General features: G+C 47.5%; 13 protein-coding genes, 1 long non-coding RNA gene and 1 pseudogene across 26 annotated transcripts; 8 read left to right on the forward strand and 7 right to left on the reverse strand.

Annotated features, from left to right (window-relative positions):
- Positions 1-2,701: 2,701 nt before the first annotated feature.
- On the reverse strand, positions 2,702-21,021 carry LOC108035776 (uncharacterized). Of its 7 annotated transcripts, XR_007763254.1 has the most exons (13): positions 20,783-21,018; positions 20,349-20,486; positions 13,261-13,518; positions 11,846-12,812; positions 11,684-11,780; positions 10,616-11,531; positions 10,048-10,554; positions 9,621-9,728; positions 7,930-8,202; positions 7,713-7,865; positions 6,603-7,652; positions 6,336-6,532; positions 2,702-5,092 (listed from the first exon to the last, which is right to left on the reverse strand). XR_007763254.1 is itself a non-coding variant. In XM_017111485.3 (11 exons), the coding sequence occupies exons 3-11, from the start codon at positions 12,476-12,478 to the stop codon at positions 6,472-6,474; spliced, it is 3,798 nt and encodes a 1,265-aa protein (XP_016966974.1). In that variant the 5' UTR covers positions 12,479-12,812; positions 13,261-13,518; positions 20,349-21,018; the 3' UTR covers positions 2,702-6,471. The 7 variants fall into 7 exon arrangements, 1 of the variants encoding a protein (XP_016966974.1); XR_001768790.3 differs by having other exon boundaries at positions 6,410-6,532; positions 20,349-21,018; XR_001768789.3 differs by having other exon boundaries at positions 20,349-21,018.
- A 1,671-nt stretch (positions 21,022-22,692) lies between these two features.
- LOC108035812 (uncharacterized) lies at positions 22,693-27,893 on the reverse strand. Of its 2 annotated transcripts, none has more exons than XM_050884771.1 (13): positions 27,544-27,893; positions 27,431-27,480; positions 27,169-27,364; positions 26,113-27,109; positions 25,917-26,051; positions 25,640-25,851; positions 25,493-25,564; positions 25,153-25,394; positions 24,915-25,095; positions 24,614-24,856; positions 24,118-24,555; positions 23,874-24,050; positions 22,693-23,812 (listed from the first exon to the last, which is right to left on the reverse strand). In XM_050884771.1, the coding sequence occupies exons 1-13, from the start codon at positions 27,577-27,579 to the stop codon at positions 23,660-23,662; spliced, it is 3,132 nt and encodes a 1,043-aa protein (XP_050740728.1). In that variant the 5' UTR covers positions 27,580-27,893; the 3' UTR covers positions 22,693-23,659. The 2 variants fall into 2 exon arrangements, with proteins under 2 accessions (XP_050740728.1, XP_016967048.1); XM_017111559.3 differs by having other exon boundaries at positions 25,153-25,430.
- Positions 27,894-28,857: 964 nt separating this feature from the next.
- Positions 28,858-47,094, reverse strand: LOC108035777 (serine/threonine-protein kinase S6KL). 4 transcript variants are annotated; one of them, XM_050884774.1, is made up of 9 exons: positions 46,554-47,094; positions 44,983-45,086; positions 44,705-44,921; positions 44,521-44,644; positions 44,362-44,460; positions 44,131-44,289; positions 41,077-41,165; positions 29,471-29,761; positions 28,858-29,407 (listed from the first exon to the last, which is right to left on the reverse strand). In XM_050884774.1, the coding sequence occupies exons 1-9, from the start codon at positions 46,785-46,787 to the stop codon at positions 29,300-29,302; spliced, it is 1,425 nt and encodes a 474-aa protein (XP_050740731.1). In that variant the 5' UTR covers positions 46,788-47,094; the 3' UTR covers positions 28,858-29,299. The 4 variants fall into 4 exon arrangements, with proteins under 4 accessions (XP_050740731.1, XP_016966977.1, XP_016966978.1 ...); XM_017111488.3 differs by having other exon boundaries at positions 28,859-29,407; positions 44,983-45,092; positions 46,554-47,093; XM_017111489.3 differs by lacking the exons at positions 28,858-29,407; positions 41,077-41,165 and having other exon boundaries at positions 29,658-29,761; positions 44,983-45,092; positions 46,554-47,090.
- Positions 37,489-40,719, forward strand: LOC108035778 (protein bangles and beads). 3 transcript variants are annotated; one of them, XM_017111490.3, is made up of 3 exons: positions 37,489-37,547; positions 37,677-37,804; positions 38,768-40,719. In XM_017111490.3, the coding sequence occupies exon 3, from the start codon at positions 38,769-38,771 to the stop codon at positions 40,065-40,067; it is 1,299 nt and encodes a 432-aa protein (XP_016966979.1). In that variant the 5' UTR covers positions 37,489-37,547; positions 37,677-37,804; position 38,768; the 3' UTR covers positions 40,068-40,719. The 3 variants fall into 3 exon arrangements, 2 of the variants coding, with proteins under 2 accessions (XP_016966979.1, XP_043949647.1); XR_007763258.1 differs by lacking the exon at positions 37,489-37,547 and having other exon boundaries at positions 37,554-37,804; positions 38,768-40,405; positions 40,456-40,719; XM_044093712.2 differs by lacking the exon at positions 37,489-37,547 and having other exon boundaries at positions 37,554-37,804.
- On the reverse strand, positions 41,376-43,685 carry LOC108035779 (autophagy-related protein 101). The gene has a single exon (XM_017111492.3). The coding sequence runs from the start codon at positions 43,683-43,685 to the stop codon at positions 43,029-43,031; it is 657 nt and encodes a 218-aa protein (XP_016966981.1). The 3' UTR covers positions 41,376-43,028.
- Positions 47,095-47,477: 383 nt separating the features above from the next.
- LOC108035793 (uncharacterized) lies at positions 47,478-49,509 on the forward strand. Its single transcript, XM_017111532.3, has 4 exons — positions 47,478-47,670; positions 47,733-48,259; positions 48,390-49,116; positions 49,173-49,509. Exons 1-4 carry the CDS (start codon positions 47,594-47,596, stop codon positions 49,252-49,254), a joined length of 1,413 nt encoding a protein of 470 aa, XP_016967021.1. The 5' UTR covers positions 47,478-47,593; the 3' UTR covers positions 49,255-49,509.
- Positions 49,510-49,778: 269 nt separating this feature from the next.
- LOC108035794 (coactosin-like protein) lies at positions 49,779-56,117 on the reverse strand. Its single transcript, XM_017111534.3, has 3 exons — positions 55,821-56,117; positions 50,102-50,425; positions 49,779-50,043 (listed from the first exon to the last, which is right to left on the reverse strand). Exons 1-3 carry the CDS (start codon positions 55,869-55,871, stop codon positions 49,927-49,929), a joined length of 492 nt encoding a protein of 163 aa, XP_016967023.1. The 5' UTR covers positions 55,872-56,117; the 3' UTR covers positions 49,779-49,926.
- Positions 56,118-58,623: 2,506 nt separating this feature from the next.
- LOC108035754 (cholecystokinin receptor type A) lies at positions 58,624-68,473 on the forward strand. The gene is made up of 5 exons (XM_017111452.3): positions 58,624-59,436; positions 66,568-66,768; positions 66,830-67,105; positions 67,546-67,726; positions 67,804-68,473. Exons 1-5 carry the CDS (start codon positions 58,839-58,841, stop codon positions 68,303-68,305), a joined length of 1,758 nt encoding a protein of 585 aa, XP_016966941.1. The 5' UTR covers positions 58,624-58,838; the 3' UTR covers positions 68,306-68,473.
- LOC108035741 (glutathione S-transferase 1-like) lies at positions 60,423-65,504 on the forward strand (annotated as a pseudogene).
- A 16,001-nt stretch (positions 68,474-84,474) lies between the features above and the next one.
- LOC108035759 (uncharacterized) lies at positions 84,475-86,100 on the forward strand. The gene has a single exon (XM_017111459.3). It carries the CDS (start codon positions 84,515-84,517, stop codon positions 85,481-85,483), a length of 969 nt encoding a protein of 322 aa, XP_016966948.1. The 5' UTR covers positions 84,475-84,514; the 3' UTR covers positions 85,484-86,100.
- Positions 86,101-93,318: 7,218 nt separating this feature from the next.
- On the forward strand, positions 93,319-93,981 carry LOC108035763 (cofilin/actin-depolymerizing factor homolog). The gene has a single exon (XM_044093285.2). The coding sequence runs from the start codon at positions 93,465-93,467 to the stop codon at positions 93,909-93,911; it is 447 nt and encodes a 148-aa protein (XP_043949220.1). The 5' UTR covers positions 93,319-93,464; the 3' UTR covers positions 93,912-93,981.
- A 5,893-nt stretch (positions 93,982-99,874) lies between these two features.
- Positions 99,875-101,607, reverse strand: LOC127011033 (uncharacterized). Its single transcript, XR_007764050.1, has 4 exons — positions 101,417-101,607; positions 101,276-101,359; positions 100,518-100,567; positions 99,875-100,464 (listed from the first exon to the last, which is right to left on the reverse strand). It is a non-coding gene; the product is annotated as an uncharacterized LOC127011033 (long non-coding RNA).
- Positions 101,608-108,478: 6,871 nt separating this feature from the next.
- Positions 108,479-132,874, forward strand: LOC108035746 (gastrin/cholecystokinin type B receptor). Its single transcript, XM_017111443.3, is given in 7 exon segments — positions 108,479-108,495; positions 108,564-108,635; positions 108,637-109,286; positions 121,774-121,974; positions 122,068-122,397; positions 130,754-131,054; positions 131,123-132,874. Coding segments are annotated over 7 exon segments (1,989 nt in total). The 3' UTR covers positions 131,541-132,874.
- On the forward strand, positions 109,336-110,111 carry LOC108035817 (mitochondrial import inner membrane translocase subunit Tim13). The gene has a single exon (XM_017111565.3). The coding sequence runs from the start codon at positions 109,452-109,454 to the stop codon at positions 109,773-109,775; it is 324 nt and encodes a 107-aa protein (XP_016967054.1). The 5' UTR covers positions 109,336-109,451; the 3' UTR covers positions 109,776-110,111.
- Positions 128,248-130,016, reverse strand: LOC108035742 (probable cytochrome P450 308a1). Its single transcript, XM_017111438.2, has 5 exons — positions 130,012-130,016; positions 129,744-129,929; positions 129,161-129,694; positions 128,637-129,107; positions 128,248-128,586 (listed from the first exon to the last, which is right to left on the reverse strand). The coding sequence occupies exons 1-5, from the start codon at positions 130,014-130,016 to the stop codon at positions 128,301-128,303; spliced, it is 1,482 nt and encodes a 493-aa protein (XP_016966927.1). The 3' UTR covers positions 128,248-128,300.
- Positions 132,875-139,544: the final 6,670 nt, after the last annotated feature.

The following is a 139,544-nucleotide window of genomic DNA, read 5'->3' on the forward strand; positions in this document are numbered from 1 at the left end:
TTTGGCTTCGTTAACCCCCAAATCCAAAAAAGCTTCAGAACAAGCATTATCAAGATAACGACCCCAAGTAAAAATCGTGGATTTACAGGAACGGACTTATGTATAACTGCAGCAAAGTGATTCAGACTCCTTCCCAGAGTCCTGACTTGTACCCCATCGAAAATTTGTGGGCTGTATTAAAGAAGCAGGTGGCTAAACGCGGACCCACCAGTAAAAATGCATTAATAAAAGCGATCCAAGAGGAATGGAAGAAAATACCTGAGTATTATGACTTAAATCATTATTATTCAATCTTATTATAGCGCAATCTTAAGGTGCAGGTTCATAAAAAGGAGGAATAATATAAGACAACGAAGGCTTCCGGCAGCAGCAGTAAAAAGGACAAGACACCGCCGCAAGATGACGCCGTAGAGAACCCGAAGAGGGGTCCAAAAGAAGATGAAGACATAATAAGTATTAATACGCTGACACTCCCCACTTTTTTCTTTGCGAACCGTAAATAAGGCCTCCCATATTAGAAACAGTTATTCGAATCTCGAATAACCCCTGAAACCACATCAAAACACCACAGTACAAATTTTAAATTACCATACGTTCCACATCTCTCCGGCTTGATATTTGTAATGTACAAAATTCTTCAAGTTTTTGGTCTGATGTTTAAGATTTTCACCTTCACCAAAAACATACAAAGTTCACTTTTAGACTATGTACTTTTTAGGTAATGTAAGGGGACTTAATTTGTATTTTCCCAAGCATGTCTTCTGTATTTGTAACTGGTCAACGGAAGAAAAAAAATTCCCTTAACCTTCACTATCTTTAATGAACATATTCGTGCTCTTACATTTATAGTACAAATCAAAAGTGGAAATTCTAAAGATTCAAAGAATAGTCCTGGATTTCGAAGCAATCATTTGCCGAAAAAATTTTTTCGTGTTCCGAAAAATAATGTGGAAAAGCAAATAAAAAGGCAATTACTATTTATGGTATTTAAAGCCAATAGATAGTATTTCTTTATTTTTAACTGAAAGCTGAATTTCGTAAAAAAAAAATCACCACTAGTCGGAGCATCCGGACGTGTTGAAAGAAGGCTGTGACTGATAAACTGTTAACCAGAAACTAACTTGAATGCTATCGATTCTTCGGGTTTGGGGATAATGTCGATTTGGTTATCGATGAGCCAATGTATCATCTGCCTTTCGTAAAGCCTATTCATATAGAGGGGCTTCAGCGACTTTATCTCCCATAGGAGGTGCAGGTCGCTTAAATAAGCTTCACAGCAAAATGGGACCTCACATGCAAAACGGTTCCGTATGTCAGTGTTTTATTCAGTATTTTTTTAGAAGCTTTGGTCATTTTTGTACTACTCGTATTTGTTTCTGGGTTTTTATCAAGAAACAATGTGAAAAGGATAGAGTTGTAGCTACGTGTATCTCTAATAGGAGAAAGTTACTGATGGGAAAGCATTAAGTTGGTGCAAAGCTAAGTAACTCAATAAAACTATGATCTGATGCTTGCATTTAACACATTTAGCAATGAAATCTGTTACGTTTTAAGGAAAGAGTTAATAAGGAAGTACGTTTTTTTTAATATATATATATATATATATAGTTATATGTATATATATATATTTATATAAATTATGTATAGAAAGAATATCTCACTTGAATATAGTAAGGTATATAGTAAGGTTCGACAAGAAGAAGATGACAGTCAACGGACACGCCCTTCAGGGTCCCCTAGGACCACTCGCCCGCTCGTCGGAGCATTCGGACATGTTGAAGCGCAGTGGAGACTAATGGCTGCTACACAGAAACTAACTTGAAGGTTATCGATTGTTTTTGTTTCGGGAGAATGAGGATTTCGTTATCGATGAATCAATGTATTTTCCGTCTTATTCTTGCCTTATTCTTTGCAGTGTGAACAAAGTTTTCAAAGTTTACCCGCAACGCATGTAGCATGGTCCTACTGTCATGCCGCAATGAGCAATTTCAAAATGACGAATCTGTTGGTGCACAACAAAAAATAAAAATAAATGGACCGATCAAAGTAATCTTTTTATTTATGTTAATATGTACGTGTTTTAAGGCTTCCTACTGGAGTAGCGGATGCTTCGCCATCTTCTCCGAGCCATCTGCAGTGCAGTTCCGTTTCCCAATATACCAATGCGGGCCTTTGGTGAGTTGGAGCAGGGATGGATTGAGAGTTGTACAGCTGATACTACATTATAAGCTGGGGGTGGTGGAGTCCAGTGTTTCCTCAATAGAGATTCGTGCAGAAGAGGTGGTGTAACCAAAATATAAAACGGAAGGAAAACAGAAAAACCACGGGAACCACGGCTGAAACAAACTTGCGCTGCGCAGGAAGCCCAGAAGTCTGCATGTGCAATTCCTCGAATTTCTCTGGACTTTATAGTTTTTTTTATAATTTATTTATAAGATAAATGGCGTTATAGGCTAGGTGGCGCAAGTCGAATGCAAGCATATCTCCATCCCTTTCTCCCTTTAGCTGAGTAACGGGTATCAAATAGTCTAGGACATCGACTATAGTGTTTTCCCTTGTTTCGCTTGGGGTTTTCATTTGCTTCCCGCTCTCCCGATGTCAGTACCAGGCTTAGTTGGATGATGAAATAATAAAAGGTGCACCAAAATAAAAATAGGGGGTACCAGAAAGTTTTGTTTTTCGCATTAAACAGACATACGTGTACATTTTCGTCACTTGAATATTTATTGTACTTCATTTAAATCATTTTGTATTTGAATTTTTTACATACTTTTATGGTTTTAATTTCATCAGCATAATTTAATAATATATATTTTTTGTATAGTATAATAATTTTATAACACGTTTTTCTGCACTGTGCAAATAATTTTCCCATCAACTTCTATTCAATTTGCGAATTTCCTTTAAGTTATTTGCGTGATGGAGTGTTGATATTCAATTATCCTTGAATTCTTTAGTACAGTCTACATTAAATTGTTTTACATTTGATTTCTTTTACCGACTAACATGTTTGTTGTATATTCTTTTTTGGTTTTCTCAAAATAATTCATGTTTTTAACACTTTTGTAATAGTATAAGCTGTATACACTTATAGTAAATGACTTGAATACATAATAACAAACGCCTCGCTTACACTCTTCACAACTGTATTCATGACCCAGAATTTACATGGCGTTACTAAAAGCTCTGGAATCTTATGTATTAAGCATATTGTTTTGCGCATTCCTGTTCTCTAATCAGTGATATGAGCACTAATTATCCAGAAATTAAAGTAAATATTTGTAGGGCAATGCTGCCCACCTGTCGCTTGAAGTAGTACATACTTATGTAATTTGTTTAACATACGTTATTTATCGAATTTTTATTATTATCAAAATGGCGCGGCAGCGGCTTAATCAATCCACAGTATCATTCATAGTATTTTCATATTTTCCTTCCCGATACTCAAAAAATCGACTTTCATAAAACTAAAAAACGGACACCGTTCTTGGCTCCAAAATTCAAACCTCTGGCAGCTAACATTTGTTAACTGCCATGTTCTTAAAATGAAAATCGTCCTAAGTTAGAGAACCTAAACATTGCGTCTAAATCACTTTATAAATAAGGAAATTATACTTTACGGACTGATTTTCTAAAATTCGGAATACAATTTTAAAAACATGATCAAAAATTTCAAAATATATAATAAACAGTTATTCGATTTTAAGCTTTGCCAAAGTAATCCCCAACTTTCAAAAAATTTAAAATTTACCTATTAATTAGAAAAATTAGTAATATGGCCAAGAATTTGTACTTCAATTAATAGAAATAACTTTCAGAGTCTGGGGACTATATTTTAAAATTGTGTCTACAATTGGACAGAATGATAAATAAATGTAAAAAACGCTGTGTATACTCAAGTCAAGTGTTGCAGTCTTGGATAATTCAAGAACTGTCCAAGGGGCAACGCATATAAAATAAGATACGATTTGAATTCATTATCTAAAGTACTTGTTATGTAATCAAACCAAAAACTTGTTGTGTTTGCAGTTTTTTAAGTACCGGGATAAGTAAAGTCCACAGCCGCGCTAGCTATATTATTTAAGGTTTCTGTTGCGGCAAGGATCCCATAAATACGTATGGGAACATTTAGTATAAGCAATTAAAAGATATTCACCATTGATTACTAAAAACACTCGGAACTTTTTCTTGCGATTTGCGTTAAAGTAATTCATATCTTGCCTGCATTCAAATTTTTGTTGTAAACTCTTAATAAACTATTCTTTTTGGCATATTTGACTTACAACAACGTTAATACAAAAAAGTAAATGTACATAAAAAACAACAACAATACAATTTTCCTCCGCATTTACTACAACTTCTTTGGTGTTGTTCTAAAAGCTGCTATTATATTTTGACAACAATTTCGGAACTATTGCTGCCGTTGATTTACTTTTTACTTCTTTATTTTATTTTTTAACTCTTTAATTGCTCGGCTCGCATTAAGCAAAGTTAACGGTGGTTTCATGTACATATTTTGTACGCACGCCCTACACTCGGCACATTGTTCCTATTTCTCTATGTGTACCCCTCGGATCGTAATATCTATGCAACATTTTCTTTGATTTTCTTGGGTTTTCGGCATTAATGTAACTCTCTTCATTTGGTACAACATTTGGTACATATCGTTTTACAGTTTAGGTTTTGCTTGTTAATTGAAGTAGTTGAAAAATGTGTTTTTAGCATAGAAAGCACAAAGAGAATTCAGATATCCCATATAAAGATTGTTTACCAGCAAAATGGGCTCGACAGTAAGTAGCTAATTCATATGCACAATGAAAATAGAAATATACTTAGATTGTAATAGTTCTTCGATAAGTTATCTTCTTTCGATTCATATAAAGGTATTAGTCGCGAACAACCAGGGTTTCATCTTAATTTGATTTTCTAATCATTTGTTTTATAAGGTTAACGTGTTCGATCGGAACAGTAATTTGATCTTAAAGATGCGGGCCATCACGCTTCTCTCCCATCGATGTTGGCTTTAAGTTGTTAGTGTTATACGGCATAGCTCGATTTCTGCGATTGTTTGGGCGGGCAGCTCAATACATTTCTAGTCAAATAGAGAAAATTACTAGGTAGTCATAGGACAATATATATTTTAAAACGCACAAGGTATGCGCGCAAGTTAGTCTAGGTTTTGAAAGAACTTAGAAGAAACTGCTACGGAAAATCTAAACTTAAGGTTGCAACATCTGTAAACCTAGGAATTTCCCTCATAGAGGCGATTTTCTAACTGTGTTTCATTTTCACTGCACATAAGGTTGGGGCTCGTGAGTTCTGGCATGTACGCGTGAAATGAAACGGTTTTCCACTTGAAAGCGAAAACTACTCAATGCAACTGAACTCATTTGAAATTAAATGGGAACTACTTGCGCAGCAACTTGTGCATTTAGCTATCAAAGGTTATTTTTTCAACATTTTTTGGGGTGAATCGGAGGCATTGATGAACTTATAGGAGTACAGGCCATGCCACTCCCGGGGTAAATCTTTGTACTACTAACCAAACGAATCGTCATGGGTGTCTCCAGTGGGCGAAGGGCAATACGTGCTCAAACGGATCAACATCACAATTTTAGTAGTATTGGTTGGTATTGTCCCTATTACTGGCCGTTTCTCGCAGGTATTTCTAGCTCAAGGCACCATGAAAATAACGCGGGTGTTTCAAGTGATAACTCACCTTTACCAACTACTCTCAATGCCCTCAGGGTATATTTTCACAAATTTTCTGGTATAACCACGACTTTTCACGTCCCAAAGTCATTGTTATAGCAGGTGTTTCGCGAAAATTTACGCTTAGACTAACTCTATTATGTAACTTTGGGTCTAGTATCATCGAACGTGGCTATAACTTGCATCGTTGCTGCTTAGACTTTGAAGAGGGCTATATGGCTTTGAATAACCTTTGAAAAGTTGTATCTATGCGCAGAAGATCATATACATTGTATACATAACAGTGAGTCTGCCGCCGAATCTAAGCTCCGTTTGTGTTTCGATTTTACAACTGATCGGAAGGCGGCATTTACTAGAGTTAATACAATTCTCCACTTCATTTAAATGACTTCTGCTGTCTCTATTTTTTGTTCGTAATTCTAATGAGCCACATTAGCCACCTCGTTTTGTAAATAAGTATGTACGTCTGTAGATAAAGTATATATTTTTGTAGCATTCATAGACCGTTTTCCGTTACTTGGTATTGAAATTTTCAGCAATAAACCACTTTGCCTCGTTGGTGGTTTCAAGAACATGAGAAGCATTTAACATTTACATATACACTCAATTATTGAAATACTTACATTTACATAATATGTATGCATGTACGTATTATAATAGATACTCCGTATAATAAACTTAGCTACCCAGGCCTTACTTCTTGTATGGCTTCCTTTTCAGCAACTTGTTGACCACCGTCTTGAACAGATTTGGCTTTATTCATAAGTATCCCAGTGTGGCATACGTCTTTACGAAGGTGCCGTCGTTTGCGCTGACGTTCCTGTTGGGGATGGGGAGTGGAAAGCGGTCTTAGCCAGGGTTAGGGGGTGATCTGATAGCTTTATACTAACTCGTCTTCCCAGGGACACACTGCGTTGTGATCGGCGTCGATGCTGCTGCCACCAGCCTTTTCGCGCGACTCCTTGTCCTTGTCGTCCTGCGAGCTAAGTTTCTTGCCCTCCGAGTTCCGTTTCTTGCGCCGTTTGCGCGCCTCTTCGTTGCTGGATGTGGGCGTGGCCGTAGCCGATACCGAGCCGGAGGCGGAGGCGGAAACGGAGGCCAACACCGTTTCCCTGCTGCTTGGAGCAGGGGGCGGAGGTTCGAACGGCTCATCGTCCACCGTGTCCACGTCCAGCTCGGCCAGCGGTGCCATGGAAGGAGCCGGGGTGGGTGCAGGCGGTATATAGCCAACGTCTATGCTGTCAAAGTCGTCGACTGCGTCCTTGGCATCGCTGCCGAACTGCAGTCCTTCCTGGTACTCGTCAGTGGTGGGTGAAAGCTCGTCCAAAACCGGCGCTTCTGTGTCGACGGCCCTTTCCGCTTCGTCCTCTAGCTCTTTGTGATCCTCGGTGGTGGTGGAGTTTATCTGCCCCTGACAGCCGCCTGGATCTGCTGCGGGCTCAGAAGATACGGATGCAGTTGCTTCTAGCTCCAGGACTTTAATGGTGGGCGGACTTCCTGGTTCTGTGTGCACACTACTGCCCTCCTCGATCAGTTCAATCTGAACTTCTTTGACTGTGGTCACCGTCACCTGGGCCTCCTTCGCATGCTTCTCTTGGGCTGAGCAGGAGATTTCCGGTGTCTCGGTCGAACTGGCCGCCACCTGATCATCGCCTTCTTCCGGCGCCGGCGTAATCTTTGTCATGGGCGGCGGGGTCTGCGTGGGGGTGGGTACTATTAGCTGCGGCAACTCCGATGTCGAGGAGTCGCCTAGGGACAACTGATTGAGTTCCTCCTCCAGTTCCGCATCGACATCTGAGCCAGACGGTGGATCCTTTGCGATGGCACAGCCACTACCGTAGGCGGCACTGCGAGCCTGCAGCGGCGTTGAGCTGCCGGTCACCACAGTGGGTGAGGATGTCGTCGTTGGGGCCCGTCCTAGCTGGAAATCCGGAGTGCGGCTGGCGAGGCAACGGAAAAAATTAAATACTCGATGCTATGGCATGACGGCCCGTGGTTACCTGGGAGTAAATGAAACTGAGGCCCGACGCTGCTCCGGAAAGTTGGGAATCAGACGCTTGATGCCTGCCTCACCACTGTCCACGGTGTTCTGATGGCGAATACCCAAATTCCGCTGCATTCGGTCATTCACATCGCTGTTGTCCGAGGAAGTGCTGTGCGCAAAATGTAATTAGTTCCTGGGGACACTTGCGGGAGTGAAGCTTGCAGGGCACCTACCTATTCAACCGCAGGGGCTGCCCGGTGGAACTTGAGATCTTCGACGGTGCTCCTCCTCCCGTGGCCGGAGTGGGAGCCGCTGCCGGCGGCTCTGCCGCGCTATCCTGTTCCCAGGGACACACGGATAGCTTTAACTGCGCTGGCGGCGGCGGGACTGGTTCGGCTGGTTCGTCCCACGGACAGACGGCACTGCTGGCCGCCACAACCAGGGCTGTGGACGACGACGTGGACTCCGTTGTCTCGAGGGCGGTGGTCTTCGTCTTTGGCGTTTCTCTGCGGGGCAATATACATGCAAACAGACGGGCATTATGGTAGTCTCCAAATAACTCGGTTTCTATACATTTAGACGGTGGTTAAAAGGAATGCTGGTGTTTAACACGTAGACTTACATATATGCATATGTACAATTGGAAACGGAAAAGGGTAAGAGGCTCGTGGGAGAAGCATCCGGAAACGAACAGTCATCGGCCATTTAGTTTTTCGAAATAGTTACAGAACACACACAATAGAACAACAGCAAACATTCGAGCATAGCAACGATTGAAACTATAGTCGGAGACAGTTGATAATAAAGTCAAGAAAAAGAGGCGAGGCGAACGGGACCGGTGGTGATTTATAGAGTCCGAGGGCAACTGGAAGTTCTCCTGGCAGACAGGACAGCAAGTGGTGATGCCAAAGTCGAGGACCCCGACTTTCAGACACCCGGTACTCCACTTATCCCAGAATGGCTGTAACATGGCCTTGACAGACCTACCTGCTTGCAAGCCGTATTGTACTTAACAATTAACGCTTTTTAATTTATAAATTTAGTTACTGCTTTCTTAAATGTCTTTGCAAAATAGTGGCTATAAATACAAATACAATAGTGGCTATAAATATAAATACAATACAAATATACTAAAAAGTTAGATGAGTCCGTCGTGACGTCAGGCGAAAAGCCCCGTTGGAGCTCAAGAATTCGCGAGTTCACTTCCTTATTTTTTTGGCGAAGCTGAAGGATTCGTGGTGCAAAGCTTTTACTTCGCAACATAACTGAACACCCTAATTGTATGCTCGTGCTAAAACCTATTTCTCAATGAGTGTAAAATTTGAAAGAAAATACCCCAATGCTAGACTTCTTGGTAGTACTTGGTAATTTATGAAATGAACTGATCGAATTCCTGTAAGATGGTGTGGAGTACCGGTTACAATGAGGGTTTTGCGGTGGTGAGGTTAGACAACAAGTAAATACACAAAAGATTTGCATGTCGCCCATTCCTCCGCACTTGGAAGACAATTAGTCACATTAACATAACCATTTAAGGAAAGAATTAATTTGTTTCACTAAAACAGCTTATGCTAAACATTTTGTTCGACTATAGTGATATTAAATGAACGGGAATTTTTACTAAGGCTGCGCCTTCTGTTAAATGAGAGATATTAGAGAGATATTAAAGATCTTGTTGGCCATAGTTTGGCATCCTTCTCGAAACCCCTACTCAAAACCCGTCTTCGAAAATGGGTAGAAAAGGCGACAAGGCGATAGAAACAGAAGGAAAAACGTAAATTTTGGAAGGTTGGGTCTAGGGCACAGATCGAACGATAAACACAAAAAAATAGAAAGAACACTAGCATTACGTTTTAGGATTGGAAAGTTTTATTTAGTACAAGTGGTAAGCGTTTCGCAAAACCAATGAATAAACATGTCTTACGGAAGTGCCTGCAAACTACTTTCGCGATTCCCGTAGGCCGCATAGATCCCAATATCCATGACCGCCATGTGGCGCTGTGGCATATCGCCTCGGTAAATGGAATCGCTACTGCAGTGCGTGTGTGGCGTATGACATATATATGATATAATCAATTGTTATAGTATCGATTGTTCAACTGGGTTCAAGTTTTTCAAGATGTTTGTTTTCGCTCTAGGTTCTCGTGCGCATTGTGAAAAAGTTTGTATAGTATATGTATATGCTGACCAAACCAAAGGCTCTGTTGCCAAAAATAATAACGATGTTTTTAGCTTGGCTCTTTCAGGCAAATCAAACATTGCGAAAAATCAGAAAAATTAGCTCGTTCAATAGAATCAATCATATTAAACCCACTTACTCAACACATCCCTTGGCAAAGGTCTTTACTTACCTGAAGGGAATTTCGCTGAGATTACTCTGGGAATGAGAGTGCGGTACCTTGGAACCCGAGTCCTTGTTCACCCCGATCACGGCCAGCTCGTGGGCGGAGCCCGTAAGGCTGCGATCGCTGCCACGGCGTCGTGCCAGGCTTCCGGGCGGTGGTGCCTGCATCATGGAGCAGCTGCCGGTGCCAGTGCCACCAGGTCCCTTGGCCGCGTCTCCCAGGTTTGGCTGGCTGCTCAGCGCGGCTGTCATTTTCTTCTTGGCTCCGCTAACGCCGCCAAAGTTAAAAAACCGCTTCTTGTACGACGGCTGGATGCCGGTGTCCAGCAGGCGTTTGTAGTGCTCGGATCGAATAAATCGTGGGTAGCAGTCCTTCTTCAGCAGCAGCATATAAATGTGCTCCGAGGCCGAGTCAAAGGTGAACCGCGATGGGTTTTTCAGGCCTCGGAGCACGCTCTCCATGGTCTTGCCGTCGATGTTTATCTCGCACGGTGCTCCTGGCTTTAAAAACTCTCTAAAAAACAATATATATATAGTTAATAGATCTCAAATGCGCATGTCGATGAATTACTCACTCGTAGATTTCGTTGACCTTTCGTGCCACCTGGGAGTGAGCGGAGCGGCGCAATCGGTTGACCGCTATCCAGAAGCGGATGTTTTCGTGCGAGTACTCCTTCTCCAGGAAGCCGGTGAACTCCTGCAGGCCTGTGGGATCGGAGACAAGCTCCTCGATGGAAATGGCCCAGCGCTTGACCCGCTTCTCTGTGGGGATGTCCACAAAGGTGTTGTTCAGCTGCCAAAAGGCAATGTCCTCGGTCACCCACGGGTTGGAGGGCAGGGCCGGCTGCAGAAAGAAGTCGTATTCGGAGAAGGTCTCCGAGTAGCAGACGAGCGACTCGCAGGCCTGCGACATCTTCATCCGCGTCCGGTTGAGCGACTTGCCCAAGTAGTCAACGTCGCGCTGCATGTCATCGACAGTCTTTTTTTTATTGGGCTTGAGGCCCTGACGATCGCGCGAAGGCACTGGACAGGGCTCCAAGGGAGTGAACTGGCCAGGTGGTGGACGGTGAACTCTCCAGTAAGCTCGTTCCTGCGAGTCTCCCACGATCTTGTCACCTTTCTTGCGCTCCTTGGCCAGGCGCACCTGCTCCTCGGCCTGCATCGAGATGAAGTCCCACTTGCCCTTCAGGTTCTTGTGCAGCGAGGCCAGTGCCTCGGCCTCGTAGTCCTCCAGTGCGTGCCGCTGCTTGTTGCGCAGCGATCGCTTGGCCAGATAGATGGCGTACTCCACGTTATCCGGCGCCTTGTGCTGCCAGGGCCAGTAGTAGGGTGTCTGAAACCGGTACAGCGACGAGTCGTCCTTCACGGTCAGCGTCTTTGAGTCGTTGACCGGGAAGAAGTAGCCGTGCAGACACAGTTGATTAGCAATGTTCAGGGCCTCCGACTCCTCGATTTGCAGGCGGTCCATCAGCCATTCAATCAGATCGTATCCTACAAGTCAGGGAGAGCATTGTTAGGCAAATGTTAATAAATATATATATATAACTTTGGTGACAAATAAAAAAAGCGGATTCTTAAGCTCAGGATTATCTGCTCTTTTAACCCCCAGTTAAAACCCATCACAGGTATAACCGACAACGTACCCATAAACGCGTATGGTATGGATGTGAGGAACATTTTCTGCTGCCGCACGGGCACACCGTGTTCCTGGTCCTGCATCTCGCGCACCAGCATTTCCATCTGAGGATATACGAAAATTCAAAAGTCGAAATGATGGTCAGGACTTTGCAACTCAGTTGACCAACCTTATCGAAGGCCATGGGCCGCGAAAGCTTCTCGATAGCCTGCTGCTGGTTGCCACTGCCGACACTGGAACCAATAAGTCCACCGCTGGACCCAGTGACGGATATGGAGCCGTGGTGGTGGGCTAGTGGCGCTGTACTCGGTGCATTGGTCGGATGCGGTTGCTGGAGCTGGTGCTGCTGCTGCCCTTGCTGCTGCGGATGCGGATGCTGGTGGTGGTGTTGCGGGTGGTGGTGACCCACCGAGCTGCCGCTGAAGGCAGTGGCTGCCTGGGTTGTCGCCGATATGGCCGTGGCGGTGGAGGCCAAGGCGGGACTGCTGCCGCTGTTGGCGTTCCCGCTGCTGCTGCTCGTGGCCGTGCCACCGGCGCCGGTGGCATTGTTGTTGCCTCCGGCGGACGGAGACAACTGTTGCATGGCCTGGAGCACGGCATGTGGCTGAAGACTCAGGCTAGTGGGCTTGCTGGGCAGCGGCGACGACTGCGTCTGTGACTGTGCCGGTGGCTGCGGGCTGGGCGTGGTTGCCCCCGGTCCGGAGGGCGGTGCGGACACGATCACGGGCACGAGGGCCGCCGACTGATTCCGGAGCACCAGCTGCCTATCCCTGTCCGGCGGCACTCCGCCGGGTGGTTCCATGACCGCTGTGCCCGCTGATGTGGCGGCGGTGGCGCTGCCCTCTCTGGCCCGTCGGCCTTTTCCTCGTCGTCGACGTCCTCCTCCTCCTCCTCGTCCTCTTGGTCCTTACTGATCCGTTGAGAACAGTTTGGCTTGGGTGGTTTATATCAGAGTTGCTTTGTTCGGAAGTATGCTTTCATTTACGCGCTCTATAAATATCTCTTCGATTCATGATCCTCAACGAGCCTCATAACCGCTTAATGGAATACTCGGTGAAAGTGTCCTTAGATTTTTTACGTTGCTCTCGGTCGCAGTTATCCGAATTCCATCATGTCCTTGTGTATGGATATATTTGCTGGAATAACAAAAAATATTGCATTAACAAGTTTAAAGTTCAATATTTTTTAATACAATAACTTAAGTAAAGACACCTTCTGTCCGTATTAAGCGTGCTCCTTTAAAAGCCTTTGAAATAAATGATAATCACCAACAAGTCATAAGGGTATAATGCTAGATCTATCCTGAAAATCGCCCTTAAAGGTGTGCAATGTCTTCGTCTACTAAAGTAAACCGGGTTTAAGCGAATCAAACTTAAAACCCAAAAGGTGTCCGTTTCCCTGTTTAGTACCTATTTTAGTTAATTAATCGCGACCCTGAGCCCCAGCCCAAGCCCCACAAATCAAAAGCAACCTATCCCGTAAATGCGCGTCCCTTTAAAGACCGAAGGTTAAGCTACTTGTTTACTGCTAGTATATTGTTTGTATGTACACGTAGTGGCTAACACGCCTCCCCAACAAACTTACAATGTTTCATGGCTCGGTCGGGTTGGCTTCTCTTTGCCTTCCGTTAGATGTGACGCCCCCTGTACCGCCGCCGAAGCCCTTCTGGAGTGCCCTCCTCTCGCCCAGCTTCCTTCGGCGCCCACCGCAAGACGTTGAGTTGATGCTTAAATTGATTGGGACTCCTTCTATTTCCTCTATCCATAAATAGCACGCCTTTGTGGCCTCCAAGTGGCGAGTTTCCAGCGTCGGCCCCTGAAGGTGGTGTGTGCAGGTGAGAACCTACAAAAGGCAGGAGGGAAAGTGCGTCAGTTTAAGTGCAGTTCCTGCGAAACAAAGTTTTCCCTAAAAACTGGTTTTCACACGAAAGTATGTCTATTTTAGTAGGTTCCTGCTTAAAACCAGCCTGTCAATCTGAATAGATGTGTCAGATGTGTTTTCGCCGTTCGAAGAAGCTTCTTTCAGTTGTCAAAGAATCGGTTAACTATATCCTATAGCAAGGGTATTTCAGTTTTGACTGGCCCATCTAGCTCCCCTTCTGGTCTTTTGTTGTGCGTGCCGGCCGCGAACTTGTATAACCATTTTGTCATTAGCACACGCACTTTGCCCTACCGACCTCGTTCCGTTCCAGGCAAGTAGAAAGGGAGTACACCGATAAAAATACGATATGATAAAAAATAAGATAGAAAGTGTATCCCTTGAAAGGAATATCAAGAGTATCTCGATTGTGTGGCAAATAGCGCAGTGAATTCTTACGACTCTCTCTTTAAAAAACAGTGGAATTTAACCTTGTTCATAGTACTACAAAAGAAATGTAGGAAAATATCAATTTATTCCAAACTCAAAATTGATTTTGATATTTCTGTATGTGTTGTTCGCGTGCGACTCCAGTGCGCCGGCTTCACTGGGCGTCTTTTAATGATAGCATTTAAAAATAACAGGGGCTGCCTGTCTCGCGAGTGTTCGGCTTACATTGGCGGAAATAAGGGCTGTGACACCAATATGGCAACTACGAGTTATGGGTAACATCGCCCCAAGAACTTGTCAATGGTAGGGGGCAGCTGCGGCGGGTTACGAAGGCAGATCACCCAGGTCGATGACAGAACTTCTGTCAGGATCGAAACAACAGCTTGGAACAGCTCTGCGCGCTCTCTGCCGGCACACAAACAGTGTACTGACCCGTGCAAATCACTCGCCCAAGTAAAAGACAAATCTCACAGCTTTAAAGCCATTCCCAACACAAAACCCACGTGTCCCACGGTCAATCCAAACACCCGCGGGCAATTCAATCAATAATGCACTCTTTCCGCATCGATTCATTCGTTTGTCAATCAAGCAGAGCTCCGGGTCCATGCAAAGCATTAGAAGCATTAGAAGGCCCCTGCGCAAAGAGCCTCTGCCTCCACCTGGCAAATTAAAAAGGATTTAATTAAATTATGTAAGATGTGCGCTGTGCGTACTTAGCGAAGGCAAACAACTCACAGGGCGGAGGACTGTGTGCACGTACTCTTGCATACGCCGGTTTAATTGGAAACCCGAGGACTTTCCGGAAAACACCGGGCTTTAAAGCTGATTGTCTCGTCGTCCAGTTCCGGAAAATACTTCAAATTCGCGGCTCTTCGACTGATACAGTAATATTTTTGACAACTATACAACTTTGCTGGTTGGTGGTGATGGATATTTCTCTTAGAACCGTCTGAACAGGGTCCAGGCATTACGTAACTTGAATTATATCTAGAATTCCACTCATATTTCCTTGTGGCAGCCCTTATAGCACTCTTTAAGCCACAAAATAGTCAGTTAGTTCTAGTTATTGACCAGAATTTAGGCATTAAAGGGGCTGACGGACTTCCTGTGAGTGGGAAAGTTTGCTTCGCTATATTTAATTTGTTTGGCGAGATTTGCTGTTCTAATTTTGATAAGTAGCGCTGATTTCGCTGGGCTTTGCTCGGGCTGCTGATACATTTTCCGAGCGCCGCCCACCCCACGGGCGTCCTCCACAGCCCGCCGCCCCCGCCGAGGGCCCCTTTAAATGTGACTTTTGTCATGCATTTGTCGCAGGCGGCTGCCCTTGTCGTTGTCGTCGTTACTGGGCCGGAAGTTGGTTTCAAACTGTTGGCAAATGAGTTTCCGTTTGCGAGGGAGGTTTCCTGCCCTCCCCATTGTTGTTGTTGACTCTTTGGCTGCCTCTGCGCTTCCTCCTTTTTTGTTCGTCGGCTGTTACATACGCGCACAGTACGCAGAAGTTTATTAATTTGCCGCACATCGGTTTGGTCCACATTTTATTCCAAACTGCCATATTTTATTTGTTTAGAAAGTTTTTAACCGAGGCTCCATATTGCAATTCCCCCGCTTGGTCCTACTATAAATATGCCATTGGACTTTGCAACAGATGAAAAATTGCAAGCACAATAAACAAATATTCGATGCTCCTGCCCGTCTACACTTGTGGACCTCTTAATAACTGATTGAGAAAATAAATATAGAATTAATGAGCTGCATGGCAAATATATTTATTTTACCCGACTGAGATTAAACAAAACAGAAGAGAACGCCTAGACGGGCTCGACTTTTAGACACTCTTTACCCAGCTAAGGATAGTGCGAGAGGGATGGAGAGATGCATGCAACAAATCGGTTGTTTCCCTGTTGGCGAACTAATTCTCTTACAACTTTATGCAAACTATAAAAAATGACTTTTTTGCGTTATGGTCCTTTGTGAGCGTTAGATTGGGCGTGGCACTCTGCTGGAATACGCTTGAACTGCGCAGATTTCGGCGTCATACAAACGCAAGCTGGTGATCCTGGTCAAAAATATACATACTTTATAAGGTACTATACATTCTGCAAACCTAATCTACGAGTAACCGGTATAAGCACTGACGAGGTGAAAAGTAATGTCGTGCCCAACTTTAACATACAACTGTTTAATTATAAACTTATGTGACAAGAAAGTTTAAATAAATTTACTTTGTAAAATGTTCTCTTGGCACACTGCAATATAAAGCAGGCATATTTCAATTATTTAAGATTCGTATCAAAACAAGAAATTTGCTTGCAGCGTTGCGAATTAGAAAATGTTTAAGTCGTCTCGAATAAGCAAAAATCCAATATGTTATTAAAAACATACAATTTTCCAAGTTTTGAGTTGTGTTTTCTCAGAGTCCTTAAGTTTTTACAATACCTTTCAACAACAGTAAATATATATAGTATATATAAAGTTGCGAGCATATCACGAGTTTTCTTTTAACTTATAAATATATATATTCTTGATCAGCTGCCCTAAATGAGTCCAACCATGTTTCTAATCAATCGTGCCTCTCAATTTTACGGATATCGGATATATATACATAAGTTGCAACGAGCCAGATCGGACCAAAATCTCCTTGGTAATGATCAGGAAAATAATAGAATACAGAATTCTGGCTTCATTTGTTTATACCCATTTCTCGTAGATTAAAAAGGTATAGTGTTTATAATAAAATATATTTTTCATCAGGATCACAAGCCGAGTCGTTCTACCCCCGTCTGTCCATATGTCCGTATGAACGCTGTGATCTCGGAAACTTAAAGAGCTGGAGAGTTCAGATTTTAGATTCGGATTTCTTATCGTCGTACGCAGCGCAAGTTTGCCTCATGAACATGACATTTCCACAATCTGATCCACAAACCGGCCAAAACTGTTGTTTCTAAAGTTTTAGTGCTAAAACAGAATTTTAACTGAAATGTATCAGTTTCGTAAGTTTGCCACGCCCACTCTAACGCACACATTACCATATTTTAAAACCGCAGGTAGGCGCTTTACAATACCGCTATTCTAATTGAGTATCACCATCTTTGTTTTGCTACGCCAAGCTGAGTAACGGGTATCTGATAGTCGAGGTACTCGACTGTAGTGTTCTTCCTTGATTTAAAGCATTTATCTTCATTGTATAAATACTACAACTCCTAAATTTCGAATAAAATGTATTTTTAATAGAACGACCGTAACATATGCATAGCAGCTTTAGAGCCTATTGAAAAATAAAAAGGGAATACCAGAAGAAATTGGTTCCTTCTCTCTTACCAGAATTTCCTCTTCTCTGCGGTATAGCAATATTTTAAGATTTCAGACTTTCGAATTTTGTATGTGTCATAGGTTACTGGTTACTTAAAAGTAAATCTATGGAGTATATCTGCAGTATTCCTATGATTTTGATTGCTAAATAAGGTTTAAGATGCAAACTTCGGCTTGCTTTGTTTTTATTTTTCATAAACTAATATTATTTTGATCACTTCTGTAATAGGTATAATCGTGTAATCTTCATAAAGGGACTTTGTAATAAGAAGACATTAATATAACTACTTTCGATCGGTATACAGCTGTTTCAATTGTTATATACGTACATTATGTACAAAGTGGTCCGCCGTCTGCAGAGATAGGCGGAAAGTAAGCCCTACTACGAGATCTTGGAGCTTTCAAGAAATCCAGATGCTCGCATACCGGGACCTGTGTGCAGTTAAGGCACTGAAACACACAACTGCATGTTCATAGCCAACCTACAAACGCGTAAACAAGGCCGAATTAACCACGAGAAAGTACGTGTACCCTTGTGGTCTAGGGCACACGCAACACAAACACGGGATGCAAATTGACTTTGAAGAAGCATTTAGTCGGCTCTGCCGGGCAGGCTGGCCGACTGAGCACTGGCACTGGCACTGGCGCTGGTACCGGCACTGGGGAACGCTCAAGATGCCTACGGCCCGCAGTGGTAGGAGCTTATCTCTGCATTGATATTGATTACCATGCCGAGCAGTGCAGTGCGCACGGCGTAGTCGATGCGATTACGGCTGGCTGCTGTGCTCTTGAGTTGCCGTAGGCAGGGGCTTTGTTAAAGGATTACTTTAAGATGCCCCATTGTTTACGTTCTTTGAGGATTTAATCTTCCCACACATTACTTTGGTCAAGGCCACCGAAACACTGACGCCACCAGCCGCGCCCACGCCCATGCCCACCTTGCTCTGCCAAGTGCACCAGTGCACTGGCACTATGCCGGGACGACTTCCTAATATCTGATGAAATCAGATCTTAACGTTGGCATCTTATGAATGCAAAGGACGCTAATCACAAGGCACAGCCCAACACTGTAGCACTTGATTTGTTAGGCTTTGAAAGACCGCGATTTTCCAATACTTATTTTATCCACAGCGCCATATCAACATTAATGGGAATAGCCGTGTCCATTTATTCAGAGACTTCCACATCAATTGGCTTAACAAATTAAAAGCACAAATTACAAGAACTTGGAGTTAAGGCTTGGCCAATACCAGCTTCCGGGAAATGCTTTGAAATAATGTTGACCCCTCTTGGACTCCTCAGACTCATTAGTGTCATCCGATATGGGCGGCAGGCACTATTTCAGCGAACGCGGCTGTCTACACACGAATGTGTGTAGCTGTGATCGTCCGCCGCCTTCCATCATGATCTGGCTGAGTAATTACGCCGTAAATGCGAAAATAACAGTGTGCAGTGTACACTGGGCATCATCGCTTCCATTCGCATTTGGTGTGTATGTGCTGGCTGCTCGGAGCAAATTGGTGCGTTCTCTTTCAATTTTCGGACATCACCAAAACACCATTGAGCCTATTTATTTAGGCTTAAATTACTCAATAGTATTTTCCTTAATATGCCCTTACGACTGGGCACTTTCCTGAATTCCTTGCAATTCAAAGAGCAGTTTATGGATCAAGCAAGAGATCACATGCCCTCACACATATCGAAATTGTTGAGATACATTTCACGTGCGTACGAAAAGGAAAAGATAAACAAAACCCGGGATGACTATCGGAGTAGTCAGTATCTAAGAGGGACGATAAGGAACGAAGACTCTATGTCGGAAATAACTACCGATTTGCTCTTACTTAAGAATGTGTTAAAAAGTATGCATCGATAAATTCATTGCACACTTTTAGGCGCCCTATTGTGCGGTTTCTGTCGCTAAAATCCTGAATTGTGGACTTATCTTCGCAGATTTTCAAAAACTATCACTTAATTTAAGAAATCACTACAGTTATAAGTACTGAAAATCCCACTGATGCCAGGGAAGCAAGATCTTACCACGGGTGACACCTTGTTTATCAAATAAAGTGTTTTTTTTTCGCTCAAACTGTTAATATGAGCCGCGACTCCTGACTAAGGACATACTGAACTGCTTGCTGGTGGTTTTTCTGCCTCAGCTGACGTAAGCCAGTGGATCGCCCCGGCGGGGCTCCACTGTCGATCGCGTCAACAAACACTTTTCCAGACTTTCTGGCCAACCAACACCACTGTAGGGGAGCAGCAGCTAATAAACTAAAACGGTACAGTGTCAGGGAAAGTGTGCCTATGGGCGGGCTGTGTGTGTGTGCGTCGGGCGCGGGTGCCGTGCATGTGTGTGCGGGCCAGAGAGCGAGCTTTGATAGGCGCAAAGATAGCACACACTCTCACACACTCACACACTCTCCGCCTGCTCCGAGGAGGGCGTAATTGATGATGATTTTCCGAGGGCGCCCGTGCCCGTGTCCGTGTCTGTGTCGCCTGTGCGAGTGTGTGCAACAACAATATCAACAACCAGAACAACAACACGGCCAGCAACTTTGCGCAAAACAGTTACATATTTCACTTTGGGAGTCGCAGTGCCTGCGACTGCGACGGCGACTGCGATGCTCTTTTCGCCTCCCACACCGCCGCTCCGCAGTGCGTCTGCAGTAATGTACAATAAACAAAGGCGCTGTGTACACAAATTTCCGTATTTCCACACAAGTGTAGTGTGTATACATATACCCAGTGGGCAATTAAATATTTACGTCCGCGAGCAGCTGGTTCGCAACTTCTCCCGGAACTCTCACTCTCTGCTCCGCACACCATATTGTGTGTTGGTGTGCACACACACACACGCACACACACACGCACGCACACACACGCACACCAGCGTCTGGGTCAAGTGAAAATGTATTATTTGGCACTTTTCATATTTTCCACGGCAGACGACCGACTCTTTTGCCTTCACGTTTCCACATTTTCACTGTCAATGCTAGCACAGCTAACGGTGTTCGCACTTTCGCACACAAACAAATACATTTTTCCTTCGCTACCTTATTGCGCTGCCTTTCCTTGGTCTTCGCCTTTCCTTTTCCCCTCTCCGGGTGGCCTTCTCCTTCGGGGACTCTCGCGATTTTCCAAAAAAATCGTTTTTGCGTATTCCCTTTCGTTGCACAGCACTCTCACCGAAACTGACGGGGAAAATAGGAAAAATCTCACTTAAAAAAAAGGCATCACATCTTCTCGACTGCACCTCCGCACAACAACAACACGCTGGATCGATTCGAAAGTGCGATTGCGAAAAGAACAGTTAGCGTTCGGTTTTCCCTGGCTGGGGCTCCTGTTGTGCCGTGCCGTGGCTACATTTCCATGTTGCTCGCTGCGAGGCGATGGGCCTGTGCCTGTGCCTGTGCTCCCTGAACCAAAAAACACCGTCAGCGCGAGCAAACGACGCACGCACGACAAGGACGTCCGCCGCACACGATACTTTGAGCCAGTGTCCGTATGTGGGAAAATGGAAAATGGATTTTCCTGCTGTTCTCGGCGACCCGAGTCGCCAGTCGCCACTTGCCAGTCGCCACTCGCGGCGAGAGAAGCGAGAGAGCGGGTTGCCTCGGCGAGCGGCGGCGAGAGCGCCAGCGCCAAGTTTTTGGCTCGGGTGGCAAAGCTGCGGTCAGCCCTATGGCAACGCGGTCGGGAAAACAAGTGCCCGCGGCCCCCTGGAAAGCGAGGGCCCGCGAACTTTGGCACTGGAAGGGGAAGTGCTGGCACGGAACCACGGCTCCTTGCGACTATCGCTTTCCCGTCCATCTCTATAGCGGTGCCATACTCGCTGCTCGCCCTTAGCTTGGCCGTTACTCGTTTGAACAGTGAGAAAGCGAAAAATGTAGTGTGTGGCTCATTTGAATCCCATTTGGGTCGCATGTTCGTATAAGATTTATTTTTCAGAGCTAGGCATATGACAATAAGAAATGCTGATAATGTGTTCTATAAATGTCCTACTCGTTACTTGATTAATGGCTTTTTTCAAAAGTGCTCAGAAGGACAGGGAGTTCTAGATTTGGCCAAAAATTCCGCAATTTCTTCGGCCGAAAAAGTAGTTCGTAGGTTTCTTAAAAGACTTTACTTTTCAGCAAACTTAACGACGGGAAGAAACGCTATGGTCTAGTGCCTCGACTATTAGATACCCATTACTCTGTTTCAAATTTCAACTGAAATAAAATTCCAGAGCTTTTATATTGAATACTACTACTGAAAATATTAATTTTTACTACTACTCAGCACACCAGTAAAATCAATTTAAATTTAAGCTGAAACGATGTTTTCAGAAATTATTTAACTGGCACCGCTTTAGAACCCCAAGAATCTGTATGATTATTCCCAACCACTATACGATATAAAACTGCCTGCTTTCGGTGGTTGCTGAGTAATCATTTTTGAATAATCGACTCTTCCAAAATGTTGTATATTGCAATCTATGTAACTACTTTACATAAAAATAATTAAATCTCTTTCATTTTATTTCGATGAATCTAATTTTTAAGCTTTGCCCTCGAAGTTATGCTGCAAACTTCGTAGCTCTCGTGCGAGCACGACGTAAAAAATATAAAGGAAAGTGTAGCATACTTTTAAGGCTGTCACCAACTGCTCGCGATTGCCGAAAACTATGGCGAAATCGTTTATAAATTGATAATAAATAATATTAATAATATATAATAATATATATATTATAAAATCCCACAAACCGCTAGTTATCCTCAACTTTCATTCTGGATATGCCTTTGGAAGTCAAAACTAATGTTGTTTTTAAAAAGTATGCAATAAAACCTTTGTTCTGAAACCTCACAAAGGATATCTGCAGCGTTAGTATCTATTTTGAGCTGCTTTCTTGAATTTATTGCATACGCACTAACTGAAATTTTCATAATAAAGACAAACTAGATCTTGTTATTTAAAAGCGGTAAAATTATTGGTGTGTAATTTCACGCATATTTTAGCAGGAATTCATATGCATATGTCATAGAACTGGTGCCTTTCCCACAGAGCCCCTCCACAAAGTCTTCGTTCTAAAGTAAGTAAAAGATTGATGGAATCGTTGCCGGCCTTATAAAGTACATACGTACAAATATTCTGGACCAGGGTCTCTAGCCGAGTCGATCGAGCCACGTTTGTTTGTCCGTTTCAAAAACTTAAAAATCTAGAAAGTGAGACAAGGAATGTAGGAATTCCTTTGCAGCTCAAATTTGTTACCCAACCACGCCGACTGTAACGCCCATAAGGCTAAAATCTGTCCAGCGAAGCAAAGACTTCTCAAGCAACTTAGTTGTTACTTCCGATACTTACATACCTGCGTTTTATAACCGGCATCCAATAAAAAGAGTTCGTTTGTGATTTGTTTTAAAAAGACAACAAGAAATGTATTGAATAAGTACAATTATATAATTTACACATAATATTTGTACATATATTTTGTTAAATTGATACGCTTTCAAATCGAATTAAAAAACACGCTGCGCTCGTAAATTAAACTCCGCTCTCTACCTCTTACCATAATACTATGTGCGGACTCGTCTCGCGGATAATAGTCTAATGTTAAATGTAATATGTGTCTATACGTCAAAATACACTAGTCAGTTTACAATAGTGTAGCACTAGATTTCCGGTGGACCGAAAACGTTTGTGTTATGCCCCTTGTCAATTTTCCGCTTGCCAAATAAAAAACATTTATGCACCTTGGCCTAAAGGACTAAGTTCTAGCTACCCGACAGAAAAGAAGATACATCTAACCTACCTTACGAGTGGACCACAAAACAAATACGTCGAACTAAGGGAGTGGTTTCGAAAATGCTCTCTATATTAGTCGTTTGTGTATTTACAAAACGTATGTGTCCTTGTCCGAAGTCAACTAGATCCTTCGCTGTTTCAATTATTGTTATCGGACAGTGCTCTACCCGGGTGTTCCAGTCATCCTGGCCCAATGGAGCACCCTTGGGGAAACAGCACTTGTACAAAAATAAGTCGTTTAAAGAGAAGTGCGAATGTAAGTTATACGCCGAATTCCTATCTATGTTCCTACAAGTAAACTAGGTAAAACTCATTAAAATCAGGTCATGTTTGCCTTTTGATCTTTGGCTTGATATTAGGGGCTAGTCCCGCTGCTCCGACGAGAGTCAGAGTCCCGATCATTCCTGTAGCCGATTTTAACCACCTTCTCACCCTGTAAAGTCTGAGCCCATGGCAGTCGTCGTCCCCATGCGGCATGCTCTCCCTTCCTTACTGACTATGTTATCCGTCTGGATTGCGAAGTCTTCTAAAATTATCACAAGAAGTTGGCATTCGTGTGTTCGATGGCGCTTTGTCGGCGTCACATGTAGGAGGGCGAGGACTTGCGGGACCGAGAGCGCGGCTTCGAAGGACTCTTCAGGCTGTGCCGCGAGCTGCTGCGCGGCTTGAACCCGCGGTCGTTCCACGGCTCCGACACCCGTCCAAACCAGTGTATCAAATCCATAACCTCTAGCTGAAAGGGTAGGAGATCAGTCAGATGTGCTCGATAAGCAGGGGTGCTCCGAAGCGCTCACCTGAAGTGTCTGCGGCAATTCCTTGAATATCTCGCACTTGGTCAGTTGCGAATGCTGCGAAATAAAGGAAAGGCATTTCGACTTCAAGGCGGTGGCCATGTAGCGATCCGCAATTCCCAGGAGGCAGACCACGGAGTCCTCGTCGATTAAAGAGTACAGGGTGTTTTCGCACAGTTCCTGTGGGGTATACAAAATGAAAGCTTGCCTTAGGAAACCCCCTGAGGCAAACCCTGAGGAAACTCACCTTGAGATCATCTATGGAATACCGGTCCGCCAGGAGCATCAGTTCGCACACCTGCTCGGCGCCAACTGTACGGTCGATGGGCGCTCCGTAGAGGTACAACAGCAGGCGCCGGAATATCACGGGGGAGGTGTCCGTGATGATGACCTTCCGATTGATGGACTCCTGCATGCCCGACATCAGGGCCTTCTTGAACCACTCACAGCGAGCCGCCACGATCACCCGGTGCGCCTTGAAGCTGTGCACCTGGAGGGCCTTCGTCGCAGGCTCGGCAGCTTCGGATCCAGCCTCCGCCCTGCCCGCACTTGGGGTCGTCGCATAGGTGTGCACCTCGAACTCCATGTCGGCCAGCTGGGTGGAGTGCAGCAGGCGCAGGGCGTTCTTCGAGAGGTTGCTGCTGGCGGCAATGGGTGGCTCGCAGAGGTGTCGAATGAGGTTCAACTTTTGGGTGCAAACGAACATTAGTCGGAGGGGTTTTCCAGACGCAAGAGTTTCTCACCTTAATGCTATTGTAATCATAGTATTGTTTGCGATCCAGGTAGATCGGTTCCTTGTCGCTCAGCCCCTGGTTCAGGTTGTTTTCATGATCAGCCATTTTGCTAGCCAAGCGACTGCTGCTGTCCAGTAGCCCCAGCTCGATCACGGACTGCGTGAACTCCTGCTTGCGCACCAGCAGGCAGATCTGACTGATGGCGTCTCGCAGGGCATCCTTGTGATCCAGTAGCTTGGCAATGACGCCGTTCTGAAAACGATGAAAAGCGATGTAGTGGAGGACACGGGGTGGGTCTTCCAGCGCTTACTATCTGGCTGGTGGCCAGCTTGAAGCAGAACTTGAACTCCTTCCAACCCAACTTGTCGTCCAGGCGATCCGACAGGTTCTCCACTATGAAGATATAAGCGGGGATGTCCATGATCAGCTGCTCGAGGTTCTGGTTGATGGTGCTGCTCTTGCTCAGAAAATCCATTTCGCAGAAGGTGCTCCTGCAAGCAAGGAGGTGATCAGAGGCCAAAGAGCTACCCAACACTACATGCACTCACTTCTTGTCCTTGATTATCTCAAGGGCCGCCACAATCCGGCCGTAAATGTCGCGCATCTTCCGCACCTCGTACATGTAGAGCACGAACTTGAGGTCGTTCTCCGCGGAGCTCAGGCGCTGCTTGTCCGTGAGGTTGTCGTAGAGCGTCAGGCCCACGGGAGCACCGCGACGGGGACGTGGCGAGGGCTCGCCCCCGTCCGCAATCTGCAATTGCATGACAATAGCATCGTCTGCCTGCTGCTGCTGTAGTGGGAGATCCAAGTGGGAGCACTTTAGGTCCTGCAAGTGCGAGATACACTGTAGTCCGTGCTACATCCTCAGAGAAGTGCAGTTCCACTCACCTTACACATGATTTCCAATGAGTTTTTGATTTCCTCTATCACAGCGGTCAGTACAAATAAGATTGATTCGATCTGTCGGGTGGAGAGATGGATCGGACGTTAGCAATTTCTCTATAGTGGTAGCCAGTGCTACTGCTCTTCACTTACTTCAGGTACAAGATAGTTCACCAGCTCGGCCTTCTCGTCGACGCTCAGGCCCACGAAGACGCCTAGTACGTTCTGCAGCAGCTGTTGAATCTGCGACATGAAGATTGGGATGCGGGTGCGGATATACTTGACAATCTCGTTCTTCTGGTAGCGCGTCATGTGCGTGGCATCGGTGATGAAAATGTTGCAGAATTGAAGCACTTTGGCGCAACCTGCAGGGGTGTGCTCTGTGCAGTTAGATTCTCTAGACACACGGCATCCGAAACCGATGACTCACCTATGGCACATTCGCGCAGGGCGTCCTGAAACGTCGCATAGAGTTGCGCCGGATCGCGGGTGATGTTCCCGGGGTTGATGCACTGGATGACCCGGTTGAGGATGCCGTGCAGGTCCATAGTAACGTTGACCACGACTGAAAGCAGAGTGCCAGTGGGGTAAGTAGGATACACACGGGGATACCCTGCAAAGCATACATTTCTTGAGCCGTATCAGCCGCAGGTACTTGCGCGTCGGCTCCACCAGCTTGGTGAGCGACGGCTGCGACTCCGCGAAGCTTATCAGCTTCTCGCAGACATCCTCGTCCAGATCCGGGAGCAGCGACTCCGTGTACAGCCAGTGGAGGATGGGGCCGAGCAGGAAGGTGGGCAGGTTGCAGAGAACGCCCACGGGAGTCAGCGGCGACGACGGCGGCGTGTCCATGGAGCTGGGAAACGGCGAGGGACTGCGTGCCCGGTAGGGCGACAGCGGTGGCCTGCGGATGCTGCAGATGGCCAACCCGGCGGTTGGAGGCAGGGGCGTGGGCGTGGGCTGCAGCATCAGGTCCTGGCAGAAGTTGAAGATGTTCTTGCAGTGCGACTGGGACGTTTCCAGGTGCGAGTCCGAGTGCGAGGTGGGCGGCAGACGGTACATGCCACCACCGCCGCCGCCGCACTCGAGGCTCAGCAGACCCGTGGTCCTGACCACGGACGCCGCGTCCCCGGCATTGCCATTGCTGAGGCAGTTAAAGCTGCTGCTGAACTGATGCACCCGCTGGGCGCCCAGGCCGGACGACGGCATGGTCTGGAAGTCACAGGGCGGCTGCAGGTAGATGGGCGACAGGTTCAGGCGTGGCAGGGACTTGTCATGCCCGTCGTCATTGGCCGGCGCCACGGAAATCCTGATGGGGTTCGGCGTGTTGGGGCCGCTGTGGCAGGTCCTGGCCGGACGAGCGGAGGCCGAAGACGGGGCACTGTTCACACACATGCTGCAATCGAAGCCGTTGAGCCGCAGTATGGAGGCGTGCAGGGCGTACTCCTGGCCGCCGGAGCTCTTCACCACCACGTCGCTGAAGTAGGACTCCTGCAGGGCCTCACCGAAGCTCAGCTGCTTCTCCTGGCCAGCGGCCTGGCCGTCCTGCAGCCGCTTGCACTCGACGGCATACCAGTTCTCGCAGCTGAGCACCAGGGTGTCGGTCGGCGTCAAGGTGTTGGTCTGTGGGGCGAGGAGCTTAGAGTCCTGGAGGAGATCTGAACGGAGTTGTTACTACTCACGCTGAACTCAATGCTGTGGCCGGCGAAGGCTCCGAAGACGAGTCGCGGGTTGATCTCGTGGACGTCGAAGGTCTCGCAGCTGAAGAGCACGCTGGCCGACTCGCAGAAGGTGCCGCAGTCCTTGCCCTCGGGCAGCGGACTGACCAGGTCATTGTACCAGGTAATGTCGCTGGTGTCGTCCAAGCGGAACTTGATGCTAAACGCGGGTGGGGGAGGGAAGGGATCAGGTGTTGGTGTTACATGTTCCAGGAGGACGACTTACCCCTCCAGGCCGGAGAGCTCCCGCTTCCCCTCGAAGGTGCAGCACACAATCTAGGATGTTCGAGTGTATATCTGTTAGATGCACATCCGGTGCAGGAGGTGGGCCGTACTCACCTCCCAGGTGCCCAGGAAAGTGTGCACCAGTGCCATGTCGGTTTTTAGTGTCCTGGCTGGCGTTGCCTAATCCCGAGCAGAGCCATGTATCCTGGCCGAGTGCGGCTGAGTGAGTGTGTGGTGGTTCCCCTATGGGCCGACGGTGCAGTGTTCCTGGCTACTGCGCGTCAGTGGGCAGTCAGCAGTGACCAGAGTCCATGCTCCGTTTCTCGATGCTCCGGGCAATCCGCTTTTTCCTTTTCCCGACTCTAGAAAGGACCTCTTCTGGATACGGATTTCGATGTGCGAGTGTGCATCTGTATGTATTTGTTGTTGCCAGTAGCTGTAACTGCGCTGCCGCTGTTGCTGCTTCCTCCGCTCCTCCGCCGCTCTGCGCTCTGCGAGGATTCCAGCGAGTCCGAGTCCTCGCTGCGAATCTCTGCCGCTCTCGCTGCTCCCGGCTGTTCGCTCGCACATCCCTGAGTCCGCTGGCCCCTGAGCTTTGCAGCAGCTGACGAAGCTTCCGCGAAGGAGCTTCGGGAAAGCCCGGGAAAGGATGAGGAACGTGGGTGCCACGCTCGCTGGCGAGCTTTTTATTTACTCTTCCATGGAATTTTGGACAGGCACGACGCACGCACCCTATGACGTTGCACAGGATACGCATTTGACTTTCTATTGACGTAATTGATTTTCACAGGCACTTGATAGAACAATTTGATAGACTCTTTAGAAGTCCTGCACTGAGAAAAAATCCAGTATTTAGTGCTTGAATCAAGCATTTTCGGATTCAAAACTTCGCCAAGCATGAAAAATGCAGAGCATGAGAACAAAATACTGCTTTCAAGAAGGCATTTTCAAGACCGAAAATACTAGGTTTATATACTTTTCGGTCTTCAATCAAGTATAAATAATTCTTAAATCTAGTCATAATTGGACTAAAAACAATAACGATTTAATAATAAAGTAAGAAACTTGTAGGCATGATTTAAGGACGGACAATTCTTAAATCAATATTCAATTATTATGTTTTTAAACTATATGATAGAAAGAGAAATAAATATATTTGAAGTTTACTTACGACTTTATAAGTATTTTATACCAAATACTTTCAGAATAAACTGTTGGGAATTATTAGAGTTGCCAGGCATTAAAATTCCAAAATATGCTCAATTTGAGAAGGTTTTAGACGCGAACGTTCTTAAGCATGATACTGTTCCTGTTTTAACTTGTTTTTAGCACTGTCTTTTTCCCTGAGTGTACAGAGAGCTTGGATATACTTAGTATCATATTTATGATATGGTCCAACAAATTTTCCCAGAAAATTATTTTAAATGGTTTTAATCTTCTTTATTATTCCAAGGCTCATACAATTGAAAATTTTGGCATGCTGGACATCACAACGGTAACCAGTCTGTAAAATTACTTCTCGAGCTCGAAAATATAATGCAAAATCAACAGTGTTGGCACAAAATAAAAAAATAAGTTTATAAATTGTATTTACTTTTTTTTGTTTTAAGTTTTATCACTGTTACCCTTGGATATATTACGATTTCAGGTTGTAAAATTCACACAACAAAATATATAAATTTATGCTACAATTACTTTAACAATTATGGAATTGTTTGTTCTCTCTTAGGAAATAGACAGCATGAACTATACTTTCAAAAAAGGCATTAGCTAATCGAGTCGAGAGTATAATGGAAAGATACAATTTCAATAATACCGAAATAGGGCTGGATATCGCGACCTTGTGTGGATGACTCTCTCGAAGCAGGCGCTAGAAGTCCAGAAAGGCATTGATGGCACACTGGCTGGTTTCCTGGTCGAACTGTCTGTCCTCGTAGATCCGGATGCCATCCCTTGCTATGATGTCTCGCGGAGAGAGCTGCAAGTAATTGAAAAAACTTAGGGGATGCCCGGCAAGGTGGGTCCATAGGCCGAAACATACGCTCAGAAGCTGCTTGGAGCTCAGGTTATAGCCCTTGTACAGGGCAATCCTCTGGAGCGCCATCACGCTGCGGATTCGCTGACGTGGCTCGATGGTGAGCAGCTTGCGGAGCACATCCCTGCCCTCGTGGGAGAGGTCTTGCAGCTCCACCGGCAGGAAGTCCTCGCCGTCCCCGTCACTGTCCTGCAGACAACCATTGATCTGGGCGATGGAGGGGGCGTTGGACAGGCCGTCCTCCGGCCCCACACTTTCCCGGCGGCGTCGCAGCAGGTGACGCTTAATGTTTGGCGACTGTGAATCAGTTTTCCAATCAGAGATATTGAAAATCGGCGTAAGATACTTTTATGCGATTCTGTAAAGTAGCCAGGACCCGAACCCTCTTGCAATCGTACTCAAAGATAGAAGATATGGAAGTATGTAGCAATAAGAACCCGAGAATCGAATACCTGTGGATGTTGAACTTCTCATATCCCCCGTGCCTCCAAGAACTCACTGGAGCAGACCTGTTAGCGAGCGATGAGTAACCTCTGTTTGCTTTTCCGCCCGTCAGCTATGCCAAAAAACAATAATTAGCGTCCGGTGACAGCACGATCGCCGAACAATGCTAATGGTGGCGCCCTGAATCGTATCCAAATAACCAAACAATTCGGAACCAACGCATGAACACGCAAATACGCAAATCACAAACGTCAGCTTATTGACGGAGCCAACCACATGTCTCCAGTTCTGTGCCATGGAACTCACTAAAGTGGGGTAAACAGAAACTGCAAACGACACCCATTATCCCCTTGCAGATCCATTGTTATTGGTGACATAATGGTGAAAAATACCTTGCTTCACCCAACAAAAATAGTCATAGAAGGGCAACTTCTGTTGCTTTAGTTCTACACTTTACCCGCTAAGATGAGCATTAAGTTAACAATTTATATATTGCATTCATATGTATAGTAACAAAATGTGATTGTCCTAACTTAATGCACAGAGAGCAATGAATGTGAATTATCAGAATAGAAAATAAGGCATCTCCAATCTTCTTAAGGTAAAATGTAGACAGACTGCTTTAATGGGTATTGGAAGTTGAAACTTTTATGCACTTTAGTACAGAATAAGCCCACAAACTTAGAATGGTATATACATAGCATTAAAATCCCCAACAGGCCGATACAGATTCGAAATCCCTAAATTATAATAGTACTCTAGGTCAATAGGTCCCCAAAAATCAACAGTACAGTATCATGCATGAGGCTAAATCAAGGAATGTTCTACATTTCGCAACCTAATAAGTACTTTGTTCTGCTGACAACAAAATATGTTCTATCATAAGCAGAAGAACTGGAGAATATTCTGGAAGGACTTGAGAATAGTCTCTTAGAATTGGCGCCCCTCGAGAGCTAGGAAACCACTTCTATAGCTCTGTTTCAAGCCGTAATTATGGTGATCACGAGAAGATACATGGAGGTGGAGGTCTGTGTGCCCAACTCGGATTAGTCGCAGGCCCATGTCTTAGATCGGGTCCGCTCAACTAGCTCAGCTCGGCTCCACGCTAATGCATGCAAATTGGATTCAATTAGCGGGCGACTACTTTTAAAATAGAAATAGACAATTTTCGTTGAGTTGACGTCGCTGAGGCTGGACTTATTGTGCTTGTCGCCATGGAGAGTGCTGTAATACTCGCACTCTCACTTGCCGAGTACGTTCCAGATCTGCGGTCGCAGATGCATGCATGGGGAAACATGGGAAAGTGGGGGCGTTCTTCAGGGAGTCGACGGGCGAGTACCCATCAGGGGAATGCTACAGGGGTGGTACAAAATCGCTGAAGATTTTCTACGCAAAGGAGACCACACAAATGAAATTTGAGTTCAACTTTTTCCGACGAAATAGTTACTCTCCCAAAGAAAAATGCATTCACACAGCCTCCCATTTCGTGGTAGTTTTAATATGAAATAATAAGCAAAGTCACTATAAGATACACCCCACTAGTTTTAATAGTTGCTAACCTTTTTTTAAAGTTACTTAACTAAAGGTATTGTCCGTATTGTCCGTACTGTCCGCATTTTATCAATACAACAATTCGCTTAGTTCATAGCGCATTTGAATAGCTTTGGTTTTATGAGAATGCAGGGTAACACCCACTTCGATCAACCCATCTGGCACCAGCAGAATCTACATTAACTCCGCATTGAATAGAAAAGCAAATTTCATGCAAATCTAATTTGACAAACGCAATTGTCATGTAAGAGCCACTTACTGACACTGACTAGCTGCTAATTACAGCGGCTGCACTTGAATACTCGTACGGACACGTAGTACGTGGATGCATGTGGGATGGGACGGTGGCGGCGATGGAGGATGGAGGATGGGCCGGGTTCGAGTCCAAGCCAGGCACGCACTTGAACTTAACTCGGACTGCGTCCGGGGAAGTGGGTGCCTCCCGGGCATGACCCAAAAATGCCGGCGTCGGAGGAGAGTGGCATTTATGAGGGGGCACTATCACTTTCACGTCGGAAGGCGGCAGCAGGTGGCGTTTGGGAAATGTCAGCGAATCCAGATCCATTGCCAGATCAAGGTGACTGCCTGCCCGGGGCTATGGCAAGTCGAAAAGCCACGGAGAAACCACTGGGTTAGGATGCATTGAGCGCTGGCCTAATGCCGAGAGATTTCGAAAGGTTTGACCTGCATTTGGAGCGGCAAATTAAGCTTAATCAATGCGGCTGCGGCCGCCAACTGACAAACAACGAAAAGTTGACAAAGTGAAACAGTTTGGGTTGTGCTTAGAAAAATTAAATTAAATCACAGACGGGCGAGACGAGCGGCAGCGACCGTCGGAGGCAGGTGGCCGGTGGCCGGTGGCCGGTGGCAGGGTGGCGGGCGGCACAGGGACTGACCATGCCACCTTCCTGGTTCGTTGATTCGAAAACAAGTTGCGAAATGAGATGGGACGAGCGCTCCACTGATTCTGCTCTGGTTCCCGCAGACGCTGACAATCTCTGTCCGCATTATATCTGCTTTATCGCCGGCAATGTGACGCATGGTAATTGTAATTGCCGGCACGTGAGCTGCCCGCTGTCGCTCCATCGGAACTACACTACGATCGAAATATATAACTATTCCGAATCCATTTTGATGTGGAAAATCCTCTCTGATGGGTACCAGTTCGACTTTAGCTGATGGATCTCTCAATTACATTGCTATGAGTGATGTTTGATATTCTCATGATAAAACCGAAAACCTTGACCCTGATTAAAATCTATTTCTTTATGACTTTGCATTGATAATTGTTTCTAATCCCCAGCTAAGCTAAGCAAGTTGCACTTCCCTGGATACTTTTTCAAGACAATATCTACCAGTACGGACAAAAATTGGTTTTGTGGTATTTTTTATATTTTAAGTTGGTGTAGAACTATTCATTTGGCATTGAGGTTGAAGAAAAACCATCTAACAAGATGGAAAAACTGTCACGTGCGACATACAGTCAGAGTCACAAAATGTTGTTTAAAAAATGCCTAATATTTTTTAACCAACCTATAATTATTATAAAAAACACTATAATATTAACTACTAACGAAAGTTGAGCTGGCAATCCAGTAGGGCTTTGATTGTTTCATATACCTTAAAAACGAACAATGGACAAGGTCTGCCCTAGCACCAAATGTGGTCCTGATCAAGGGCTTCAACTTTAGGCCTTTGCCAGCCCCAGCAGAGAATGGCCCATAAACACGGTCCCAGCCAGAGTTCTTTCTCTCCGTGTAGGCAAGCGGTTGCGATACGATTTCTGCGTCTGATTTGGCTAACTAGATCACAATCATCCGCCGGCCCTGGCCCAGTCATGGGCTGCTGGAATCCATCTTTCGTTTGAACTGGCATAGGTCATCAACCGCCTGCCTCCTCCGGCTGCCGCTCGGTTGGCCAATTATCGTCGCGACAATGTTTAGTGCGGGCAAAAACTTGGTAGTGATTATTATTTTTATATTTCCTAGAATTAATGTCCAGAGATAATTGTCTTAATCGACTGTACATCGCTTATTGCACAGTCAGCCGAAAAGAAGAAAAACACCGGCGAGAACGGATTGACAAAACAAAGTGCGCAGCAGCAAAAACCGAAAACAATCTGCAAGATTTCATTTCGGATGACCGTTGCGGTTTTGCGAGTGCCCAGCTGCCGCCGAGGGGAGGCCACCGAAGCCCCCAGCAAACGCGCCAGGAAGTGCTCTGGGACCCGGCCAAGATGCGGCGTGAGGTGGCGTGGCGTAATAAGCTGCCCAAGTCCATCGAAGGCCCATCAATGTGCTCCAAGTTATTTATTTAAATGCATCTCAAACGCATGCACATGGGCAGGCACATGTGCATCTATTCCAGCGGATGACGCGCCGGGCAGAGGCCCTTTGATCGCCCCCAGAACCCGACTGCCGCCTGACCATGCCGGGATGGGCCCTTTTCAATTACAGTCATTAAAATGCGTGTCTACTTTAATTACAAATTTCAAAACGGAAAGGCGAACGTCGCGCAGAGGTGGATAAAAGTGCGCATAGATTTCGCAGTTCCCCGGGGGAACGGCATGGCAATGGCACTGGTTAAGGGCATGGGTGGGGAGCCGCCACTGTCCACTGTCATTGTCCAGCGGTTGGCAAGCGCTGGACGGGCTGGACGGGCTGGACAGGCGGCGTATTATGCGACAATGACCTCTTTTCCGTGCTTAGGACATTCAAGGCCAATAACAAAGAGTTATGTATCCATGAGATACAAAGGCGGCTCGGCCGCTGCTTGCCTGCCTGGCTGCCGATCGCAGGTCTAGTACTCGCAGCCAGGAGGCCGCGTGTGTGTGTGCCTCGCCGAGGCCGTGGCATGCAGCAATCTTTGCTTTGCAGAGTGCAACACTGGGCAACAAGGTGGCAGAAGAGGTGCTCCCCTGCTTTCAGAGCTGAAAGATACGTCTAGGAAGGGTCCTACGGGGCCCTATGGCTCCTCCCCTGAGTTCGGATTGTGCAGATTTCGATATCCGCTCGAAATAAGCCCCGTGTTGTGCTGTGTAATTACCTTTCAGGATGATAATGATAATGATGATGATAATGCCCCGGCCCCGGCCCCGATCTATGCTAGTGCTCCCCCCGCCCGCGTGTTGACGACCAGGACAATGTTGATGTTGATTGCAACGCATGTGCATTTTATACTACTTGATAGCAGACCAGCGCGAGGAGTGCGAGCACAGCGTGGCCATTCGCCATTCTCCACTCCCCATGTCCCACTCCCCGTGCCGCGCCAAGCAAACCCAAAAGGCCACTTTGTCCATGCTGGCCAGCCGCGTCCGAGTCCGAGTCGGTGCAAGTCGTGGCCGCGGCGCACAAATTTATTGCGCTCGCTGCTCCGCAGAGCCTGCAGAAAATCTACGTCCAGAGGTTCCCCTTAGCGGGCTCCGCAAATATTTATGCAAGTCAAGAGCATAAAAATGTCGCAAGAAAATGAGCAGGCCAGTGCAGCCATTAAGTGGCCACTTGGCCCAGCAGGCAAGTGCTCGCGGAGGCCGTCCTCCTCCCCCAGCTCGGTGCGTGCCCACCTCGTCGGTGCGGTTGGATCGCTGGCCGACTCCAGCAATGCCATCTCGATCCCGGCCAATTTTCCCCCATCTCAGCGCCCAAAAGTGCATTTGATTTGGCGCTGGAAGGGGTCTTGGCTTGGGCCAGGGACAGCACTCTTCGCGACTTAGCTGTGTCTGGAAACCCAGCTTTCAAGATACCTGTAGGTCTGCATATCTGTGTAGAGACTTTGCTTCAACATATTAAATCTCTACTATTATTATATATTGTATTAAAGGTTTTTAATACCTAATATTGGCCTCCAAAAACCAGTGTACTTAAAGGTCGGCCTAGTATCTCCACCCCCATTATTCTAGTATCATCGCCTACTTTGGCTGGGTTTTCTTCCAACATCGTTGTACTCCAGCAGAGCTCGGGTTGTTTTTAGATCAGCAATTAAATGGCTAGTGGGGGATCTTCAGTTGAGGTTGTGGACTAGGACTTACGGATACTTGAGGCGAGACTAAGCTGACAGAATCTATACTACATGTACCGACTAAGATCAATCAAAGTTATGCCTAGACTATGAGCACCTTAGCCCCAGCTCTAGAGTACGTCATCTTTTTCCTTGAGCACATAGTTCACTTGGGCAGAGTTGTTGCCCGCAGCCGTTCATCCGTGGAAATCATTGAGCAACTTAGTAATTGCAATTATGCATGATGTTTCTAAACGTAGGTATCTGAAGATTATGAGACTCATTTTCGTGACGAGATGTGCGGCGCTGTGGATCGACCTTCAAAATTGGCAAATGACTGGTAGGCCGAAAGGTTTTCGGGTTCTGGGTATTTGGGCTAGCGGCTCCGCGCAGGTTTTACAAGTTCCGAGGTAGCCTGCTCGGGCTGATCTTCCCGAGCCATGGGCTCGACACAGGTAGAGGGTCCGATAATCCATGGGCCATAAACCCCGAGACCGAACCCAAGCTGGTCGTAAATAAACAGATGGGTCGCGCCGAAACATTTTCGACAGCGCACATTATGCGGCTTTCCCTGTTTATCTTTCCATCTCCGTTACTATCTGGCACCATTAGCACTATCTTCCCGGTCTCAAATCAGAGTCTTTCCAAATCCAATCAGAGCACGTTTAGCCTAAGAGCTCTCCCAGAACTTTTCCGCCAAACGATTGTCTGACCTTAGAGACGGCGACGCAGTCGTATCTCCTACAAGGCGTTCGATGTTATGGGTGCACAGAAAGAAAAATGGTATCATGTGCAGGGAAAACTTGTGGACATTGGTGGTGCAATGTTTAGAACTAAAACAGCTAATGATTAAGATCAAGAGAGAATCTATATTCTGTTACGATTTAAATGAAGTAACAACTAAAAATTATATATCCAATAAAATTTTGGAAAGACGAAAGCAGTGCGACAAAACTCGGTTTGATGACATTTTTTGCAGTGAGTAAGTATCTTTAAGTTGCCCAATTAAGAAAAATCGAGAAAGCTGGGCTGTGATTTTTGTAAGCGACAACTGCGGCTGGGCAATTTAGCGCCCCGCCCCCGCACCATGTGCTATACATAATATACTATTTGGGGCCGGGAGTGGAACTTTCCACGGATACGCCGTGGTCTATAAAAAGAATCTGCAGGCCTGCTTGGAGCTGCCCCAGGGCATTTATCATTCTAAGATAATCAACGATCGGAAACCCCCTGCTTTGATTATGTTAATGATGTTCCTCGGCCGGATCGAATGCAGCCTGGTCTGGCCTGGTCCTCTGCTGGCCACTGGCTTAGTCCGTCTTTGGCTCGCCTGCCGAGGTTCTTGGCGAGCGGCGGTGCTGCGGTGCCGTGGCGTGGCGGTGGAGCTAGCAGATAGCCAGGCAGGCTGGCCCCTCCCCCCGCGGCTCCGAGACCGGTTTCTCGCCAACCCGGCCGGCCCACCCCCTGCGGGCCGCCAATTGCAGCGAACCACAATTAAGCATTTTTCTTTGGCCCTGGCTGATTGCTGATATTATCGTCCTACCAACTGCATTTGAAAATCGTGCTGCGTTTAATGACGCTTATGGCAATCGATCAGCGGCGAGCGATCCTGGCCTGTTCGATTTAAAAATAGATCCCGTGGCTCTGCGGTCTGCAGAAGTCTGCAGAGGACTTACAAATTGCATTCGCTTTAAAAATAGACAGCGCTGGCCAGCAATTTGCCGTCTATTTATGGAGAAAGGGTTCTGGAGCCTGCCGCCAGAGCAGCCGGCTTAGAACGCGGACTAAAAATACCCATGTCCCAGGTCCCATGTCCCATGTCCCGGGATCCTGCGGGCTCACGTACGCACTCCCGCCGCCCATCCCCCACAGACTCTGCCCGCCGCCCGGCCGCGCGGCTGCTGCTGCTGCTGCTGCGACTGCGCTCGCCGGCTGCGACGTTCGTGCCTAGCACGCTGTCTATGGCCATACCGCCGGGGCTCTGCCGCCGTCGGCATCGGCGTCGGCGTCGGGCGTTCGTGATCCGCCGCCGAGTGTATATAAACGCCCCGGCGCACTGGCAGCCACTCAAAGTGTTTCTTGAAACTGACCGGTGAGAACACGCGGCAGGCCAGGCCAGCAGCGCAGTGGATTAAGAACAGACCATATACCTTGCAACCCATAACCGATTTTTTTTTCAAATACATTTTTTTTAACCTTGTGCGTTGTGTGTTTGTTGCAGGGCGCGAAACGAATCCCAGAATATTCCGAAAAGCCAAACCGTATAACGAAACCCCAAGTGTATCTGTGAGATACGCAGTGCCAAAGCAAACCCAGTTTTAATCCGACGAAAGCGGCTTCAGTCAGAAGGTGAGTGCGAGGTGCCGGGGCACCAAGGTGTTCGGGGGACATCCTTAGAGCGAGGCCCAGCCTGCCTTATCTGCATCTTCGGGCCATCCGAGCGCTGGTGCACCACCCGTTTGTGTTTCGCAAATCACCGCCAGCATTTCTCAACGAGTTTCGATTGCCCAGTCTCGGCGGCGTACCTAAGTGCAGTTTTGGCCAGCGAGAGCTGCTCGTAAATTATAAAGATCGTATCTTGGCAGGGGGCCCGGCTTCTCGGCCGGCCAGAGCTGCGGCGTTACGTAACACCCACGAATGGTGGCCGGAGCAGCGCTCGTTGGCAGCAGCACAAGAACGCCATGGGGGCCCGGGCACAGGCCAGTGCGCCCTGTTCGGGGGCCCAAGAACCCCGTGGATCGACCGAAACCCAGACCGTTAGGTCCCAGCTCTTGGTTCCATAAATTAGGGTTTATCGATGGCCATAAACGGCCGCATTAATTAGCATAAGGAAGTGAGCAGAGGGTCGTCCGAGAGGCGAATTTGCAAGTCAGCCGTTATCAGATGGCCGGGTGAGCCACCGAAAACTTAAGTGATCGCCACTTAAGTGCCGCATTTGAATAATTAAACGCCGTGAATCTGAATCTGAATGGGCATGCGAGTGGGGCCGGGGATGTGGGCCACTCGGAGCAGGGAGAAAGGAGGCGCCGTTAGACAGGCAGAGCGAGGACCGGCCGGCCGGGTCTACGAACTGCGGCGACCGCCAATTTAATTCAGAGGTAGAATTTCACTTAATCGAATCACAAAAGAAGCAGGCGAATCGCAATTCCGCGGAAGACGAAACGATGATTGGGGAATTCAAATGGAATAGAAAGTCCGGCTACAAAAATCCCACCGAGGGTCATTGTGCAGCGGGCATCCGACGGGTGTATCCCGGGCTTTTGTGGGTTCTATCACGCTAATTGAGTCCCCTGTCTGCTCCTCCCTTCGCAGTATGAAGTGCCAACTGCTTTTCCTGGCCACCGTGTGCCTGGCCAGCGTGTGGGCGCTCCCAGTGCCCGACGAGGAGGTTGCCATCCAGCCGGAAACCGGCGCCAAGGCCGAGCTGCTGACCAAGACCGCGCAGCCCACTGCCGCTGAGCCCGCTGCCCCCAAGCCGGAGGCCGAGAAGGTGCCGGAGCCCAAGAACGCCCAGGAAGCCAAGGCCGCCGTCCCCGAGCCCGCCGCTGCCGTCGCTCCTGCCGCCGAGCCGGCCAAGGAGATCAACAGCGTGGAGCTCAAGTCGAGTGCGCCGGACGTAGAGACCGCCCCAGCCATTCCGGAGAAGAAGACCCTGCCCGAGGAGGCCAAGCCCGCCCAGGAGTCCGCGCCCGCAGAAGCCGAGAAGAAGCAGGAGAAGACGGCCCGCACGGAGGCCGAGCCCGTCGTCGAGGCACAACCCCAGGCTCCCAAGGCCATCGAACTTGCCCCCGAGGCCCCAGCCGCCAATGCCGAGGTGCAGAAGCAAGTCGTTGACGAGGCCAAGCCCCAGGAGCCCAAGACCGATGCCAAGTCTGCCGAGGAGCCAGCGGCTCCCGCCGACGTAGCCGCCGCCGAGAAGGAGACTCTCGCCCCCGAGCAGCCCGCCCGCCAGGAGAGGATCAACGAAATCGAGCAGAAGGAGGCCAACAAGGATGCTGCAGCCCCCGAGGAGCCAGCAAAGGCCGCTGAAGCCGCACCCACCGCCGCCCCGGAGCCCGCCAAGTCGGAGACCAACATCCAGGTGATTGCTCCGGAGAAGAAGTCCATCGAGTCGACCGCTGCTGCCGCCTCTCCCGCCGCCCAAGCCGCCCAGGCCAAGTCTGGTGAGGCTCCCAAGCCCGTTGACCAGCAGAAGAACACCGAGACCGTGGCCGAGGCCGCTCCAGTGCTGAAGACCAACGCCCCACTGGCCCCCGCCGGCGCCACCAAGGTGACAGAGCCCGCCAAGGAGCAGGAGAAGGAGCAGCCCGCCGCCGAGACCGCCGCCAAGGCCTTGCCAGAGCAGAAGAAGACGGAGGAGACAGCAGCAGCCGGAGCCCCGGAGCCAGCCGCTGCCGTGCCCGAGGCCAAGAAGATCGATGAAGCCCCAGCACCAGTTGCCGAGCCGGTGGCCAAGAGCCCCGAAGCCATTGTCGAGCCCGCTCAAGCCCAGGCTGCACCGGCCGAGCCAAAAAAGTCGTCGGAGGAGAAGTCGGACAAGTCCGAGTCCAAGGTCGATGAGTCCTCCGAGTCGAAGGAGTCGGAGGAGAGCAGCGAATCGAAGGAGAACTAGGGATAGTAAGAGCTTTACATCTACCACCATGCCTTTGCCCAACACCACCACTCCACCACTCCACAACACCACAACGCCACCAGCACCAGCACCAGCACCACCACCCCGACCATCGCACCACTGCTACGCCTTGGCAGCGTCTTAATATTACGATCGTAGTTAGTGGTATCCTTAGTTGTAAATGGAGCAGATCGAATGACACACCATGACACCGTGAACACGCGGGGAGAGCCGAGGAGGCGCCCCAGGACAATAGAACCAAGTGGGTCGCAGCACCCGCGCGTAGGCATAACAACTCAACCCACGACAAACAGGACAAACCGCTAAGATGGCATAAAGTAATACTTATAATTATAATTTAACTAATGTAATTTTAATTAAACCTTAGTCATTGCAAGACGACACCCCTGCACTCTGCACCCTGCAACCCCTCTCCCAGACCAGCCGCCCCGTCCTCCCCCAAGCCACCTCGAACGAAGCCAGCACCCGAGTATCGCCTACGATGCGTTATGAACGAAGCCCTTTTTTTTATTTGAGTCTAACATAATGAAACTACATTTAATAACGATAGTGTTATAACGTATATATGAGAGGAAGTATATATGATTTTATATAGACTGAGAAAATTCTTAAATAAAAATCGAAAAACTAAGACACAACCTGGTCCCAATACCAACCCCGGGGGTAAGCCCTAAAGACTGCAGATGGAAATGGAATGCAGAATCGAGTCTCGGGGTGGAGAACACTTGATTACACAGCTCTGCTGGCTAGTCCAAGTGTATGCATGGCTCCCGGCCAGCGCTTGGACTAGAGAGCTTCACTGGCGACCGGGCAACACCAAGTAGTCTCCACAGCAAACCAGTTCCCCAGGCCCAGATCTGCTGGGGCTGCTGTTGCGTCGGAAAGCCAATTGGATCGCCGAGATGGCGCATGCTCGCGCTCTCAGCGGTTATTACCGATTGAATTACCGACTACCGGAATGGGCGGAATGGGTGCAATGGTGGCTTACCTTCTGTGTCAGCATCTGACAGGCTATGACGCCCAAGGCCCACCAGTCCACCGCATGGCCGTAGGGTTCGCCGCACAGAATCTCGGGGGCTGCAACGAGACGAGAGGGGGAGAACGTTTTACCCACCCGCAAACAAATGGTGAAGCGGCAGCAGTGAGCAGTGCCCGCTGAATGGTGGCTTCGGCGGGCCGAATTCGGATGATGCTCATGGGGCTGGGAGTACGGGGCTCGGAACGACAGGTGGCTGGTCGAGATATGCGTGATTCGATGGTTTATTGGATAACGCTCGAAAAGGCCAATTACATTTCTACTTTGAACTGTGCTTCAAAGGATTTATTCTGCTTAATTCGAATTACAATATTAGTTAAGTCGTAAAGTACATGTATCGATTACTTCTATAGCTTGGACATACAGATAAACATTGATTTACATACGTACACATCTATATATTGGATCTCCGTGGGTACATGGAGTTGGTACTATCGTTTAAACACTACAAGTACAATCACAATCTTTTATACATACATCTCTACCGCTACTTGCCTCGATCTCAACATTAGATGGGTTCTGATTCGTTTTTGTTTTCCTCCTCCCCTCCTCCTGCTCGCGCACACCGAATACAATTTCTCAGCTTGCCTCATTTCATTATTTACACTGGCGATTAGATACATATATAATTAACACAATGCACTTGATCCGCCGACAGGTATGTGCTTGCTGGTGGAGCTCGGAGCTGGCTTTTGGAACGTTTTGCATGGATTACCGAAGGGAGACGGCGTTTGTCGCACCTCAAGCTCAGGCTTGGCGCAAGGGGAGTTGGGCGGGGTGGTGGTCAGCTAAAGGGTAGCCCACATGGTAAGATCGAGAGCCCGTTCCTTGGTATTCTTAACTCGGTTCCTGACCCTGTCTCCTCAGCATCGCTGCCTGCACAACTTTGCTTGAACACTTTTAAATCCTGCAGAGCTGGACTTGCACATACCAAGCTCACGGATCTGCCGGTGGTTAGTGGAACCTACTTAATAACTCAGGCCATGATAACAGCTAAAACAAGAGCGACCATCAGCAGCCAGTTACTCGGCTAACCCACTTTAAAGCAACATTTTAAATAAAATTTAGGGCCTTTCTTTTGGCTCGGCACCAAGGGGCGGCGCCCTCTAGCGAATGGTGGCGGTGCTACTGACAATGCCAGGCCTTTTTCACTTGGTAATCCATAACTTTTCAAAAACTATTGCGATTGATATGATAATTGGAATGTGGAAAGGCATTCATATATTAAATCAAATTCAATCTTTTGATTTGCTTTAGTAGTTTCCAAGGTCTTCGCGCTCATACGGACGGACAAACGGACAGTTACTCCCTATAGGGCCGGAAAAGCTTCCTTCTACCCATTGCACGATTTCCGACGAACACAATATACCCCTTTTCTCTACGAGTAACGGCTATTAATGGTCGCATTACACTTGTTCGCCTAACTGGCTAGATTTGGTTATCTATCTATCCCTTCCACAACAAATCCAGTCAGTTAGTCAGTTTTAAGATAATGCCATCCGGCTTTAAGGGGTTTCGCCCATGTCTCGGCTTCAAAAAATCGAACATTGTTTCTAAGTAAGTTCTAAGTTTTAATGGATCTTAAAAAAATGTTTAGAAAAGCCAATAAAAACCACAGAGACATGGGGCGTAGCCCCTTAGGCAGATCAATCGAAATGAAGGCCTACATTCAACTCTCTAGTTCAGCAGGGACACGCCATAAACATTTAACTACTTGTTATTTATCTTATCACCCTTGCAAATGACTCACCCCTAGTCTGGGTCGAAAAAAAAAGAAAATACAAATAAATAAACTCGCGAACAACTAATTTTGATGTGTGGACAGCCCCGTAGTGATAACCAGCCACTATTGTGGCATTTCTACACAAAAGTGACAGGATCTCGAACCCTTCTCCTGCAACCCGTCACATTGCGAGCGTCTCTTTGATGATCTTCTTCATGGCGTTGCCCATGGAGGGGGCAGTCGAGCCAGAGGTGGAGTAGTCGAACTTAAAGAGGTACGGCTGCACGTCCGGGAAGGATGTGTCGAAGATCAGGTCCAGCTCGCTCTGGCTGGGCGTCTTGGGGACGTAGTCGTGCCGGTTCATCAGCTCGGTGATGTATATGACCTTTTCGGTCAGGAGATCGGAGACATTCTCGCGGCACAGCTGCCGTTCGTCCTCGTTCTCGTGCTTGATCAGGTCCAGGTGGACCGTCCACACCTCCCACGGGATCGACTCCTGCGGGAAGGGCCAGCGGTTCTTCTTTTTCTGAAAGAACTCCAGGCTGATTTGGCCGGAGCCGCAGCTCTCGTTGGAGCGCAGCTTTTCGCTGAACGAGTTGATGGCCCGCTTTACCTTGTGCGTCAGGCTGTCCGAAGTGCAGCACACGTAGGTGAAGTCGATGAAGTTGCAATCGACGTCCGTGTAGCCGACCGTCCCGATGGAGTACTGGGCGTCGCCCGTGTACATGTACTTGCCCAGGCAGCGGTGAAAGAGGACGGTATGAAAGATGGTGGCCACCGCCTCGTCCACCTGACGACCCTCCATGGTCAGGTCGAAGACCTGCGAACGCGCGTTCATCACGATGGCTTTTTCGCCTTGCGATTGAGATTGGATTTGTGTGCTGGCTATGTACAGTGTTTCTTCGCTATTGTGACTCTGAGTCCCCGTTGTTTCCCTTGCTTCCTCACAGTCTGCCTGCTAGTAATGCCTCTTGGGGGATCTGGGCTCTCTCTTGTTGCTGACTGCTCTTCACAGCTTACAGTTGCTTTATAGTGAAATAACCTTGCTCTGCTCAAATGTACATAGTTTAAAAACTTAAGTGGTAGTATCCTAGCGTGACAGCAGGTTGTATATGCTATATTTTCCTATACTGCTCTGTTCCCTTTGCTTTTAAGTTGCTTCTGCTGGGCTTTCTTTGCGAAAATGCCTTTGAACGATTTGGATTGCGATGGATCGGCGCGCCTCCTAACAGCTAAATCTTTTGCTTAAGTGGTTGTTATGTTTAAGTTGAATTAAATCGTACCCATGTATTTGAAAGTGCCACACATGGTGCGCGTGTTGGCCCCCAGTTTGAGCCACTTGCTAAGGCCGAAGTCGGTCAGCTTTACGTGAAACTGTTGCGTTAGCAAGATGTTCTCCGGCTTGGCATCGCGGTATATAATCCCGGCGTTGTGCAGAAAGTCTGTGAACACGTACATCATACGTTAGATGCTGGTGATATGATCAAAGGCTGCACTATCGCATGTCAACTCACCCAGAGCAAGTGCTATTTCGCCAACATACAGTCGAACCAGATCAATGGAGAAGTGTGTTATTTTTGAGAACAACTCGCCGTTAGGTACGTACTCCGATACTGCAAAAGGAGATAGTAAGTTTACACTGGGAATGCTGGCAAAGCGTCCGCGCGACTTACGAATGTGGAGGTTGTGGCGGTTCTGCCACAGGTCAATTTGCTTCACGATAAACGGATGGTGGCCGCAAACCTTCTGAATGTCGGCCTCGTCCTTGATCTGCCGCACGCTGTTGTCCTGGATGAGCTGCAAAAACGTAGGGCGTTACTCAATCTCCGCGAATGTCCATATCGAGCTCTGAACAACCTTTGATTTCTTCAGCACCTTCAGGGCGTAGCACTCGCTGTTGTTGCTCTTGGAGCACACCTTGAAGACCACGCCGAATGCTCCCTTGGCCACCAGGTGCTCGATTTGGTACAGATCGTTCCGGCTGGACTCCTTGAAGTGCGAGTTGAAGATGGAGTTGGTCAGAGGCCTGTGCCACTGGGTCTTGCCTCGGCGAGAGCCGTGAAGCGACGTCAAGCTGCAGGGAAACGGAGGCGTATAAATAAAGGCCACAGAAAGTTAAGTCCAAGCGATTCTACCTCTTCCGCGTCGCCTTGTTGCGATGACGAAATGAGTTGCGGGCTCCGGAGAAGCTCCAGTTGAGTCGTCCTCCGCTAAGGCTGCCGAGACTCCAGGTGGAGAGCTGTTGCTAAAAGAGGCGGATCATTAGGACCTATGTTTTCGGTTTTTTCAGCTCTCTATAGATGTAGTATATAATGTACACTGAACACGCGGCGGCCTGTCCGTCCGAAGACCGTGTTGAAGCCAACCAAACGGCCTGAAACGGGCTCAGCCGATTTATTACGGCTTACCTGCGTCGTTTCCGATGGTTACCCGACCCGTTTTCCCCGGGAAATTTAGCTAATGAGTCGCAGAAGCCCGTCTATCTATCTATGAATTTCTACGGAGGCGTAGGTCGGTTTTGCGATGTTCACTGGGCGACGACACGTGCGTTATGGCCTGCGATATTTGCAAACAAATAACGCCACCGATGATCGAACAGCTGGAATCGGATCGCAGAAGAGAGCGAGAGAGCGAATCGCAAACGGCCGTACAGTGGCGTCCACGAAAAGTGGTCGTCTGGTACTCGGTTTTTGTATATCATAATTTCGGAACCTCAAGCCATTCCTTAAAAACTTGTAGATTGTTTTGTTAAACAAAACATGTGAAAATGCCTGCGGCAACTGTTCTAAGACTCGGATTTTAAAATGTCTATACAGGGAAATTCGAGAATGTTCTCTCTAGAAGCTGTTTTTACTATATGTACATTGTACATACAGAAGTGCCTAAATGACTTGAGCACAGGCAGCTGCTATATACCATTGAAGAGTATTTTGAAATGCTGTTTATTAAAACCAATTTATAAATTATTTTCTTATTACATTGGAACGTGAAATTATGATTTCTATTTGCGAATTTGCAAAAATAACAGCTGTTTTTTAATAATCGCGGTTTCATTAGATAAGCAAATGTTAATGGGAAAGAAATGTGATTGAATGGTTAGTCACATCTGGGACTTTTTTTTAGCATTTCAAGTATTTGTTTTGGGGAGCTTGTACAATACTCTCGCCCGCGACTGTGGCCAGCGCTTCTTGGCTGAGGGTCACCATTCCGTATGGCTACACACACGCACGTGCATGTAGTATACGCAGATCTTTGGATCTGGATCTCCGTGTGGGCTCCGCGGTCCTCATAGATGTATTCGGAGCGAGATGTGCCGAAGGGGCATGCGGGAGGGCGGATTTGATAAGGGGCGCCAGAATTTGCGCAGCGGGAGGCTCAATTGGCATGGCCCTGAAATCCGTATGCGAATGCGGAAATACTCGGGGCATTTGAAGAGTGCGGAAAAGAGCGCCCACACACGTGCCCCACTTGGGGTGGTGTGGCGGGTGGGCGAAGGGGTCAGGGGTCAAACGCCGCGGCGTAATTGAATGGGAAAATGCGAACCCAACGCCCATTAATGACGCAGTATTTATTTGCGCTGACGAGGGAAAACATGGCCAACACCGCCCGAGATATGGACGTACGCATCTACATATGTAGGTATGTGCGCTGCCTTATCAGCCTGCCCTATTTACCACCACCCACTCCAAAGCCTCTTGCTCATTACCTGCTGCGATGGTGCGCGCGGCTCCTCCTCGCCTGGAGGATCTGGCTGGGACTGGTGGGCCTGGGCCTGGAGCTGGGCTCTCCTCAGGTTGGCCTGCTCCTGCTCCTGTTGCTGCTGCGCCTGCTGCTCGTCCTCCTCGCGGTGATCGGTGGTGGCGCCTGGTTCCGCCGCTCCCTGTGGCCACTGCGGTGTCCTTCTGCTTCTGCTCGCGTTCCGCGGTTGCGAGTTGCCCATCAAAAGCTCCACTCGTTCCAAATCAATTCCCGTTGTTTCGTCTCCGTCCCGCTGTTGTTTACACACACACACCGCACACCAGCACACTCGTTCCACTGGAATTGCGCAATCACCGTGTGCGTGTGTGTGCGTGGAGCAGCAGCAAAATAATCGCAGTAAAAGCGCGCACTTCGCGGCCGGAAAGTGAAATTCTAATATAAATATTGGGTGGCTCTGGTTCTATTTTGCTCTTTTTTCCTGTGTTACGCTTTGTTGTTGTTGTTGCGGGGAGGTAGCAGTGTGGCCAGGTGGTGTATTGGGCGAAATCACGGAGTGTTCTGTCACACTTAGCCAGGGCTGGGTTAATATGTAGCCCTAAAAGGTTTCATCATGCAAAATTAAACGTTAGTTTCAATGTTAAAACGGCGCGTAAATTTGGACGAGAATAACACCCCTTGCACACTGGGTAAGGAATACCTATTGAATTGTTGAAAAATTAAGTTCTTAGTTTATTTATCTTCTGATTTCGAACTAAAGAATTCGTAAATGTGGTGCCAAAATGTTACAAAACCCATTGTTTTTATACATTATACATTTAAATGTGATACAAATCGAACATTTTAGCAATTGAGCAGCTTAGGTAAATTAAAAAAAATATTAGCCCAGCGATAGTTACTTTCGATTTTTCTGATCGATAGTACAGACATCACCCCCAAGGTGCCACCACTAAAACGCCTCCTTCTTTTTTTTAGAAAATATTGGAATTACATATTTAAAGGGAATTGTTTATCGTTGGGAAAAAGGCGCGAAAGCAAAGGCCGGCTGCAATGGACATCGAACTGAGCCTGGACGAGATCATAGAGCGCAAACGCGGACACGGCGGGCGGCCCGTCGACAAGAAGTTGTAAGTAAGAATGCGGCGAAGGCGAAAAAATGGCGTTGCACTCCATGCGCTCTCCGTTGCAGCAATGCGAACTACACCAAGCCACGCCGACTGCTCAACAAGCCCGCCTTCAAGGCCACCGCGACAGGGGGCTCCCTGTCGGATCCGCCGCCTCAGCGCTCCTTCGACGCCCGGAACAAGATCATCCAGAAGACACGTGCCAAGATAGCGGATGCCCGGGATCTCCTCAACCAGAGCATGCGCGACTCGGGCATCGACGCCCGCCAGTTGCTGCTGGAGCGCAAAAAGTCGCGTCCACTGGGCCCGACCGCCACTGCCGGCGGAGAGCCACTGCCGCCGTCTCGCCACGCCCGTGCAGCTGGAGTGCACCAGGGCCACTTTGGTCAGCGCACCATCACCATGTCGAACCGCCCGGGAGGCACCATTCAGACGGAATGGGACTCTGACGAGGAGCTCGTGGGTCTGGGCGGTGGTGGGCACAAATTGGCGGGCTTGCGTCGATCCTTCCCTTCCAGATCTAACCAGCCGGGCAAGCCCTTTGCTCCGCGGGGCTACATTGACCACGACAATATGCAGGACCTAGAGGATGGTAAGCGGATGTACCCCAGCTGTTCTGGTCGCTGTACGTAAGGACCCTAGGATACGCTCCATCTAGCAACGACCAGAAACTATGCTGCCCATTGTCAAGTTTTCATTTATAACACCTCCCCCTCTTTCAGAGGAGATCACGCGCACCCTGCACTTTGGCAACTTCACCGGTCAGCAGCCGCCGCCGCGCTACACCTTTGGTGGCTTCGACCTGAATCGCGACGACGACGTGGAGATGTCCACGGCTCCGCTGAAGAACAATATAGCCAGCGACCCGTTTGCCATTTACGAGGTGGCCCGCAATCGTATCGAGCGGCCTTCGCTGCCGACCCCACTGGTGGTTGGAATCACGGATACCAGCGAAAAGCTCTTTGAACGTCGCCATCGGAACATGGTGAACACCACCAATCTGCCGGAATCGCTGCGCGCTCGGCTGTATGGCGGTGAGCCGGATCGCCGAGTATCCCATGGTATTTACGCCAACGAGAACAGGGGCAAGGGCGTTGGTGGCGGGGGCGGTGTTGGCGGGGCATCATCGATGGCCCACCCAATGGCCATGCGCCGTTCCCCGCCAACCCTGCCGCTGGGATCGTCGAACACCAAGGGCGGATATCGCCTGTTGGTGAGCAATCTGCATGCTAACGTGACCACCGCGGATATCCGCGAGCTCTTCAGCGACATTGGCCCGATGTACGATGCCCATGTGGTGCGCCCGGGCACTGCCGAGGTGATTTACAAGTCTTTGGAACACGCCGAGATGGCCGTCGAAGCTTACCATCATCGCGAGTTCGACGACCAGCCCATGCACTGCGTGCTGGTCAATCCGCACTCTTCCCATCGCTCGGCGCACTCCGCCAGGTGAGTTAGAAAGTGCACCGGCACCAAAGGGTTGCTCTTGACATTCTCTTCCGCAGCTCGCGCACTGTGACTACCAACTCGTCCGGCGTGGAGGTGGACATCGATGCCCTCCACTCGGTACTCTTCCGGGACCGCTAGGTATGGCCATCGGACCGACGCATCTAGCCAATTTTCCAGCTTTTCTAGACACGGTGCATCCTACGCATCCCACTCTTTTCATTATCTCCTAGTATTAAGCTCATGTAAACCACTTTATTCTTAGGCGCGCTTGTCTAATGCGAATCGATCCACCCGGCGTTTGTTCACCAAACTAGACAAGTTTAAAGCATGTCTTTTTTTTAACGTAGACTTTGAATATAAATGAATAGAAAAGAACCTACTACAATTCAAAAACGTTATTCTTTTGGAATTGCTGACGACTTCGGGTATGTTTTACTCCAAGCGCAAGGCGTGAAAGCGTATTAATATTAAATTCAGGACTTCAAAGCAGAGATGCCAACTGATTGATTTGGTGAATGTTAAGCTTTAATATTCCATCGTCGTTTAAGTAATGTAGCAGTTCTAAATTAAGGTCTTCTGAGGTGATCTACTTCTAATGTAATGACAATGAAGACATGCTAAGTGAAGCAAGCACGGTTGGAAGGGAAAAAATAGATACTCAGTAATGTTACAATTGCTTGTATAATATTACATAAAATGTACAGTTTTTAAATTTCATAAAATTAATTCATAATAATTAAAGAGAAAGGAGCAGTTTGGTAAGCAGTTGAGAGATGCAAAAAAAAATATGTAAAGTAACTTGGAGGCCGCTTAGTTATCCCGGATACCCGTTCCGTAGTTGGCGCCGCCGGCGCGGTTCAACGCCTCCCGGAAGAGCTCAATGTCCAGCTCGGCCTCCACGCCCGCCTGCAGTTCCACGGCGAAGTTCTGCAAGGGATGTGGATTATAGAATGTTCACCACTGTTGGACTCTATTCTCGACTTACGTTAAGCACATCCTTGATGAGCGCCTTGTCCGTGGACATCTTGGCCCGCTGGATGACGCCCACCTCCTGGCCGATCCACGTCAGGAAGATGAACTTCTTGCGCTTGGACATCTCGTCGCCCATCTGGATGCGTATGTAGCCGAAGGCGCGCTCCGAGTCACCGAACTGCTGTCGGAACTCCTCGAAGCACTGGCCGCGTCCGTGGACGACGATCTGGGCCCCGTCGAACTTGAACACCGCCCACTCGGTGTCGGTGAGATCGGAGCGCACATCCTCGTAGGCCTCGCGAATGGAGTCCTTCTCCAACGATGTGGCCAGTGGCATCTGTGTGGAAGAAGGAAGGAAGTGGGATTACAATCAGGCCGACAGGATCCCGGTTTCCCAGGCGGAAGTGAATGCCTCTTGCTCATGCATTCCACGTCCGCCTCGTTCTCCATTGCCGCCCATCGGGCCTTGGACTGCGGCAATGGGCAGCAACGAAGGTGTTCATGTACTCAGCCGGCGGCCAAGTGCTCTTGACGGCGCCACCTATGAGTCAGATTCGACCGGGGCTTTCGCTTTCGATTTTATATTTATATCTATATTTATATTCAATTCAATTCAACTCGTTTCCGTGCCAGGCCACCGCAAAACGCCTGAAAAAGGCACGCCATTGCAGCGCCCACTGGCATTACGTTCGGGCAGATTCACGGAAAGCCATTTGTTGGGCCTTTAGTGCTCAATAAACTTGGTAAGCAGACCAGTAAACGTATATGCAACATGGTATATGTGCATGATGATAAGATCACTTTAAAAGTATACCCGCATGCCATACTATTATGCCATATTTTGATAATCACATCATAAGGGTTCTACCCAGATACAAATATATATTCATACATGTAAGGGGTTCGCTTCAAATGTGTGCCTTTTGTTTATTGGCATTTTTCAGATATCGGAAAAATGGTTCCTAACTATTTATAGCTTTTTTCTGAGAGGTGGAACTAAAGAAATGAAAAGACGCCGGAAGCTTAAGCTTGAAAATGTGAGCTGCGAAGAGCCTCTAAGATTAGGCATCAAGATAGGCCTAGTTTATGAACTTGGAAAGCGTCAACAGAGACTGAAACTGGACCGATGGGCTTGATAACGTACCCACATCCATGTGTGAGTAGTTAGCGTCGGAAAACGACCCTTTCCACGAAGCGCTCTCTTCTGTCCCCTCATTGTCTTAAGCGGATCGCTGTATAGCAATTTAAGCGTGACAATTTTCAATCAGTGGCCGACAGAAAGCAGGTCACAGATTTGATAAGTGCGTTCGGGTCGTCGCAACGGGATGACGACAAACAAAGAGAAATGCTGGCGCAACTGGCCGCAAGCTCGGGTTGAATCAGACATTGGAGCTGGGCCAGAGATGCGGATACAGATACAGATACAGATACAGATACAGATACAGATAGAAGCCAGAGATAGAGATCGAGGTGGAGCTGGAGGCCCGCTCCATAATGCGTTCAATGACCGGAGAGTGCGGCTTCTGGTGAGAAAAATCAATTAGAAAAGCGACGACTGCCGAAAATATCAAAAGCCAAACAATTAAACCCAAGATGATTCGGGCGACGACTTTCACAACACGACGCATCGCATCGCTCGCCGAGAACCGGGTATGGGTAGGTTGCTCATACAGCACACAGAACCACAGAGCCATAGAACCATAGAACAGCTCCGAAGCTCCCGTTTCGTGGGTCTGAATTAATTAGTCCCGAAACCGAGCAAAAAAGTGATGCGGACGAACTGTGCCAAAAGAGCGGACGACGAAGAAACCGTTGCAGCAAATGACCCGCCGAAAGTACCCAAATGCCCCCAGAGCCCGATAGGGGATCCGCACATATGTAGGTGCTCCTGTGGCCCGGTGCTCCGTGGGTACGTGGGTACGTGAGCCAGTTTGACGGCTAAAATTAGCCGAAATTAAGTTTCCAGCCGATAAGCCCGATAACGGACGCACACAGTCCCGCCGTATCTGCCTCCGCGACACGATGACAACACGGCAAATTGGATCACACCAGTTGGGCTGCGGCTGCGACTGCACCCCGGAGATCGGCTAGGATGGGCCCGGATAGGACAGCCCCTCCTCCGCCGCTGACGCAGGGTCTGCTCGGCCCCGAGCAGTGATAAGAAGTGCCGCAAAACTACAGGCTGCTCTAAATTGATTTATTGCCGAAGGTTCTTGGGATCGCCTGGCAATTAGGGTTAAGAACGCCGGGCCACAGTCATTCCCGCCAGCCTGGTAATCTCCAGGGCTCGGCTGTTCCAATTTGACGCACCATAAAAATCCACTGGAGGTTGGCGCTTAGTCACGCTGTAGATACAGGGCGGGTTCGGAGCGAAAACGGAGCCTAGTTCCAAGGAAATTCAGAGTGTGTCATGGTGCACAGATCTGTGTGGAGAGCGATAGCCAGTAGTGCTGCCCCGATTGATCCAAAGTTTATCGCAACAAGTCGCTAGCAAACTGGAAAATCAGTTGCACATATATTAAGTGAGTTATTACAAATGATCAGTTGATCAATTGATCAGTCCGCTGTAGGAAAGCCATCTGCCAGGCAGGCCGCCCGCTGAAATGGCATGCGACCATGTCCGAAGATACGTAATGAGCCATATATGCCCATATGTGCACTCACACAGCACTTCGCCTTGCCCACCTTGCCCACCCATACAATGTGTGCATATTTCTATATCTATCAATATCAGCCGCCGCAGCACGGGCGATGAGTGGGGCTGCGGAGCATCAACACGGCCAAAATGCAGCTGAACGTAGCCAAGCATAGTGCTGCAATAAAATTGCTAACGAAAACGAAACTGAATCCGATTCAGGTGCTCGGAGCCGAATGGCCGCGTAACTCGGTGTGGATACCCTAGCCAAGGGTAACAATAATGCGGCGAATTTCCAAAGAGATCCAGTCAAAATGGGGAACTGATTGGAACGCACTTACACTATTGAAATAGTCCTATTACAATTCATGGTGCGTAATATCTGAATACATATTCATGGGCATATCATCGAGTATTGTACATACTTGTATATGTATCTTCAAATATTGTGGCATTATTTCTGTATATCCACGAGCTCATAGTGCAAAAAATTAAGCATGAACCACGTAAGAGTATTCGATTAGTTTCCCAACTGCACTCCACCTCGTGTTGTATTCGCTTTCTTATGTATGTACATTGTACATGTGGACTGAAATTGTTTTATGTTGACTAATGAATTTCAGATAAGAGGCAGTAAAATTCCAAATAATACAGTTGAATCGGGGAAACAAAAGAAGAGGCGAAGTAGGGGCGATGCAGATAATACAGTGAGTGCATAATGCGGGATATTCTCGGGGACTCAGAAAATCTGTCAGTCGATGGAGCGACTCGAAAGTAACCGAAAGATGTCCTCGATTCGGTTATTAACCGTTTCTACTTTGTGAAAAACTAATACCATTGCGCTGGGCAGCAATGCAGATAGTACAGCGAGTGCATTAAATGAGATTGCGATTCACAAAATAGGCCAGTAAATGAGGCAATTGGAAAATAACCAATAAATTCCCTCGAATCGGTTATTAACCGATTGATTACAATTGAATCGGGGGAGCAAGCGAATGTGCGATTGACAAAATATATATAGAGAGTGCATAGTGCGGGATGGCGATTATTGGCGATTCACAAAATCGGTCAGTGAATGAAGCAATTTGAAAGTACACAATAAATTTATTCGAATTGGTTGTTAACCGCTAGTAGTATTGAATCTAGGGAAAGAAAGGGGAAATGAAGCAAGGGCGATGCTGATAATATGGTGAGTGCATAATCCGGAATATACTCTTGTTGAATCTCAAACACGGTTATTAATGCAGCAGTTCAAAAATAACCCAAAAATGCCATCGAATCGGTTATTAACCGTTTCGTTTATAGTGACAAAATAATTCAAATGAATCCTGGGAAACAGGTGACATAGTGAGTGCATAATGGGTATATTCTCTGCGATTCAATGTCAACGAAGCAGTTCTATCCAATAAATTCCTTCGAATCGGTTATTAACCGCTTCGCCTTGGCCAAGCCAAGAAAAACGATGTAGTGACAAATTGCCAGTTGTCGCGGCGCAGTCGCAATGACGTACTTGCTCCGGGTCTGGGACCGCCGATATGTCAATGCCTGCTGCCGCGGGTGACCCCCCCCCCCCCCCCCCCACTGCCTCGTTGTCTCATTTCGGGTCTCTGTATCTGTTTCTGATTCTGATTCGCCGCTGAGTTGCCTCTCCAGCAGGAAACAAAGGAGCAGTCACAGGGGGGTGTTGGCTGGGGAGCGGGGCTGCGAGTGCGTGATTCATGCCGCCCGAAGGTGACGGCGCTGGCGACGGCGACGGCGACGACGACTCGGGGAGTGGACGACCAAAATTGGCGCGTCAGGAAGCGCTTGTCGCGCGTTCGAGGGTGCGAACTGCCCACTTGGATGCCTCAAAGGCGATCGATTTATGGTGCCGGCCAAGAAAGAACTCTTTGTTCGACCCACCGAGCGAGCCATTACGACCGCAGAGATTAGGTTTACGAACCCATCTGAAGTGCTGTGCACCGAAGTCACATGAATATGCGCGATCAGCTGAAAAAACAACCCCGAAGATAAGCGCTGCAGCGGTTTCTCCCCCCCAATGGCCAAACACCGTAATCTGGAAAGGTATACGTGTTTGCCAGGGAGACGGGGTGGCCGCACAAACCGCAGGCGTCATCTCCGGCAGCTACTCGCCTCGGATTCGACGCCGTCTCGAGAACAAGTGCAGCGGTGGCCGCACCGAAAACGCACTTGAACTTGATATGCGCCGAGTGCGTCGCGTCGAAGGCGTCGCAGCCGCCCTCGCAATCTGCATCCGCCCCCGCAATCGTTTCGAGTTGGATGACGGCGGAGCCCCCGGAGCCCTGGCTCCGCGCCTCCGCGCCTCCCCACATCCCTGCATCCCCTCGCCACCCCGTCCCGGCCCAGGCCTTCTGGGCCGGTTCTTGCGGAGTCGCCGGCGAGCCAATGTCAGAGTTATTTACAGACACTCACGCATGCCCAGAGAGATACACACACGCCGCATGGGCCTGTGCTGCAACTCCATTCGGTGGATACACGGAAAAAACCGCCTGATATCTACAGCTTCCTCTGCGTGGATATTCAGTAACTAAGGTTTCAGAGAGTATCAGCTTCACCTCTTTACAATTATCAAAAACATTTTATCCTATGGGAAAAGCCCAAGTTCAGTCCGAGATCCGAGGTCATTGCACTTACACCCTTGAAGAGGGTATTCCAGTCCCTGTGGGGATGGATGTTAATTCGGTTTGCACTATTAAAATTGTTAAATATCGAACTCAAAACAGTCACAATTTTTTAGATCTGTCAACCTGGCTACAAACTATATAATTTAATTTGTTCATGCACCAATATTGTTGGATATCCAAACAAATTGCTTGAAAATTAAATATTCAGTGATCTTCATTTCAAGCACATTCTTCTCACGGTGCAGTTGGAGATATCTTTGTGGCCTGCGCTCCGGCTCTCTGGGCCTCTGCCTGCCCCATCCAATCTTTTATAATTCTTAATTTTCGGTCGTCCCCTGCCGGTATACACACACATTTCGTGGACCCTGGAGCAGGACTGCCGACCGGCGACGGCCGACTCCCGACTCCCGACTCCCGACTCCCGACCATCTCCTGCCCACCCCACTACTCACCCTCCTCGGCTTGCTCTCCACCAACTGCTCGACCTCGATGCCGTCCGACATGCTGGTGCTCTGTGTTCTGAGTTCTGGACGCGGATGTGGTGCAGCTGGGATGCTGGTCCTCTGGGGTCTCGGATCTTCTGCGGATCGCGACTGCGTCTCGGGGGAACGGAGTAGTCCGGCGGAGAGAGTGGGGGTGGACCGCTCGCAAGGTGACAAAGTGACAACGAAAACAAAAATGCACAACGCCAAAAAAAAGTATGCACAGAGAGGGAGGAACAGCACAGCACAGTTCCAGGTATCAGAGCAGCCGCTGAACTTCGTCCGACTGCCACGAGTTGTATCTCACGAATGCGGCGCTGCCGGCGTCTGCAACTCCAACGAAGTGCCGACCGCCAAGTCGGCGGCGCAGTCGCCGTGCGTGCGAGCGAGATGCACTGGCGGCGGACGCGGCAGAGGCCCCACAGCAGCTGACAAAAGTCCGGGCGTGCGACAGGGCCAACAGCATGGGGAGCGAGCGAGAGGGCGACCTGCGACGACGTCGCCGCATTTGGCTTCATTTTCGGTTTCGTTTCAGTGCAGGCACTGCGCGAGCACCAAAAAAAGCCAGATGTTGGCTAGTGTTTTATCCATGCACAGAGAGAAATGGGTGGTCTAATGATGATCCAACTTAAGGTCTGGGAGCGGGGTCACCAAGTCCTATACTATCTGTCACACTGTACTATACTATCTGCCCAAAAATGTTATAAAAATTAAATCATGTTGTGGGACTAGAAATATTGGTTTGAATATAGAAAACCTAAGAAAATATACCAATTGAAAACTTTTATAAGCTCAAGCTTAAGGGTAAAAGAGTGTAAGTCTGGGTCACCGAGCCCTACTATACAAGGCTACTATTTTCTATCAAAGATATAAGATATATAATAAGCTAACAGTACTTAACATAAAAAATCCAGAAATATAGATTTGAATACAGAAAACTTATGAAGGTACACCAATTGGAAGTCCATTATCAGTAGTTTTAGGCTTAGAGGAAACTGAGTACTGTGAATCGAAAAATAAGATTTGAATTTAGAAAACTTGAAAAGGTAGTTCAATAAAGGTAAATGAGTATAAGCACATACTATGCAATGCTAATGTTTTCTGGTTAATAACAGAAATTATAGAAACTAGCATTGAACTTTGTCAAATGGGCACAAAAAATAATGATGATGAAAAGCTAAGAATTTAATTGAGAATCCATTATTAGCAGTTAAAGTATGTATAAGCCTGCATCACCAAGCCAGGCTACTAATGTCTTTCAAAACTATTACATAACCAAACATTAGATAAGAGAAAGATCAAAGCAAAACACCTATGAACGAGGTAAAAATCTAGTGACAATCGCACCTACAGCAAACAAAAGTTCTGATAACAACTTTTGTGACGAAATTGTATTATACGATCTACTAAATATATAGATTTTTAAATTTGTTTACACTCGGCACGCTTTATGAAAATTGTACAGCTAAACACAAGAATATTGAAAAACAGCGTTCCGAATGTAAAAAAATTAAGAAAATGTTTTTATTTAGTAGGGCTATGCCCCTACAAAATTGAGCTATTTGTAGCTTATGTCTTGCCAAACTAGCTAGTTTTTCCAAAAATGGTACAACTAATGTTTCTTACATTGAGCTGTTTAGCATCGACTAGAATTTTCAGGACTCTAAATTAACGTTTGAAACAAACTGACAAACACAAAATTTTCATTTTTAGAGTACCGAAAATCTTGTTTTGCGTATTACTTTTAAAAGGAGCATCTGATTTTGACAGTTGAGGTGTCATTCGACGCGTGTTTCAAGTGAGAATACAACTAGGTCACCACCAGATCATATTTCCAGTTTCCAAGTTGTAACTTTTATTTTGTCACCACTTTTTCTGCCAAGCCAGTTGGTTTTCTTAAAGTCTTGGTATGCAATTGTTTTAGTTTTTGATAAACCTTTGATACGATTGATGTATCGCTGAAAACAATCGGACTATTACTGTAGATTTTCTTTCTTCGTGTATATATAGTAGTCGCCTTCGCACACCCTCCTGGTGCGCTCCGTCACTACGTGAACTGCCGTCCACGGTGATAAAGTTTAGAAACATAGATTTGAATGCAGAATACTCAAAATCCATGACCATAGTTCCCCAAGCCAGTACTATGTATATAAGACCACTACTATCTGGTTAAAGACATGGCTAATTTTTCATTATATGAAAATTAGTCCATATTTTCTTTTAGAAAGTACTCTACCACAAAAATGAACATTAGATCAAGAAACGAGGAAGGAATCTGGATCATTAAATTACCAAAGTAAATCAATAATTATATGTTAGTCATCTTTATTCGCAAGGGCCTCTGGATTGGCTATAGTCTTAAGCTACGTACCCGAGAATCCGGCTAGGCCACCACTGTCCAGAGCCGCCGGCTGGGAATGCAACTCGTGGAATTAGCACAGAACACTTGTGCAAATAAAGCACCGAGCTATCTGGGAGGAGTGACTGTTTTCGCGGATTTAGCTGCCGTCGGAATGCGACTGATTCAATGATCTGCCGGATCGTGGGCAGCTGGGACGCGATGCAGTGGCTCCGCCCGCTAATTTGTCCCAATCTGGAGGCAACGTCCTCCGCGCAACATGTGCTGCTGCGGCGCCCGGCAACATGCTGCTGGCCACAAGTTGCCGTGGTGAGTTTGCGCCGTCCCCGACGCCCACGCAACATGTTGGGGCCTCTTGGGCAGCGCAGCGGAGGCGTCCTCGGCCGCCAGTCGTCAGTTGCCCTCGACGCGTCACTCGCAACGGTAGCAGGCGAGCCATCTCCCGGCAGCAGCCGCCGCCTCCTCGTGTCCTCGGATTCCTCGGAGTCCCAGAGCCCAGAGCAATCCCCGCCAGCCTGCGCGCAAGCGTCGCCGTTTCAACTGCAACCGAGTGAATTTACATTTTTTTTTGGTGAGCCATCGGGACATGTCTGGTGGTGGCAAGTGATCTCCCGGCCCGGTTCGCCGGGATGTTTAACTACGAGGAGGGGGATGCCCAGCAGGCCACGGCGGAGGAGTCTGCGTCTGCGTATCGGGCGCTGCTCGACTACTACGCCAACGCGCCCAGTGCGGCGGGTCACATATTGTCCCTCACCGTGGGCTCCTACAATGACACGGGATCCTCCGGCGCCGGCTCCGGACCCTCGCTGGCGGCCAATGGCAGTGGCCCCACCAGCTACGCCGAGAACGCCGACTACTTTGCCACCCAGCGGCTGGACATCGACCTGGTCACCGAGCTGGCCGTCTCCCTGGGCACCAGCTCCGCCGGCCCGGAACCCGGCTCCACTTCGAGTCCCAGTCCGGGCAGCAGCACCACCGGCATGCCCGTCTGGCTGATCCCCAGCTACAGCGTGATCCTGCTCTGCGCGGTGCTGGGCAACCTGCTGGTCATCTCGACGCTGGTGCAGAACCGCCGGATGCGCACCATCACCAACGTTTTCCTGCTCAACCTGGCCATCTCGGACATGCTGCTGGGCGTGCTCTGCATGCCCGTCACCCTGGTGGGCACCCTCCTGCGGAACTTCATCTTCGGCGAGCTCCTCTGCAAGCTCTTCCAGTTCTCCCAAGGTGAGTGCGCGTTAAACGCCTTGTGGCCTCGGGGACTCCCTCCGGCCAGCCAACGACCTGTCCCACTGGAGTCCCGAGCTCCGGCAAACGCCTCCTAATATTAGCTTAGCTGGCCCCATTACCTCGGGCGGGGCATGGGCAGCAGCCTTCAATTAGCTGGAATTACGAATACATAAGTTGGGGCCTATTTGTGCCGCGTGTGGCGAAGGAGTGGGAGGCTCCTGGCTCCCTGGTTCCCCGGCGGGGCATTAAAATAATTTTTTACGATTATCGTCGCATGTGGATCGTTTTATTGGCTCTTTCCCGGGGGCAGCCCATAAACCCGCAACAACAAGTTGGCTGAAAGGTGGGCATACATTGTCCCGATTCCTTTGTCTCTGGTTACCCCTTTAGAGCCGTGCGTGTCGCCTTTTCCAGGAACTTGAATGTTTCCCCAGAAACGCCCATGCACGCAAAACGGAAATCATAATATTGGGACTTGCTGTAGACAGAGTGTCCTTGATGGACAGGATACTTTGCATCCGAAGGAGACTGCGCCATTACATAACTTCAAATCAAACACGTTGCCGGGACGACAGTTGGACGTGATTAAAAGGACATTTGAGGGCGTTATTTAGAGGCTACGGACAATTAAGTGGGATTTGGGTGCTTTATGCTTATGCGATTGGCGCCTTAGTAGGTTTATTCCAGGATTTCGGACTGGCGAACAAGGAATTGTGGCTCATTGTGGGCCGGATGTTGGGGTAAGCCTGGTCTGGGCTCGTCACCGGGCTGGCGATGGGCCGGGAGATGGGAAAATGGATCTCGAATGGCAAAGGGAACTGCGGAGGAGGAAAAAACAAACGCAAATGCGTAGCATGCTTGGCTGCGCAATTGAAAGCGGCGTGTGCAAAAAGCATTGCATACTTTTGCTCCCAATCCCCGCAACAGTCTGCGAATTAAATAACCATTTCAATTGCCGCAGCAGGCAGGAGGCGGGGGTCAGGATGTGGGTGGGCCAGGAGGCGGAGGCGAAGGCGGGGCGGAGCACTGATACCCAGCGACATGTTCAGGCGGCACGCACTGGGGAACCTGCACATGCAGCCTGTGACAAGGGTCGCGGATGTGATGGGGGTCTGCAATTACAATTACAGGCGGAACAGACACACACGGTATCCCACTGGCCCGGTGGCCCAGGCGGTGCCCTTGGGAGATGTGGCACGGGGCACTGTAGAAACAAGACTCATTGGGCCGCAAAGGATGCGGGGGCGGCGTGTCCTTAGCGGTGCGGGGGCGGCGCCGCCCCGGACTCCTCCTTAAACCTGGGTGCTTAAGAGTCAAGGCAGCGATGAGTGGACTGGCTAAACAATGTCACCTCCGCACAAGGTCCTCGTCTTCAAGGCAGTCTGCTTCGCATTCAGTGCTGCCACTTTCCTTTACCTAGAAGCATTTCGGTTTCCGAATGCGCACAAAACTAAACCTTTCTGTCTATTGGTATAGTTTTCAAAGGTATCTGAAAGAGAGACTAGCTTTTACTTGAACAATTTCTAATGCGAAAAAGATTAAATTTGAATCTCTCTGCTCATTCTCTGCCTCCCTGCATACAGTGTACAACACTGCGATGGGCAGCACTGTTCTATAAATTCATTGGAAGCATGCAAAATAGATGTATATATGTTTTTGTGTATAACGCGCTGTGGCCTTTCATCTTTTCAAACCGTTTTCGGCTTTAGGCATTGCTCATAGACAAAATATTAATAGCTTTTAAAGTTCTTGTTTTCTATGGGAATAGTTTTCATCAAATATCCCTAAACAACCTCTACTCATGAAATCATGCAATTACAGCAACTAATTTATTGCGTAAGTGAAATAAATGAATATTATTTTTATAAAATGCCGTGCTTTGCTGTGTGATTTTCCAACATGAAGTAGTCTCGCCCGATTTTCTCAAACTGTTTGCAAGAAAGTTGGCAGCACTGCTGCGAGCCGCTGTCGAGGGCAATAAAATTTCAAAGTGCTTAAACGAGTTGAAGTTCGACTTCAGGGCAGAACCTTTTGCTGATTTCGGATCAGCAGGGAGTATGAAGGTGGCGTATTTATGTTTATAGTGTTTCAGGGTGGGTTAGGTGTCCAAAAGTGCGTTGCCTGTGCCCGCCCTCCCCACTCCGGCGCAGAGTGAGGTTTAATGTTGAACAAAAACCAATTTCGAGGCAGCTCGTTGCTTTCCTTTCCGTTTTTTCGGTTGCCATTTGTGGCCGGTCCACGGGATCCGTTTGAGGCCGCATAAACTGCGAGACATGTGTTCGACATCAGTTTTCGGGCGTTATGTACACATTGGGCGGCATGCAAAAAGTGTCCTTTACGTCGGCTCCTCCTTCGGAGCACATATGTGCGGTGTGGTGGGAAGCAGTCCAGAAGCCACCTGCTCGGGCCGGCAAACGGATGGATGGGGTCGGGGTGGACTCCTGGGGGGCGACAGTGCCGGGCAACGTGCACCATTTGGCTGATGAGTTTTTAGCCAGCGGCCAGCACTCTCCACTGCTCGGCTAATTGTTGTTATCAGGCGTAAGAACGAGTGGCGCCCATAAATAAGGTAGGGAACATTTCCCTGGAAGAGTGGCTGTGGCCTTTGGCTATGGCAGAAACTTGCTGCCCCAACTTTGTCGCTTTCGAGGGCTTTGTTAGGAAAACTTTGCTGCCTTTTGGGATTTGTTAAGCATGAAGTTTTTTAATTAATGCACATTCGGCCGAGGCAGCAACTTTCATTGGCCCCGCATGCCATGTGCACGTGGAGTGGCCCGCAGAGCGGCAAATCTTCAGCCCGAAACTCGGAGTGAAACACTTGAAAACAATATTAATATCACCGGGAGACGCTCGACTGAACCTGCTCCAGACATGTGGAACTGGGCCGGGCCGAGGCCTGGGATTAGGTGGCCTGGGCCTCGAAGGTGGCACTTCTGGGCGATAGCTCAGCCAAGTGGGCGCCCACCACCTAGCCACTTTGGAGTACTTAATTCGATAAAAAGCAAGCGCCGGCGTTTTAGCAACTTTGTTTCTCTTTCAACTTAAATAGAATTTTCGGCAAACTCTGATTTCGTTTTTCGTCAAACTTTGCCATTGGCAGGCTTTCGGGGAAAGCCCCTCCTCGCGTGTGGAAATCTCCGCATTAAAACGAGTGCATTTGTGAGCCCGAGTCATTGAATTTAAATGAGTTTTTTGCCGAGGCCCCGGATTCCTTGGCTATTGGGTTGAATACAAGAGAACACTCTCCGAAATCGCTGACAACGTGCACAATTTGCAAGGGAAATTTCGACTTATTGGGAAATGTATCCTTAAAAGTGGGGCCGGCATGGGCTCCTCCTTCAAGTGTTCACCCGAAATCTCTGCCGACTCCGAGGTCCCAGCTCAGGAGTATTTTTCCGCCCTGTCAACCTTTCATCAGCGGCCGAATCCAGTTGTCAGTCACTCAAACTGACGCCAAACTAATTTTAAGAGTTGGCCAACAAGGAGGGGCGGCGACTTCTAATTCCAGCAGCTCCCTTGCCCGACTGCTGGGCTCTTCGTTGGGTATCACATCCACATCCAGGGAGCCATTCAGCCCAGGCAATATGTTACATCATCTGAGGAGCACTCAATCTGCTAAGTGGGGCGACGGGCGACAGGAACCCGGAACGCCTGCAGCTGTAATCACAGGACCGAGTTCCTTGCGAGCGACAGGCACGCAAACGTCTTCCCCTCCAGAAACATTTACTCCACTGCGAGACTGGTCAAAGCGAATTTTTGCGGTCTTTTTGTACTCATTGTTATTGCACACCGGGAGAAATTCATCTGTACCTTCAGGAACTAGCGACCCCAATTTCTTTTTGCATGTCCAAAGAATGCCTTAAAAGTAGTTAGGGTATTCCTTAGCCAGAGTTGTCACATTATCTAGAAGGGTTTTCCAACTGGTCACACTGGCTCGAAAATTCAACTGCATTTAGCATCGCTCAATTGCTGAAATTTTCTGTTGGATGTTCACCAATTCAGCAGTTCTGGGAATACCCAAAGCTCAAAACCAAGTTGTAGGGATAATGTAAGCAATGTTCTGTAAAAACTTAGTTATTCTTATAGGTTATCTACAGCAGATTGAGAGCCTGGTTGAGTCAGAAAGTATAACCTTAAATCGAAGGAGATTGGATATCTCCTTCGATTTAAGGTTATACTTTCGCACTTCTAGGAATTCAAGTAGACGTAATTGTATTCAACGATAAGAGCGGCTTTGTCAAAAGAGGAGAAACCTCTTGAGTACTTGGGCAATGCGACCCATTCGGCAAATGAATAGCGGAGTGTGGCCTTGCTTTTTGCTGAGTGTGGCCCTTTTATTTGCGGCAATCAAGTTTTATCACCCAACTGACGCTTATAAATTCCGGCCTGTCAGAGTCGCATATTTATGCGGGGCCCGAGGACTGCGTGTCGTATGCGTAATATGCTCAACACGTCTGGAGGTGCCCCGTTCCACGGCCCCGTGCCCGTCCATGTCCTTTCTGGCCTTAAAGGCGTGCTGCTGCCCACTCCCAGCGCAAATCAAATTCAATCAGTTGCCAAAAGAAAAACATCTTGGACGTGGAACCGGGAGGCATCGAATTCAATTTGGGTTCGTCATTTGCCGCCGCCGCCGCCTTATTTGCCGTCAGTTTTGCATTTGCCAATTGAATTACCCACCGAGTGGGAGCCCAGGCAATCGGGAACGGGGCGTGGGGCATGTGGCATGTGGCATGGGGTACATATGTAAAGTGCGCTGGCACACGCACAGATGCGGATCGTATTGGCATCTCGAAATGATTTAGTTGTCAAGACGTTCCGCGGCAGCCGGGCGGCGAATCAATCAACTGCTTAGCCGAAAAGCCTTAAAGTTGAGCGCGCGAAAAACCGAAATGGAAATGGCTGTTTGTTTTAAGTTTAAGCGCCCGCCTGCTAGTATTTCTGGCTCAGAGCGCTGCACGCCGCCCGTCAATCAAAAGTAAACTTCAATTTCAGGGGGTTAACTCAACAAACGCGACTGAGCGCCAGGCAAATGTGACAAGGCAGCCCCGGGCCAGTCGGATTAGGGTGGACCGTGTTTGGCTAGGAGTGCTGACCTTGGGGTAGATGAAAAAAAATGGCCAAAGCTCAAATTTTCAAATTTTACTCGTGTTCTAGACATGTATCATTTACCCGACCCTATAAAATATAGTTGCTCTTGATCAGAAGCACTAGTCGATTAGTGAAAGATTTTTAAAAAACGTATTTCTATTAAAAAAACCTATATTCATGCCAAATATGGTAGAAATCTGACCATCCATTACAAAGTTATAAGCAATTGAGCAAATAAAGAAACCGACGAAAACTTTATGGAAATATTCAGAATTTCCGAAGTGATTTCACTTGGGACGTGCCACTTGCAAGGGATTTCATAAGTGAAAACTTGTTGGAAACCCGCGCCGCCCTGTGCTATCCCCAAACTGACCCTCAAGGCACTGGAACTGGATTACGAGTTCAGGGAGGTTAATCTACAGGGGGACGAACATATGAGTGAAGGTTTCCTGAAGAAGAACCGCCAGCACACGGTGCCCGTTCTAGAAGATAATGGCACTGTTCTGTGGGACTCCCACGCCATCGCCGCCTACTTGGTGGACAAGTACGGAAGGTCGGATGCACTGTATCCCAAGGATCTGGTCAAGCGGGCCATCATCAATCAGCGCATGTTCTTCGAAGCCAGCGTGATCTATGCCGGAATAGCGAACATCATCCGTCCTCTTTGGATTGGGTGGGGTACTGAGGTGCCTCAAGAGAAACTGGATACTCTTATTAGAGGTCTTCGGTTGCTGGAGACGTTCCTGGCTAGCAGTGAATACCTGGCGGGTGATTCGCTGACCATCGCGGATCTGTGCTCTGGTCCTATTGTTAGCGCCGTGCCCTGTGCTGTGGACATTGATCCTGCGGTCTATCCCAAGATCTCAGCATGGTTGGATCGTCTCAACAGGATACCCTTCTACAGGGAAATTAACGAGAAGGCAAATAAGGATTAAGTCTACTACCTTCGCAGCAAGTGGACCAAGTTGGTCGCTTAGTATGCACCACAAGTGAATACAATGGTTCACACGCACCATATGTGTTAATAAATTCGTCTTTTCTTATCAAGGCACACTCATAATCGAAAAAGATTGAAAACAGTGTAAAAATTAAATTTATAATAAGGGTAAGGTCAAATAATACGAAAAAATCCATGTTTTTGTGAATTTTTTTCTGACGACACAATTAAATTGGATTTATTTAACCAATGTTACATTAAAGTATGACATTCGAAGAATGTCTTATCAAATTTTTACAAGGAAATATTTAAAAATATGGCAATGGTAGGATTTTCCGGACTTATTTTTTTTTTGTTTTATTTGAATTTTTACTTGTGCGTTACTTATTCTTTACTCGTATCCGTATTCCGTATTCGCAAGTTGATTCACATGTGAAACTTTTTTTTCGGAACTGAAGGAACTGATCTGATTAATATTTTTTCCTGACATTTTAGTGTGCCGTTAACCGTCTTTCTCTTCTTAAGAAGCCATAGCTTTTATACCATAGCTTTTATATCATCATATTAAAATCAATATCATCGTATATTAAAACAAGACCGACTTGACCCCATAGACCGCTTTGGGGTATTTTCCTTCAAAGGTCCACCCTAATGCACTTGAATGTGCAGCCGCAGTTGTTTGCATACTACACCATCGATATTTGCCATTGGAAATCGCTCCCCATGGAATGCATGGGCCGCGGAGAAAGTGACAGTAAATTGCTTTATAATGGGGAGTCTACTAATAGGTTTACATGTCAGGCAGACAAACGGGAGACCGGGCCGAAGAAAAGGAGCGCCGAGGGAGTTGTTTAATTGCAGTTTCCGCAAATTGCATCGTGTTCTGTTTGCTACATTCTGGCCAAGAACACGCAGAAGTGTGAAGTGAGGGAGCCCGTCTGGTTTTAATATGCAAATTGTGTAATTAAAATGCAGCGAGTGCGGGCAGAAGGACTTTCTAATGAAAGCGATTTGACACGGAGCCCGACACGGAGACTTTCCCGCACGGCAGGGTGCGGCCGTGGTGTACGCCATTCCTGAAGGTTCCCTCATTCCCCTTTCAGCCGCCTCCGTGGCCGTCTCCTCCTGGACCTTGGTGGCCATTTCCTGCGAGCGCTACTACGCCATTTGCCACCCGCTCCGCTCGCGGTCCTGGCAGACCATCAGCCACGCCTACAAGATCATCGGCTTCATCTGGCTGGGCGGCATTCTGTGCATGACTCCCATAGCGATCTTTAGTCAATTGATTCCCACCAGTCGCCCAGGTGAGTACTTTCCCAGCCCCGGAGGCCCCATGCAGCAGTTACGCACCCCTTCCACCTACAGGCTACTGCAAGTGCCGCGAGTTTTGGCCCGACCAAGGCTACGAGCTCTTCTACAACATCCTGCTGGACTTCCTGCTGCTCGTCCTGCCGCTGCTGGTGCTCTGCGTGGCCTACATCCTCATCACGCGGACCCTCTACGTGGGCATGGCCAAGGACAGCGGCCGGATCCTGCAGCAGTCAGTAGCCGCATCCGCAGGAACGGCCGGCGGAGGCGGACCCGCTCCGGGCACAAGCAGCAGCAGCAACTGCATCCTGGTCCTGACCGCAGTCTATAATGGTGGGTATCCGCAGGTAGAGACTTTAAAAACTTAGTCTGAATAATGGGAAAAATAAACACCCGTAACGCCAACATTTCTTAATACATTAATTTTGAATTTGTTTTTATAACCAATACCCATCTAATGCGAAAGATTATTCCATTCATTAAGAAGTTATAGCCAAATAACAACTAATAACAAGCAAATTAATTACCCGCCAGGTGGCGTGTTATTGAAAACAGCCGTGTCGGTGCCATCGACACTAGCGTTTTTCCTTGTTTTCTTTCATTTTTCTGATAGTTTCAATGCAGCCATAGTTGTCCTACAGAAATAACACCTTTGAGATAGGCTTATGCAGATATTTCAAAAAATGAGCGACTGGTTTAAGCAGATTCCAATCCTGAACATATATAGCTTATACTTAGGGTCCAAAATATTTATTGGTGTGTTGTCTTTTCAGAAAATAGTAACAACAACAACGGGAATGCCGAGGGGTCTTCTGGAGGAGCAGCGAGCACAGCCACGACCACATTGACAACGAGACCGACTGCTCCAACTGTGATCACCACCACTACGACCACGGTGACGCTGGCCAAGGCCTCCTCGCCGAGCATCCGCGTCCACGATGCAGCTCTTCGCAGGTACATACGATTGAAGGCGGATCCCCTGACTGTCACCCCCACTGCCATTCTCACCCGGCTTTTCCCAACCAACTTAGATCCAACGAGGCCAAGACCCTGGAGAGCAAGAAGCGGGTGGTCAAGATGCTGTTCGTCCTGGTGCTGGAGTTCTTCATCTGCTGGACGCCGCTGTACGTGATCAACACCATGGTCATGCTCATCGGGCCGGTGGTGTACGAGTACGTGGACTACACGGCCATCAGCTTCCTGCAGCTGCTGGCCTACTCCTCCAGCTGCTGCAACCCGATCACCTACTGCTTCATGAACGCCAGCTTCCGGCGCGCCTTCGTGGACACCTTCAAGGGGCTGCCCTGGCGCCGTGGAGGCGGTGCTGGTGGCGGGGTCGCCTTCGGGCTCTCCGCCAGCCAGGCGGGCCCGGGCCCAGGCACCTATGCGAATGCCAACACCAACATCAGTCTCAATCCCGGCCTAGCCATGGGCACGGGCACCTGGCGGAGTCGCTCGCGCAACGAGCTCCTCAATTCGGTGGTGACCACCAACAGCGCCGCTGCCGCCGCCGCCGACAGTCCTCAGCTGTAAGCTATTGGGGACTCGCCCAGGACTCGGCTAGGACTCTGGAACTCGCTCAGAGGATCGGTGTAAATATGTATCATACAGTCACTTCGTGTGTGTGTTTTTTTTTAAGGGGAGTATGTATTTTTTTTACCTACTTGTGATTATCGTACTCGTAAACTAACTCAGACGCTAGTCTATCAGTGTTTCAATTGAACTTCCTAAGGTTGCCGCTAATAAACAGAGTAAAACTTATGCGTTTTCAATTATTAAATCTGGAATCCCTACGGGTGAGTATTTGGTCATGAAGTGGAATCCCTTACTGCCATTTTCACGGGGTGACGAGCACAGCGCCCACTCAAAATGCTTTTCGCTGCTCCTTTTGCCCACAATTTATGGGGCCCTAAGTGCGAATTTTAATTGCAATTTTGGAGCAGCGCCCAAAGGTGACAGTTAAGTTGGGGACAAGCCGCTTATGACCTGGATGTGGGTCCATCCGCCCGTCATTATGGAGCTGGAGCTGTCCTACATGAAGTGGTGGTCTCGGTTCTCGGTTCCTCGCCTTGTCGAGTGCTCCCATCCACTGAGTCGACAATTACGGACATAAGCCACCGCATCCCTGCAGAAAAAGAGGGACATGGTGACTGTTTTAAAGTGCAAATGCTGGGAGCGGGGCAGTCCCTTTAGTTCGTCTGAAGGGTGTTCTGTTGGGAAGGCCCAGAGAAAGACTGACCAAGGCTCGACAACGGATAGTCAGTTTTGTTGGCTACTTTGTACATCATCATCCATCATACCCCACTCTTATAGTATATCCTCGTTTTTGCTTTCACATTTTTTACATCCTTGTTATACATTCAATGGAACAATAAACCATAATACTGTTTATAACTTGTAACATATTTACAGCTCAGTTTTATCCCATAATCCATTTGTTTTCGTATTTTTTATTATTTCTATATTTCCCTACTTTGTACCATAGTTATTTGCTTTTCCGCATTCTTTATAGCATATACACGTTTTGAACATAAAATGCACAGTGCGCATCGCACACGTTGCTTAACAACCTTATTATAAATTAATTAAACAACTAAAGGCAATCACTTTTTCGCAATTAAAACAGACGATTTGTGTGCGCAGCCTTGATTAAACCATTATATAGCGTGGGTGTCGCATCTTACATCTGTACATACATGTTATTTGGCGTGTGTCGATTTGGATGGACGCAAAAAAGTGATAAACCGTAGGGGACCATAATCTAGGGACAGTTCTAAGCTACATTTCCCAAGAAACTGCATATTCAAAACAACGTTTGTTCCTCCGCATTTTCAACAGAAAAAGAAGAACGCTATAGAAGAGTGCCTCGACTATCAGTTACCCAGTAGGGAGCAAAAGGGAGATGGAAATTACAAACAGGAGGGCGAGATTGTAAAGCGCCACCTACGTGCGATTCATTAAGATAATGGCCAGCAGACAGATTTACGCGATTTGGGCGTTTGTGGGCGTCCCAAACTTTTTTAATCAATGGATAGGTATTAACGAGACTAAAAAGGGCAAATACAGATAATACGATTCTTTTCAGCTTTCCAAACTGTTAATTAGGAATATTAATTGAAAGGTATCCGTCAAGATCGCGTGAAACAATTCGTCTACAAAAACAGAAATTTGGGCATCAATAATGATAATGACCAGCTGGATCTTCGTGACCATTTCGGCAAGAAATCGCCGCAACCATAGTATTCGAATTGATTTGGCTCCATGTAACTCCTGGCTATTCCCAAAGTCAGTTGAAAAGAACAAAATACTAAGAAGGCGCTGATAGCTGTGCCGGAAAGGAACTAGGCTTTGTTAGAGGACTAAAAATAATGTTGGCCAAAGTGCATTTTTTTGGGAGGTGGTTACTTCAAAAAGGGATGAATGTAATTTAAAGGGTGCCTCAGCTCTGGGCAGCTTGCAGTCTTGTAGTCTTGTTAGTGCTTAGCTCTTTAGCTCCTATTGTTTCCGAATTCACAGCGTTCACACAGACAGACTAGATCGACTTGGCTAGTGATTCTGAGCTGTTACATACTTTTCCCTAACTTCAGTATCCTTTACCCTATAAGTCGCCTTGAGTCTTGCAATTTTGGTGCGACACCCAAAAATGCTTTAAATATAAACTATATGCCTAGAGCCTTGACCGTTCTCATAAGAAAAAGTCGTGTTTTCCATTCTAGTTCCGAGAAAAATATCAAAGCAGCCCAACAACCTTCTTTGCTCGTAACTTGCTTTCTATTTAACCATTTAAACCCTTAAAGACATATTATAATTAATACTTAAGGCTCTTACAGAGGCATTTTGACCTAATTTTACAGTCGCCCTCTTTACATCAGCCTAACAGAATTTGAGCTAAGTAATTGGCACTCCAATTAATATTGTATTAGGCAGAAGCGTGCGAAAAAATTCCCTCCAATTTCTTATGGCGATGAGCCGGCAGCCAAGATAAGAAATTGGTCAGGACAGAGGCGGAGGCGGAGGCGGAGAGTAATGAAGCGGAGCGAAAAGCTGCAATTTGTTTTATTCATGCACATAACTTTAACTTTGGCACGGCAAATGTGCACTGACAGACAGCCGGAGAAACTGCCGTCGTATGCAGAAAAGTCCCCAAGACGAGGCCCCATCCCCATCCCAGTCACCATTCGCAGTCCCCAGTCCCCATCTCCGCGAGGAGCCCGGGCCGGGGATAGCCCGGAAGATCCGTATTCGGAAAGATGTATGGCCCTAAACGAGCTGTTGTCAGCCGGCTCGTAGCAAATCTGCTTTGGGTTTTTGGGTAATTTAATTTATGGCGAGTCCTCCGCAAAGGCTGTCCTGGCCCGCCTGCCCGGAAAACATGCGAGACACATCCTTATAATCAAGCCGCAGCCCGACGCCGCTCCGGCGTAGTCGCCTGTGGGATACCCAGCAGCAAGTTGGCCTCTCCAGCTGCCCCTGCGACCGATTGGACCTAGCCGGCGACACTGGGTAGCGCGGCTGACCAGATACACATGACATCGCCACCGGACCGCGTCTAGTTTGGCTCTTATTTAATTTATTTTATATTCTGGCCAGAGCCGCACATAGTTGTGCGGCGACTTTGACATGAAGCAATCTCATCCGAAGACGCCCCGACAAGACGAACTTCTCGCTGCGCTGCGCTGTGGCGGTGGCGGTGGTGGATGCGGAGGCTCCAGCGATGATGATGATGGGTTGTCGTTGCCTTTCTCTTTTATTCATGACTTCTTATGCCAGAGAAGCAGAAAGTTCCACAGCTCCGGGACGGGGATGGGGATGCTGATGGGGATGGGGTATGTGTGCGTGGTGTCTTTGCTGTCAAACTGCAGCTGGCAGCCTCGAACACTTTTGACAGAGGATTACTCAGTCCGGAACTCCTAGGTGACTTTAGCCCGGCCTTGACTCAAACACCCGGCCGAAAAGAGAAAAAACTGGGTCATGACATGCCACTCCGGCGACATCCGCTGCTCCGGCCAACTTATGGCGACGGCCGCTCAATTATAGTGTCCGCTAAACGATAAATTTTGTTTTCGTCGGTATCCAGGGAGTTGATCCAATCAAACTTGCAGATGTTCGGGCGTCCGCTCTCCGCCTCGCCCCCGCGAGACTCTCATCAAATAGGTATAAATATTCACGACACGCTCTTGACCTGGCTGTGGATGTGGGTGCGGATGGGCAGGCTGGTGGCCGCTGGCCGTCGGCCGTGGGCACTCGTCTGGGTCACAAACACAAACACCACGGCTGTCCGTTGAGTGGCTGAGCCGCTTGTTTTGATGGGCAGGAAGCAGGAATCCGACCCTCCCACGACGACTACAGCGCTGATGATGATGATGGTGATGACACGGCCATGGGTTCGGGGGGTGCAAACAATCAAAACCGCACGCAAATTTCACTTTCGATGAGGCGGACGTGTGCGTGGGGTCCTGTGCAGGCCGGTGAAGGAGACTCGGGCCATAAAGAGCTGATTAAAGCCCCTCCAGGCGACGCAGACAATGCCAATGGCTGTGAAAGAGCAGGGCCTTCCGCTTCCCGGAGTGATGAGCCCTCGCCATGTGGTGCTCGACAAGTGACGGCCATTAATCCGGCATAACATTTTGGCACCACCCCCTGCACAAGCGACTAATTGAGCGTGGGCCATTCGTTATCGTCTTCACGACTGGGCAGTCAGAAGCGTTACTACCACTGGTTGCCACCAGCCAGGACAACTTATCTAGTGGGGAAATGACGATGGGATAATCGAATCGTCGCCGCAATAAACTTGGCAAGCGATTGAATATTCATAAACAGCAACCCCTGCTCCTGGGCCCTCTGACAAATGATCGGGCCGTAGTTGAACAAATCTCGCAGCAGCAGTCGCAAATCGATGAATTTATCACAGGAAGACTTGGAGACTTTCCTGTTGATTGCTGTGGCGCCCAATTCATATTCTCGCCCCTCGACGAGGCGACATCGAGTCTTTCGGGGCACTTTTCATGCAACGCTCTGCGGCTTGTGGCCCATCATCCATCTTTTCTGGGCTGTTAATTTATCCTGGCAGGGAGGCGGGCTGGGGCTGGGGCTGGGGACGGGGGCGCTGTTGAGGAGGTCCTGGCGGACCCACGTCCGCCTGCTTGCCGGCTCGTTGTCCCGGATGTGGTGGCTCCCGGCTGCTTATGGCATTGACGTGTTTGTGTTTGCCAGTGTCTGGGCTGCAGTGGTCTGGGCTTCCAGGGCCTGGGCACCCGGAGTCTGGGAGCCCGGCACGACACGCACACTGCCACCACCCCTGCCCCATGGACCCGAGACTCCACCGAGGAGCCACAGCTGACAGCCGTTGGCGACAGGAGACAGGAGACGGGAGACAAACGGGGATTATGTAAAGCCAAAGCCTAAGTAATGCGGCCTAATGTCTTTGGGCTGACACCACCAGGACCGCTGTCGCTCCCACCTTCGCCCACTCCCTGGCCGGGCATTTCTAATAATAAGTAGAATAAACGCAATAAAATAAAACGGAATAACTCCAGTGCTGCGGGCGGGGCCATTTGCCATTTGATTGAATTCAATTGGAGCAGATGCCACATCCGGCTAATCTGGGACACTGCGGGGCCCTGCCCTGCTAATTGCCACAGCCATCCTCTCGAGGACTCTGACCCAGTGGCCAGGTTGATGAACCCCAAGTGTGGCCGCGGATTGTCTAGCCGATGACCAGGACGAGCAAAAAGACCGGGACCACCGTGTGGCCAATGGCTGCTCCTCGGGGCATCGACGTCCATGCAATTTGATTCGCATTTGTTGATTGTGCACTTGATTCGCACAGCCCGCCCTAATGACGGGGGTCTTCCACTCGAGAGGTCACGCCGGGGATTGGTTTTTAATTTACAGTGTCAGCCGGAGCAGCGGCATCCTTTCATTTCTATTTTGTCAACCGAGTCGTTGGCACTCGGCACCCGGCCCTCGGCCGGCGCAAAAAAGTGGCCCGTGCATCCCATTTACTTTGGCATTTATTTTCGGCATGAATATTTCCAGGCAGCAATTTAATAAAGCCTGAAATTGGATCAAAGTTCGCAAGTTTGGCGCAAATAATACGATTTATTCAAAGTTGCCAGCTCTGGGCCGGGTGTCCGGTCTGGCTGGGATCTGGGCAGGGCTGCCGATTCGGAATAGTTTGGCCTCCGGCGCCTTGCGCTAGTTTTTGGGGTCTTTTCGGGGCTGTGGCTGGGCTGGTGGCTGTGGCTAGGTATGGTGGCCAGCCACAACAAAGTCAAAGTCAACAGAATAAATGAAATTCCAGTGCGACAAATTTTTACCAAGATTGAGTTGCCGAGTTGCCGAGTTGCCGGCTCAGTGGGCGGTCGAGAGTCGAGGGCCGACAGTCGACAGTCGAGAGTTGTGGTGGCCTCTACCCGTCCCCACATTCCCACATGGACCTCGGTCGTGCACATGGCTATATGCGATACATAAGTGACCTGGACATGGTGGAAAATGTACTCGATCGCCTTTGTTTGTGGCAGCACACGTGACTGCTCCCGGCAAATGAAGGCTGTCGACCTGGCCACTCACCCGCTCCCCGGTGAGGAATCTGCTGTTGGCCGTGGTTAAACAGGGCTGCTATAACGCAAGTCCGAACAATTGACCTACATCCCTTGATATAGTGGGGTGTTCGGAGCCCACGCTCGAAAAATGTCAAAAAGTCACCGCGTCATAGGTCATATCCGGCACCAAAATCAGCGCTTTGAGGTGGGCAAAATAAGTTGATATGGCTTTCAGGGTAGAGGTACGGAGTCACCTTCTCGTAAGGCATGGTCAGCAAACCCCACTCGTAGCTAGTAGCGATTGAATGCACAAACACTTAAAGGTTCGCCTTCCCAGGACATGGCTGCCCTGGCAAAGTTAAAGCCGTGAAGGCGCCGTCGTTTGTCACTCCAACGTCACGTGGGGGGCATTTAGTTGATGGTTCCTTCCGGAAGACACCCACACGGGTGCCGGGCCGGGTGCCCGCTTTGTTTTACAACAGTTTTATGTGCGCGGCCGAAAATATCTCGCCCAGTCAAAGAGTGAAAGCCAGCGAAGCGGAAACGGAAATGGCCCAAACGAAGTCGGCACACTTGGCCAAGGAGCTGGGATAAAATCCGGTACAATAGTTGTCATACTTTTTGGGCTGTACCCCCAATCGCGGAATGCTGGTTTATGGCCAGGATTTGTGTTAGCTCCGCTGTTTGGGACCGGGTTTATGGGCACTAGTGCAGTATTTCATTCGAGCCCGAACCAATGTGCGGCTTCCTGGGACATTGGCCAGGCAAACCGTCGACTCGGCCGCTTTGGGCATTTGACACAGCCCAGCGGATGCTTTGTGTGCCCAGGTCCAGGGCGATAAATCAACATCGGGACCATCATGGGCCTGGGAATCAACAAGGGCAGCGTCGGAGGGAGCATCAGCTTCGACATCAAATTCAACACCAACATCATCGTTAACACTGTCTGCAGAATCAAATCGTGCCGATATTTCTCATTGCCATTTCGCCCGATGCCCGTCGCCTGGGTTTCACCAGCTTCTCACTTCTGGGGCCGAGGAGCGGCTTCCATTTCCGTTCCATTTTCACTTGGCAGGACTTTAATGGGCGCGCCAGTGTGTGTGGCAGGCTCAAACGAGTTGGCGGGATACAATTTATTTTCATTTATTGCGAGCAAGCGGTCGCCGGCTGTTGGATCTGCCCGCGGCCAGCCGAGAACAACGGAAAGCCGCATTCCTTCGGAAATATTTTTTACAAATTTATTGAATTTTTAATGAGATCCGCCACACGAGCCGGGATAATGGATTGCGGATGGGAGGCCGTTTAATTGTGTGGCTCCCTTAATTACTGCGGTCCTTTATCGGTACCCGAGAATGCTCGACGGGTGAACCACATAAAATCATAAAATGACTGAACACTCGCCGCCTTTGGTGGGCCATAAAGGTCACGGCACTCTAAGCGCAATTAATTTCGAAAATCCCCTGCAAATCCGCACAATGACATATCAATTTCAGCATGTGAGGCCGATGATGCCAACTGCCACATAAACACAACACAGAAATTCCCTTCTGTGCGGCGCGCACATATGTACAGGGTATATATGTACAGTGTACCTTGTGCACAGCCCCCGGGGAAGTCGACTTTGATTTCGCCAACAATGCGCACAAAGGCCTTCTATTTATTATATTTACAATATAATAAATATTTCTGGCGGCTGCCCACGGCTGAAAGTGCCCTTTGCCACTGAAGCGGTAAGACCAACAGAGCCCGGGGAAAGAACAACTGGGCACGAGTACTCGTCGTGCGAACCGTCAAGACTACAAGGAGTCAGGGTCAAGTCGAGGAATGTTTATTGCCTTGTTTGTCTAGCTGTCGGCGGAGACAGTTTCATTAAAGTTTTTAATGGAATCGAGAGGGATCGAAGTGGACGCAGTGGAATGGAAATTAACCGACTTGAGGGGACTGGAGTCATCGGACGCGTTTCACCAGTTCAGTTTTAGAACAGAAACTATACCCTAGAGATGTATAGGAATATCACTAAGGTGGGGCTTATTTTAAAGCTACACACAAAACTATTTCCTGGGTCACATTGCTTACCTAAAACTAGAGGACGCTATGGTCGAGTGTCTCGACCATCAGCTACTCCTCACTTCGTTTCAAAATTGTAAAGTAAGTAAAATTCCTGTGCGTTTTAATTGGTATATCAGACACCACAGCATCTAGCGGACGGTAGCGGTACTACTTACCGTACAACTACTACTACTACTACTACTACTACTTACCGTACAACAATACTTTACGTATCTAATTCCAATTTTAGAGAGATCATTCAACGCAAATAAATTTCAGTTGTTAGACTGAGTGGTGGGTATCTGCTAGTCGAGACACTCAACTACAGAAACCATTAGTCGTAGGTCGTGTGGTTTGGTATTTTTGCAATAAATTAGAGTCCAAAAAGCGATGAATGGTACTGCAGGGTGTTTGCCCACATGTATAAATACGAACATATGTCTTCCTAGCATCTCATTCATTAGACTTTCAAGTCATTCTCTGAAAATTTAAAACTAAAACTACACCTTAAGTGGGTAAAAAATTAAGTCAGGGTTATTGAACATTCTTTTTTTATTTTGCTTTCAAATTACAATGCTGTTGCACGAGTTTATTTTAAGTGATCAACTTTTCCCGTATTGACTGTGCATTGATATAGCTATGCAAATATTTGCTTAATTACAAACGATGGGCTGGGACCATTCTGCCCATCTTTAAAGTACCCCAGCTGTTTGTTCCTTAACATTCTACGTTAATGAAACGATTAAATGTGTATTGTAATGTGCAATGTGTGCGTGCTATTACTAAGCATTTTCTTGTTCTGCTTAGACGCAATTAAAAGTAATCTTGAATCTGCGCACAAATCTAAATCAGAGCCACACAGTCGAAATCACATTTAATTAGAACTGAATATAAAACCGTTTATCGACTACTCTTCGCAATGAATCGAATTTCATTTTGCCAAATGACGAATTTTGCGAGAGCCAGTGGCCGACTTCAGGGGTCCATCCAATCCCCAGAATGAGGCGAGGCTATCAGTTGGTCGGCTCAAATCCGAGCTCCTGCCAACTGGAAGACAGGCAATCGCTTAATTGGCTTGTTGTCAGCACGTGTGCTTCCGGGTGGCGACCCCACTCCCACTCCCACTCCCGACCCCAGACCCCGACCCCTGACCCCCAACGCCGACTGAAATCCCCATCCAGAAGCGAGAAAAACAAACTTTAGGCAATTGTGTGCAGAGCAGCAGTCAGCGACAGACAAAAATATGCGATTTTGATTTTATATTATTAATGCACAGCAGCCCCACAACTCTGAAAAAGTAGCCTGGGGATGAAGAGGCCTTCCTGCCCACCTTGCTTTTTCCCCCCTCTGAAGGCCACAATTATGCCGAAATTACAAACTTGTTATCTCATTTAAGGCGGCAGCTGGCAGTATTTTTGATTTCCTGCCCTGGAATTGAATTTGGCGGCTCCCTTATCGCGGAACCCTCCTGTTTTCCCCAGGATGGGTCAGCACCTGCCGCCGAGCACAGCGATCCCATGTCGTGTTTTTTGTATTTAAGGGTATCTGCTAAGTGTCGTGGACGCCACAAAGCAATACCCTTGCTGTTTGTGAGGGGAAATTAATAAATTCGAACCACCAGATATTGCAAAACACCATGGCGAGAGAAGCCTTTGATCGGAGCAGTGCAAATAGTGTTCTTGTTAATACAAGTGGACGCCTGTGCCTGCCCACATCCTTTTCGGACGACAAATGTTTTTGCCGAATTGCAACGAACGTCGAACGGAAAAACCCATTGGCAACCCCAAATATTTATACGTGGACCCACAGAAAAAAATTGGACCCCTGCTCGGACTCGGCATCTCGTTGAAAAATATTTGACACAAGGTCTTACAAATTGAGGAGTCGCCTAAAACTCCCTCCTTACTTATCATCCTTAGGATAAATCCTTTTTATTGCCCCTCGGCAGTTGCATTTTTTCCCTCAGTGCAGCAGCCGGAGAGCAATCATTCGGATGTGCGTGTGCCAGTGCCCCCTGCAGATCTTTCACGTCGACCATCCTCCAGCCAGAGGACTGTTAATGAAAATGGAACCACCACGCCCACATGGTACGCCGCACAATGGATCCGAGGAACCGCTTGATTTGAGCCCAAATGCATTCGCAATGGCAGCCAAATCCCCTGCGCTGCAGTGCATCTAGTTTAAACACAATTTGCTGTGGGTAAACATGGCACAAACCTCCTCCGCTCGCCTGGAGTGGATATGCAGCTACACATAGAGAAAATGCGGGTGGTGCTGCAGTCCGCACCGAGAAGTCGAATGGTGTTCATAGAAAGGTGGCATTAAATTGAAGACTTGCTTGATAATCAATTTGTTAGCTGCGTCATCTGAAAGAATGTTCGAATTTGCGACAATGATGCCATGTAAAATAATGTAAATACGATAACCGAATAGAGCTTTTCAGAAGTCAATCTTGACTTATAAGATCCTTTTAATAGTATTCAATGAATTACAAAGAATAAACTTAATTTTAGGGCTAAAAGAGATTAGGTGCCTGACAAAAATATATTAGTTTCAATAAATTTAGCTATTATTTGATTAAAACTCAATTGCATTTAATACATTTCCTGAAACTTTATTATCAGGAATCAGGATTTGGCAAAAAATAATATAATTTTTGATATTTTCAAAAAGTCCAACGTTTTAAAAAATTGCTCTGTTTGAAAATCTATATCTCCAACTGTATTAAACAAATTGAAATAATTTCTTTTCTATAAAACCCTCTGAAAACTTTACTCTTGAAATAATTTTTTTTTGAAATTTTCTATTAGTCTAAGTTAAAAAACAAATTAAATTAAAAAAGAAACATTTGGTTTTGCCCCACCAAACCAAAAATATACGCCATTTTATCACCTACAATCTGGTTTTGCTATAAGTAAGAACCGTTTCTTGTTTTTAAGATATTGAATTATTTCCCACAAGACCTTTCTTTCTACAAGCAAGTAGTGCTTTTGGGCACTACTATTGAAGAGGCCAAATCTTTGGCAAGACGAGTGTTTTATAAGTTTTATAAATAGTATTTATCTAATACCGTGTGTGAGGGAACTCAAAAACTATATGTTTTTAAAAACTAGGAGAATACAAGTATGCCCACCAAAACCGTCGATACTTACCCATCTTCGGCACTTTTCCATTTTCACGATATCTGTTCCGTGTGTTGTTACACATTAATACGACGTTTTGAATGGCTCTTTTGTTTGGTGTGCAGCCCGCTTTTCCTGACGCCCTCGTCGAGATCGGGGGCTAGGGCGGAAGGGGCCAGTGGGCTTCCCGGGATCGGAGCCCCAACTCCGCTCCGCTGCCGATTGAAGTCGCAATAAGTGTTACGGCGCTTGGGCCTCCATTTGGGGCGCACGGCTGGCCACGAGCAAAGGGGCAATGGGGCAAGGGTGCCCCGCAATGGCTCGAATATTGCGACCCGATGGCAACAAATGGTGGTCGTTAGGCAACTGGGTGGCGGGCATCTGTGGCTATTTGCGGGCAGGACCTTATTTACATGCTGGCAACAGATGTGGCCGGCCGAGGCGCCTGACATTCGGCCATCAAAACTCAATTACCGTACTGGGGACTTGCTGCGGGCCGACTTTATTAAATTTTCTATTGTCTATTCGAAATTCCGGAACAGAGTCAGGCGAGGGCGCACAACCTGGCGGCAAATTATTAGCCAAACTTGCAGCTGAAAAGTCGACGAAAATATACAACGAAAAATAAAAGTTTTGCGGCGCTGGAAAAGGTCAGGGCCAAATGACAAAGGACGAGTATGAATTCCTTAATCAAATGCTACTTAATTGGGTTGGGTAAGTGGTATAATGAACAAGCGCATTGTTTTCGAATTCGAGCGAAACCCCTTTATTTGCCGTCTTTCCGTATTTAATCCTTTGTTTCCCTGTTGACATAGTTTTCCATTTAAGCATATCGTTTTTATTATTTTCCGCATATTTATTTTGTGCGCATAAACTCGAGATGTATTCTTTTTCGATATTAAAAATTCATTTTTAGCCAGTTGAACCAGCGAATTAAACATAAATCTGCCGTGTTAAAGTTTCTGTGATGTCTGCATGTCGAAATAACTTTAAGGTCAAGAGTCAAAAAATTTCCCATATTTCCTTATTTGATGTGGAGAAACTCTTATGTGCTCTATTTCCCCTGGCTGATGAAAACTAAAAAACTTAAAAATTGGGCTTTCATCTACATTTTGTAATCAAAATGAAAGGGCCCAACGGAAATTGTCCAAGGGATTAACCTAAATGTTTTTGGCAATTAAATTCTTCAAAGGAAGTGCCTTTTAATCCGCTTATGGAAGCCGAAACCGCAAAATACAGAAGTCGCATCGAATGTGCACTATTATAATTAACTGGGAAAACTAAATCTGAGTTTACTGATTGACAGTTGGGTATGGGACTGTGCTAATCCGCCTAAGTCCAGTCCAACCCTCCATGGGCTCCAACAAGTTCCCTCTCATAACCTGGCAAAACGAGCTCCTTGGGCCCCCGACTAATTTCATTTCTGTGGGTGGCTGCCAGCCACAAGTGGCCAAAACAGCAGTCAAGGTCACGGGGCCAACGAAGCTGCATTAATCACTCTTGTGCATAGTTTGACCCCAAAGCTGTCACCGGCAAATCATGTTGCTCCTGGGCTGAGACTTTCCTTCATCCGGGGATTATGCGAGCCTTGAACACGCATCCATTTAGAGTACGTATAAAGTATGTACACTCTTGGAAAACACAACAAACCTCGTTCAGAATCAGTATCGTAAATGTTACTTGGCATTTTCTAAACCTTTATCTGTTATTATTATTTACTTCTTTTATTAATAACTTATGGTTTTATCACTCGGCTAATTCATAATCCGTGTCCTTAATACTATAAAATATTTTCTGAAAAATTATTTTTGGTATTTGTTATATAGCCATAAAACTTCTAGTAAGGTATGGTCACATATATGGTAATATCACTTCCCAAATTCATAGTCCGTATACCAAACACTATTTTTTTTTTGGTAATAAGATTTTTAAGTTCATAACCCTTGTCCTACATACTATTTGGCATAATCTGAACATTTATTTTTGGTATTTGTTTTTTCTTTATCTTCTGGTATTACTTACACGTGGTGGCATAGTTTTTCAAACTCATAATCCGTATCCCAAATAATAATTAAAATTTTTTAAACAATTATTTTCGTAATAACGTTTTTCAAGTTCATATCACATATCTTAAATACTATTTAGGATTTTCTGATCATTTATTTTTGGTGCTTATTTCTGTATTCTTACTACATATAGTATTTCTTATATTTGGCAATATCATTTTCCGATCCTGAATAGTTTTTTTTTAGCATTTTCCAAACATTCATCTTTGGTAATACCATTTTGCAAGTGCATATTACATATCCTAAATACTATTTAGGATTTTCTAAACATTTATTTTTTTGTAGTTATTTCCATTTTTTTACTACATATAGTATATAATACCATTTTTCAAGTTCATATAATATACCCTAAGTACTTTTTAGGATTTACTAAACATATTTTTATAGTATTTATTTCAATATTCTTTCAAAATATAGTATTTCTTATATTTGGTAATATCAGTTCCTTTTCCGTATCCTGAATAGTTTTTTTTTAGCATTTTCCAAACATTCATTTTTGGTAATACCATTTTAAGTGCATATCGCATATCCTAAATACTATTTAGGATTACTTATTTTTGGTATTTATTTCTATACTACATATAGTATTTATAATATATGGTAATATCCTTTCCAATTCCTTATCCTTATCGTGACAGTTCTTTTTTATCCTTATATCCTTATCCTGTTAGTTTTTTTGCATTTTCCAAACATTTATTTTTGGTATTTCTATATTCTTGTATTTATAGTATTTCTAAGATTTGGTGATATTATTTCCCAAATTCCTCTTGATTCCGACCCGATTTTTCCGGTGTACCTTCTCGATGTGCCGAGCGACAAACTTACTTTCGGCTGTGGTCAATTAGTGGAGTCCTTCTGGAAGCGATCAAATCAAATGCTTTGAGTTCTGCCCGCCCGACAGACCCCCTTCCGGACTGCTTCGCCAATATTCATTGTTGAATTATGCAAACGTGCGAGGCCCAATGCCAATTAGGCCTAATTACTCACGTTCGTTAGGCGGCACAATGGCAAAATTCAAAAATCCCCCGTCTCCCCTCGGCTTAATTGGCAAACATTTTGTTTATTCAAATGCGCCGTAAAGTGCGTAACATTTGCATTTGACGAACGACGCGAATCGGAATGTCGCAATCTCTGCTATTCCACTCCGTGGGTGTCGGAGCGCCAATGCCTTCCACGTGTGGGCGCGGAAATTAATTAAATGCCCTTCCCCGAGCTCACGTCCAGGCGAGCCGAGGCCGAGTAGTTGCCGGACCAGGATCCTGCAAACGTCAATGGAAGAGGAGAGCTTGGCGGTGACGGATTTAACTCGGCCAGCGATTCAGTTTCACCAGAGATGCGTATCCTGTGAGCCGTAGAAATGCCAAGTGGTCAAGAGGCTTATTTCGGGAACCGAATATGCCGTAAATCATAATCATATTCGTATTGTAGAAAAACATTAATTTCGAAATTGAGTAATATGTAAGTATCATGCCATGATCTTCCGATAAAAAATAAATTAGTTCGTAAATTTAAATGTAGAAAAACTGGAGCGCTAGAGTGAATGATATTTAAAGCGCGATTTAAAAACTACATCGTAGAGCAAGAGGGCGTATTGTAATCGGAGAAATGTATTCAACAGGTAGGAAGACGCGTTTTCTACCCTGTAGAGTATATACATTCTTTTTAAGGATAAACAGTCGAGTCCAAGTAGACATTTTCCTCCGACTGTTCAAGTGTGTTCACCTAGTGATAAAGGTTTAAATAAGTTTAGTTTAGTTTTAGTTTAAATACAAATTTTGTGAGTTTTTGTTTTTGCTGAAAATCGTAATAAAAGTCAATAATAAGGAAGCTTGGTTTTTAGTTTATTGCAGTTATAGGATGTACATTAGGCCGATCCAGATAATAAAATTGGTGTCACCAACGTCCTAAAAATTACTCATACGTCACGTATGCCAACCACAAGTTCTTAAAAAATCGATTCCCCATTTGTATAAAAAATTGACGAGAAATACGGAAATGTTTGAATGGTAAAACTTATGTCGCGGACTTTCAATTCAAGTCAGGGCCATGTATATGAAAATACCACATTTGCTCAACGGCAACAGTGCGTATGAGCTATAAACTTTGAAACCAAGCAGACCACCAAATCATTTCACTTGGTGTACTTGAGTTCCTTAATGTGTATATGTTCATGTACAACCTGCAATAGAAAAAAGCAAACGTTTCATCCCGATGGCTTTAAAACTGGGAGCCTGGTTTGCTGATTGACGGACGTATCTACCCAACTCGGCAGTTATTGGTATATAAATAATTTCCAAAAGTCTCCTTCACTGCGTTGCGAAGCATAATTGTACCCCTCGCAAGCGAACATTTGAAAACCTAAAGGAATCGTAAAATGAAATCATAAGGCAATGTGCACTCTGGATCGCCATGGTTCGGCCTGTTGGCTTGGGAACTCCTTTATATAGACAGGGGCATATCTGCCAAAAAAGGGACGCAGTGGCCGCACTGGCAAGCTTCCTACTGAGCTTTGTTGTCACTCATGTGCCATTTGCCTCCGAATACAGCCGCCCCTCGCCCCTACGTCGTTTGTTGTAACTTCCACGAGACGCAGTTGCTTCCGCCTCCGCTGCGGGCTTTTTCCTGGCTGCCGAGGCAACTATGCGGTTGCCACATTCTGATGTCTTTGAGCGGCTCGTCCTGCTCATCCTGCCCAGAGCACAAATTATGCGGACGCACTGAAGCATGTGAGCGCTGGCATCGAGTGTGCATGTGCAGGCATTCCGGCCCAGGCTCCCACTTGGCCCGGGGCCGTCTTGACTCGTTCCGCCTCCTTTCCACAGCCAATTTGCACTTCTCAGGCATTTATAACAACAGCTGACAGACTTTCAAAGTTGATGTTTGAGATGGATTCGATAATTTCCCCACAGAGACAACCGGGCATGCCCTTCAATACACTTCGTTCCCCAAGACAGCAACGAAATGATGGAGGAACGACGTCTCGAGCACCAGCGCCGTTTGCTGGCCATGCGCACCGCCGCACCCTCGCTGCCCTCCAGCCAGGAGAAGGAGTTCAACCTGCGCCTGGTGGACCTCTACAAGGAGCAGCCGTGCCTGTGGAACACCGCGCTGCCGGAGCACAAGGACGCGGAGCTGAAGCGCAGCGCCTGGGAGAAGATTGCCGGCCAGCTGGGCAGTCACCTGAGTGCCGAGTTCGTCCGCTGCCGGGTGCGCAGCATGCGGTACCACCTCAACGTGTACAAGCTGCAGATGATCGAGTACCAGATGACCTCCGGTGAGGGCAAGCAGCCGGAGAAGCCCTTTTACGTTGACCGCTTCGCGTTCCTGGATTCGGAGGGTGCCTTACCCGATACGAAGCGCGGCGCCCCTGGTGTAGAGCCTGGAAAGGAACGGGATTCGATCTCGGGCAAGTATGCGAAGCTCTGGTCAGACTTCAATCTGAAATCCCTGGCCAAACGGGAGACCGGTACCACCAATCCCGAGCACCGTCGCTCTGGACCAAGCATCCTCGGGATGGTCAAGATGCGCATGGAGGCTGACAGAAAGCCACTCGAGTTCGCCTTGCCGCGTCTGGGGATCACTCAAATGCAGCGGAGCCTCACCAGGAACCGGGCTCGGGGCCAGACCACTTCGGCCAGCTCCCTGGAGGCTCTCTCCGAGACACCCCCAGCCTTGCAGGCCCGTCCGGGTGACTCCATATCCAAGACTAAGCTGGCCCAGAAGGATCGGGACACCGAGAAACCGACGACCTCCAAGATGGCCCAAGCCTCGCTGGCCGAGGCCCAGTCGGAGGACGACGAGCTGTACAGCCTGCACTGGAGTGTGCGCAAGGAGCAGCGTTCGCTGCGTCCTGGACACGAGCAGCGCCAGAGGTTTCCCGTGGGACTGCACGCCACCCAACCCAACGAACCCACTCCAGACATATTTTAGCCATTGCCCACGACTCCGTGCAATGTCGTTAGTTATTTTTTTGATGGTTTCACACAGGATGAGGAACTACTAACTTTCGGCTAGATAAGGAACCACTAAATTGTTGAAACAATACTCACACATGATCCCGAAGTGCAGAGCCGTGTCAATGATGCCATCAATATTCCATTCTGTTATTTGTGTTTACTCGCCATCTTACTGATACACTGATGAGGACAACGCTCCATCTGAAGGACATCCTCTCAGCTCCGCCGTGTGCTGAGAGCTCCTTTCAAGTTTGATTAATTCCTGAGCCCGGCCAAATGAGGTGGATAGATACGGGAGCCGCTCTGCGAGTCCGGCCATGATTTATGGATGGGCCGGAACGATGATGAAAGTCCTTGCGCCGAGTCGAACTTGAAAACTCTTGCCGCAAATCCAAAAGCCACCGACGAAATTAGTTTCTGGCTGCCAGAACAAATTACGAAATTACTCCCAGAAATTACACGTACAGTTTGGCCCCACAACCACATGCCCTCAACCCCGAGACCCACACCCGCCGCCCGATTCCCGGCCAGATGCGATGCTCATTAGCGTGAAAATTTAATTTAATTCCTCCAATAAAGCCCCTAAGTGTTTCTCTTATCCTTTCAATCGCTTCCCCCAGCGCTGGCTCACTAACTCTTGATTAATTGATTGATTAAATGAGTGACGAATATCCGCAAAAAGGACACAACCGCAAAGAGACCTCAAGTTTCCGGTGGCCGGAGTCAAGTGCCTGCGATCAAGTAATTACTGTTTAGATGACGACCCACTTTGGGTGATATGTAGTTGCCATGGCAGGGGCGGGCACCCCTCCGGCTTGGGGTGTAATGGTCCTGCAATTTTCCGGGTGTCCTTGTGCGCCTACGCCCGACAGCAGCTCCGGCTCGTCCTTGAAGAAATGCAAAATGATGTGAAAATATGCAAACTGCGTGCGCGTTGTCGAAAACTGTGAGCACGTCCTGCCTGTCTTCCCGGTCCACGGCAATTCCAGTCCAGGAGCGGGCACTACTCCCCCTCTTCCGCATAGGTCATTAGCATTCACAAAGCATTCGGCAGCGGCGGGGGCGGAGGCGTAGGCCCCTCGATTAGCCCTCGTCCTGCCCGGCAGACATTGCTATTATGACTTAATTAAAAAATAATATTTTTGCATTTTATTATTTCCGCCTGCTCATGGCAAACAGCTAGGGCAAGGTTGGGCATGCCGGGCGAGAGCCAATTACAGGGTATGGGTGACAAACACTCATGACATAGCTCAAAACTCAGGCATTTTATGATACTCGTGACAACTTATATCTGAGTACTTCCGGGTTTCCTCGCAGTAAGTATCTTTACTTAAAGTAATGTGAGTTATTCTACATAAAAACTGTTAGCAACAGGGCAAGCCCTATTCGAACATTCCATCTACCTGGAATTCCAAAATGATTTTATTTTAAATTCTCCTTTATTATTCCTCCTTTGTGCCTGGCATGTTAATGGCTGCAGAAGTGCGCAACTGTCGCACCTTCTTGACGGCGGAAAAGACGACTTCCACAGGAACGGCTAGGATGTGCGGATGAGGATACCCGCCGTATATATTCAGTGATATATGTACTGTGTACTCACCACTCCTATGATGACTGTAGTTGTAGTGTCTGCGCCAGTCGCTAAACTTGCCGTGTCATCGCCGTGTCATTCATTTGCATACCAGAAAAAGTTGGCATCGCGGTTGGCAAAGGCAAACACGGCGGCGTGGAGCGGATGATGCGGCACATAAACGGGCCCAAAGAGAGCGGCACATATTCAGATGGTATTCATGAATACAAATGGAAAACGGCAACTGTCTCCTTTTGCCGTGCTGCGACTTTAATTGTTCCGGCTCCGCCACGTTTTGATTAGCCTTGCTGGGAGCAGGGAGCAGGGAGCTGGGAGCAAGGAGCCCCTAATGGATGAAGCTGCTGCATCAACTCACGGGCCACTCGATAATCAAGAGCCATCTGTTGAGTCCCTGTTGATTCGCTGCAGTTGATGGCTCATTTCAGGACGATTTAAGTATTTACTGCCAGGCAACTCGCATTAATCAACGCCGCGTTAATGCGCTGCAAATCACTTAATCGGATCTGAAAGTTACACTCGCGGAAAATGTTCTGTTTGAATACAAGAAATTCGAAGTACCTTCTTGGCTTAAGGCACTCTGTAAAGCTTACGTTAATCCCTTTTAAGACTTAAAGTGTTTCCCTCCCTTAAAGCAAGTGTTTGATGCGGAAACAGGTGAATAATAATTAATCAATAACTTTTGATTTAAGTTTAGCGAGCATTCATCATCAAGTTCTTCGACCTGGCAAGATCGCCCGAGTAGTCCCCTCCCAATAAAATACACTTATGCCAACGATTTTTCTAATCCTCGAAACATGCTAAATAGTCCCTTCCCAATGTAGAAATCGACGCCTTCTTCAATTCAGCTTTAATCTCTTAAATCGACTTCAATCGAAATGCGCTCCCCGAAGCCGTCTCTTGAATGGCAGACCAAAATCCAGTTTTTTAAGGCTTATAGTATCTTAATAGCTTAGGTACAGATACATTTTATACGTCGCTATGAAGGTAATTGAATTGGTTATTCACGCTGCCTTTGCTTAAATTGGGTATGTACAATATACTCGTATTTAATGGTAAGGTATAGCTACCTTTTTTTTATCACTTTTTGTTTACTTTCTTAAGATTCCTCAATAATCAACTAATTTATTTTTTTAGCTCTTTGTTATATAATTTTAATTGAAGCTCCGAAAACTTTACACCACTTCACTACAGAGTAGAGTATTAGGGAATTCAACCACACACTCATAATCCTCTATCTCAATATATGGGCTGTATTTTTGGGGGTCGGATTCTGACATCCATTAAAAATATGGAAAAGTCATACATGAAAAAAGTTTGAATAAAAACTTTCAACGAAGTGGGGGATAAGAACTAGAAAGTTAATATTTCAGATTTATATTCCTTATTTTCGTACGTATCGCAGGCTTGTAATTGAAACATGACACGCTTATCCCTTAAAGAAAAGTTTGCCACGCCCACTCTACCTCACACACTTCCATTTAATGAAATCACGGGTAGGTGGCGCTCTACAACCTCGCTTTGCTGCTTGCTCCCTTTAGCTGAGTAACGGGTATCTGATAGTCGAGGCCCTCGTTCTTTCCTGTTTTTTAACTGTTTTACTGAAGAAATGAAAACGTTTCCAGTGCCAGAAAATGGCAACGATGGCCAGAGCCAGCTGCTCGCTGGTAATGGAGTATTTTTCCGAGTGCTGCCCGCCCTTTGCTCTTTGCCAGGAGCAGTCGTTGCACGAGGGGGCCGATGCAATCAGTCTCCAGGAGCAGGTGCAGCCCGGTGGCGTGCCGTGGCGTGGTGCCACTGCAAAGAGCAATCGATCGAAAGGAATGCCAATTATAGAATGCCCCAGATGGCCAGTAATTTGCATTGCTGGTCAAAGCCGGAACTCTCCAGCTGCTGCTGGAAGCAGTCGCAATCGGATTGGGAATCAATTTGGGTGAGGGCCGCCTGTCGTTGGCCAAAAAACTTTTCAAAGGCGAAATAGTTGGTGCAAATATGCGAAACTCTTGCAATTTCTGTGGCAAATAAGCTCTTGTGGTGCTGTCCCTCCTCCGATGGCCATGACACGTGCCTGGGACCGAAACTATTTGGGAATTGCTCATACGCACTGTTGCGCCCTGGACATTTACGGCCTGCCTCTTCTCTTTGAGATCCACTACATTCTTCTGCTCCAATCGACTGTGTCATGCGCCCCATCCATCCATCAACTTGTCGCCGAGCAAAAGGAGCATTACGCCCCATCGACGGCTGCTTTCTGGCAGTTGTGAATCGCTAATTGCCGTTTCTTATTTCCCGTGCAACGTTTCTGCCAGACAACCTTGGGCGATTTTGAATTTCGCGCGTCGCGGAAGCGGAAACCGGAGGCAGTCGCACACAATAATGGCCAAAAGAAGGCAGAGGAAATCGGAAATCGGCGCACACCTGCCCCCCGTGCCTTGGCATTAAATGTGGAGCACTTGCGGGTAATTTATGAGTTCCAAGCCACTCGGATGGTCTTTGATGTCGCTAACGGCTTTCCATTTGGCGCAGAGTCTGGGATGTGTATACACGAGCATAAACACCGAGCCCGAGTCACTCTGACCTGGTCTAGGCTTCATCGACCCGTGACTTCCATTGTTCTTGCCTCCGCTGTAAGTCTTCCAAAGGTGCGAGTGCTGCGGGCGTCTTCTCACGACAACGGGCCTTAATGGACCAGAAAAGGGCGTGGCAGGGGGGCGGCGGAGTTGCCAAGTGTCGACAAGTAAGTAACGATGGCCTGCGAGACCCAGTCCATCCACAAGGAGGCGCTGGCCCAGCAGCAGCCCCTCCGGTGGACACCATGCAGCTGCTGCGCCCGCCCAGGCCCACTTAAGTGCCGCCCCGTGGGGTGGTGGGGCCTCAACTTTCAGGGCAAACTTTGCTCTTTTCCCATGCAGCTGGCGCAAGTTTTGTGCAGCCACCGCTCCTGCGATCCTGGCCATTAAAAACTCCTCAGCCGGTAACGCCCCGAGTAGCAACATGTTGCGGCAGCATGTTTCGGGAACGCTTTCTCGGGTTTTGATAGCTAATTGGGTCTGAGTCAGCAAACCCAACCCTTGCCTCCCACGATAACTTTGAGGTTCCCCGAGTGCCTCTCTGCGGGGCCAGCAAACAAACAACAAATAGCAAATAAACAACAAATTGGAAAAGTAAAGCTGTGCAAATCAATGAAACCGCGCAGCTTATCCCCCGCGGCATGAATAGCACCAAAATAATTAAATCAAAAACGCTCTTTTCATTTGCGTGCCCCTGCCCCGAACAGCAATTCACGCTCGATCCATTAAAATAGTTTTCCCGGCTCCGTCGGCAGGAATGGGAATGGGACTCGGAATGGTAATGGTAATGGGATTCGCGGAGGGGGATGGGGTGGTGGCTGGCGTGGGCGCCATGACCTCGGCTCCCTCGTGATTGCTTCGATTGCTTGTTAATCATTCGCATGTTGGTCAACAATGTCTGATGCCCCATGAAGGCCGAAACGACGCCTGCCAGCCGTAAAGCGATTTTTATCGCCCGGCTTAGCAGGGTCCTTATGCAAAGTACGCACAGCGAGAAATAATATGGCCAAATGTCCGTCACCGGGGGCTGGTATTGTCATCAAATAAGATTAGTTCGAAGTAATCCAAGCGCATTTGGTTTATTTTTGTTTAAGATATAATAATCTTTATGTTGGATACTATTGGAATTACTAGAACTAGGGGTAACTGGTCTTTATTGCTTACTATGAAACTATATGACGATGGGGCTCTTCAACTTTGCTTTCAATCCTAAGAGTTTCCATTTAAATTCTGAGAATCCAAATGTATCTGAAGTGAATAAATGTTAATAACTTTATATTATCAAGTCTAAAGGTCATCAAATAAGATAAGTTTCAAGTAATTCAAGAGTATTTGGTTAATATTTATTCAGGATATAACAATCCTCAAGTTACATATTCTATAAAACTATTATAAGTAGGGATTACTACCTTTGTTAAGTATGAAATTGTTATATTTGTGGCTCTTCACTTTTGCTTTCAATCCTAAGAGTTCCTTTTAAAAACTGAGAATCCAAATGTATCTGAAGTGAATTATGTGGAAGAACTATATTTTCTTAGATAAGTTTAAATAGTTTATTATTACCTCAAGAGTTCCTGTTTAAATTCGGAAAATCCAAACGTACTGAAGTGAATGAAGTGGAATAACTACTCCCAAGTATTAATAAAGAGCTTAGCACAGTTGCAAGTTAGATAAGTTTGAAATGATTAATTATTGGGATATAATAAACTTCAAGTTACATACCCTCTGAATAATTATAAGTGGGAATAAATTGAAATTATGCCTTTCCTCACCTTTCCTTCGGATTCGGAAAATCCACAAGTATCTGAAGTGCACAAAGTCCAATAACCATATATTATCAATCTTATAGTGCTGCGCCTTTTTTCTGGGTGCTGGCAGGATGAGCTCCTCCTAGCGGGGCGCCTCCACTCCGTCCCCGCCCAGCTGGGCGACGTCAACGACAAATGTCTTTCATTTACGCGTAATAAAAACGAAATCTCCGCTGAATAATGGCCGCCGGGCGGTTTTTGCAGCGACAGGAAAGTGGGTGTGTGCATGGCATAGCCACCATAACTTGTTGTTCTTCCCGTACACTTTGCGGCTGCCTCAAGTGTATTTTGCGTTATTTTGTATTTAATTTACAGCCCAACCTCCCCCGGGACATTGTCGAGCTATGAGGAAGTGTTTTGCCTCCATGTTCCCACTACGGAGACGGCCGACGGGCGACGGGTGGCGGGTGACGGGAGGCGGAAGATGGTGTGCGGCTCTTAATGGCATAAAAGTATAAGCCATACATGTTGATTACACGGCAAAGGCGCTTAAATATGCATGAGCCGGGCCGAAAGCGCATTGAATTTAAAACGCATAGAGCGTCTTCGAGGAGCCTGCCGGAGGAGGCCGGTGAGCCCTGGGGGCAGGGCGCATTTGTTCCCAGAAGTCGTCGAGTGTCTGTAAGTGGCGCCGAGCGGTTGACGACGGAGCGGATGGCAAAGAAGTTTGCCGGCTTTGTGGCCAAAGTGGATAAGTTAAATACATTTCCACTCGAGATGGCTGTACTCATTTGGAGGCGCATACCACTGGCACAAGCCACTCGAGGCACTCAATGTTTATCCGGGCGCCTCTTCCGCAGATTAATTAGGGAATTAAGTGCACGGCAAACGCAGCACTCGGGATCTGTGACATTTCCAGGCCCAATCGATGGCGAAGTGCCGATTGTTCTACTTTAATCCGAATGCTCAAGGATACAAGCCTAGGTATTTTAAAGAGGAGCGATGAATGAGGAAGTCTTTCTAAATCCGGGTGCTGGACAGCCGGCAACTTGTTATTTTCCGCACTAATGGACATTTATGTCCTTATTCATTGAGGTCGTGGGCGCCACCGGGCCATTAATACTCATTGCCAGTGCCTGCGTGGCTGGTGGCCGAGCCTGCCCAGCCGCCAGCTGCAGTTGACTCTCCTGCCCCCATCCCCCATCCCGCGTCCTTTGTGCTCCCGTCAGTCAGCGTGTCGTAACTAGATGCCTCGGAACACATGCGCACACATGGCCCGCCTCTGCGGGAGCCGGAATAAAATGGGGCATTAAATTATCCACAAAGAGATCCGATTTCCGTAACGCCAGCCCCAGCCCATCCCCAGCCCATCCCCAGCCCATCACCAGCCCATCGCCAGCCCCATTCCCATTGTTTCGAACCACAAAAGGCATTTATCAGATTTGCATGCACAAACACGCGTCTGTTCGCTTGACGCTGCATCCACAGGATGTGCAGATTCCTCCCTCCACATGGCCAAAAGTGCTTACAAACAGTTCTAAATTTATCTCTATTTGATTAGGCAATAAGCGAGCCTGGGTCGAGGAGCAGAAGGTGCTGAAGTCATAAATATTCATGGGTCAGTTGGACTGCACAGTCGAAAATTGGCATCTTTTCACTGCATCTGTATCTCATAAGGACAACTATATTTTATGGAAAAGAAGTGGATTTCGTGGATAAGTATCAAAGAGATTAACTTGTCCAGTATTGTTTAACTTCAATTAGATATTTTCCCTGCCAACCGTTGGATAAAAACGTACATTCGCATCGAGATCAAATTGAAATGTTTGTTATTTTTTACTTTCTTATACCCATAAAATGAATACAGTTTCTCTCTGTGTGAAATCCGAGGTCCAGTTGGCTCTGCTTGCAGCATTTGGCAAGTTTCCACTTGGATCTCGAACAAATACCAGTTCCAAATTTCAAGGCTGGGTGAGAGGCTCTCTGCTCTTGCCCCTGGAGACACACTGTTGACCTAACCATTGATATAGCTGCTCCACCGTCTCGGGAATGGCGTCTGGAATCGATCTGAGCCGCGAGTGCCGGCACGTCTTCGAGCAGATTCGCAAGCTGAAGCAGCATCGCTACGCGGTGTTCGTCATCCAGGACGAGCTGGAGATCAAGGTGGAGTGTCTGGGCGTGCGGGAGGCGAGCTACGACGACTTCCTGGAGGATCTGCGCCGGGCGGGCGCCAACCAGTGCCGCTTCGCCGTCTACGACTACGCGTACCAGCACCAGTGCCAGGGCACCTCCTCCACCTGCCTCAAGGAGAAGCTCTTCCTGATGCTCTGGTGCCCCACGCTGGCCAGGGTCAAGGACAAGATGCTCTACTCCAGCACGTTCGCCGTGCTCAAGCGGGAGTTCGCCGGCGTCCAGAAGTGCATCCAGGCCACCGAGCTGGACGAGGCCTCCCGCAATGCCGTCGAGGAGCAGCTGCGCTCGCTGGACAGGGAATAGCCCACCTCCTCCGACTCCCTCTCCGCCCCCATGAAATACAGCCCGGCTCAACCAGCCAGCCCCATTTAAATTGCCTCTGGTGTCGGGTTTTCTTTCGGTGGCGCCTCTAAGCTCTCCCAGAGTCCGACCATGGCTGTCCCTCCTCGTCCTTGTTCCGGGCTCGTCTTTCATTGCCGAGGGCCCCGATTTAATTTGATTTCGCCCGGCATCTAATGAGCCCATTTGGCATATGGATGCCTCTTGACGCTTGCCACGGGTATCAGGTATAATTTGTTTTGTCCCCAGCTCCCTCCTCCGCTCATTATCTGGGCCCGTCTAAAAAGATGTACACACTTTCGCCTCAGCCGGCTGCGAGGGCAAAGTTTTGGCATTCAGACTTTTTATCTCATCCATAAATCACGACCAAGTTGAAATGCGCCCTCTTCCCGGGCCCGCGGCCTTCCGTATCATTTGGCAGAAGTCTGGGAATTAATCAAATTGACGAGGAGCACGTCACCAGCCTCAATTGCTACACTTCAAACAGGATTTGGATTGAATGTGCTCAGCGTTTATTGATTTGGTGAATATTTGAATTCAATTGGACTGGCGTAACCCGTTGTGCTTTGCCATCCTCTCAGACAAGTAGCTGCCATCAAGTGCAGCGACTGCAGGACATCGTCCTTTGAGAGCGTCTCCAGTAGTGCTGTCAACTCTGAAGGTAGTTGAGATGGCTACTTTGGCCTCTAAGTGGCACTTTTTCTTAAAAAATATAAACATATACATTCATTTGTGGGCTTTTACATTTAAGACAAAAGATAAGTTTACACTAAAACCTAGAAAAGCACTTGAGTCGATGGCTTCAACTATCAGAATCTCGTTATTCTTTTTAAAATTTCAAGTACAATTTTAGGGCCCTTCTATTGCTGAGACACACAAGTGCCACAGTGCCTAGCGGACGGTGGCGGTACTACTGACCAAGCCAAAGCCTGTTTACTTAGTTAGCTATAACTTTTAAAATAACAATGCGACTGGTCCTATTCTCAGAATTGTGATAGGTATTTATCAATAAAATCAGTTTCAATTTACACTGAAAAAAAACGGTAAATGTGTGGACAGCGGACAGCCGTTTTGAACCAATCAGATGTGGCTGGGAATTCTGTTTTAGTGTTTATTTGATTTAATTTAAAATTAACTTACTTAGAAAAAAAGAGTAGAATAACAGGTACCCATGAATAAGAACACCATTCCAAGCAGGAAATTAGGCAGGTGGGCAGTTTACGTATGTAACCTCAACTTTGCTATTCAGAAAAAAAGAGTAGAATATCATGTGCCCATGAATAACAACACCATTCGAAGCAGGAAACGAGGCGGACGGGCAGCACTGGCCTGGTAATTTTATCGGCGTGCCGAACTGTGTCGTTGGTGGCGCTACGGGTATCCGTCATGTGCCTGTGAATATAAAGGAAGAGCTGATATCCTTGGCAGGCGGGAGGCGGGCAGACGGGGAAGAGGCTCTGACAAGGACATGGCTAAAACGGGGAGGAAAAGCGAGGAAAAGCGAGCCGGAGCAAAGTTTTGCAAATGAAGCGAGCGAACGCAAACGGAACACAGCAGATAAAAAGAAACCTCAAAGAGATGCATTCATAAATTGCCGCCTGCCCGCCCTCTGCCGCAACAAATGTGGCAAAATCAAAGCAAAGCGAGGCGAGGAAAGCCAGGGCAGACAACAGAAAAGAACGGAAAGCTGGGGAACGAGACCCGGGAAAATCCACGCAAATCTAGTGGAAAATTAAAATTTTGCCAATTTATGCGAACGTCAGAGGAGCGAAAGGGGCCGTTAAGGAGTGACAGCAAAGGGCAGACACGCAGGCGTCTCGGAAGGCCAAAACCGGTTACGTCTACCCTTCGGGAAGCTGATTCCTGGTCTTGGCCAACAGTTCCGCGGCGGCTTCGCACGCACGCGGCGGAAATGAGTTTACCTTTGAGCCTGGCCGGAAATGAAGCTTTTAGTCCGGACGGGACATGCATGCAAATGCATCTGCTTCTGGTTCTGGCCCTAAACCCTCCGAATATTGGCCACTTTCTCAGCAGCTGCAGCTGCAGACCGCAAAAAGTCCATTAAAGTCCGGGTCATAAGTGCCCGCTTTCCCGCTACTTCCCCGGCTAATCCGCTGCAGTACCTGGAACACCCGTCCGACCACCCCTTGGGGCTTACGTTCCCCCTCACCCGTGGCTGCGTTAATGGAAGCGGATGTGCGACATCTTGTTGGCAATCTAATTATCCATTGGTGGTACGCAGCGGATGCCGGATCTCGGAGACGATTTAACTCTTAATGCGTTTGTCAATGGCCAAAACTTTCCCGCTTTCCGCTTCTCGTTACAGTTTGCCCAGGCCACCGCCACCAGTCGTCCATTTCTGGCCAGCTAAGCGGCTTACATGACGGCCAAATCCGAGACAGATGTCGCCTTGAAAGTCGCGCATTCCAGGAGGATTCCCCTCCCACTCTGCGCCACCTCACCGCCCACCCTGTTCCATTTAATTATGCTTGTTGTGCTAATGAAATTGAATTCGTTAAGTTGACGGCGGCTGTCAAACTTTGTTCTGCCTAGTCATCGCCGGGGAACTTACCAGGCTATCCCGTCGTTAGAAGCAGGCTCCTCATCCGACTTGGAGTCGGAGCCTCCCGTCCGGGAGGTTGTTGTGCCATGTCCACCACTCAAAAGTCAAAACCACTCGGTCGCAACTATGTTTACCCCGTGTGGCACCTTATCTGGGGCAGCACATGTCCAAAACTGCGAGCTTGGCAGCTGTGCGGACTCCGAGTTTTCTAATTTGGAATGCAAACAACTGAAACCAACTGCAAGAAGGGGCATTTCGCGCTGCGTTTGGCTCTGTGCAGATGCTTTCCCGGACAAGTTTTGGTTTTTAAACAACCCCGGCTGGCCGTTGGAGTCCGAAAAGGTCACATTCTTTAATGACCTGGCACTGTACTAACATAAAATGCCAAGTTCTTCTACCTTCTCCAGGATGTGCCTTTAAGTCGGAGCCATCCTATAGTTTTCGCATAAGGAGATCTTTAAGACCCAGGACGCCGCTCAATTACACTTAAATTGGCTCCCTGACAAACTCGCAACTCCCGTCTAGCAGGGCCAACTCCCTGCCAGGATCAATTTGTGTCCGTGGTGCGACGGGCCATCGAAGATGCGAATTCGAATATGCTAAGTGTATGCAAAGTGCCGTGACAGGCAGATACGGAATTGTTTCCTCCGCAGGAGGCTGCATGTCGGGGCGCTTCTTACAAGGCACCTTGGCCGCCAGCCCAGGAACCTTCGATAAATGTGCGGGATGCTGTTCATCGTTAAAATAATAAGTACTAAAGGATTGCTTTCCGCGGATGCCACGTACAAAGGTGGGGTAAACCGAATAACATGCACTACAGCCCTACATTTAATGGTTTGGATGGGTTTTCCTATGTACTATGTGTTATAGAATGATATCCTAAGGATATACAAGGCAGGTCAGGAAGTACAGTTCGGTAGAGAATTAAGTCAAAGATGTGTAGTTATTTAACTTAGATACTCGAATTAAGTAGGAGTTCAGGAGGTCTAAGCTGTAAAATATAGATTTGATTAGTTTTTAGGTAGTTTGTAGTGCTTTGTACACAGGAAAAGTTTTCTAGCTAGATTAAAACTTCAAGAAATGTTCCAAGCTGGCAACTAATAAGTATATTAAAATGCAGTTTAATAGGGCCCTTAGCCAGAAACTTAAAGAGCAATACCACTTTCAAATGATGATTTAATTGCCCCGCTTATGAGATAACCAAGGAGCTTAATTTATGTAAAGAATGTTTGCTTATTCAGAGAAAAGGTTCTCGGTTTTTGGGTCCTCCAGGACCCAGTGTGCGATGGTCGACGGGCCCGGAATTCGGGCAGCTGGGGCATGGGCACCCTTGTCTGCCGGGATGTCCGAGTCCAGACACTCGTCTGCCCCAGCTCGCCGACAGAAAATGGGAGCTGCGTGAGCTGGTTGGGGCTTAATTTGAATTGCAAAGCGATGCCAGATGAAAACGGCACAAAGCCAAGGACGAGGGCGCCTCCTCCGAGCGAATGCCTCCGCCGTGCATGTGTTCTTTTTGTCGCTGCTCGGGGGCAGCCATCGCAAAAGTTCATTTATATCTGAAAATTGGCATTTTTACGGCTTGACGCTTAAATATTTAATATGCTGCCCAATTTTTGAAATTGGGAGTCCGTTCCCAGATATGCCCAAAAATGCGGTCACGGATCTAGTGCGAAGCGATTAGGGATATGTATGTGTCATGTGCCTGTGGGTGTGGCAGGCGGTGAGGCATGGGTCGGGGTCTGTGAACCATGGCGGGCTGTCGGGGTCACCAAACTGTCTGCCTAGTCCATGCGGCGCCCCCAGGGGCCCCGCCAACCGCAAGCCCCATCGAGCTGGAATTGTGATTGCTGGGTACTCCTGGCATTGCAGCGCCTGGAAGAGCCTTTAAGGAACAGTGACCCCATAAATCCTGCACTCGTCCCCGGGGATCCATCAGCAATTAAACTTCGGTGGGCCGCTCACCAGCGCATCCAACGTACTCGACTTATCCAATTAGGGCCACCCATCCGACACATCTCCAAACAAACTTTACTATCTGAACTGAAAGTTCAAGGGGCACTCGTCACGTGGTTTTGGGGCACATTTACATGAGGGCACACGAGATTAATGAGACATGAGGCTGCCGGGGCAGTGGCCGGGCTCGGATGGCTGGAGCACGCATAACTGGGCTGGATTGGATGCCAAATGGCATTGTTGCGTGTCCACGAGTCGGTCAGGCGGTCAGCCGGTCAGCCGGTCAGCCGGCTCCGTGCCCCGAAGTATAAATAGACCATCATCGGGGCGATTTGAGTAATGTTTTGCGGACGCGTCCGGTCCTCTGACCCGCAGCCCCGGTCCTGGGCGTCACTGCACTTGAAATAATACCCCCACTTGGCCCATTGCAGCCACCCGAGAGCCCAATTGCTGGACGGTGTCCGTGCGAGAATTTCAAAACTTTTGAGTTGAGCAATTTAATGCGAGCATTACTTTACTTGATTTGTGCTTTCGAGGGGCGGCAAGGGCTTCCCAATGCAATTATTCTAACAGGAATTTAATTAAAGTTTAACAAATTGAAGCTCAGAAGGCTTCCCCGGCACCAGGCATCCGGTATGCGGAATGCGGCACTTATCTTGACGGGCACACATGCTCGCCCTCTGCCTGCTGCCTGCCGCCCCCAATTAGCAGGCAGTCAACAACTAATTAATTTGGCAGAAGCCAGTACTCTGCGATTTCGGCAGCTGGAACTCCGCCGTCGAGTGGGACGACACGTGCCAAGTGGCGGATCCATCGGAGCCATCGGTGCCAGCCGCCACAAGGAAGCCCCCTAAGCGGCTTACGGGCTTAATTATACGCACCGAACTAAGCCCCGGCACGGCTGGGCTATTGACCCACCGGAGTCGATGGCGGTGATGCAATGTCGTCTTGGTCTCGCCGGAGCAGCGGGCAAAGGTCGTGTTGACACACGCCGGCACAGGTGTGACACCACTCCGCAGTGCAGCCAGAGCGCACTCAGGGTCAATCGAGGGGGAGTAAGTGGAGGCACTAATTAGCTCGCAGGGCAGTACACAAAGTCAAATGTTAATTAATCAAAGCGGATTTGTCGCCCACTATCCCCGGAATGTTAATCGGGGGGCGAGGGATTTGCGCACCTGCCCGGCGTCCTTGGTCATGCATGCCGTTTGGGGGCCTTGCTCGTTGCAATAAACAAGTTTGGTCTTAAAAACATTCAAGTCTTTGGCGCTCTTCCGGGTTTTACTGCTGTTGTGCAGCTCTGGTTAAACATTGATAAGCCGCCACCGGAGCTGCAGGCCCGCAGAGGAAAAGGTGGCACTTGGTCAAAGTTTTATTGCCTCCTTATGTACAGACATTAAATTAATGTTGCCAAATATTGCACTTGAGTGTTTCGAGGCGCCCCCATTGTTTACCCTGGGCGGAGGCTGTTCCGGGCGCGGAACCTTTCCGGAGTGCGTATGCCGCTTGATGATAAGGATAACGAAGACAACGATTCCGGGGAGGGGGACTGGGTCCCAGCCGAGCAGCGAGTGCTTCTGCGCGCTCCTTTGGTGGCGAACGGCTTTATTTCCAGCCAAGATGGAGCGGTTATGAATCGAAGCTCAAACAAAGGCCGGAAGAGACTTGGAAATGATGCAGCACCGTCGGGCTTTCTGTGGCACTGGGACACTGTGTGTGCCATCTGACATCAGCGTGTCAACACGGAGGAAATTGAAATGCACTTTGAGGATGCTGGGGTGCCGGGATGCCGGGCGGCGTGGGGCTGAGCCGAGGATGTGATGTCTGCTAAGCGATTTAAAAACCGTTTGGCAAATGCGCTGCCAGCACTCACTCTAATCGCATTAGCGAGCAGGGACCTCCAGCGAGGGTCCTACTTGGGATCGGGAATTTGGGGAAGGTGGGGATGGCCCATAGAACCATTAAAAGGTCTGGCTTCAGCGCTGGAATTATTCATTGCACTGCCTGGAATTAATTTAAAGAGGGGCTACATTTATAGGTATTCTTATTCTTCTTACTTTTACTTTTCCGAAAAAGGATTGGGGTCACCATATGAGCTTGACTCTGGCTAAGAAGTAGAAACAAAAAAATATTAATAGAGTATTGCAATTTATAAATGTATTTTATTTAACCTTTTTGATTTTAACTCAACAAATTGTTCCTATATCCCCCCATAACTAGAGTTGTCCATAGTGCATGCTATCGAGGTTTTTGGCTATCGATGGTCACTGTCGATACTATCGATAGTTTAGAAAATTTGTTGGATTTGGAAAAAAACTTGTCGACTCTTGAGAAAAGAGTTATAGCTCTTTTTTTGGTTCGTCTGCTTTTCTCTTCTGGCTGTCTGATTGTAAAATAATCTTATTTATTTCATTTTCATAATTGGTCTATTTCAAATACACGCGATTTCTTAAAAAGTAATACTTATATACTCAAATGCCTTTCAACAAACACCACTAATAAGCTATAATAAACTTATAAATTATAAGCACTAACCACAGTATAATTTTTTTCAAGTATACTATAAATTTTCAATAAATACATTTCGGATCCGGACCGCTTAAAAAAAATTCATATGGTGAAATTGCTTTCTTTTAACTAATTAGATTTATCTCCTTAAAGTGGAAGGTGGCACCTGTCTCAAAAGCATAACCATATAAACTATTTATTCATATATATTTAAACATATAAGCCATTTTGCATATCAGTTGTTTAAGGTACACTTAGACCCCTTCAAGCAGAAGTAAGGAAGCATTGGGGTAATCATCATAAATACCTCTAGTTTTCCTTCCGGCATTCAACTCAAGCGCTTCAACTCAAGCTGGTGAGCTGGTCTTTAAAGTGCCTCAAATTTGTCTGTCTGCTTTTTATAGATGTATAAATACAAGCATAAGCACAGGTGCCTATTTTTACCCACGTTCCTGCTCATCCGTGCCGGCTTTCCCGGATCGCAAGAGGCAGAGGGGCCCCGGCAGATCCCCAGGTGGGTGCAAAGGTCACACACTGCCGGATAGTTTCCCCGTCGCCGGCGATGGCCGTGCTCCGGCGCTAAGCCAGTGGTGCTGTGTTGCCAGGCAACCCGACCCTCCTGCCGGGTGCCAGTTTAGTGTACACCACTGTCATCAATCAAAATTAGAATCAAAGCACCCTTCGATGACACGCGTAAATGGCTGTTGTTTGTTTGTCTTGGGCGTGGGTTGCGGCGGCGTCGACGGGCTTTTGATGAGCTGTCATTTCTCCGGTGACACCTGAGAGGGCCTTTGTCTCCTGGCCCGCGCCCCACCACCTGCGACGGACCGGCACGGCACGAGCCGCACTTATGTGCTGCCGCATCGAATCGAAGGCCCGGGCCCTCGGCTGCCCCTCACGACCTTTGCCACCATAAATTGCTTGCTTTTTCATTAATTTTGAGCCCGAAATTTATGACATTTGCCTGGCAAGCTTCAAGCTAATGGCCACAAATCAGAGCATCGCATAATTTGGCTCCTGGCTGGGCCCGCTTTGATTTATTTCAGCCACATGTCGCACACATTGTAATTTTTTACCAAAATATGAAAGCGAAATGCAAATGACTGCCATCACACATGAACTGTGTGGCACAGTGGGCGCGATGCCGGCCCTCCGTGTCCCGGGCCCAGCATCCACTTCTAGCCCACTCGGCTCCACCGTGCGGCCCATTCATAAAGATTTCAGTGCGTGCCGGCTAACAGGGCGGATGCGTAACGTCAATTTAAAGGGCTCACAGCAAACAAAGTGGGCTCCATGTGTGGGTGGCCCGATGCCAATGGCCCACTGGTCCGCTCTCCGCACTCCGCACTCGCATGTGGGCCAACGGACGTGTCCCGCTTGCAAAGTGGGCAGCGGACGCGGCGCCAGTGTTGGCCAGGAAAGGCGGGCAAATCCAATCAAACATTTTCTGGAACGAAAACAATACTTGTATAACACTTTTTTTGCAAGCCTCGATTTTATCAAAATATGCACAACCGAAAACTGTAGCCACAGGACAGGGGCGGATCGGTCAGAGTCAGGCGCACTAAAGCCAGGATTAAACCAATAGTACTCACAAATGTATCTAGTATTTAATTAAGGGGTATTTAAAAGCACAAAGAAATTATTTTGAGCAAAAGGTTTGGGGATTTTGGAAAGGATTTATAAAAAGGTAAGTGAGTTTATATCTGTGAATCTATGTGCAAAGCATCTCTGGCCTTTCTGTTTTCTTCTGATTTGAAGGCTTGTTTGCAGGAATACGCTCTGAATTAGATTCAATTTCTAGAATAAGTTATTAAATAATTCTCTTTTTGCACTGCACCGCGAAATATTAACCATATTGGCTATCCAATTCTTATGAAATGTCCAACCTAAGCTATTCACTTTTACTTTTCTCGAATAGTTAAGAACATTTTAAATAAAAATTATTAAATTGATGGGAATATCTACTCTCCACCAAGATGAAATCTATTTAAGTGTCCCAAAAAAACTTCCCCATATCGAAAAGTTCCCCAAAGTTATGGTCCCAGATCCGCCCCTGGTCCCAATTCCGACATGGGTTATTCCGCAATTCCTTCTAATTCCATTAAAAAAGGACAAATCTGTCCAGAAAAGTGTCAGCCGGCTGCACAGCTCGGCACATCGCAAGCACCGCATCGATGGGGATGTGGAGGGCTGAGTGCTGGAATTGGAATCTGAAATGGAATGGCTCCCTCCTGAATTTGGGGGGCGTGCACAAATATTAATCATTCCACCGCAAAAAGCTGGCGAAACAGTAAACACCAAACGGCGAAGGAAAAACAGAGCCTGAGCCAGAAATAATGGGGCTGAGACGGGCACTGGACCAACATTTACCTTGGCTTGTCGAAAATAAATCCTGAGAAAAGAAAACAGTTTACAAATGGCAGCCCTGTCGCAGGTATTAATACATTTTGCCAACAGGCTGTCCTTATTTATAGAACGGAGCATCGATGGGGGTTTTCCATCTTTTTGTTTTCTGATTTCGGGCCCTGGGTCCTGCCTCCTGGCTCCTGGGCAGTGGGCAATGGACAGGAGCCCCGCCGAGCAGGCCAATTTATATTTCCCGGGAAACACGAGCCCTGATTGACAGTCCGGCTAAGCGTTTGGCTAACCTGGGCGCCGGATCCTTGCGGGCATCCTGATTGCTCAATTAATATCTATCGGAGGGCCATGCCATGCGATTCGCCGCCGGTCGCTTGCCAGATCTCTTGAATTATTAAACGGACCCCAAATCCGAGTGAAACGCAATCCCTGATTGGGCGCGGGACCTGCTCTTCTTGGACTGCGGAATGTCCTTCTGCCCCCGTCGCCACCTTGGCGGTATTTGCATAGGAATGCTGCCGAGGAACCGTCGTCGACTGGTCCCTGGGCTGGGCCTGAATCAATCGCAGAGCAACTCAGCTAATTAACTGGCTAAGTGAGTGGTTTCTTCTGCCCGGTGCTCTGCCTTTCCTCGGGCGGACTGCAGATTGCCTTTCAGCCGGGCTGCCCTTTGTTTTTCCTGCGGAGCTTGACTCGATTTATGTACTTAGCGCTATCGCCCGCAACAAAGAAAAGCGGATGGCGAAGAGCTCAGGGCTCAGGGTCAGAGATTGCTCTTTTCAACGTAATTCGAGTTTGGAGCAACAAAAGGCTCGTAAAATATTGCAGCAAGAACAACAGGCAGCCAAGGAGCCAAGTTAAATAAAAGTTTTGGGCGTTAGCAAGGAATTTCGAGTGAAAGCCAAAGGATTTTTGCCCAAGTCAATAAACCAAAGGTGGGTGGGAGCTTAAGTCGCTGTGTTGTCTGGCGCAGCCATCACTTGGTCCGACCCGGTCCCGTATTGACCCAGGACCCTCTCCATGCCGGCCCTCTTGAGATGCCTAATTACTGCCCTGCGTAAATATGTAAAATTAACTGCCTAATGATATTTATTCTGAGAGTGAATGAAAATGCCATATCATTAACGTGGAGGTGGTGGGCCGGACACCTTTAAACCTTTTCTGGCACCCACTCGGCAGTGGGTGAGTGGCCGGGACCCAAGGCCAGATGTGCACTCCATTAGGCCAGCTCTCACCCAACCTTCGCCCGGCTTTCACCCGGCTTTCGCCCAGCCAGCAGCAAAAATTTAATATCCATTTGTGTGCTGCGGAAATCCAAAGCATTTGCCATAATTATCTCGCTCTTCCTGGCCGAGTGCGTGTCCCTAAGCCGCCTGCCAGGACCTGTGTGTCCGGCTCCTAATGCTGATTGTGATGCTGAGCATACGCAGGAGGAGGCGCAGCTGTCACGCCCCCCGCAGCTGGGACACAAGACAGCGGCCGCCGTTGGGACGCTCATCCAGGGGATGCTCATCCCCTGCCAAGCACTGGGAGCCAGTGAGTCCGCCCCTCTGTCGTGGGATATGCCGCCCCTGGGGCTGCCGGGTCCTCTTTAATACCGGCTAATTATGGTCGCGTGCTTCGCGGAGCTCATGTCCACGAAACCCGAGTCCGGCTTAAACACTTTTTGTTGGCCACATTTCTCATTGATCTGAATGCCCAATGGGCGTGTATATTAGTTTCCATTGAAAAACTAGAATTTCTTGGAAACGTCTCCAAACGCCTCTGCAAAACTTTTGTTATTGAACCATTGACTGTCTGCACTCAGAAACCAAATCCCAGATTTTGGAAAATATGGAGTTTATTGCCCAAAAATAAAGTTTTAAGGCCATTGTGGACTTATACCTTAATAATATAACTTTGTAAGGAACCAATACTGAGAAAATCCATCACATAAAAAATAACCTTTTTTCGAAACGAACCTTTTAATAAGTTTGTCTCTATGTCATTAAGGGATATAAGGAAAATCCACATAAATTTTAAGGAAAATGTCACTAAAGCTTTAAAGGAAAGTACATTTCTTAACAAGGAGGAACGGTATGGTCGAGTGCCTCGACTATCAGATACCCGTTACTCAGAAAAAGAGAAATGGATGTTTATAAGCGAATTTAATTCGATCTATATCGGACTGCTATATCATATAGCTGCCATCGGAATAATCGGAAAATTGGTGAGAAAAAAATATGAAACAAATTTTAGCTTCGGTGTTTTTTGACTTATTATCTTATACTATTAGGAATATAACTTTTTGTTTTCTCAAGATTCTAACATATAGCTGTCAAAGCTATAGCTATATCAATGAAGTTAGCAATAATCCTTAAAAATTTAATTTAAAGTTACCAACATTGCTTATTTCTTATGAATTCAAGGGTATACAAACTGAGGCTTTCCGAAGTTACCTTCGTTTCTTGTTTTTTGATTATTTCTATGGCAGCTTTTCCTAAACTTCTGGAAAATTAGTATAAGTGTAAATTGATTTTATTTTAAATTTTCAATATCTATCTACGTGTCAAAAATGGATAAAACCTGAACCTTATATTCAGTAATGGCAAATGTTAATGTTAAACTGGTTAGCTGAGTAACGGGTACATGATAGTCGAGGCACTTGGCTTCAGCGCTCTCTGGTCTTATTCCAATATCACAATGTTTAGCAATGATTTATCTTGGGTAGTCCATTTCCTAGGAAATATAACTCGCGCGGGCCCTTTCCCTAGCCATTTCTCCCCACCGACCTGCGAAGTTAATGCGTGTGTGGATGTTGTCAATCGGGCGGAACATCGAGCTTTGACATGACTCACGGCCAAAACTTTTGTGCCGGCGAAGAATCAATTTTCAAGGGACAACTCCGGGAGCCTCGTTTATCACAGGTTTGACCTCGGAGCATTTCAATGGAACCCAAGACAGAGCCGTGTCCCGGTGTGGCCGTTTGTCTGAGCCCCAGGCAAGCGTTCTCGGTAATAAATGGTTTAGTATCGCGGGAACGAGCAGCTGAAATGGGCGATTAATTCATTATTCAAGCGCATTCGCCCTCGTGCTCATTATGCATTCACAGTGTATCTGTTGCGCCTGTTCTTAGCGGAATCAGTGGCATTACCCGCACCGCATCTGTATCTACATCGCTACCTCCATCTGTAGCTGGCCATTTGCGATGGCAGCAGCAATTTTCGGCCGCCTGGATTGCATTAACGGCTGGCCATCACTCCATAAAGTTTAAAAACAACAACTGAGCCGTGGCCAATGCAAATACAATAATTAAAATTAATTAAAGCCCAGAGTAAATAAATAAAATGGAGACTGGATTGCGGGAGCGCTGGAGAGCCGGCGACTGCGAAAAAACAACGAAGCCAGCTCCCCTTTTCAATCCGCCCACCGCTCCTGGCCACTTTAATTAATGTTGCAGCATTATTTATGTGCCCGGCAAAGTTTGTCTTTCGCGAGAAGCCCCCAAAGAGTCAAATTGAATTAATCAATTTAGGCAAACGCTCGCCAAGTTTCTGGGCAGCGATCACCACTTGAGGTCCTTGGGAATGCGGTCCGCCGGAGCATTTACAGATGGAGTGGATTCGATGGAAACTTTTCGAGCACTTGCCCGTCCGGGGAATGCGTCTGCAGTTAATTTGGTCCCCAAAGTCGATTACTTGGTCGACACGGAGCCGAAATAAAGTTTGCAGCCTGCACAACCTGTTGAGGCCACGCAATCCGTGGGCAAAGTTCCGACGCAGCCGCCGCCAGAAACCACTCAACCGGCTGCTCGGGTTTCGCTTTATGGCTCCTCCAGCGGCGGAGTGATTTATAAACCCGGGTCACAAGGCAAACAAACAGCGACAAAGTCTTTAAATAATGAGCCAAAGGTGTAACACCGGAAGGCAGGCGCCGGAGTCACCGGAGGTTCGCTAATTAAGTTGACAAATGTGGCCTCTCGTTGCCTTTTCCGCTTCTGTCGGAGCCACTGATTCCGAGTTCCCCGGGGAGGCATGCAAATTATTTAGCCAGCCAGCGCTGCTCCTGATTACCAAACATTGTAGGGCTCAATCATCTCCTCCGCCCCGGAACGATGCTTCGCCGGGGGAAGTCCCACCGAGCTGTGCTCTGCGGCCTCTGAATGGATTTGGCGGGGAGAAACGGACGACATCTGCCACATAAGCATTCTTCGGAAGGAAGCATTGGGCTCGCTGTCTTAAATTCGATATCCTTTGATAATACATGAAAATACGTTTAATTGAAAATGTTTCAATGACGGCAAGGATCATTTTTGAAGAAAATTGTTTAAGATAAATGTGAGTAAGGTTCATAATGAAAAGTTACTGTCTGGCAACCTACATATTTTTAGGAATTTAAGAATTTGAACTTTCGTTCCAAAATGCAGGACATAATATGAGGAAGGGTTTCGGGGTGTAATATGAAGTTGATCCGAAAATACAAGCAAAGTATTTCATGTCTTTATGTTTTTGTTGTTTTAGCCCGCTTTTGTGACTTGGCCTTTAGTACATAACTCTTACAAACACGTTTGTACCAAAATTTCTGTTATTGTTATTATTTAAAAAATATATATTTTTAAAAACTTACGATTTACGATGGGACTCGTGCCCAAGATATCATCACTTATCCCATTTTGGTCACAAACTTTTCGTGTTCTCACCACTTACATACCTCCATCCTAAACATTTTATTATTTCTGCCGTTCTCACAACTAGTAGGGGAAAATAGCCCTTTCTTAAATCGTAAAAATTATTCCATCAATGGATAAACTACTTAAGATAATCTTATAATACTTTGTAATTCCTAGAAGATTCATTTTTTACGTTTACTGAATTTCTGAGCTTACGAGTGTGTCCTGCTACCTTTGCTTCTTGACAACCAATCTGTTATCCGCACTCTTTCCTGTTGATACTAATGCGTTTCCATAAGGAGGCATGACTGAAGCCATTTCCTTTTACGACTTTTGTGAATGGATTGTTGAAATTAAAGGGTAAACTTAAGAAAGGATATTCCAATGTGGATTTTCCAAGACTCCGATCGAGATCTGTGGCAAAGTATTTACCAACCAGCTCCTGATCCCAGCTCCTTGAAGCAGGCTCTGCAGCACAATATCAACAAGTCCGCCGGCAACATGTTGCCGCGCCTGTGGTGAGTTGTGCCGCGGTCCTTCGGCAGCATGTTGCGGTCGCCTGGCGCCGGCTGGTGGCCACAAAAAGCGCCGACGGCCGCCGTCAGTGCTTCGCGAAGATTGCGAGGCGCGACACACACCGCGGAACGCGAGCTCCGTACTGGCGGCCTACAACCTTTGCCGACCTGACCCCGTTTTTTGTTGCGTGAAGTTGACGAAGTGCCGACAGTGCTAGTGCGATTGCGACTGCGACTGCGAGTGCGATTCAGGGGATCAGCGACGAGAACCTTCGGCCTCACGATTGACGCCTTCTACCGCTTCCTGCGCCAGGGGCTGCCGCTGGCCAGGGAGGCAGCGATCCACCTGAATGGCAGCCAGGCGACGCCCGCCTCCTTCGCCGGGGTGACCATAAGCGGGGCCCCCGGCGATCTCTTCAACTACAGTGGCCTGGAGCTGGACCTCGGCCTGGATCTCGACCTGGGCCCGACCAGCCCCAGCACGTTGGCGCCCACGCAGACCTTCAGGCCACCGGCGAACCGGAGCGTGGTGCGCGTCAGTGCCGACGTGCCCATCTGGGTGGTGCCCTGCTACTCGGCCATCCTGCTGTGCGCCGTGGTCGGGAATCTGCTGGTGGTGCTGACCCTGGTCCAGAACCGCCGCATGCGCACCATCACCAACGTTTTCCTGCTCAACCTGGCCATCTCGGACATCCTGCTCGGCGTGTTCTGCATGCCGGTGACCCTGGTCGGAACCCTGCTGCGCCACTTCATCTTCGGCGAGCTGCTCTGCAAGCTCATCCAGTTTGCCCAGGGTGAGTGTGATGGAGGGCGGGCCTGGTCAGTAGGCCAGTCCATTCATGTCTGGCCCGTGTCCAAATTAAAAGGTGCTCCAAGCTCTCACTGTGAATCCGACCCGACAACCATTAGTCCCCAGCCCCGAGGTCGAGTCCCGGAATCGCTCGTCGAGTCAAAGACGAATGCCGCCCAACCACCACGACCTGGAGCGGATTCGCCAGCAGATCGTGTTGGCCAACATCCAGGAGCTGATCCAGAAGATGACGCGACGCTGCTTCAACGCATGTGTCGCTCTGCCGGGACTGGAGTTGCGCTCCTCGGAGCGCGACTGCCTGTCCACCTGCATGGATCGGTTCATGGACTCGGTTCAGGTGGTGTCGTGCCAATACTTCCGGCGCCGGCGCCGCCAGCAGCAGGTCCGCGTGGCCCGCTTGGCCGCCTCTTCCGCATCCGCTTCTGCATCCTCATCCGCGTCTGGTGAACCCACAGACGGGAGGGGCAAGTGAAAGTACTGAATGCCTCCAGAGGAAAATGTATACCATGAATGTCGCTGTTGCCCCCGGCCTGCCCAAAGGGAGCAGTCTGAGCCCATTGGCTCTGCCCTTCCCCGGACCCACAGACCACCTGGGAGCCACCCGGATAAGGTCACTTATCTTATTGCTCCCCGAAGCTTCCGAGGTCTTCCGAACTGGAAAAGGAAGTGCGGCTGAAGAAGGGGAGTAAGCGGACTTACTACTGGCGGGCCGCTTGCCATGTCCTCGTGTTGATCCCTAACAAATTCTAGTAGAGTCATCGGTAAATGGTGATTGACAGAAAATAAAGATGTCCCTCTTTCACTCCCACTGTGCTCATTGGAAACTCCTTTTGCCACTCGAAAACCCCCACACGAACTGAAGCCGAATTTAATAAACAAAGTGGGTGGGAGTGGGGGAACGCAATTTCCCCAGGAAGTTGTCCCGGGACCCATACACATGTTCGTCCCATAAGTTCCAGATGACCATACTAAGTATTGTAGATTGTGCGCTTATGCACATCGCCCTGCCACCCAGGAGAACTGTGCTCTCCATCGATCTTTCGCACAATTTCCGCGCTTATTTATGGCTTAAATCATATTTCGTTGGCAAGAACACACTGTATCTCATCTCCGCATCCGCTTGTCAATGGCCTCCTTTATGGTGGCCCGCATCTGCGTAACGACAGTCGGGGTTTCCCCAAGTACCGGGCTCTGGGATCCTCAAGGGTTCAAAAGATTAAATGGGCCCAGGCAAAGGCGCTCAGGCCACTGTGTGGGCGGGAGGCTCTTTAAAACCATTTTAACTCGATGACTGAGCCCCAAACACAGGCCGAGTCCTTGAGCAGTCCACTCAGATGGGAACATGCTCACCAGACATTAATTTGTGTCTCCAGCTCGGCTGGCGTGGGTGCGGGATCTATCCGATGCCCCGGCTCACCCAACTGTGATGCGGCTCGCCTCGGGCGTGATTCCGTGTCCCTTCCATGGGGCTGAGCAGATCTGGGCGCAGAAGTGGCCCTGACACCTGCCACAAGTGCTCATCGGCATACCGTTTTGGGCAGTTCATTTGGGAGCCACTGGGTCAGGGGGCTCGAGAGGCCAGCAGTGTTTTGCTTATTTAATCAAAGTGCATGCCAAAGGGCGTCCTAATTACCCGCTCATCAGTTACGGGAGCTCCTGCTGCTGCTCCCCGGAGGAGCAGCCAAATGGAACGACGTCCGCCTCCCTGGCCGCCCCCGACTAAGCCGGACTGATCCCCATTTCCAATGCAAATTACTCGGCTGCCGGGAGCTGCATGTACTCAACATTCTGGCCAATTTCCATATGCACACAGCCCCGGCTCCGGCTACGGCTCCGGCGCCATAATCGATCCTTCTGCCGGCGGAGCACTCAAGTCGCTGCCTAAGCAGTCTGGAATTGCTTTTAACCGTGGCAATATTGCGAAAATCATTCCGCTATGCACCGTCACGTCGCGCTTTGCTTGTACTGCCACTGCTCCTCCCGCGAGTGCTCCTCCCCAGCACCGTCCCCATCCTCTTCCTAGCCCCCGTCCGCCCCTGCACTTTCATGACTTGTTTCCTGTTTCCTGCGCCGTTTAGACGTGCTGGTAATGTTGTTTGTCTTGCTGCAAGTTTGTTTTCGGGACTGCCGGAACCGCCGCTGCCTGCTGGCATCCCCAAGCCCGCATCCCGCAGCCCGACAGCCCCAAGCCCCATCCCCCATCCCCCATCCCCCATCCCCCATCCCGGCATATCCATCTTGCCCGCCCCCACACTAACTTATTAACAACATAATAACAATGGCGGGCAAACAAGTTGAGCGCTTCACTCGCACAGGCACACACATGCCAATTTGTTGAGCAAGCACTCAGCGTCTTCTTGGGCCCGGAAAGGCCCAGGCCCATGCCCAGGGCCAGGACGACCTGGCAGAACGACCCCGTTCCTTGTCCAAGGACCCTCGCTCCTTAGCATCTGTTGCACGGGGCGTCGCCTTGGTCGTAAATCTGAAAATGTCATCACTGGCCGGGCTGTGGCACCAATTTATGGCCATCATCACGTCAAGGTGCAGCCACGTCCTGGCACGTCCTGCAACGTCCTGCAACGTCCTGCCTTCCTGGCTGCCACCGTGGGCGTGGCCCGCCCTTTGATTTACGGTCCCAATTATGCATTTGTGGTCAGTGGCATTTCCTCGGACTGCCATTCGATTTCCTCAGCTGCTTGAAAGAGAAACAGCACTAATGTCCTTTCTTATGCAAATTAAAATCGGAGGATAAACTTATAAGTTTGAAATACGATAAATCATCGAAGATCATGTTAAAAAGTGGGAGCATAGACATTTTTGGTACTAAACATGCTTTCAGCCAAATCTGAAGCTCAACTATTCAAATGTCATTCGATTTCCGCATCTGTTTAAAATAGTAACACTACTTATGACAAAAGATACTTTACATATTTTCTGCCAGGTTTTAAATAACTACTACTGTACTACATAATGCTATGCTATTTACAACAAAGGGTTTTATGTTTCAGTCCATTTTAATTAGATTTCCTAATCCGTTTAAAAAGGCATGATGAATGATGCATGCTGAATTTGACTTATATTCATCTACATTAAAAAATTGGCCAAACCTAGGTATTTTTATGTTACTTAACATGCCTTGGGACACTCGATTTCCTCATCTGTTTGACAGATATCCACTAGTAATGGCCTTTACTTACGCATGTTAAAGTAAAGGCTACTCTCCTCTATCTAAAACGTGAAAACCCTGTCGTAAGTACTAAACACATATTTTAGGTCAGGCCCCAAATACTTTAAGTAACGCCATTAAAAAGAAGGGATTATCTATTCAGGACATTCAAAGGGGACGTTTGTGTCCGGAAAAGGTAAAACTGGCAGCCAGAACCTACGCCTCAAGCCCTCCACCTCGCCGTTTTCCTTTGAGGGCTCGGCTCGGCTGCACTTGTTGCCCCCGCCTTGAGCCCCGACCTGTGGACGCACCTCCCACTGGGCTCGTCCAGCTCCTCCGAGGCGCTGACAGCTCGGCAAATTAATGATTAATTCAATTTCGCCCGAGTTGCCGGAGCTTTGTTTTTGCGCTCTTGTCATTTGTCCCGCTTACCGATGCTGCTGGCTCCTTTGTTTTTACACTTTTTCGTGTTCTTGGTAACACAAATCAGCGCTGGGTCGACGTAATCATTAATTAGCAGCGAGCTGGCAGAAGGCGCACATACAAGTGTCTCGAAATCTGGCCGCAATGCAATTCTAGCCACTTTCTCAAGGGGCCAGGGCAGCAGTAATGAGCAAATTTATGCCCACACACTCGTGGAACTTGGAAAGCATTAAGGAGGCAAAATGGCATAAGTAGAAGGACGAATTGAAATAAAAACTAACCGCGCTGTGGAGGAGGAGGGTTGTTTTTCTTCACAACCGCAGCCAGTGCCAGAGCCAGAGCCAGAGCCAGAGCCCCAACGACAACCCCGACCCCATGACCTCTCGCCCACTCTGTTTGGCTCCAAAGTTCGCTGAGAAGCTGCAAGGAAACGGACTTATTTGACTGGGGCGCAATTACCCAAACTTATGTGTGTGTGCTCCACGTTGTTTTCCCCTTTTAATGAGAGTTAACTGGGCGAAAACTCGAACTCCGGGGCGTCCAATGAATATGGATGTGCCACTCAACTTAATCCTGCTCAATCATAATGAGTCCCGGCATAATGGGGCTGCAATTGTCCCCTGTTTGTCCACATCCACGTCCACAGGCCGGACTTTATGATGGCCATCCCTTTGCAGTCCACTGCAGATGCTATCTGAATGTGGAAATCGACACTTTATGGCCCACAGAAATTGTTTCGGAACGAAATAATGGCGAGTGCTGACACCCACAATTACAAAATTGACATGGTTATTGATTTTCAATTATTCAAGTATTCGCAACTAGGAAAAAAGCCTGCGCCGGCGGTAACGGCGCACGTCAACTTCATCTCTGTATCTGTATCTGTGGCCCTGGCAAAAAGCGTTAAACATTGTTTTCATCGGCAATCTGTGTTTTTCATTTCCGATTTGCATACACCCCATGAAAAGGCAAAAGTAATGTGCAAAATAGAAATGTGTTCCTTATAAACTTTGTGCCGCTGTGGTTCCTGTGGCCCCCACACAATTGATCCTGGATCTCCACCGCCCTCACTTTTTCACCCTGCGAATGCAGTTGATTTCGCGGAAAAGCCTATGTATTCATCAAGATCATAATCAAAGCTGTCGTCCGTTAAATGGATTGCACAGACAAAGCCATTAAAAACTGAGCAAATTAAAACGATATTTAATGCCACCTCTTGCGTGTGAGTATTATTTGCGTGGGCAATGAAATATACTTTGAGCCGAATTAATGAGTCCGGGCGGAGAAAGTGGGTGGGCTCTGCGGGCCGGCGTCTTAAGGGCACATCGCACAAAGGGAATACAAATGAAAGGTGATTTTTCAGCTCCCTCCGCCTTGGGAATTTTCAGTGGGCCCTCTTACGATGTGTGGGCGACCCTGACGTGCGGTTGACGGGACCTAATGTGAAATTAACATGGCTTATGTGCAGCTCATGGGGAAGTGCATTGATGTCGGCCCCACACACGCCCCAGCTGCCACCTTTGTTGCGGGTCCAGTGCCGTCCAGCCCGTGGCGGCACCGCAGAGCCACCTGTCTTCACAACCCCCACCGGCCACAAATTTCTATGGAACCAATTTATTTTGCAATTTATCGCGAGGTGAAAAACGACTGCGAAAGGCATTTCAAAGTGGAGGAGCTGAATATTGTGCCATGGCAACAATTACGGGGTGTTTAAAGTAGCCCGTCGGGAGGAAAGTTACGCCGTGGACCTCTACTTTGCCCAGCGATGCAAATCTCCTTCCGTTCCCCAGCACAAAAGCTTGTTAATGGCTCGCGCCAACCGGGAAAGGCTCAGAATAAGCCACCAATGAAGTGCTGTGCATTGGGGTCACCAACCCAGGAACATGGAAATCTTAACTTGTCTGAATATAATTTAATTTCCAACTCAGAATAGTGGTTATAAGGTGTAAGCAGGGTCCCTGGCAGGCAAATAGAGTACAGAAAGGGAATCGGGGCCACAAAACCTTATTCTCAAAAAAGTTCCACTCGAAAACTCAACAGAAATATTAGTTTTAAAAACTGGTGCAAATAAATGTTTACTACGTTAAAGCTGTGTAATAAAAATGACATTAATAGGGAAAAACATGGGATGGGAACCACAAAATTTAATCTGGATCACCAAACCTCAAGTAGCTGAAGCCTTAATGAACCTTAATTAAAGTTAAAATTCCAGCAGATTAAAAAACGGTCCTTGGAAGGTGAATAAAGTACAAACGGAAGAAAAACGGGGTTACCATACCATATTCCTAGAACAGTTTAATTTGAAAACTCCATAATATTAGTTTTAAATTCTGGTTCAATTAAAATAATAGTATATTAATGCTGCGTAATAAAATGGTGAAAGGACAAGTCTCCGACATGGTCCACAAAATTTAATCAGGATCACCAATTCTCAAATACATGAAATCTTAATGTCGAAGGTATGACTTTGCAGCAGCACATTGGCGCTAATTTTCCCAAGTTAAAATACTATCGGATTGGGTAGGGTTCTTGACAGGTAAATAGAGTGCCAACAGAAAATCGGGGTCACCATACCGCATTCTCAGAATAGTTCAATTGGAAAACTCATATATACTGGTTTAATTAAAGTTCTAGAATGTGAATGCTGAGTAATAAAATTGGCGCTCACGGGGAAAGGAAAAGTCTCCGACATGGTCCACGAAATTTAGTCTGGGTCACCAAACCCCAAATACTTGAAATCTAAGTGTTGAAGCTCTGAATTTGCAGCAGTAGAGTAGCACACATTAAAAGCCTAGATACCTCAGGTTAAGCAGTGTGAGCCATAAGCATTTGAACATGAAAGAGCCAGTAGAATGACCAAAAATAATGATTGATTAAGGCGAACTTCTGCGAAGTTTGCACCGGCACCGACAACGCGAAGTGCATTATTCAAATTTATGTCTTCTACCTGCCCGGCTGCCAGGCCAACATCCAGGCCAACATCCCAGGTCAGGAGCTTAAAGTCGAGCTGCGACAGCTACTTGACAGCAACTTCTCGCCTTCGCAGCTGCTCCTTGGTGATGCAGTGCAGCGGCCATTCGAATGCCCGTAAATCGAGTGACGCAAACAGGTCACCAGCAGGGGTGGCACCTGCGAGTGTGCCCGAGCCCCCACCGCTTCCGCAGCCAGGTCATGCATGCGAAATGGAGTTTTCGAGGAGCAAGTGAATCTTTAATGCCGGGCGTGTATCGATTTGGTGCCTCTGCCCGTTCTTGAGAGAGACCCCATTAAACCCAGTTTAATGTAGTTTCTCGATAAATTTGGAATAAGTTTTCTCTTCTCCTGCCCAATTACCCGGAAAATATGCAACAGCTTTTCGACCAGCCCCATCTAGTTTTCCAATTAAAGTGCAAAGCTCTCGAGTTTCTAAAACCCCCTGGTCTTCGGACTTGCAAGACAGCCCCTTCGAACACGATTGGCGAGTGGCTGTGTAGGACATTTTAATTTGTTATGTTTTACAATTTTCCCTTACAAATTCATGTCGATTTGGGGCCCTCGCTGGGGTCCGCTCGGTTTATGGCTCCTATATACCACGCAGGCACTCACATGAGTGCATAGAGGCAGGGCCCCCGGGCGGAAAAGTTGCTCCGTGATGGCCATAACTTTACGTATCAATACGGGGAAAACAATAGGACCCAATTTTTTATATAATTTCGGAAGGCGAGCGTCGGGCGGCATCGAAAGGAAGAAGTCCGGAAAAATAACAATAAGCGGCAAATCGACCATCTGATACCCCTCCGTCGTGGGAGCCCCAACTGGGGCTGTCCGGAGCTGAGGGCAAGGACGCGTCCGCACCATCCATCCCGACATGCTTGTGCTTTTTCAATCTCTGCTGCGCCGACAGGCCAAACTTCGCCCAACCGTTTTTTATTGTTGTCTCAAATTTGGAATTATTTTTATTGAGGACTCGACGGAGGCACACGCACATCGGGCCGCGTCGAGTCCATAAAATTCCACTTTCAGTTATGCCCGGCAGTTGGGCAACTGTAACTGGAAATGGCAAAGATGGACTTATTGTCATTGAGTTGCGAATGGGGCGCTAAATCAAAAACAACGACCAGAGGGCAATCCGGAATTGGATTGGATTGGATTTGGAATGCGTGGTGGGGACGGGAGCGCAGTGTCGCCGGGAAATTGAAAATGGGACCTGTTCGGCAATCGATTTGCATGGCCCGCTTAAAGTCATTTCGAATTTGATAACCATAATTTATGAAGCTGTTTGGTATTGCAATTTTCGCATATAAATTACATTAAATATTTACGTCAGCCGTGCAAAGCACATAGAGCGTGTATCTGCTGTACATCCACTTATCCGCATCCTGTTCAAACAAACCTGCTGCTGGCGGACTGAGCCAGTTGGACTCCAAATATTTGCGCAGAAAATGAAAAGCATTTTAATCTAGCCCCAGAGGTCAACCGTAATAGTTTTGAAGCCATAAGCACTCGACGCTCGGCACCGGGCCAACGTTTCTATCCACCCTCGCAGCCGGAGCAATTAGTTGCAGCCACATCACGCTCTGCGGTTGCTTCCCATTGTGCTCCGCACTATTTGCATTAAATTACTGTCATTAAACCGGCGAAACAATAATGCAGCCAGGGTCCGGGATCACAGTTCTAAATCCGATCCGAGCACAGGAAGTTGGACTGCAACTGCTCACCTTGCCGGGCAGCCTGATGTGATGGATCTCCCTCGGAGGTGCCAGCACTTTTAATTGGTACTCAACTTTCTCCTTTGACCCCACAACTTGGGCGTAAATTACTAATAAGCGACTTGGAGAGGCGGTCCGGGCCTGAGTCTGGCATCCTTGGCCACCTCAAAAGCTAAAGAGACTGTTCACAAGACCGCACTCGACGGCTGCGTTTATTTACCTGGCCTTTGCTGTCGACTTGTGCAAAGAGAAATCAAGTAGATATTCACATTTGCCCTCCTCTCGGTGTATTAATAATGTAAGAATATAGTTAAAAAAGCAAATCACTTTAATCACTAGGGCAAATTCCCTTTAAAAGTGTCTAAAAGTATGCTACAAATTTTTCGTTGTTCAAAAGTATTAGAGAAGTTCCTAAAAGTAAGCTTCTATATTTTTTTAGCTCAAAAGTTTTTTGATTCGTTACCCTTTTATCTTTGCATTCTATTTCATACTTTTGGAAAGGTTTTTAATCCCCACGAAGTGTATAAAAGTATTCTACAATATTTTTGTGGAGCAAACGATTTTTTGTCGTTCTTTTTTTCGCTGCATACGATTACATATTTTCCTTAAAGTTTATAGTCCTCTAGAAGGGTCTAAAAGTATGCTGCAATGTTTCTGTGGCTCAAAATTATTTTTGATCCGTCATTCTTTTATCGCCGCCTACTTTATCATAATTTTAGAACGGTTTCTTATCCCCTAAAATGTCTAAAAATATGCCATTAAATTTTTATGGCTCAAAAGAGTTTTTGATTCGTCATTCTTTTATCGTTGCATACTATTAGATACCTCTGGAAAGTTATTTAATCCCCAAATCGTGACCGGCTTTTCTTGCTGTGTAGGTTAGGTGACCACCCCCGAGTGCAGGCAAATTGCCCGTGGCAGGTGGCTTCTCAGAAATGGAAACCTGTCGAAATGCAGCTGGTTCTTCTGAGAGGAGAGTTATACTTTTGCGGTTGTTAGCTTAATTTAATGTAACTTTTACCATGGTCAAATAGAGTCGAAAGGTGAGCGGGAACCAGAAGAAGATCGGAAAGCAAATACCCAGCTGGAAAATGTTTGGCCACAACCCTCAGAGAAGTCGCTTGGCCGCGGGATGGGCGGTGAGCAGGACTCCTGACCAGTACGCACAGCACAATTAGCAGCTAGGAAAAGTTGAAAGTTCATTTTTTGCAGCTGAAAGGCCGGAAAAGTTCACACTGACCTTTCCATCTCAACCCCTCTCCGTTCTCGCAGCTGTTCCTTATTGTGGATGGAGCTTTTTGGGAATATATTTGACCAAAAGCCGTAGGCGACAATAAACAGATGAAATATGAAGCATGGCTGTGGTAATTTTAATTGCGCACCAGGACAAGAAAGGAGAACTCTTGTGGCCCCCAGTTCTTCGGTCCATCCACAGACCAAACGAAATTACTGCTTCATCCTTTCGTGGAATGTGCAACAAAGGAAGTAAAATGCTAGATTTTCCGTTCGAAATCCCGGTCTTTCATTTGGACTCCCACAATTTGAGGCACACATAAAGTTATATCCACACTCAGACCAGCGCCGGGATATTTCTGCATGGCAAAACCATTTCGAGTTTGTCACTCGAGCATGCTCCGAAGTGCAGGCTGCGAGGAGGGGAGGATGCGAGGAGGTGGGGCTTCGGGAGGCCGCCACGGGAAGCGGGAACCCAGCTCATTGTCATTTGCCGACCTCAGTTGGCTTTGAGCACCTGAGAGCCTCCTGTCGACCGAATGTGGACACAGGCTCCATGCGAGATGGCTGCTCGTCCGCAGAGCCATCAATTTGTCATTTTTCCGGACAGAAATGTCGGCTTGCATGTTGGCACTGGCCTTCGCGGCAACATTAGGGGAACATCCGCACTGCTGTTTTGGAAGTTTTTCCCTAAAGCATTTCAATTCATTCAATTACGTGCTGAATTATTTATTGCTGTGTTCTCAAATCATTGCTATACCCTTGCAGAGGGCACTACTATTTCAGTAAGATGCTTTCAGGGGAGTGTGCTAGGTATTTCCTAAGGTATAATATATTCCTGATTAAAAACTGTACACTAGGGTGGTCCAAAAACGAACACTAGTTCTCACCATTTTGCATGGTAGATTAGGGTCTGTAAAATGAAATCAAAAATAAAAACAAAATGTTGTTGAGATTTAGACCGTGCGAATTGTCCTCGGTTTGCTTTAAAATTACTCATACGACGTGTGTTCCAGCCAGAACTCTAACTCAGTCAATATTAGTAAAAAATTAACTCTAAAATCTAAAGGAAAGAACATCGGAGAAACAAAACGAAGTCAAGGCCACCCATATGAAAATAATATATTTGATCAAGGGCAACATTGCGTATGAGTTATAAACTTTGAAACCAATTCGCAGACCCAAGGCGCGTTTTTTTCAAGAAATTTCTTTTGGTACACATTAAATACCTCAAAATGCACCGATTATGCATAAAAAATTTCCATACAAATGTGAACCTCCCCAATGAACACGGTTTCTGTAATACGTAATTTAATTGCTTTATGTGGCTTTCAACGTTAATCGGAATGGATAAAAAATGTTTCCAAAACTTTAAACGAAACATAAACAAGCAGAACAAGTAAAAGCGAATCAAAATTTGAGTGAGGTTGTCAGATTTGTATGGCGCTTTTTCTTGACCGATCTGTCATGCTTTTGAAATAGGTCGTGACAGCACTGTCTGCCCGACAGAAAATGCATATTTAATAATTTTATGCCACCTCTCAGCAGGGTCCCCAGGAGCTTAGCTTGTTTTATGACTGCGACGAAATAGCCCTGGGAAAAATAAGGAAAGGAAAACAGGTTTTAAGGAGCGATTATCAGAGATATCGCCGGGATGTGCCGGTCTTAGCTGGCATTATGGAAATCCCGTGTGGAGCACGGGAACCCGGGCACGAGGACATGGCCCAAGTCAAAGTTCCCGATGTTTTCCCATGTTTGTGTTCAATCAGCGATGCTGTTTGCGACTGCCATCGACACAGTTTTCAGCTTAGCCATGCCACCTGCCACGCCCCCAAGAGTCCATGGGCGTGCGAGTATTTGCGTTTCATTCAATTCATTGTTGGCCCACGTTGCGGTCCGGCTTCTATTTTCAGCATTTCCATAAAATTTACATTTTTGCTGCGGACTTGAAATCACTGAGCCATGGTCCGTCCACGGTGGTCCACGGTCTACGGTCTGCGCTCCGTGCTCCCGGGGCAAAGGGTGCGCACGGAGGAGCCCCGCGACGGAGCTAAATTTAATTTTGTTAATGAGCTTGCCCGTTCCGCCAGGTTCCGCTTCATCGTCCCGCCAATGAGGCCAGCCACACTCCACATAAGCCCAAACCCGAGCCCAGACCCGAGCTCAACCCCTTTTTGAGGTGGCCCAGAATCCACTTACCAAGTTGTGCGAATGTGTGTTTCGCCCTTTATTGCACTGTTGATGCCGGCCAGGATTAGGCTGGGGATCGGGATTGGGATTGGGGACTGCGATTGTGATGGCGATTAGAACGACGATGGCCCATTGCCGGCAACACTTGAAAACTGCTCGTGTCGGATGGGGACTTTGATTAAACGCCGCCCCATTGCTATCTTAGCGGCGGCCCGAAAAAACAAGAGTTGACAAAGACATTAACATTTTAATTGTCCCGGGGACGCAGTGGAGTCGTGGTCCAAGCGGAACAATTGCCAATGAGGGCTCGAATAAAACTTTATGGGGGAAGCGAAGGGCAGCCCGGAAGTGGCCATTAATATCGGGGCCATAAAAGTCCAAACTTTACGGAGGGTGGCCAATGGCAGCAGTAGATTAGCAGTATTTTCGGCTCTGCCAGGAAATCGACTCAAATGATTTCTTTCCACAAAGTTGGTTATGAAATTGATCTAAAAAATAAACGAGCAAATGGAAAAGTCTAACTTTATTTTGTTTTTAAATTGCTTAATAGGGCAGCTCTTGTCTTTCCAATGATTACAAAATGGTCGTTTGGTACACATATATTTCTAATATGTAGTGATATTGACTTGAAATTTGGCCAAGATGTCCTAGCAGTCCTGCCAACTCGAGGAAGAACTAGCCCGAAACGTTAGGCCGCTCAATTTAAATGAGGTCCCCTGTTTTTTAGTCCCATACCTTCTCTGTAATTGCAAATTTCACACTTCTTGCAGCTGCCTCCGTGGCCGTTTCCTCGTGGACACTGGTGGCCATCTCGTGCGAGCGCTACTACGCCATCTGCCATCCGCTGAGGTCGCGCACCTGGCAGACGATCAACCATGCCAACAAGATCATCGCCATCATCTGGCTGGGCAGTCTGGTGTGCATGACGCCCATCGCCGCCTTCAGCCAGCTGATGCCCACCAGTCGCCCAGGTGAGTGTGAGCCAGTGATCCTGTAATCCTGCGCCGGATCCTCCTGCTCCAAGAGGCTAATCCAGGACCCCACTCCCCATGTTTCCCCTGCAGGCCTGCGCAAGTGCCGGGAGCAATGGCCGGCGGACAGCCTCAACTACGAGCGGGCCTACAACCTGTTCCTGGACCTGGCCCTCCTGGTGCTGCCCCTGCTGGCCCTGAGCTTCACCTACCTGTTCATCACCCGCACCCTGTACGTGAGCATGCGCAACGAGCGGGCCATGAACTTCGGCAGCAGTGGGCCGGAGGTGACCTCCGCCTCCGCCGCGGGACCCGGCAGCCAGCGGCGGCCCAACGGAGGCCACTGCCAGTCTCTCGACACGGTGGTGACCCACCAGAACAATCCGCACCAGCAGCAGCACCACTCGCAGTCCTACTACTACGGTAAGTCTCCTGTTTAAATTTTGACAGTTTTCGGTCCCGGGGCCAAGGGCGGTTTATTAGTTGTGACTGCTCCCGGGGGAGGCGCCATGCGAGATTAGCTGAACTACCGGGCTCATCCAAGCCCCCGAACTGCGTCACACACAATTTGCACGGCCAAGTTTGCCACGCACGAAGAGATTCCAGCCTAGTCGCGGAAGTGAGCTGGATGGGTGGCTGGAGGTGGGAGCCCGGAGTCTGCAGGCGCCCTAACCGAGTTCGCCAAGAAGAGTGGGCGACAATAGCTAGCGAAAGCCCCCGGCGTTTCACTTTCATTTGCATTCGCATCGGCGGCTTTAAGAGCACTCCCCGTGGCTAGATGGCTCCCCCATCCTGCGCCTGCTGCGGATGCTGCGATAATCCCCGGATTACGGACGCAAAAATTCCAGGCAGCCCAAGGCGAGCTGGGGCAAATCAATTCTTCTAATTCGCCCTAATGCCGACTTAAAGTACGCCCCGAATACGTATTCCAAGGCTGCGGCGAATGCCTGCCGAATGATTCAGACGGGAATGGCTGTAAATATAGAACAGTCCCCGCGGAGAGTGCTTCCGAGAGGCTCCTTGAGTTCCTCGGATGCGGGCTGGTGACGTGATGTGTATGATAAATGCACGCCCGCAAAGCGGAGTCATCCGCAGAATCCCCGTGGAAATCACACAGAGCCTCTGGCAGCAGACCTTCTTTCATCTGGCGGAGTGTTACTCTCCTTGCCTTTGCTCCAATTAGGAGGGAGACGGTGCTCCTCCGAAGACGCCAACGGCCGTCCCGGAGCGACTCATTTACATGAAAGGGTTCCGTGTTAAGTCCTTCGTGCGAAATGGAAAGTGCGCATTAGCATAGACCTCCACTCAGAACTCGGAGTTATCACGGCACTCGGGCGGACACTCCTCGGGGGTCACCGAGTGATTCATTTCCTGGCGCTCTTCTAGGTGGCCGACCACGTCTCCAGCTGGCCCCCACCCCTGGACCACCTCCCTGGACCATGGGACCCTGCCTGCTGCTAAAAAGGTCAATTTAAGTGCCGTAAATTATGCACGAGACGAGCATTTAAGCGCTCGTTAAAGGCCGTTAGCCCACTCCTAGACTTTGCAGTGGAGGCCGCAGCTTCCTCCACCCACTTTCACACATACTCGTTCTCTGGAGCTGTGCGACAATAAATTTGATTAAATTTTTAAACTTTTACGGCCGTCGCCTGGCATTACCCTGTCATAAATTGTCAGCCCCAAGCCCGGAGCCCCGTGTTTGTATGGCCTGTGTGCTGGCCGGGCCACAGGAACATTTTCATCGGAATGACCACATTATTAGTAGCTCGGAATGCCCACACAACTCGCGCGCGGGCGCGTATGTTATCACCCCAAAGTACGCTTTTAATGGCAATTTAAATTATGCCCAACTCAACTATTCTCGGAACCGCAAAGGGCAATAAAACTGCGAAAGGATGTTGCTTACATCCACATCTGCTTCATCAGCAGGATTGATGGCCAAGTCGTTGGCTCTCCACACATTTCGGACCTTGCCAACGAAATAAACGAGCCGAAGTTCCGTGTTTCCCAAAGTCGTAGCTCATAAAGCAAAAGGGTACATTTTATTCGTTAAATGGTATGGACAATTGCTATCTCAAGTCTGATTTTTCAATGAGCTTTGCCCGCTCTAACACCAATAACGACAGCACTCTGTTTAAACGATTTGTTAAAGTGTTAATTAGGGCGGCTCAAAAAATTACATATTATTCCAAGCCCTTTGCTTAGTATATTAAAATTTCCAAATATGAATTCAAAAATTACAATTCTTCAATAAAACATAAGGCCATTAACTCTGTGTCCTTAAAAATTACTCATACGACATGTATGTCAACCAAATCTCTTCAAAAAATCGATTTTCCCTCACCAATTTAATATGTCAACGAAACCAACGGATGCCCAATGTCAGCGGCGATGTGCAGCTGTGGATCGTGCCGGAGGTGCTGCAGGCCCCACCATAGTCGTCCACACCTCCGTCAAGCGGGTCACGCCGCTTGTCGAGATCGGCAAGGAATTATCCGGAATCGGTGCATTACACATTATTCAACCGAATATTCTACTGTGGACAAAAAGTAAACTTTTGCAATTATTCGAAATCACCGCATTTAAAACTTATTGAATCGAATATAATTTTGTGGGAATAGACATTTCCGTGGTGTGAATTTCTTCCACCCTGTTAATAAGGAATAATATTTGAGTGTTATGCGTCACTTGCGTGAAACAATTCGTCTAAAAAGACCAGAGTTATGGGCAACCCCAACTTTTGGTTGCGGTAATACACACGTTCTTCATGATCTTTTCGGCAAAAATCGACGCATGTCATTTCGCACCCAGCTTATTCGCCTGATATGGGTCAATGTGACTTCTCAGTACTCCGGGGAACGCGTTTCGAGTCAATTGAAAGGGGCTTTTTTGCATGTTTTTGGGATCGGAAATAACGTTACCATAAGTGTGCTTTATGAGAGGTGATTACTTTATGAATTCGATTTACAAGGCAAAATATAGAGTTTTTATTTTAGAAACTTTCAACCCACAGTATGGTAAGTTTTCTGTTCACTTTTACCCTAAACATTGCCGCGATAGAAGAGGAATTTATGACCTCAGAGCTTGGAAAATTTTCGGTTTTATGTAGGTATGAAAATGAGCACTAAAAAACAGTGCGAAAAGTAGAATATTGATATGCACTGCTGGGGAACCAGAATAAAAATGACACCTTTAAGACATGCCACCCCTAAGTTCGAACGAATGAAAGTCATGGTACTCTTAATTGAAGTTGTCAACTTTGTTGCACTTCCCATGTTTCTTCCGAATTCTGTCTGAAGTAAAATTTTTGACTTATTGACTAATTTTGGAGCTCGAAAATACCTAAGGTTGTAAAACCTAATACCTTAGGTTGTAAAAACACGCTGGAGCTGTGCCTTTTTGTTTTATTATTGTTTTAATTTGGTCAGATTAAAATATTTTATTTTGCTTAAACCCGTATTTATAAAACAAGGAAGAGCGCTATATTCGAGTGCCTCTACTATCAGATACCCGTTACTCAGTTTAAGGGAGCAAAAGGATAATGAAGATATATAAGCAGCAAAGCGATATTTTATGGCGCCATCTACCGGCTTTTTCAGTAGATGTTATGTGGGCGGCAGACAGATTTAAGCGTTTTGGATATTTGTGGGCGTGGCACCTTGTTTTTGGAGAGTCGATAGGTATTGATGAGACAAATACATTTCAGTTAAAATTTTGTTTCTATCATAAAAACCGTAGGCTCTATAGATTGCCCAGGAGTCTGCATGACAAGTATGAATATACTTTTATACTTTCCGAGATCTCAGCGTTCATACGGACGGACGGACAGACGGACATGGATCGGCTCGGCTAGTGATCCTGATCAAGAATATATACACTTTATGTGTTCGGAAACGCTTCCTTTTACCTGTTACATACTTTCTGACGAATCTAGTATACCCTTTTACTCTACGAGTAACGGGTACAAAAAACTCTTACACAGTAGGCGTACGAAAATAAAATCAGAGCCTAACACGGAACAGATTCCAAGTGGCTTATTCTTTTACTATACTCAGTTTAGTACAGGCACACAAGCAAAGTCAATATAAATATTTTTTTGGTTTTTAGAAAAATTTTGCATAAGTTTTGCAACAGTTCAGTAGGTAAATTTGCTCTATTACGCAATATGATTACGAAAATTGTCAAGCCAACAATGGAGAACATTGAGTTGACCGCCAGGGAGAGAGCCCTGATGCAAGTCTCCGCCACAATACGCAAGTGGGTGAACCAGATCCTAGAGACGGACATCCAGTGCATCGAGGAACTGTGCTCTGGCGCGATCTACTGCCAGCTGTTGGACCTGATTTTCGAAAACGTAGTGCCACTGAGGGATGTGATTTTCGCGACAAACGCTGTAAGCGACTTCAGGAAGAACTTCGCGGTGCTCCAGAAATGCCTTCATGGTCAGTCGATTGCCCTCGAGGTTCCAGTCGAAGACCTCGTTTGGTGCGACTTCGAGGCCAACCTGAATTTTGCGGCAACCTTCTACAAGCACTTCAAGTGGCTGGCTACCAAGAACCCCAATCGCAGGAAAAGCTACGATCCGCTGGCCGCCCGGTGCTACCAAAGATTCTCCCTGGCACCACCGACCTATGTTTCGCGCGGCACCCATGCCCCCAATCTCGTCGAGCTGGCCTTCGCTGGCATGAAGAACATCGTGGACTACGATGACATCAGGGACGTCTTGGACCTCAAGGACTTAATAGACAGCCAGCGGGCCAATAACATCAAGTCTAACAAGAGTGACATGGCTCTTAAGAAAGTCGAAGACATGAGGGACGACGAGGACTTCGAAAGCTAACGTAGAGGAAATCGAGAGCGTCCAAGTCGACAAAGACATCTAAAACATCGATGGATCTGGAGAGTAGCACCGAGGAGGACGAGATCGATCCAGACGAAGAACCAGAGTGCCATCTAAATTATATGATTTGCCATCCTTTTAAACCCTTTCGTTCACTGATTCGGTCTGGTTTCTTCTTGGAGTAAAACGCCGCAAGCCCTCCAATCTCAGAGCGATAACATTACGTTAGAGAGTTTAAATGGGACTATCTCAAGATTTAAATGGGTTGTCTAACCAAATTGGTTTTATTCTGGTACTTCACAGTCCTATGTCTTTAAATCTTTCAACTGTGGAGTATTATCCGACTATTTGGGATTCCTGCCACTTAACGATTTCATGTTCAACCTCGTTCCAATACAGCTCCGGCTATAATCTTGCTTCTTAGCTCTGGCTTGGCTTGCTAATAGGTTGCTTCTTTGTAATATTTGAATATAATATAATATATATAATATATAATATATATAATATATAATATATAATATATAATATATAATATATATAATATATAATATATACTTTTTTCCTGACGAACCCCAGCTTTAATACCAGACGTCTCATTTGGATATCCAAACAAGTAAACTAAGTTGCTTAGCTACTTTCATTTTCCAACTTAAAACTATGTGTGTTGCATTAAACTCGTGTTGAACCATATTTAATGTAATGTTTATGTTCATTGGGATGCTGTGGAGCGAGAAATAGATGTGGGATTTTTGTGGGCAATTATTTTAGGCATACGATTTTAGAGTGAGTCAAGGGTCACCATAAATGTTGTGGTAGACGTTCCAATTTAATTGCCTAGTAGGAAAAGTCATTGGTTAGAATAGAAAGTAAAGCGTTAAATCAATTATTACCTTGAGTTAGATGATACGTTTCAAGTGTGGACTTTATGGTCTGTCCTTATCTTCACAAGGCTTTAATTCGATGCTTAGGATGTCGCCGGCTGTAAATTTGGTTTTACGGGTTGGTTATTATTTGGGTTGCAGCTAACTTTGAGCACGATGTAGGTTACATTTTTATGGCTTCTTTAAAATCGATTTTCTTAGTGACATTTATGGCCGAAAACATTTTTCGCTTCGGGAAAACTGTGTTCGAGCAGGTTGTTTACGTCGTAAAATACTTTTTGTAGCATTCTTCCTTTTTCGTGAAGCATAGTTTCGGGCTTTTAAATGCTTCTGTAATGTTTCCGAGGTTGTGGCAGCTATGCCATTTGAGGGTTAAGTGGGTCATAACTCAACACTCTCGTTGATAATTTTTAAAGTAGTTGGAAGACTTTAAGTTGCGAAAAACATTTTATTAGTTCAAGATGGTTTGTTGTCGTTAACTTAGGAACTTGCTCCGCTTTTGTAACCTTTTGTAACAAAATGCCACTTGAGATTACGACTTTCTAGAGGCCTCTTTTGTTGGCAACAGCTAGGTGTATTTCTATATGCTCCTTTAGTAGTTGTTCCTATTCCGGAGTCCTTCTCTCCAATCGCAACCATATGCCCCCCTTGCTGGCCGTGAGAAATGTTAGCGGCGACACCTCCACCCTCGCCTGATCCTGGTCCGCCAGCAGGACGCGGTGATCCTGCAGGAGAGTGGCCAGCGCAGCTTTCGTCTGCAGCAAGCCAAGGCGCATTCCTGGACACATTCGGGGTCCAAAGCCGAATCCCAAGAAACGGCAGCCCATTGGTAGCTGGTTCAAGAAGCGCTGTGGACGAAACCGGTTGGGCTCGGGATACAATTCCGGATCGCTGGAAGGAAAGCCATTATAAGACTTCTCAAGTGGAAGGAGGTAACCCACAGATGAATGGCCTGGACGGGCAGCACCAGGACAGTGCCCAAAGCCACACAGAGGTCGCCGGCTGACCCAGATTTCTGGGCCGGAAGGGTGAAGGACTTTGTGCAGCGCTTCTGCAGAGCCTGCATGGCTGGGTGAAGACGCAGTGCCTCGAGGAGCGCGGCTTCGGCATAGCGAAGTTCGGCCAGGGCTACGTGGTCCATCAAATTGTCATCGTGGCGACGGGCTACCTCATCCAATTCGCAGTGGAGATTTCGCTGGGCTTTCTCATTGAGCGCCAATTCGTAAAGGGCGAAGGCCAGGAGCATGGCCGAGGTTTCGTATCCCTCCAGCAGAAGGGTGGTGGCATGTCCGGCTAGCTCGTCCTTTCCCAACGTCCTTTTGCCCTCCGCCAGCCACTGGAGGAGGTTGTCGCCACCACTCCTCGCTTCCACCAACTCACCAAGCCATTTCTGCAGGGGCAGCGGCACGTATCTGTAAGGAGTTGATGAGAGAGATGCTACCAATTGGGAACTTACTTCACCAACCGGTGGCCCATGAGTCTGGCCAAGCGAGGGGAGTGCAAGAGTGCAATGGTCTCCAGCAAGCTCCAGGCACTTGGCTGGAACAGCGGAGCCAGCCACTTCACCCAGCGACCTCCTCTCTCCTCCTCCGCCTTCTGGCCACCTAGGCAATGGGCATCCAGCCCGAAGACAACGGAGGCGACTACCTGCAGCGTGTAGCGGGTGGCCAAATCCTTGGCCTCGAAGCGTTCATGCGGCACCTGAGCCCGGAGCAACTGGCAGGCGCTGACCACATGTGGCAACGTCTGACGCACTCTGCTGGGCGTGAAGAGGGCCACCAGGTCGGCTCTCAAGAGTCGCCAGCGGTCGCCATTGGCAATGAAGGGATTGTGGCTGGCCAGGACATCTCGGCGGTGGTCAACGTTAACAGCATTGTCGGCACAGTCCGCAAAGTGGTTGCCCACCAGGATCTGACGCACCAGCTCCTGGTCACGCACCAAAATGGCCGGTTCGTTGAACAAACGATAAAAGCCAACGTATTTCAGGCCGGGATTCTGCCTGCAAGAAGCGGGAAGTCATTGCGGGCCTATGAAGCACATTAGCTGACCTGTAGATCTGCTCGTAGACCTCGCCATACGAGCGACGGGCCAAGGCGCAGTCCAACATGTTCCCCACAAATGGCCAGCCGAAAGGTGCCTCCAATCCCAGGCGTCTCCAGTGGTTTCCCTGCCATACCCAGAGCAGTAGAGAGGCCCCCAGAAGGAGGCACAGGACCACAAGCAGCAGCATCTTCCTAAAAATGCACAATCCCACTCGACTTACATCAGGCTTATGCCACTGAGTTAAGTAGCTAAAAACAGCTGAGAGCGACCCACTTCATTTTGGAGGTGCGTGATTCCGTGATTCCGTGATTGCGGCTTATTAGACTCGTGATGCCTGTAAATATCAATCAACTGACTTGTATTGACTTGAATGCTTCAATCACGTGAAATGAGAGACTCGTAGTTTTCAGTCATGGGTGCAGTTCAATGGGTCCATTCTAAATGTGGGCTAACACTGACTTAAGATCTATTTTTTGCGGTAATCTTAAGTGAAAAGCAATTTTACAGATGTATCTAATGTTTTAATTGCAAGATTGCAACAGCTGGAGGAGGGTTCCCTCTAGCGTTCTCCAGCCGAATCAACCTCTATCTCTATCTGCCCCTCCGAATGAACAAACGAATTAAAGTCCCATGATAATCCCCTCTAGGCCAAGTATTGACTACGCCAATCTGATGGTATAGTATATCCAGTCCAAAATAAATAAAGTAAGTACTTATAGAGTGCACAGGTTAATGATCAGCAACAACAGTCGAGTTGATCTAGCAATTCGTTTGTAACTCAAAGTGGTTCTTAGCCTTGGGGTTATATGCATTTTTCACAGATATCTAACCTTATTTCTAAGGTTAGAATTCCCATGGTGCCAACTATCTAGAGCAGGTTCACGAATTTATGGTTTATATAATGGTATATAAAATTCAACTTGCTTATTTAAGCCACCTTTCGAGGTTTTCTCTAATTTCACTGCCTTATAACGAAGTTCCAGCTAACCCCTTTGCTACCCCTTCTTCTCCGCAGCGGACTACACCCACTGCGGCAGCAAGCGCCGGCTGATCGGAGGAGGAGCTCCCTGCGAGGGACGGAGGCATCTCTACTGTATGCGCAGTGCCTCCGTGAAGTCCCTGCGCCATCAGCAGATTAACGGAGGTGGTGGAGCCGCGGCCGTTGCCGGAACCGGAAACGCCGACTGCTGCAGTCGGGTCCACAGGATGCGCCACCAGATGCAGCCCCAACAGCCGGGCTACATGAGCGACAACGAATCCCGGCGGAAGTCCTTGTCCCAGCCCAGTCTGCGCATCACGGAGGCGGGACTGCGGAGGTAAGTGCTCCAGGGGATTGAAAGCCAGGTGGATGAGCAAATTGCCAATTGCCCCTTGTGCCGTGCAGGTCCAACGAAAGCAAGAGCCTGGAGAGCAAGAAGCGGGTGGTCAAGATGCTGTTCGTCCTGGTGCTGGAGTTCTTCATCTGCTGGACCCCGCTGTACGTGATCAACACGATGACCATGCTCCTGGGGCCGGCGGTGTACGAGTACGTGGACTACACGGCCATCAGCTTCCTGCAGCTGCTGGCCTACTCCTCCAGCTGCTGCAACCCGATCACCTACTGCTTCATGAACGCCAGCTTCCGGCGCGCCTTCGTGGACACCTTCAAGGGGATGCGGGTGTGCGAGCGCCTGTGCGCGCCCTGCTGCTTCTGGCGGCGGCGGTCCAAGAACGAGACGAACCTGTCCGTGGCCGGCAACTCCATTGCGCTGGCCAACTCGGTCATGTCCAGCCACACGATCCTGGAGAGCCCGCGCCTCTGAGCCAGCCGCCGGCGGCAGCAGCTGGCGGAGTCGGAGTCCCTGTAGGACAGCAAAGAGTGCGGCTCGCGGTCGCCAATTTGTGATGATGCAATGTAACTGCAATAGAAACTGTGGTTGTCAACGAATCCGCCGCGTTCTGAATGTGTGTGGAGGTGGCTGGATGTGGATGGGGTCCGGGCGAGGAACACTGGGGGATCCCCCTCTTAATATTAGCAAATAGTCTTTTAATTATGAGTGTGCGTTAATGCGAGTTATTCAGTGTCAGTTATTTGACTTCACCCGCGCGTTTCACGTTTTTTCACCTCTAAGGTGGAGGAATGTAACGAAGATCAGTCGGATACAAATTTACATAGATATAGGTTAATTGAAAAGTATCAGTTGAAGAGTGGGCACAATGGTTTCAAAGTTGATCATTAACTATTTTAAATAACTAAATGTAAAATTTCTTACCTTGTAGGATACAAAGAGACCTCGAATTGTTATAACTAAAATACGTCCTCGAATTCTTCTGGGCCTAAGACATACGTTTCTTTAACTCACAAAAATAGAGAAGAATAACCAACCAATCTTTCAGTAGAGGAGTGCTGATTTCCTCTTTCTTTGCTATACCTGATAATCAATAAACCAATATAATATACATTCTTTTAAAAGAAACAAATTCCACAATTTTAAATATTTTTATGGTCTGTTTTTATAAATTAAATTAGTTCCTGACTGACTTTAATGGTTAACTGTTATTTTGTACGTATTTTTATAAGACTTATTCTCTGTGAAATATGGAAAAGCTCTGTTTAGGTAATGTTAATTGAATGTTTTTAGTGACAACTGTTGCAATCCAACTCTGCAATTAGAAATGGTAATATTAGTGCTAGCTTTCAGACCATTGTGCTGCTCCTACAACGCAGTCCTTAACTTTACCCTAAACCGCTTAAGTAGAAGTTCCGCCGCGCGGTGGAAGGTTTCAGCGAATCAAGAAGCATTTGACAGCAGGCTGATTTTACAGGGTAGACAGGGAATCCTCCGCGGGATTCCTCTCATTCAAAAAGGTTGTCAGACGGAGCTTATGGAGTGCCAGACACTCCGAGGTCCAAGTATTATAAGACACCCGCACCCGGGTCGAAAACCGGGTGGGTCGGGGCCGAAAATCCAATTTACGTAGATTAATGGAATTCCGGCAAGCAAATAAATATTAACACTCAAAAGTTTCACTTTAGCTCCCACACACACTTCAACGAACCTGGCAATTGCAATTATTATTATGATATTTATAGATGTACAAATCTCGGTGTTTTTATGTAAATAATGAAATCAAATCAAATAAACTGCATCTAAATTCGGGTTCATCCAGCAGAGCGTTGTATACTTTTGGGCAGCTGTCGGGCGGATACCGTGCACTTGGCAGCACCCAAGAGTTCAGTTTCGCAGTCCGTAGTCGATGTCGGGGCTAATTGATTGCCTGCCAGCTTGGCTTCACCTCGGCATTAACTCCTGAGCCCGGCCACCCGGGCCAACAGGGGATTTCGGCACAAGTGCAGGGAGATGGAGGTGGAGGCGGAGGCTGAGGCGGAGGCGGAGAATGGAGATGCAAATCGCCCACATTGTTGACCACTTCCTGCTAATGAGTTGGGCATTAATTTCGCTGCTGCATGCGATGGCCTGTGTAGCGAGTGGCCACCACAGCATCTAGTTATTGAGCTGTCAGCCGCAGAGGAGCGTCCGGCTCACAAAGAGGTGTCTACGAGGAGGAGGGCCCCAAAGCCCCAAATGCCCCATCATCCCAAGTCAGGCCAATGTAAGGCTGCTCCATAAATAACAATAATGGTGCACACCGAATCCGCTCAAGCTGGGGATGGGCCAAAGCGGATCGTTGGGCTCGACTGGGATAAATCAATTGCCACTCCGAGCACAGCAAATGAATTGCTCTGCGGCCGGCTTGGGCGCTGATTGATGAACTACGATTGCGGGCTCGGCCGGGGAAATCCGCAGCCATCTCCGTTTCAATCGCAGGTGGGCCACTCGGTCCTTTGCGGTTGGCCAGGCAATCACTCCGATTGGCGAAGGCCTAATTGCTCATGCCGCTGGCTCTGGGCCAACTGCCAGGTGCCATGCACTGCACCGCATGTGCAATAAGGCGCTGAGTGGATGTGGGATGTGAGCTGTGGGTTCCCGGTGCGACTCCGGCTCACATATCCCGCCGCAGCTCAGCACTTGGGCCTGCTCCCGGGCAGAAGGACGCCACAATCACTACGGCCGGCCGGCCGAGTGTCCTTTCGTTGCTACGTGACAATTACCGCAGCTATTACACGTAATAAGCGGAGCACCGAGTGTCCAGGGAGCCGACAAAGACCCAGGGTCTGCCTTGTCTGCCATCTGGCATGCCAGCCATGTCCCAGTCCACTGCGCGTCCTAGCTGGATCATGGTCAGCCGTCACGTATGCCTCTCCGGATGATCGCAGAGCCCAGTCCAAGTCCGCCGAATAGTCCGCACACGGAAATTCCCAGGCAATTCCTAATAAACAAGCATTCCCGGAGGGGGGGGAAATTTATAAAGTATTTATTGTTTTGCCAAGTGCCAGGAGGAGGCTGTAAATCGCAGATGACTGCGCTCCGTGCTCCTCCGCCCGGCTCGGGTGGCGAGGGGGATACTGGCTGTGGACAATTTTATTGATGTACTCAGCTCGGAAGGCAGTTAGGGAAACGAATGGCTCGCAAGGAGACCGATTTCTTGAGCCCTTGTAACAGATTGCCCAGCGTAATCCGATTTATTAAACGAATAAAAATATTGACAGCAGATATTCCACGTAGCTATTTTCGCTTATAAACCTAAGTCGGTCTGCGATTGCCGTAATGGGTTAGCACTGTTGGGCAGCCTTTTTTGTCAGAAAGGAATCAAATATTTAAATTCACATCACAGAGGTATTAAGCTTCATAAAACTATCTTCACAACACACAGTTATAAAAAGCCCATAAGTCCTCTGAAATGTTAGACAATTATAGGGCCAGATTTAAAACAGAAGTGCAAAGCTACGCTGAAAAAAGGGTGAGTCCACGGATTTAATGTTTAATTTATATATACTTTGCCATGGTTTTTCATCAATGGCGGTTTTTAGTGACTTTATTTATTTTAACAGTTATACTTAATTTACAAATTAATAAACTTGAATTTAATACGGATTTATTGTTTTTAATGACGTAAAATAACAGTAAATATGAATTTTTACTTTATTTATTTATGTATATCTAAATATTTTGCCATGTTTTTCATCAATTGCGGTTTTTACTCTTTCTATATGGAAATATTACATTTAATTATACTTATTTTAAAGAATCTTAAAGTTAAAGTAAATATGACTCATACTAAAATTTAAATATTTCAATATTTGTATTTATATTCCAAAATAAATGACGCAATTTATTATATTTTTTGACCACTATGCAGCAATGCAAGATAGGGCCTTCACTTGCGTTTACCACTCCCGTTTTCAGCAGTGTACTACTTGGCTTCGGGGGTTCTTAGAACACATTTTGCGCAGCATACTTTTTGACACAACGTTGTTCGTTGGACTTCACCTGAAATGCGTTTTCACTGAATACCGACATGCGTTTTCTAGTGTAAATCTGTTAGTTCAATAGGCCCAGGGCACATTTGCTGTCACTACACTGTGCTCGAGTTGAGAAGTGTGTGGTGCGTGTTGGCTGCAGGGACATGCAGGTCCTGGGGCAAAAACACACTTTATTTGCCTCGCGTTTGTCACTCCACGTTGCACTTAATTAATTCCTGAAAACCTTTTAGACTCCGGCTTCAACTCCCATTTCTCATGATTACGCGGGGTCAGTACTCCGTCCTTTTTTGGCGGGCAGGGCTGTCACCTGGCCAGCTCCCGGGGCAGCGGCAGAGCAAGGCCCCGCACACGTGCCCGCGCGAAAAACCAAAACCCAAATGAAATTACGAGCATGAGGCCGAAGAGCTCGGCGTGGATGTGATTATGCAACCACATCACAAGCCCAGCGCCGCTGCCTGGCCGGCAGATTCAATTTCGGAATTTTGGAAATCCACGCAGTGCCAGGTCATCGCCAGCGCCGATTACCCTTGCCCGGCTCGCTAATGGGGGTTATTGATTTGGCCACCGAAGCCACGCCCGTGCTCCTACCTCTGCCCCTGTCCAGGACGCGACCTCGTCCGCCCCCCTCGCTGCTCCATGGGCGCCCCGTGCGCACTCCACGCAGACACTAATCGCCAAAGACGACCACAATCGCATGGAGGCAATCGAGCCGCCGAGCTTAGAGCTTAGGTGGCTGATGTCTGCTGCCTGATGCCCGGCCACATTGGGCTGCTCCGAGCCATCCGACCTTGACCAGATTTCGATTGTGCGCCGCTCAGCTCGGCTTCATTTTATTTCTTTCCTTTCAACGGTGAAGGCGACTGCAGAGGCGAGCAGCAAAGACCACATGGAGGCGGATTTGCGCAATGCACACACCACACGCCCTTTTTGCCCGGAATTATACAATTATACAATTGCGGCTGGCGGCGGGCGGCCGTTTACTTAACGGACCCGCTGGAACGGGTTTCGAATTGTATATTAATTATGCTGTTTATCTGGCTGGGTTTCGAAACGGTTTTGGGAGAAGTTTCGCGACCAGCGCGTACATCTGACCTTCGAACGAGCGAAATTGTCGACGCACCGACGGGCGCGAGTGTATTTGCCTTTATTTCGGCCGCAAGTAGGCACTGCCCATGGCTGTCGTCGCTGATCCACGAATTCCGAGTGCTTGTCACTCCAAAAATTCGGTGAAAGTTTTCGAGCCTACTTGAAGTTGGCCTACAAGTATTCGGCCAGAGGCCGGCTGCCGGCCAGGTGTGGCAAGCGCGGCTCATTGCATAAAGGCCCGAAACGGCCGGAGAAGGGGCGATCGCAGGGGAAAACGATTTCGGCCAAGAACCCCAGCCGGCGCCCCCTGGCGGCCGGGTGCCGCAGTCAGCGGTGGAGCAGTGCAGCCGAGATCAGAACCTGCAGAGGGTTCTGGGGTGGTGTGTGGGTTGGGATTGGTTAACCGATCTTGAGATGGTGGCAGAAATAGGTGTTCTTTAAAGGGTCACAGCCAACTTTTGGGAACGTCGACAGAAATAAATTATGTGTTCTTCACAGGTATCAATGTGCTCTTTGAACATTACCTACACCAAATTAAAATAATCATAGAAGAGCGAATATTTTTGCTTTAATTCTGCACCGTTGAGTGTCAATATGATGAGTTTTAAAACTCAACTTTGCAAAGTATTTTTCTTGATATTAATTAGTTCCACAAATCCGAATTCCAGGCTGTTTTGTTGAAAATGTTGAGTATAGATTTTGTATTAATTAGTCTAGTATCTATACTTTAGTTTCAATACTGCCCTTGCCATACAGTTAATACAACCGATGTAAAAGTATGTTTTTGTGTATGGTATACCTATTATTATGAACATTTTTTAGTTTCTCTCTCTTATAAAATATACTGAAAAACAATGTTTGGTTATTTACTGTAAGAGAGAAAGGAAGGTAACTCCCGCAAGCCGACAGTTGCATACCCATTAAATTGTTATACCTTTCATGTGTAAAATTACATTTGTATTTCTTTCTCGTACTCAATCCCCAAACCACGTCAAAACTTTTTAAAATAATTGTTTCATTATTTATTTGACCGTTTCTTTGTCAGTTATGTATATGATAGTTCCCAACACTTTCAATTTCGGCAAGCCGATGTTTGTATACCTTTGCAGTTATAAGAAATAATCAATGTTCGGTGTCCTGCTACCATCACACTCACCAAAATAAAACCGTCAGATTTTTGTGGAAAATGTAAATCGTAATACTAAAAAGTTAAAAAAAATTTCAAAGTAAAAGAAAACAAGATCAAAAGCAATATTTTTTTAACTAATTACATTTCTTTGACAGCTATATAATAGAGCCGTTATTTCGAAATTCAGAACTATTTAAAGAATTTAATTTCCAAGCATAGGAGGTTATATTTTAAACAAGAAAGGAAGTTAACTTCGGCAAGCCGAAATTTGTATACCCTTGCAGTTATAACAGGAAAGGAAGTTAGCTTCGACAAGCCGAAGTTTGTATACCCTCGCAGTTATAAAAAATAATCAATAATTTTATTAAATTGAATTCGAAATTCTTAAAACTATAAAAATGTATATTCCCAATATTATAAGATAATATGTCAAAAAGCCCCAAAGCTATAATTTGTTTCACATTATTTCCCACCAATTATCGGATCGTTGCTATGACAGCTATATATTTCCACCAGCTATATTTCCCACCAATTATCCGATCGTTGCTATGACAGCTATATGATATAGTCGTCCGATTTTGATAAAATTTAATTCGAAACTCAGAACTAATTAAAAAATGTTATTTTCAAGCTTATAAGGTTATATGTTAAAAAACACAAAAGATATAATTTTTATTTCATGTTTTCCTACTAAGTTGCCGATCGTTCCTATGGCAGCTATATGATATAGTCGTTCAAAATTCAGAACCAATTAAAAAATGTTATTTCCAAGCTTGGAAGGTTATATGCTAAAGAACATCGAAGATATCATTTTTTTTAATTTTCTCCGATAGTTCCTTTGGGACCTATAAGATAAGTCAAATCCGGCTGGTTCCGACTTGTATACTACATGCAATAGAAAGAAGACTTTTGGGATAGTTTTAGCCCGGTAGCTCTAAAACTGGCAGACAAGTTTGCGTAGAAACGGACGGACGGACGAACGGACGGACGGACGAACGGACGAACGGACAGACGAAGGGACAGACAGACGGACAGACTGGCATGGCTAGATCAACTCGTCTAGTGATGCTGAATATATGTATTTTTAGGGGTAGGAATCGGATCTGCACTGCGTTGCAAACTTCTGACTGAAATCATAATAACCCCTGCAGGGGTATAAAAATGTTTTATGCTTATAGGATACATGAGACTACATTTTTTTGATTAAATGTAGTTTTATGCAGTTTATCAGCACCAAAAGTGCAGGGTATTTCATCAAACGTATAACACTCCTTTTTATTTATTAACACAACGCCCAATTCCACAAAAAATCATTTTGAAATGTGTCTAACATAAAATCTTTGCAATACAACCATCCAATGAGGATTACCCATTTCACAAAATCCCACACCCCTTTAAAACTCGGAAAATGTATACATTTTTATGGCAAAAGCACTTTCCCTCTTGCAGCTGATTTGTTTCCAGCCGAACTAATAGAAAACGTTTTACAACCTAGCTGTGAAGGGCAGAGCCAATTCACAATATTTTCGATGAGGAAAAACATGGGCAAAGCCAGAAGCCCTTCAAAACAACATAAATCTGCCAAGAACAAATAAGCCCTATCAGATGGCACTTTTCATTAAGTTCGAAATGAAATGTTTGTACTAGCAACCGCTTTGCAAGAAAAGTATGAGGAATGCAATATAAATATTAAGTATGAGTAAGAGCAAAGTGATTTAAACCTTCGCAGCAAATATTCGGATCACAAAAGAGTTTAGAGTGCAGGAGTTTGATAAATGGAAGGATAAACTCGGCCACTCATTTTCGCACCTAATGCCCAAGGCGCCTCAATACACACTGGCCTCGCCGTCGGTCACCATTGCGTATGAGTGATGTTGAGTAGCCAGATCTTCTGCCCAGCCGCTGCCCCTTGCAGCTGGCAAGAAGATGCAGCTGCAGTGCCAATTAAAACCACACTTCATTTCCATCAGCAGCACAAATTAATCAAGGACTGCAGGTCCTTATGGGTCACTCGGTGGTCCTGGGACCTGGTAAAAATGTCTGCAATAGAAATTTAATTAAATTGTCGGCCACCGACAGACAGTCCATTGTGTGCATTGTGCTCGCCCAGGGACGAGTGCACATGTCGATTTAATCCGATTAGCAGGGCAGCACTGGGTCTCCGGCTCGGCCGGCCAAAGGAGCAACTTTCGATTCAAGACGTTGATTACTTGGCTATTTCTGAGG

Source organism: Drosophila biarmipes, chromosome X (assembly GCF_025231255.1).
Source record: "Drosophila biarmipes strain raj3 chromosome X, RU_DBia_V1.1, whole genome shotgun sequence".
In the NCBI taxonomy this organism is placed as follows: Eukaryota; Metazoa; Arthropoda; class Insecta; order Diptera; family Drosophilidae; genus Drosophila; species Drosophila biarmipes.

Coding starts and splice junctions, on each gene's coding strand:
- LOC108035776 (XM_017111485.3), bottom strand. CDS start 12,478: ATGGAACCACCCGGCGGAGTGCCGCCGGACAGGGATAGGCAGCTGGTG. Junction 11,532..11,683: donor CATACCATACGCGTTTATGG/GTACGTTGTCGG, acceptor CCTGACTTGTAG/GATACGATCTGATTGAATGG. Junction 7,653..7,712: donor TCAGTTTCATTTACTCCCAG/GTAACCACGGGC, acceptor TTGCCTCGCCAG/CCGCACTCCGGATTTCCAGC.
- LOC108035812 (XM_017111559.3), bottom strand. CDS start 27,579: ATGGCACTGGTGCACACTTTCCTGGGCACCTGGGAG. Junction 25,431..25,492: donor CATTGGAAATCATGTGTAAG/GTGAGTGGAACT, acceptor TCGCACTTGCAG/GACCTAAAGTGCTCCCACTT. Junction 24,857..24,914: donor AGCTGGCCACCAGCCAGATA/GTAAGCGCTGGA, acceptor CATCGTTTTCAG/AACGGCGTCATTGCCAAGCT.
- LOC108035778 (XM_017111490.3), top strand. CDS start 38,769: ATGAAGTGCCAACTGCTTTTCCTGGCCACCGTGTGCCTGGCCAGCGTG.
- LOC108035779 (XM_017111492.3), bottom strand. CDS start 43,685: ATGAACGCGCGTTCGCAGGTCTTCGACCTGACCATGGAGGGTCGTCAG.
- LOC108035777 (XM_017111488.3), bottom strand. CDS start 46,787: ATGGGCAACTCGCAACCGCGGAACGCGAGCAGAAGCAGAAGGACACCG. Junction 44,461..44,520: donor CCGCCACAACCTCCACATTC/GTAAGTCGCGCG, acceptor CTCCTTTTGCAG/TATCGGAGTACGTACCTAAC. Junction 29,408..29,470: donor GCTCCAAGCAGCTTCTGAGC/GTATGTTTCGGC, acceptor AATTACTTGCAG/CTCTCTCCGCGAGACATCAT.
- LOC108035793 (XM_017111532.3), top strand. CDS start 47,594: ATGGACATCGAACTGAGCCTGGACGAGATCATAGAGCGCAAACGCGGA. Junction 48,260..48,389: donor TATGCAGGACCTAGAGGATG/GTAAGCGGATGT, acceptor CCCCTCTTTCAG/AGGAGATCACGCGCACCCTG. Junction 49,117..49,172: donor CGCTCGGCGCACTCCGCCAG/GTGAGTTAGAAA, acceptor TCTCTTCCGCAG/CTCGCGCACTGTGACTACCA.
- LOC108035794 (XM_017111534.3), bottom strand. CDS start 55,871: ATGTCGGACGGCATCGAGGTCGAGCAGTTGGTGGAGAGCAAGCCGAGG. Junction 50,426..55,820: donor TGGAGAGCAAGCCGAGGAGG/GTGAGTAGTGGG, acceptor TCTTCCACACAG/ATGCCACTGGCCACATCGTT. Junction 50,044..50,101: donor TCATCAAGGATGTGCTTAAC/GTAAGTCGAGAA, acceptor CATCCCTTGCAG/AACTTCGCCGTGGAACTGCA.
- LOC108035754 (XM_017111452.3), top strand. CDS start 58,839: ATGTTTAACTACGAGGAGGGGGATGCCCAGCAGGCCACGGCGGAGGAG. Junction 59,437..66,567: donor GCTCTTCCAGTTCTCCCAAG/GTGAGTGCGCGT, acceptor TTCCCCTTTCAG/CCGCCTCCGTGGCCGTCTCC. Junction 67,727..67,803: donor CACGATGCAGCTCTTCGCAG/GTACATACGATT, acceptor CAACCAACTTAG/ATCCAACGAGGCCAAGACCC.
- LOC108035759 (XM_017111459.3), top strand. CDS start 84,515: ATGATGGAGGAACGACGTCTCGAGCACCAGCGCCGTTTGCTGGCCATG.
- LOC108035763 (XM_044093285.2), top strand. CDS start 93,465: ATGGCGTCTGGAATCGATCTGAGCCGCGAGTGCCGGCACGTCTTCGAG.
- LOC108035817 (XM_017111565.3), top strand. CDS start 109,452: ATGCCGCCCAACCACCACGACCTGGAGCGGATTCGCCAGCAGATCGTG.
- LOC108035742 (XM_017111438.2), bottom strand. Junction 129,695..129,743: donor GTCTACGAGCAGATCTACAG/GTCAGCTAATGT, acceptor CGCTTCTTGCAG/GCAGAATCCCGGCCTGAAAT. Junction 129,108..129,160: donor GCCAGACTCATGGGCCACCG/GTTGGTGAAGTA, acceptor AACTCCTTACAG/ATACGTGCCGCTGCCCCTGC.